General features: G+C 45.3%; 1 protein-coding gene across 1 annotated transcript; it reads right to left on the reverse strand.

Moving 5' to 3' along the window:
• Positions 1 to 30,333: 30,333 nt before the first annotated feature.
• Positions 30,334 to 113,117, reverse strand: AMACR (alpha-methylacyl-CoA racemase). Its single transcript, XM_040338130.1, has 6 exons — positions 113,014 to 113,117; positions 101,129 to 101,382; positions 82,192 to 82,335; positions 67,995 to 68,155; positions 54,782 to 54,968; positions 30,334 to 30,875 (listed from the first exon to the last, which is right to left on the reverse strand). The coding sequence occupies exons 2-6, from the start codon at positions 101,373 to 101,375 to the stop codon at positions 30,466 to 30,468; spliced, it is 1,149 nt and encodes a 382-aa protein (XP_040194064.1). The 5' UTR covers positions 101,376 to 101,382; positions 113,014 to 113,117; the 3' UTR covers positions 30,334 to 30,465.
• Positions 113,118 to 144,179: the final 31,062 nt, after the last annotated feature.

The following is a 144,179-nucleotide window of genomic DNA, read 5'->3' on the forward strand; positions in this document are numbered from 1 at the left end:
TAGATGTTCTCCGCCGCTTCCGGGTATGGTCTTCGGGACTGGGCGTTCCTATTTGATTGACAGCTTTCCGACGGTCGCATACAGCGCGTCACGAGTTTCCGAAAGTAGCGGAACGTCGGTGCGCAGGCGCTGTATAGCGCCGCACCGACGTTCCGCTACTTTCGGAAACTGGTGACGCGCTGTATGCGACGGTCGGAAGGCTGTCAATCAAATAGGAACGCCCAGTCCTGCAGCCCATACCCGGAAGCGGCGGAGAACATCTATCTCAAAAAAGGTAAGTACTGCATTAATTTTAATCAAAACACCCGATTCTGCTTCCCGTAATTACGCCCAATCTAATGTTAAAAATTGATTTTTTTGGGTGAACCTCCACTTTAACATTGCGAACGCCTCATAGAGCAGGGGTAACGTTACGCCGAAAAAAGCCTTACGTAAACGATGTAAAAAAATGCGCCGGGTGGGCGTACGTTTGTGGATCGCCGTATCTAGCTCATTTGCATACTCTACGCGGAAATCAACGGAAGCGCCACCTAGCGGCCAGCATAAATATGCACCTAAGATCCGACGGCGTACTAAGACGTACGCCAGTCGGATCGAGCCCACATTCAGTCGTATCTTGTTTTGTGGCTACAAAACAAAGATACGACGGGGCATCGTAGAAATTATGCGGCGTATCAATAGATACGCCGGCGTAATTTCTTTATGGATCTGGGCCTGTGTGTTTTCGAGGGGGCTGTGGGCTGGCCTCCTACCCAAAGACTATGGCCCAGCAGAGAATGAGAAACTTGGGGACAAAATGGCACTAGTATAATGTAATGTACATCCCTTATCCTACACCCCCCCCCCCTTGTTGCTGTGTTTAAAGCAGTTGTAAACCTGGATAAAAAATAAAAACACCTGCAAGACAAAGCCATAATGAGCTAGTATGACTAGCATACTAGCTCATTATGCATTACTTACCTTAGATCGACGCCCTCAAAGCTGTCCTCGTCTCCTCCTTCCGGCCGCAGACATCGCTCCACAGATACCCGGAAAGGTTACTTCCAGGTATCGCCGCTCTGGCGCTGTGATTGGCCGTAGCGGCGATGACGTCACTCTGCGAATGCGCGCGGGAACCGGCAAATACGGCATTGCCGTTTTTTATTAATGGGATGTGTACGTTTTGGAAAATATCTCCTAAACCGTGTAGGTGTAGGAGATATTGCAAACACCTACAGGTAAGCCTTAATCTAGGCTTATACCTGTAGGTGTAACTTCCTGGGGGGGGGGGGGTTACAACCACTTTAATTGTGTTGGGTCATGGCACGTAGACAAAGGTCTGTAGACACCTCCCAGCAGGGGATGTGTAAGGAGGGGCTGCCTGCTTATCATAATCCCTTGGTGTGTTTCAACTGTAGTTGTTTGAATATACAATGGTTGAGTTCCCATTGGTTCTTCCTTGTCCCCTACCCCTTCTATGACAAGGCTAAGGGGAGTGTCCCTAACTGTGTTTAACCACTTCCCGACCACTATACGACTATAGACGGCGGCACTTTAAAGATCGATATCTCGGTAACGGCAGCAGCTGCTGCCATAACCGAGACATCCATCTTTAGTGTGAGCGGTCCTGTAAAAGATAACGGTGGTCTCCGCGGCGGATTCGCCGCGAGATCACCGTTATCGGCGGTGGGAGAGGGCCCCCCCCGCCGCTCTCCCGCGCCCTCCACCGCTTACCGGAGCCGTCGGTAGCGGCGGAGGCGATCGGGTCCTTCAGCCTGCTGTGTGGGGATATGCGAGTGAGGGCAAGATGGTCCCCACCCATCCCCATAGCATAGCAGGGCGGAAGTGACGTCAAAACGTCAGTCCCGCCCATGCATCTTAAAGGCACATTTTTTTTTTGTTATTTTTTCAAATGACAAAATTTCCATTTTTTTTTTTGCATTTAAGTCTAAATATGAGATCTGAGGTTTCTTTTTGACCCCAGATCTCATATTTAAGAGGACATGTCATGCTTTTTTCTATTACAAGGGATGTTTACATTCCTTGTAATAGGAATAAAAGTGATCATTTTTTTTTTTTTTTTCCCAGTGTAAAAAATAATAAAATAAATAAAAAGAAATAAGAAAAAAAAAATTTAAAGTGCCCCGTCGCGACGAGCTCGTGCGCAGAAGCGAACACATACGTGAGTAGCGTCCGCATATGAAAACGGTGTTCAAACCACACAAGTGACATATCACAGCGATCGTTAGAGCGAGAGCAATAATTCTAGCCCTAGACCTCCTCTGTAGCTCAAAAAATGCAACCTATAGAATTTTTTTAAACGTCGCCTATCGAGATTTTTAAGAGTAAAAGTATGACGCCATGCCACGAGCGGGCGCAATTTTTAAGCGTGACATGTTGGGTATCATTTTACTCGACGTAACATTATCTTTCACAATATATAAACAAATTGGGCCAAATTTATTGCTGTCTTATTTTTTAATTCAAAAAAGTGAATTTTTTCCCAAAAAGGTGCGCTTGTAAGACCGCTGCGCAAATATGGTGTGACAAAAAGTATTGCAATGATCGCCATTTTATTCTCTCGGGTGTTAGAAAAAAATATATACAATGTTTGGGGGTTTTAAGTAATTTTCTAGCAAAAAAAAAAGTTTTAGGCCTGCCTCGTACACACGACAGAGTTTCTCGGCAGAATTCGGCGAGAAACTTGGTCAGAGCCGGATTCTGCCGAGAAACTCTGTCGTCTGTACACTTTCAGCCCGATGGAGCCGCCGAGGAACTCGTCGAGAAAATAGAGAACATGTTCTCTATTTTCTCCTTGTTCTATGGGAGCTCTCGGCCCGCCGAGCTCCTCGGCGGCTTCAGGGCTGAACTCGCCGAGGAACTCGACGTGTTTGGCACGTCGAGTTCCTCGGCCGTGTGTACGAGGCCTCAGTCTTGTAAACACCAAATCTGAAAAACACCCAAGGTACTGAAGTGGTTTAAGGGTGTATGTTTTGTACCTAATAAACAGTTTCATGCTCTGCATGTTTAACCCTCAACACCTGTGTGGCTTGCCTCATGATTAGGGGGTTAAGGGCTGGTTATATGGCGAGTCTGCTGGCTGCGGGTGCGTTTGGAGGACAGGAGACACAGGTCTGGCGGAGGTGCCCAGCCGAGATCCATCACAATATTTTTTTTAGCATAGACCGTAGAGAATAAAATGGAGATCATTGCAATACTTTGTCGCACCGTATTTGCACAGCGGTCTTACAAATGCAATTTTTGTGGAAAAAAATACACTTTTTTGAATAAAAAAAATAAGAAAACAGTAAAGTTAGCCCAATTGTGTATTGTATATTGTATATTGTGAAAGATGATGTTACGCAGAGTAAATTGATACCCAATATGTCACGCTTTAAAATTGCGCATGCTCGTGGAATGGCGACAAACTACGATACTTTAAAATCTACATAGGCGACGCTTTAAAAGTTTTTCCAGGTTACCTGTTTAGAGTTACAGAGGAGGTCTAGTAGTAGAATTATTGCTCTCGCTCTAACGATTGCGGTGATACCTCACATGTTTACATATGTGGGCATCTATATGGGCATATGTGGGCACAACTTGCATATGTGTTTGCTTCTGCGTTTACTGGAGCCGTCGATAGTATAGGAGGCGATAGGGTCCGCTCCCCTCACAGGCTGGATGCCGAGTGAGGGAAAGAAGGCCACACCATTGGATGACGTAAGCGACGTCAAATGTCGCTTCTGCCCAATGGTCTTAAAGGGGAATTTAATGTACATGCCGTTGCTTCAGTGAATGTGTGACGTCATTGCGGCTCTGGCCAATCACAGCGCCGAAGCCCACTATACCCACAAGTAACTCCAGGAGCGGATGTCGGCCAGGATGGCTGCAGGGGCTTCGATCTCAGGTAATTCATAATGAGCTAGTATAGTATAGCATAGTAGCTCATTATGCCATGGTCTTGCAGGTTTTTTTTTTCTTTTGTCCTAGGGTTTACAACCACTTTAAGAGGTCCTGTCATGCTTTTTTTTCTATTACAAGGGATGTTTACATGTATGCCGCATCAGAGAAATTCCATCGATGTGAGTTTGGTTCGGGCTAAAGCCTGATCGTGTGAAAGGGGCATAAGTGTAGCAATATGGTTACATTTAAGGAAGATACAACATTTAGCAACTTATTGATACACTTAGAGGCGCCTCTCTTCTCTTTTATACTCTGTAGCTCCTGCTGGATTTTCCTTCTAATCCCCTTGTGGAGGCTTCTATTTGTGGATGGACATTTTATGGTTACACAACCTCACATTGCTATAATCTTTTTATATGGACTATGGCCCAGATTCTGAAAGGGCTTACGACGGCGCAACACCATGTGCGCCGTCGTAAGTCCTAATCTGGGCCGTCGTATCTATTTGACTGATTCTTAGAATCAGTTACGCATAGATATCCATTAGATCCGACAGGCGTAAGGCTCTTACGCTGTCGGATCTTAAATGCTATTTTTTTTTTCGCCGCTAGGTGTCGCCTCCGTAGTTTTCCCGATCGAGTATGCAAATTAGCAAAATACGCGAATTCCCGAACGTACGCGCGGTCGACGCAGTGAAGTTACAACGTTTACGTTAGATTTGCGACGCGTAAAGTTGCCCCTGCTATATGAGGGGCAACCAATGTTAAGTATGGTCGTCGTTCCCACGTAAAAATTTTAAAATTGACGTCGTTTGTGTAAGTCGTCCGTAACGCCATTTACGTTAACGTCGAAACCAATGACGTCCTTGCGACGTCATTTCGCGCAATGCACGTCGGGAAATTTTAGGGACGGCGCATGCGCAGTACGATCGGCGCGGGAACGCGCCTAATTTAAATGATCCACGACCCCCTACCCAGATCATTTGAATTAGGCAGAGCTTGCGCCGGAGGATTTACGCTACGCCGCCGCAACTTTACAGGCAAGTTCTTTGTGAATAAAGCACTTGCCTGTAAAACTTGCGGCGGCGTAACGTAAATGAGATACGTTGCGCCGCCGCTTTTTTACGCAAATCTACCAGAATCTGGGCCTACAGTATATACTTAAAGGACTTATGAATAAATGGCTGTGGAACGAATCATTTAAGTTTTCATAATTACTTATGGGGAAATCCGATTTGATATACAAGTGCTTTGGATTACAAGCATGTTTCTGGAATTAATTATGCTCGCAATCCAAGGTTTTACTGTAAATAGGAAAAAAAAAAAACATTTAAAGTGCCCGTCCCACTGAGCTCACGTGCAGAAGCAAATGCATAGGTAAGTCACGCCCGCATATGAAAACGATGTTCAAACCACACATGTGAGGTATTGCCGCGGTCGTTAGAGCAAGAGCAATAATTCTAGCACTAGACTTCCTCTGTAACTAAAAACTGGTAACCTGTAGAAATGTTTAAACATCGCCAATGAAAGGTTTGTCGCCATTTCCACAAGTGGGCGCAATTTTGAAGCATGACATGTTGGGTATCAATTTAATCTGCGTAACATTATCTTCCACAATATAAAACAAATTGGGCTAACTTTACTATTGTCTTATTTTTTAATTCAAAAAAGTGTATTTTTTTCCCAAAAAAATGCACATGTAATACCGCTGCGCAAATACGATGTGACAGAAAGTATTGCAATGACTGCCATTTTATTCTCTAGGGTGTCTGAAAAAAATTATATATATATTGTTTGGGGGTTCTAAGTTATTTTCTAGCAAAAAAAAAAAAAGATTTTAATCACTTCCCATCCGGCCATCGACTATTTACGGCCACAAGGTGGCTCTAAAATGCCAGAAGGCCGTCAGGTGCCGATGCGCGTGCCTGGCGGCCGCATAGTCCGCCAGGCACCCGCGATCGGCAGTCACAGAGCCAGGGACGTGGATCTCTGTGTGTAAAGAGAGAGATCCTGTTAGGGAGAGGAGACCAATGGTGTGTCCCTTGTACATAGGGGCAACCATCTGTCACCTCCCCCAGTCAGTCCCCTCCCCCCACAGTAAGAATCACCTAGAAGGGAACATATTTAACCCCTTGATCGCCCCCCTAGTGTTAACCCCTTCCCTGCCAGTTACACTTATACAGTAATCAGTGCATTTTGTATAAATGTGAATGGTCTCAAAAATGTGTCAAAAGTGTCCGATGTCCGTAATATCGCAGTCCTGACAAAAATCGCAGATCGTGCCCATTACTAGTAAAAAAAATAATAATAAAAAAAATTCATAATTTTATCCCCTATTTTGTAGACGCTATAACGTTTGCGCAAACCAATCACTATATGTTTATTGCGATTTTTTTTTTTTACCAAAAATATGTAGAAGAATACGTATCGGCCTAAACTGAGAGAATATTGTGTTTTTTTTTTCTAAATTGTAACTCTATTTTTGTTTATAGCGCAAAAAAAAACGCAGAGATGATCAAATACCACCAAAATAAAGCTCTATTTGTGGGTAAAAAAGGACGACAGTTTTGTTTGGGAGCCACGTCGCACGACCGCGCAATTGTCATTCAAAGCGTGACAGTGCTTAAAGCTGAAATTTCGCCTGGGCAGGAAGGGGGTATATGTGCCCAGTAAGCAAGTGGTTAAATAGGTCCGGTCCTTAAAGTGGAGGTTCACCCTAAAAACATTTTTGTAACATTAGAGCCAGCATACTAAGTACATTTACAGGTAATTTTTTTTTCTCTGTACTTACCTTTATATCCTGATTTTGTCCAGGGCTTCCACGTTCTGATGACTCCAGGACTGGGCGTTCCTATCCCAGCCTCAGGGTTCCGATGACTGCGGGACTGGGCGTTCCTATCCTTCGGTTCGATGATTGACGGCTTGTGAAACAGGTCCCCTGTCGCACAACGCGCGTCACCAGATTCCCGGAGATAGCCGAGCTGCGCGTCGGCACTATACGGCACCTGCGCCCGCCCTGTAGAGCTGACTGCGCAGGCGCCGTATAGTACCGATTTGCAGCTTGGCTATTTCCGGAAATCTGTTGACGCGCATTGTGCGACAGGGGACCTGTTTCACAAGCCGTCAATCATCGAACCGAAGGATAGGAACGCCCAGTCCCGCAGTCATCAGAACTCGGAAGCCCTGGACAACATCAGGATATAAAAGGTATGTACGGAGAAAAAAAAAATGACCTCCCGAAAATAAATGTCCTTAGTATCATTAGTATGCTAGATCTAATTTAATTTTTTTTTTTTTGGGTGAACCCCCGCTTTAAGCAAATAAAAATTAATCACATTTCTGTTGTGTGAAACGCATCTTCCATTTTTGGTGTCATTTTAGATATTTTCATATTTCAATAAACTTTACTTGGAGCCCACGTGAGGTGCAGCCGTTTCTACTATTTCTGCGCTGGGAGAGAAAAATGTCCTTCTCTTATATAAATTGGAATATTGAGTTGGAAAAAGGAACAAATCTTATAGTATAGGACATCAAACATGAGTATGCAGAGTTTACTCGTGCTGCAGTTCCTTCTGCCCGGAGGGGGGTCAGAATTTCTGCACATCACATTGGGGTCACATGTTGTATGACCTGCTAGTGAAATGCCTCTGGAGCCAGCCAGATTCTTCCATCTGACAACACAGGAAGCTTGAATGAATCTAATTATACAATACCCACTAGTACCAGATCCTCAATGATTGACAGCTCTCATGTCATTTCATCTCACGTACCAATACCCAACCCTTGTTACTGCTGGGAATGAGCAAAGCTGAAAGATTGATTTCACAGAAATTTGGGCAAGATTAGCCTCTAATTAGTGATGTTTGCTTGTGGGGAAAAAAATGTTTATTTGTTTTTGCTTATTTGATTGTTAATTTGTGTTATTTTTTTATTGTTAATATTTTATTTTTATTTTTTTTAAAGAAAGAAAAAAAAATTGTGAAAACAGAGGCCCAGATTCTCAAAGGGCTTACGACGGCGCAACGCCATGTACGCCGTCGTAAGTCCTAATCTGGGCCGTCGTATCTATGCGACTGATTCTTAGAATCAGTTACGCATAGATATCCATTAGATCCGACAGGCGTAAGGCTCTTACGCCGTCGGATCTTAACCACTTAAGCCCCGGACCATTTTGTTGCTAAATGCCCAGGCAAGGTTTTTGCGATTTGGCACTGCATCGCTTTAACAGACAATTGCGCGGTCGTGCGACGTGGTTTTCCAAACAAAATTGGCGTCCTTTTTTCCCCACAAATAGAGCTTTCTTTTGGTGGTATTTGATCACATCTGCGGTTTTTATTTTTTGCGCTATAAACAAAAATAGAGCGACAATTTTGAAAAAAATGCAATATTTTTTACTTTTTGCTGTAATAAATATCCCCCAAAAACATATATAAAAACATTTTTTTTCCTCAGTTTAGGCCGATACGTATTCTTCTACCTATTTTTGGTAAAAAAACGCAATAAGTGTTTATCGATTGGTTTCCGCAAAATTTATAGCGTTTACAAAATAGGGGATAGTTTTATTGCATTTTTATTAATTATTATTTTTTTACTACTAATGGCGGCGATCAGCGATTTTTTTCGTGACTGCGACATTATGGCGGACACTTCGGACAATTTTGACACATTTTTGGGACCATTGTCATTTTCACAGCAAAAAATGCATTTAAATTGCATTGTTTATTGTGAAAATGACAGTTGCAGTTTGGGAGTTAACCACAGGGGGCGCTGTAGGAGTTAGTGTTCACCTAGTGTGTGTTTACAACTGTAGGGGGGTGTGGCTGTAGGACTTACGTCATAGATCGAGTCTCCCTATAAAAGGGATCACACTATCGATGCAGCCGCCACAGTGAAGCACGGGGGAAGCCGTGTTTACTTACGGCTCTCCCCGTTCTTCAGCTCCGGGGAGCGATCGCGACAGAGCGGCTATAAACGGATAGCCGCGCCGTCGTCCCGGATCGCTCCCCGAGGTAAGCCGCACGCAGCGGAGGGGGTCCCGATCGGACCCCTGACCCGCGGAAAGGTGGGGACGTATATATACGCCCATCTGCCTGTCCGTGCCATTTTGCGGACGTAAATAGTCGTGCAGCGGGCGTTAAGTGGTTAAATGCATTAGGTGCCGCCTCCGTCGTTTTCCCAGTCGAGTATGCAAATTAGCTAGATACGCGAATTCCCGAACGTACGCGCGGCCAACGCAGTAAAGTTACGACGTTTACGTTAGGCTTGTCCCGGCGTAAAGTTGCCCCTCGGTATATGAGGCGCAATCAATGTTAAGTATGGCTGTCGTTCCCGCGTCGAAATTTATAAATTTACGTCTCTTGCGTAAGTCGTCCGTGAATGGGGCTGGATGCCATTTACGTTCATGTCGAAACCAATGACGTCATTTGGAGCAATGCACCCTGGGATATTTTACGGACGGCGCATGCGCAGTACGTTCAGCGCAGGAACGCGCTTAATTTAAATGCTACACGCCCCCTACCTGCCTAATTTGAATTAGGCGGGCTTGCGCCCGGTGATTTACGCTACGCCGCCGCAACTTTACAGGCAAGTTCTTTGTGAATGAAGCACTTGCCTGCAAAACTTGCGGCGCTGTAACGTAAATCAGATACGTTACGCCCGCCCAGTTTTACGCAATTCTACGAGAATCTGGGCCAGAGTACCCGAAAAATGTAGTGACAGTTCACAAGAATAGATTGTTTGTTCTTTTTGTGTATTTTGGGCCAGATTCACGTAGAATCGTGGCGGCGTAACGTATCGTAGATACGTTACACCGCCGCAAGTTTTCATCGCAAGTGCCTGATTCACAAAGCACTTGCGATGAAAACTACGCCGGCGGCCTCCGGCGCAAGGCGGGCCAATTCAAATGGGCGTGCGCCATTTAAATTAGGCGCGCTCCCGCGCCGGACCTACTGCGCATGCTCCATTTTTTCGAACGGCGACGCGCGTAGCGTACTTCCGTATTCCCGGACGTGTTACGCAAACGACGTTAAATTTCGACACGGGAACGACGGCCATACTTTAGACAGCAATACGATTGCTGACTAAAGTTAGGGCACCCAAAACGACGACTAAATTTGCGACGGGAAACTAGACTAGCGGCGACGTAGCGAACATGAAAATCCGACGTGGATCGCCGTAACTGCTAATTTGCATACCCGACGCAGGTTTACGACGCAAACTCCCCCCAGCGGCGGCCGCGGTACTGCATCCTAAGATCCGACAGTGTAAAACAATTACACCTGTCGGATCTTATGGATATCTATGCGCAACTGATTCTATGAATCAGTCGCATAGATAGAAACAGAGATACGACGGCGTGTCAGGAGAAACGCCGTCGTATCTCATTTGTGAATCTGGCCCTTAATTATTATTTGAGAGAAAAAGTACATAAAAGACACAAGTTGATTTATTTATTTTTTTTGTTATTTGATGAAAAAAAGCATCAAATAATGAAATAGATAGGTTGACCTGTACCTCCATTGATGTGCAATACGAAATGCGTTGGAATGCACATTGCATGAGTGTGAATCCAGCTCACAGTGACCCTGCATCTAAAGCTTGCTGTCCATTTCCTGGGTCCCCCGAAGTTCTCACTGATTCCCCCTGGTCCACATCACTCCTGCAACAAGTGGAGGCCAACAGGAGGTACCAGTGACTTAGAAGGACAATTTTACAGTAGCAGAGCAGTGTTTGGCAGCATGAATAGCAGGAAAGGTAAGTATTCACAGTCTTCTTTTACAAGGTATGCATTTTAGGAAGATTTGTGGGCTATGGAATCCTGCCAATCTTGTATTTCACATAACAAATAGCTGAGAACAATATACAGTAAAACCTTGGATTGTGAGCATAATCTGTTCCAGAAACGCTTGTAATCCAAAGCACTTGTATATCAAAGCGAATTTCCCCATAAGAAATAATGGAAACTCAAATGATTCGTTCCACAACCATTTATTGATAAGTTGTTCAGTTTATAGTCAGTATAAAAAGATTATAGCAATGTGATAGGTTGTGTAACCATAAAATGTCCATCCACAAATGGAAGCCTCCACAAGGGGATTAGACACAAAATCCATCAAGCGCTACAGAGTAGAGAAGAGAAGAGAGGCGCCTCTAAGGCCCCATACACACGATAGAATCCATCCGCAGATAAATCCCAGCAAATGGGTTTCAGCGGATAGATCCTATGGTGTGTACACTCCAGCGGATCTTTATCCGCGGATATATCTCCCCTGGGATGGATTCCAGCAGATCGGATATTCGCTGACATGCAGAACAAATCCATCTGCTGGAATCCATCCCAACGGATGGATCCGCTGGTCTGTACAGACTCACCGAATCCATCCGTCCGAAGGGATCCCCCGCATGCGTCGCAATGATTCAACGCATGCGTGGAATTCCTTATATGACAGCGTCGCGCACGTCGCCGCGTCATAATCGCGGCGACGGCGCGACACGTCATCGCCAGAGGATTTCGGCGCGGATTTCAATGCGATGGTGAGTACACTCCATCGCATTAAAATCTGCTGAAATCCTCGAGAGGATTTATCCGCGGAAACGGTCCGCTGGACCGTATCCGCGGATAAATACTCCCGTGTGTATGGGGCCTAAGGCCTTGTACACACGACCGAACATGTCCGCTGAAACTGGTCTGCGGACCAGTTTCCGCGGACATGTTCGGTCGTCTGTAAGGCCGACCGAACCGTTTTCCAGCGGACATTTGTCCAGCCGACCGTTTTCCGGCGGACAAAAATTTCTCAGCATGCTAAGAAACTTGTCCGCTGGAACAATGTCCGCCGGACATGTCCGATGGTCAGTATGACCGATCGGACATGTCCGCTGGCCCGAGAACCCGCGCATGACATCGAAGTGATTCAACGCATGTGTGGAAGCATTTAACTTCCGGGTTCGCGCACGTCGCCGCGTCATCGTTGCCGCCACGTCGCCTTCACGTCGTCGTCACGTCACTGCGTATTCTGTCCGCGCGGATTTTGGTTTGATGGTGTGTACAACCATCAGACTAAAATCTCCGAGCGGTCATGTCCGATGAAAACGGTCCGTGGACCGTTTTCATCGGACATGTCCCCTCGTGTGTACGAGGCCTAAGTGTAGCCATGTGTTGCTAAATGTTTTACCTTCATTAAATGTAATTATATTGCTACACTTAGGCCTCGTACACACGATAGGTTAAACAGAGGACAACGGTCTGATGGACCGTTTTCATCGGTCAAAACCGATCGTGTGTGGGCCCCATAGGTTATTTAACCATCGGTTAAAAAAAAACCAACTTGCTTTAAATTTAACCGATGGGTTGCTAACCGATGGGAAAAAAACGATCGTTAGTAGGCACAACCTACTCAGAATCAAGTCGACGCATGCTTGGAAGCATTGAACTTCGTTTTTTTCAGCACGTTGTGTTTTACGTCACCGCGTTCTGACCCGATCGTTTTTTTAACCGATGGTGTGTAGGCGCGACGGACCATCAGTCAGCTTCATCGGTTAACCGATGAAAACGGTCCATCGGTCCATTCTCATCGGATGGACTGATCGTGTGGACGCGGCTTTAGAGGTGCCTCGCTTCTCTTTTATACTCAGTTGTGACATGACGCAACTCTTATATCAAGACATTGCTTGTATATCAAGGCAAAATGTATAAAAAAAAAATAGCTTCTCTTGCAAAACGCTCTCAAACCAAGTTACTCTCAAACCAAGGCTTTACTGATAACTGATATAAGTGCAACAAAGGCAGAGAGCACAGAAAATATCAGCTCACAAGATTTCTGGTGGGATCAACTTTTTTTTGTCAAACAGATATAAAAACACGTTAACCACTTGCCGACCGCCGCATGTATATGTACGTCCACAGAATGGCACGTACAGGCAAATGGGCGTACATGTACGTCCCTGCCTTTCCGCGGGTCGGGGGTCCGATCGGGCCCCCCCCCCCGCTACATGCGGCAGTCGGATACCCGCGGGGAGCGATCCGGGACGACGGCGCGGCTATTAGTTTTTAGCTGCTCCGTCGCGATCGCTCCACGGAGCTGAAGATCGGGGAGAGCCGTATGTAAACACGGCTTCCCCGTGCTTCACTGTGGCGGCTGCATCGATCGAGTGGTCCCTTTTATAGGGAGACTCGATCGATGACGTCAGTCCTACAGCCACACCCCCCTACAGTTGTAAACACACACTAGGTGAACCCTAACTCCTACAGCGCCCCCTGTGGTTAACTCCCAAACTGCAACTGTCATTTTCACAATAAAGAATGCAATTTAAAATGACAATGGTCCCAAAAATGTGTCAAAATTGTCCGAAGTGTCCGCCATAATGTCGCAGTCATGAAAAAAATCGCTGATCGCCGCCATTAGTAGTAAAAAAAAAAAAATTAATAAAAATGCAATAAAACTATCCCCTATTTTGTAAACGCTATAAATTTTGCGCAAACCAATCGATAAACGCTTATTGCGATTTTTTTACCAAAAATAGGTAGAAGAATACGTATCGCCCTAAACTGAGGAAAAAAAATTTTTTATATATGTTTTTGGGGGATATTTATTATAGCAAAAAGTAAAAAATATTGCATTTTTTTCTAAATTGTCGCTCTATTTTTGTTTATAGCGCAAAAAATAAAAACTGCAGAGGTGATCAAATACCACCAAAAGAAAGCTCTATTTGTGGGGAAAAAAGGACGCCAATTTTGTTTGGGAGCCACGTCGCACAACCGCGCAATTGTCTGTTAAAGCGATGCAGTGCCGAATTCGCAAAACCTGGCCTGGGCATTTAGCAACAAAATGGTCCGGGGCTTAAGTGGTTAAATTGTATATTTAGGAGACCAAAAGAGAGCTAATCTTTAGAAATGCCTCAAATTGAATTACCGGTAAGGTGAAAAGTTAAGTGAAAAATCCCTCATCCATCGTTACTGCGCTTCCAGATAGGACCATCCGCTCATTTGCTTGTAACATTGTTAAAAAAACATGAAGAAGGGGAAAAGTCCTAAGTTCCGCACATACAAAAAATAAACAGCAATAACTATGGTAAAAGCAGCCTCGGGCCAAGCTCCAGCAGATTAAGAATAATCTGTCTGAGAAATTGCAACATAGATGCAGAAAATTCTGCTTTTGTCAAATAGGCGACTTGCTGCATACTTTGACCACTTGCTTACTGGGCACTTAAACCCCCTTCCTGCCCAGACCAATTTTCAGCTTTCAGCCCTTTGAATGACAATTGCGCGGTCATACAACGCTGTACCCAAATGACATTTTTATATTTTTTTCCCCACAAATAGAGCTCTCTCTGGTGGTATTTGATCACCTCTGCGGTTTTTATTTTTTGTTAAAAAAAATTAAAAAGTACGATTTTTTTTTATAATTATTATATATTTTTTATATTTTGTTATACAATTTTACAAACAGGTAATTTTTCTCCTTCATTGATGTACGCTGATGAGGCTGCACTGATGGGCATCAATAGCCTGTACAACAAGTAAAAAATGCGCAAAGAAACCAGTGCAACGGGTATCAAGTCAGTATAACGAGTATACATAAGGTTATATACTGTCAGTGAGCAATGAAGTCTAAGCCAGGGGCGTTGCTAGGTGCCAAAAAGACCAGGGGCTTCAGCCCAAGGCCAAGCCGTCACCGGGGGGGGGGGGGGGGGCGCAGCCGGTGGAGTGGCGCAGGGTGACCTACCTGACACATACCCAGACCTACGTGAGTGTGTGTATGTGTCAGTACACACTGACATAACCTGCATACACTAACACTGACCTGTCCTGACTACACTGACCTGACCTGCATACACTAAATAGCTTCCATTTCTCTTACTAATGCAGAGCATTTCGCTTGTTCCCAGGGGATTACTCTTATACGTCCAGTCCTTGAGTAAGTACTAGGGCTGTCCCGATACCGATACCCCCCCCCCCCCCCCCTGCCGCCGCCTAGTTGATCAGCGCGGGGAACATTACAGCTTTCATTTGAATAGTTGTGTGTTCCCCGCCGCACCTCGTCATATATAGCCCCTCCCCCTTGTCCGGGCACTTTGATAGACAGATCACCTATCCCAGGATGGCTTTCTCTTTGGGGACAAGGCTGCAGTTGGGGACAAGGCTGCATTTGGAGACAAGGCTGCATTTGGGGATACATGGCTGCATTTGGGGATACACGGCTGCATTTGGGGACACATTTAAAAAAAAGTATCGGTAATCGGTATCGGCGAGTACATGAAAAAAAGTATCGGTACTTGTACTCGGTCCTAAAAAAGTGGTATCGGGACAACCCTAGTAAGTACTACCTTTCTGCCACCAACCTCATGCTGTTTTCTTTTATTTTCTTTTAACAGGCTCTTATTGATCTATATGTATTTACTTTCTTCTCTTCTTACAGTATAGACCCACTATGAATTACTAATTCGGCTTTATATACAGCATGTGTGCCCAACCAGTGGCCCGGGGGCCACATGTGGCCCGCGGAGCCCTCTGATGTGGCCCACGACCTCCTGCTCTGGGATGGAATAAAATAGAATAGAATACTGTTATTAAAGGTACGTTTATTATATATGGGCATACCTGTTCTGCAGTGGTTACTGGGCTGCTTTCAAACTGATCCGCAGGTGCAGAGAAGTGCACCTGTGGGTTACCTGCACTGAGCCATAGACTTCTATTATATATAAAAAACAGGGTGCAATCAGCGCAAATATATAGATCAAAAAATGATGATATTAAAAGTGTATTTATGTGATACAGACCCCCAGGGTTCAGATCACTGGTAATGCCAGCTGAACACTAAGGGAAATTCGCAAAAATCCTAAGCAAGTAAAAAGAAAAATAGAAAAAGTGCAGCGCAAAACTCAAATATATAAATGATACTGGTATACTCAAACACCAATACCATAAGTGTGAATATGAATATGCAGAAAAAATGGAAATAAAAAAAAAAAAAAAAAAATATTAAAAATTAAATACAATTCAAACAAACAGTCCAAAAGTCCATAAGTGTCAGAAGATGAGTGAATTAAACGAAAATAAATCTCCACCACGTGACAATCCACCAAAATTTTGAAGTGATCCCTCCACCGTTGTGGATGGCTACTCTCACCTTCATATATGGACCACTGAGTTAACAGATGGTCAATAAAGCAAATCAAATAGGCAGGTCATAAACAGGAACCAGGCTGATGTATTAGATCCTCATAAGACAACCAAACCGCAAAGGACAGGTGCATGTAAAGAGATAATCACAGACTAAGTGCTCACTGTTGCAATGTGTGGATTTATTCTTTAAAAGAAGCAAAAGTCAGGCTACTCACATTTGGCCAGACAAAAAACAGCATGAAGTAACAAACAGCAGATGAGCGACGTGATGTTTCAGGCTCCTAAACCACCGGACGCGTTACGTTATATCAACTTCCTCAGACTTCTATTACCTGTGAGTTTGGTGTGCTGAGAGTAGAGTGGGCTCTATAGAGCCGAGTGGGCTGCCATCCACCCACTCCACTCATTGTGGCCCGCGGCCAGTTACCAAGTCACTTATGTGGCCCTTGCTCTTCAAAAGGTTGGGCACCCCTGATATACAGCATACTCCTATGGTTGCATGGAGCTTAGCCAACTGACTCAGTGAACTACTCTGAAGTATACCTCTGTATCTTCTTAGTTCCTTCTTTGAGGGCTTGTTGGCCTTCCCCGTGGTTTTTTCGTATTTACTTTCCCCTGTGTGAAGCTTCATCCTGAAGATATTTGTATCCCTCACCTAGGAACCAGTACGTATTTTTATTGTTGGCTACAATCTATTTCTATGTATGGTACCGGCCAATAAGACATTTTGTGAGCTTGTTATTTGTTATTTTTCATCAATTTTAGCCTGTTCCCTTGACTTCGCTTTGCAAGCACTGCGCTCTCTCTGCATGAGCCAATTTCTTTCCTATATTGGATATCTTTGTTAGCTATTTGCTGATCAAGACTTGAGTTATTTGCAAGGTACTTTTATGTCGTTCTGCTCACCTTACTGATGCATGTCTCTGGGTGTCTGGATGGATAGAACAATGCTTTCAAAAGAATGGATGTGTTACGATCTTAATTATAAATTTGTGTTTTTTGCTTTTAGATAGTGGGGCCCTTTTTTTGCTCTTACAATCACTATATCCTGAACTGCGTCCTAAAGAAGCCTTACAGTGAAACACTTTGATGCACTCGGGCTCTTATCATATAATATGCATTTCATATGTATGATTTTTAATAATTGTATGTCCTTTTATATATCATGTATGTGTCTTTTTTTCTATTAAAATTATTTCCATATATCTCTATTGTTTACTGTGCTGTTAAAGTCCGAATTGGGTTCACCTTTCCCCCCTCTCTGTTACAAAATTACTATTTACGCATGTGGCAATGTGAGTGCTGTTTCTTTATTATTCTATGTCCTCTAGGGCAGTACCCAGGTCCCCATACACTTTTTATGGCAATAACTTCCCATAGACCAGCGCCGGCCCAAGACATTGTGCTGCCTGGTACCAAGAATGAAATGCTGCCCCCCCCCCCCAAAAAAAAATCACGCCCACCAAAATGCCCCCACATTCATTATTTTATATCAGGATAACTAAAGTGGACCTGTCATGGCTCTATACATGTATATAGAAGTATAAAGAGGACCTGTCATGGCCACACAGAGGCCCCCCTTACATCAGAGCCTGCACAGAGGCAGGCCCGTCGCTACAGGACAGGCAAAACAAACAATTGATTGGGGCCCCGAGCTGGCCTGGGGCCCCCAAGTTCCCCTTCGCAGGCTGTAGCGTGACCAAGCTCCTCTTCCTTCCTCCTGGAGTCCTGTCAGTCCGGCCGGGTACCACGCGTGGTACAGGAGATTTTGTTTCCTGTTTCCGGCCGGACTGACAGGAAGTGCACACTGAGTGCTCACTTCCTTTCAGTCCGGGCCGGGAACACAGGAAACGGAATCTCCTGTACCGCGCGGTACCTGGCCCAGCCCAGGCACTATCGGATAGGGGGTTGGGGACCCATAATGATAGAACACTGGACTGACAGCGGCAGCCTACAGGGAAGATGTGGAGGTGAGATTAGAAAAACATAGGGGCAAGGGAGGGGGGTAAGAACATGGGTTTAAAAAATTTGTGTATCGCTAACGTAGGTTTTGCGTGCGGGGGGAGGTGCTTGGAGGCCCCCATTTTGCTTGGAGCCCCCAAATTCCTTCAAACGGCCCTGCACAGAGGCCCCCCTTATATCAGAGCCTGCACAGAATCCCCCTTACATCAGAGTCTGCACAGAGGCCCCCTTACATCAGAGTATGCACAGAGGCCCCCCTTACATCAGAACCTGCACAGAGACCCCCCTTACATTAGAGCCTGCACAGAGGCCCCCCTTACATCAGAGTCTGCACAGAGGCCCCCCTTACATCAGAGCCCGCACAGAGGCCCCCCTTACATCAGAGCCCGCACAGAGGCCCCCCTTACATTAGAGTCCGCACAGAGGCCCCCTTTACATCAGAGTCCACACAGAGCCTCCCCTTACATCAGAGTCTGCACAGAGGCCCCCCTTACATCAGAGTCCACACAGAGGCCCCCCTTACATCAGAGTCCGCACAGAGGCCCCCCTTACATCAAAGTCCACACAGAGGCCCCCCATTACATCAGAGTCCGCACGGAGGCCCCCCATTACATCAGAGTCCGCACAGAGGCCCCCCCATTACATCAGAGTCTGCAGGGAGGCCCCCCCATTACATCAGAGGTTGCACGGAGGCCCCCCCATTACATCAGAGGTTGCACGGAGGCCCCCCATTACATCAGAGGTTGCATGGAGGCCCCCCATTACATCAGAGTCCGCACGGAGGCCCCCCATTACATCAGAGGTTGCACAGAGGCCCCCCCATTACATCAGAGGTTGCACGGAGGCCCCCCAATTACATCAGAGGTTGCACGGAGGGGGAAGCTTGGTGCTAGCTAAAGTCCAGCAGTTCCAGCTACATGGACAGACAGTGACACAGCTCTCCCTTCCCTCCTCTGCCCCGCGGAATGAGACGCGGGGGGGGGGGGGCGAGTGAAGCTTGGTGCTAGCGATGTCCAGCGGTCCCAGCTGCATGGCCAGACTCATCCCTCCTCTACACCGCAGATTGAGAAGGGGGGAGGGGGGTGCTAGCGAAATTACAGTTCCAGCTTCCAGCAGCATGAGCTGCTCCACGGATTGAGATGCGCGGGGGTGGGGCGGGGGGTGCTAGCAGCGAGACATCTCACCTCACCGCTCCCTCCACTCTCCTCTGCAGCGGGGAAGAAGGGGGGAGTGCCGCAGCGCTGCCACTGCATTCTCACTGGCAATTAGCCTCACAGCGGGATGGGCCGAACGGGATGGTGCCTGGTACAATGGTACCATTGTGTCCCATGATAGGGCCGGCCCTGCCATAGATTTTAATAGCGTTTGCATGTTCCCCAGAACCTTTTGCCTGTTTGGGGTGTTCTGGTGCGAACCATCCCTATGCTAGACATATACATACTTACACATGTGTAAAATATTGATAAGCTCCTGAAGAAGCGTTGTATTGCGAAACATGTAGAGCTTGCATCTCCAAAACGCTATTCTGCTTCCACTCTGCTAAGGGATATTCCCAGTGGTTGTTACATTTACCGACCCTGGCCCAGCGGTTAGAGTTGGTTGTGATGACTATTGTTTGCAAAAGTCTGTATTCACTTTGTATATGCTTTTAAGATATTTTGTAAATGTGTTATAATAAAAATTTAATCTTTTTGATATATTGGTGCCTAAAAAATTCATGATTTCTCTCTATGTATCCAATCCCAGTTTCAGAGGGAAGGTGAAGAGGTCCATCACCTAGAGACACTAGCAAGAAACTAAGGACTCACAAAGTGGGGTATTATTATAGATGGGTCACAAAGACATCCTGCTCATAACAACTAATACAGCGGCATGGCAACCATACTGCAACTCGCTGAGAGAGTCGGCGTAAGAGAACCCTTAAAGCTGTCGCCGCAAATTCGCGGGAGCACGCGTACATGCGCAGGAGCGTGCCCCTTGGCGCCAGACAGCTTATTTAAAGGATGCACTGACCCCAGCCTAGTGCTGACGGATCTCAGCGGTTCCGGTCCCTGTATCCTGTGCCTGTTCCTGTGATCCTGATCCCAGTTACTGAACCTCGGCTTCCTTGACCTTGCTATTGGACTCGCTTCACCTCTGACTCTTGGTTCCTGATCTCGGCTTCCCACGTGACCCTGTTTTCTGCCTGATGACTTTGTGCCTTGCTGCCCGCTTGTTGCTGAATCCGGCTTTCCATGTGACCACGCTCCTGTCTCCTGTTTGGCTCCGGTCAACTTCCCGGGTACCTGCGACTTTGTCCCTGCAACCTGCTGCGACTTCGTCCCTGCAACCTGCTGCGACTTCGTCCCTGCAACCTGCTGTGACTTCCTGCCTTTCAAGATTCGCATCACCTGCTGCGGGCTTCCAGAGTTTCATCTGCGGGCACTCGTGTCTCCCCTGGCCCTTGGTTTCTCCTGTCTCCACTCTCAGCGGGACCAGGGCCGGAGATTCAAGAGAGGCTGACCTTGTCACTTCAGACTTCACCCAGGTATGTGACAGTCGGCCAATCATGCACCGTTACTAATCCCAATAACATCATATAAGTAACGGTCCGTGATTGGCCGACTCTCTCAGCGAGTTGCAGTATGGTTGCCATGCCGCTGTATTAGTTGTTATGAGCAGGACGTTTTTGTGTCATCCAACTCGTGCTGATGAAGTCCCGCCTACGGACGTAACGTGTACGAGTGGAAGGAGTCATCACAGACGTCACCCACAGCCATCGCTGTTGCAATTGTTTCCTATGCTGTCTGTAAGCACTCGTGTCTGAGTGCCGTCTTTGTGAGTAGTTTCGCTTTTGTTTTATCTTACAATTAAACACTCCTTATACAGAGAGCACTAGATTGGCTTCATTTATGTTTCATATGCATGTTGGAGACAAAGCTCAGGACCTTGATCGACACCTATGGTATGCTCATTGATTGGATGTTCTAAGTAGTTATACTGGGAATGAGTTACATGCCATGTGACCTATTATAGGTCGAATCAGTGAGGTGAGAGGCCACTCTGTGTGCGGTGGAGGGATTTCTGGCCACGTTTGATCCACATTGCATGCCATCATTTTCATTGTGAAATCACTTGTGGACTGTTTCTTCTAATAGACATTATATATTAGTGTTTATATTTACATTTAGGTTGTGCTGCGCTGCTTTTGTTATTTTTCTTGAGGGATTTTATATGAATTTACCTTGAGTGCTGGCTTGCAACCATAATTTACTGTTACATATTTTTCAGCGCTGAATTATTTTCCTATTTATTGATATGTAATGTAAAACCTCGTACACACAATCGGATTTTCTGACGGGAAATGTGTGATGACAGGCTGTTGTAGAAAAAAACAACCGTGTGTATGCTCCATCGTACAATTGTTGGATAGCATGCTTTAAAATTTTCCGTCAACAATTGTGTATTGCCGGATTTTCCGAGCGCGGGTACACAAGTCCGTTGGACAAAATTCCAAAGTATAAACACGCATGCTCGGAAGCAATGCTCACCATAACACAACATTAGCAGAAGTTGCCAAAAGGGAGGCGCTAAAGACCTGAAAAAAACATGTCGTTTTGTGTTTGTTGGCCGACAATTCTTTTCCATTTGTATGCAATATAAGTTTCTGGCCAATGCCCTTTGGACAAAAGTTCTACGATTTGTCCGATGAAAATACGATCATGTGTACAAGGCTTTCATTTTCCGCCACACATAGTGCTTTGCTTTTAGGCCAAAAAGTTCCGTTTTGGTCTCATCTGACCAGAGCACCTTCTTCCACGTTTGCTGTGTCCCCCACATGGCTTCTCATAATCTGCAAATGGGACTTTTTATGGCTTTCTTTAACAATAACTTTCTTCTTGCCACTCTTCCATAAAGGCCAGATTTGTGGAGAGCACGACTAATAGTTGTCCTGTGGACAGATTCTCCCACCTGAGCTGTGGATCTCTGCAGCTCCTCCAGAGTTACCATGGTCCTCTTGTCTGCTTCTCTGATTAATGCTCTCCTTGCCCGGCCTGTCAGTTTAAGTGGACGGTCATGTCTTACCAGGGCCCTGTCACTGTTGGGGGCCCAAAGCAGAGCCGCCCGTTAAGCCCCATGTGCTGCCCTCAAATCAGCGCTGAAAATCATCAGCGGCACGCTACTGCTTCCCGTCCCAGTGTTTTAAAATGTACAGCACCCATTGCTTCCCTTTAGACGTGCACTTCTCCCTTCCTGCCACTGGGTGCTGCTTGTATATAAAAGTGAATTAGAATGTGATTTTACAACATCCCCAGTTTGCTCTTTTTTATGCTGTACATACCGTATAATCTATATTTGCAAATTTGCAATCTGGCTTCCGGGTACTTCTCCCCGCGGGAGTAGGCGTTTCTATGCTGATGAGGAATGTCCTCTGGGAGGTCGCCCAGATGATTGACGTCCTTTCAGAAAATGTTCCCCCCGGCAGATAAGGCCCCGCCCCCCGTATTGCGTAGGCGCGTCACGAGTCACGGCTTTTCCAAAATAAGCCGAACATGCAGAGCTGCGAGTCGGCTCTATACGGCGCCTGCGCACCGACTAGGAGCAGCGTAGAGCTGACTGTTCGGCTTCTTTCGGAAACGCCGTGACTCGTGACGCGCCTACGCAATACGGGGGGCGGGGCCTTATCCGCCGGGGGGGACTTTTTCTGAAAGGACGTCAATCATCTGGGCGACCTCCCAGAGGACATTCCTCATCAGCATAGAAACGCCTACTTCTGCGGGGAGAAGTACCCGGAAGCCAGATTGCAAATATAGATTATACGGTATGTACAGCGTAAAAAAAAAAATTGCGGACTGTACATGTTAGAAGTATAAAGAAGTTGGTCTGATATAGATGTTATTTGGGTGAACCTCCGCTTTAAGTAGAAACTTGTAAGGCTATGACTACAAACAGCTTGTCACCTTCACATGTCTAATATAATAAAAGTAAATATTCCATTAGAAAGTCATTATTCCCTATAGTTAGCCATGTCCTACATCCAGATGCCATCTTGAACTAGATAATCACATGTTACTCGTCTTATAAGTCTTTTCCTCGCTTGTTCTCACTCTTCAGTTGTCGAATATCTGTTTGGAAGCTAAAAACGTCCTTGTCTTTAATTTTCTGGATTGTTCTCATTAGACTACCATTGCATTACCAACTGTTAAGTAGGATCTGTGAACTGCATGAAATATTCACAAAGCTCTTGATAAAAGAAATGGCGTATAAAAAAAAAGGGATGATTTAAGATTTGCTCTTCTTTTTTCTTTCTCCTTTTAAGTATGGCAAAGTTACAGCAGCTGCTTGAATGCTCTGCAGATTAGGAAGTCTTCTGTTTGATTTAAAAGACAGACCAAAATTCATAATTGTTTGAAACTGATGAAAAATGCATATTGGTAAAGAGATGGGTTAGCACATTTTTTATTTGGTTATTAGCACTCCTATAGTACACTTGTAGAGTGCTACCATATTTTTTTAAATACGTTTAGGTGGTCAGGATATGGAAAAGTCTGTTTCATGTTGGAGTTGGTCGCTGTGATAGAAGATGTATCTAATGTAGTAATGTATTCTAATGCCGCATACACACGACCGTTTTTCATATCATGGAAAACAACGAAGCTTTTCTCTACGTGATTCTTGTCAAGCCTGCCTTGCATACACACGATCGTAAAAAAAATGCTTGAGCAAAGCGCGGTGACGTACAACACATACGACGGCACTATAAAGGGGAAGTTCTATTTGAATGGCGTCACCCTTTGGGCTGATTATGCAAATTTTCCTTCTCATAACTTGCCACTGAGCATGCGCAATTTTTCCCCCGTCGTTAAAGCCTACACACGACTATTTTTCACTACGAGAAAAACAACGACGTGAAAAACGATGAGAAAAAATAGAGCAGGTTCTACATTTTTTTGTCGAGAAAAATGCTCTGGAGCCTACACACGATCGTTTTTAATGACCAATTTAAAAAATTACATTTTTCTCATCATGAAAAACGGTCATGCGTACGCGGCATTAGATGTTGGTGCACTGGAGGTCAAAATAAAAGAGAGATGGATTTAGAATAGCCAGGTCAAAATAATGCTGAAGTCCTTGGTTGCCTCCAGAGACTGTTGCAGTTGATGTCATGCTTCTCTGACATGGCTCCACAGTCCCCTACTGAGTGTAAAATGTTCTTAGCAGTAATAAAACTATCCTTATGGAGTTGGGTCTCTGTTTTCTTTACATGCTAGAGAAGTACAATGAGTGCTGCCTATCTTAGGGCTTATAAGCATGGTGTCTAAAATGCTGAGTTTAGATGCATACAGGTTATAGTTTTGTAGGCACCTAAATGCAGCATTATAGGAATTAATGAGGCCATACACACCAGTGGCGTAGTGTGGAGGGGGCAGCTAGTGCAGTCACCCCCCGGGCGCAGCTGTAGAGGGGGGCCAGTGCCACCATAAGGCAGCCGTCATGGGGAGGAGGGAAAGGTGTTAAGAACCAAATCACCAAACACTTGCTGGGGATAGGGATTTTTTAGATACCTGTTCCCCCAGCAGGCAAACTAGAACCTCTGTGCTGCACCCAGTAGAAGAGATATTGGAGCCTGGAGGTTTTATTCTGCTGTTTAACTGCTGTCACCGAAAAAGCAGGTAGAAGGTTATAAGCATGCAGAGGAGAGCGGAGCGGTGGGTTGATCCCGTGGACGACATGCTGTGGGGGGGGGGGGGGATTTTGTCTTCCTACTGGTTGCTGCAGCTGCCTCCACCATCAGAGATCCTGGTGGAGATATTCTCCTGCTTGCACGGGACACAGCTAACCCTCCTGTTTGGTTGTCCTGCATTACCAGTGAGATGTGGGGGGATTGTGTGTGTGTGATGAGGTATCTGGAGGTTGTTGTAATATTAATATAGATGTGTAGGTATTTAAAATATCATGATATATATATATATATATATATATATATATATATATATATATATATATATATATATATATATATATGGCATGGTTTACATACAGGCATTCAAGGTTACACATCAAAGGGGTTAGTGGTCAAACGACACGTATCAAAAGGTACAGAGGACTCTTTGATGTGTTAATCTTATCTAAAACGACCTAGGTGTGTGCGATGGCCTACTATTTCCTTGCAAACATAAGGAAGTATTTATTGATGGTAATTAGACTTGTGGGGTATTCATTCAATGGGAACATTTGGTTGACCCCCCCTCCAGTGTGAGTCCAATATTTGAAGCAGTCAAGCTGGCATTCAAGTAGAGTAGTCTTGTCACTCTAAGGAGAATATGGCACAGGTCTAGGAAAAGATGGGATTCTGAAATACTCTGTTGGATCTTTGTATCGTCTGTGGACTTTGGACTTTGTACGTTATTGGAAGTTAATTAAATTTTGCGTTCTCTGGAGAGCCTGGTGTGTTGCTGCGAAACAACGTAATTTATGGTCATCATACTAACATCTAAGATATTTATTATCTGACCGGAGTACTGGACACTATACACTATACATGATCACTACATTTATTGGACAAATTAGATCACTACAGAGGTGTGATCAGAATGGATGGATCTGGGGGGGTTCTGGAAGTTTTGATCAGAGTGGAGGGATGGGGATATCTGGGGTGTGATCTGAGAGGAGGGATCTGGTGGGGTGTCTGCAGGTGTGATTAGAGTGGAGGGATGGGGTAGGACCTGGAGGTGTGATCAGAGTGGAGGGATCTGGAGGTGTGATCAGAGTGGAGGAATCTGGGAGCGTGTGATCAGAGTGTAGGGGTATCTGGGGGGTATAATAAGGATGGGGGTGTGATCAGGGTGGGGGTATCTAAAAGTCCACAATTTAGGGGGCACATATTACTTGCCTTGCCCCGGGCGCTAACAACCCACGCTATGTCACTGATACACACAGCTGCAAACAAAACTGTGCACCACAACTGTGTCTGTATCTGCATATTTCACACATGTATACATGTGTCACCAGTACATGTCTAAATGCATTTAAATGTGAATACTCTAGGTGCACATTTTAAAGAGGAACTCCACCCTTACTATGAAAAATACCAAATAAAGAAAAAAGAGGGCTGCGCTAATAAATTGAATCGATAACAGTGATTTGAAACAAACATAAATTAAATGAATATAGAATAAGAAAGTCCATAAATAAGTATACGACAGTGACGCAAATCAAAATGAAATGTAAGAGTCCATAAGTAAGTATAGAAGCCTGGCGTATCCAGCCTCTTAATGGGGCATTGGGTAGAAGGGTGAACCTCAAAAAATTTACACCACCAACACACGTGTGCCACCACCGTTAGGATATCCTGCTTACCAGAAAGAAAATGGTATGAAGCCTATAAGAAAATCTCACTCCGGGTCTATACGAACTGCAGCTCACAATGGTAAACCGCACAACGGACTGGATGGGCTCAACGTATCAGGCAAACCAGGAAGTCAGCGATCAAATCCCCAGAATAAAAAACACTGTGCTTGTGTAGAAGTGAGAGTTACAAGGTGCTGAAATTCTGGATGATCCAATGGTTTTGTAGCCTCTCACAGTCCAGTCTACAAAGTGCTTTGTAGAATGGATTGTGAGAGGCTACAAAACCATTGGATCATCCACAATTTCAGCACCTTGTAACTCTTTAATGCATACAAAGAACTGGAGAACTGCTCTCAGACCTCCCACTGCATACTGCCCACTGACTGCCCTCACTGCATATGGCCCACTGGCTGCCCTTCACAGCATATGGCCCACTTGCTGCCCTCAAAGCATACTGCTCACTGGCTGTCCTCACAGCATATTGCTCATTGGTTGTCCTCACAGCATACTGCCCACTGACTGCCCACTGGCTGTTCTCACAGCATACTGCCCACTGGATGTCCTTACTGCTTATTGCCACCCCAGACGATGTACTATGCTACGAAACGCATCGAGAGGACTCCACTGTTGCCATAAGTACTTTGATAAGCGCTGATTGACTTCCTTAATGTAAGTGTTCCTACTACATTAAAAGTTCCTTACCTTTACAGTATCACGCTATGTGCCTTCTTTTCTTCTCCTGTTCTTTTATTTTATGTCTGGTTTTACATTTTGGTACCGTGAGAACATAATACCAGGAAAAAGCCTCCTTTCATTGGTTCGGTTTGTCAGATATCTGTGCGGAATGCAGCTGAGGATCCAGCTTCTAACAGTGATTTTTACATCATGCCCAGTTGACCCCCTGAACGCATGTTTTTTAGGGTTCACCGTCTCCGGTAAGCCTCTTACCTGCTGGTGGCGGTTGATCCTATTCTATCCCAGTTTTTCACTTAATCTTCACAACTGAGGAAATCATCACTTTTGATTTTTTTCATTCATCCACTAATATCAGAGACTCATTAATATTAGAGACTTTTTTTAGTGCACCCATTTCTAGTCTATTTAAAGATATTTGTTAAAAAATTTTGTTTTCATTTATTGATTTATTTAAATATTGAACATTTGTTTGGCACTGTGTTCACTCACCAGGTGCACTTTTATTTATGTTTAGCGCTACACTTTTATGTAATATTTGTTTTTACCACTTGTTGATTGGTTGTGATAGCTGCTCACCACCAGGGCAGCGCAGAATTATCCACCTTTCCAGCATGCCAAGGGAGGCGGTGAGTGGAGCAGGGGTGTGGCCAAACTTTCTCATACACACTCAGATGGCTGAGCCGCTGAAACTGGGAAGGAGGTGAAGCAAAGATGGCAGCATGGAAGTCTTCCACTCCCAGTTGTGTGGTAAGTGGCCCATAGGGAAAGGTTTACCTTTTCCCCTGCAGAATTTCTATCCATGCTCCATCTGTGCTACTTCAAGTCCTTTAATGCATACAAAGAACCTGGAGAACTGCTCCCAGACCTCCCACTGCATACTGCCCACTGACTGCCCTCACTGCATATGGCCCACTGGCTGCCCTCACTGCATACGGCTCACTGGCTGTCCTCACAGCATATTGCTCACTGGCTGTCCTCACAGAATATTGCTCACTGGCTGTCCTCACAGCATATTGCTCACTGGCTGTCCTCACAGCATATTGCTCACTGGCTGTCCTCACAGCATATTGCTCACTGGCTGTCCTCACAGAATATTGCTCACTGGCTGTCCTCACAGAATATTGCTCACTGGCTGTCCTCACAGAATATTGCTCACTGGCTGTCCTCACAGCATATTGCTCACTGGCTGTCCTCACAGCATATTGCTCACTGGCTGTCCTCACAGCATATTGCTCACTGGCTGTCCTCACAGAATATTGCTCACTGGCTGTCCTCACAGAATATTGCTCACTGGCTGTCCTCACAGAATATTGCTCACTGATTGTCCTCACAGCATACTGCCCACTGACTGCATACTGCTCACTGACTGTCCTCACTGCATACTGCCCATTGGCTGTGCTCACAGCATACTGCTCACCGACTGTCCTCACAGCATACTGCTCACTGTCTGTTTTCATAGCCTCACTGTGTCCATCACTAGACTGACGCTTTAACATTGGATTCTATGGAAGGGGTGCCCGGATTTGAAAAATTGGTGCTTCCGAAGCGTAGGTCCTCCAGACAACAAACTTTGCACACTTGTAGAGAAGAAATGGGGCTACATGTGTGCTAAGTTCCGAGTCCAGGGGACCTACGATCGGCCAGTACCGGGTCCTCAAATTCACCAGAGAAATTACCATTTAACATGGGAGTCTATGGAAGAGGTGCCCGGCTTTGAAAAATCGGTGCTCCCTGGTTGTAGGTCCCCTGGACATCTTTGCACACCTGTAGAGCAAGAGTGGCGCTACATGTGTGCCACGTTTGGGGACCTTCGGCCGGCCAGGATTGGGTCCCCAAAGTCTGGGAAATCAGGCGCAAAAAGGTGATTCGAGTATAAGCCGAGGGGGGCATTTTCAGCACAAAAACGTGCTGAAAAACTTGGCTTATTCTCGAGTATATACTGTAACTTCAAAAGCTCTGTAATCAACAGACTTCAGTCACCAGAGCAGCTAAGAATAGACATGTAAACATTTGAAGAGGAGGTTTCAGTCCAAGTCGCTGGCTGTAAATGCAAGCATATGCATTTCATATGTTATACTGCATTTCCTTGAAATGTGTTCAGGGTCCCGAAAAAATATATATATAAAGCTATGCAAAACAAATTCCCTTAAATGATCAACAGGTAGACTCATATCAATCCTTACAGGAAGAGTTGAGATTTGTAGATATCTGCAGCAGTCTACATATCTAGATTTAATGATCGTGTTCATTTGTAGTAAGCTATGGTTATGGTCTTTTCATCATCTACTCAGTTTGAATTGCCAAGGTCTGTGATGTATTTGCTTTAAAGGGGCTGTGAACAATTATTTTTTTTAAAATAACAAACATGTTATACTTACCTCCACTGTGCAGCTTGTTTTTCACAGAGTGGCCCACGATCCTCGTCTTCTGGGGTTCCTCTGCGGCTGTCTCTGGTCCTCCCTGCAAGAACTCCACACATTCATGCAAGCTCCCTCGCATTGTATGGAGTCCTTGCGGGCATGCTCCCGTTATACAGCGAACGGCCATAGCCGCTCACTGTATCACTCTGCCCTGCCCCTCGGCACGCCACGTCATTGGATGTGATTGACAGCAGCGCCAGCCAATGGCTGCGCTGCTTTCAATCCATCCGCTCTAGCCAATCAACGGCCAGGCTGAGCGGCGAAGAGGATGTCGGGGCCGAGCGCGGGGTCAAGGGGGGCCAGTATAGTTGGACGTTTTTTCACCTTAATGCATAGAATGCATTAAAGCAGTGGTTCACCTGAAAAAAAAAAAATTAAAGCCAGCAGCTACAAATACAGCAGCTGTTGACTTTTAAAAAATGGACACTTACCTGTCCAGGTCACCCGCGACGTCGGCAGCCGAAGCCGAGCGGTAGCTCAGCTTTGGGCTTCCTTCGCCGCCATCCTCGGTGAGGGAATCAGGAAGTGAAGCGCTGCGGCTTCACTGCCCGGTTCCCTACTGCGCATGCGCGAGTCACGCTGCGCCGTTCCCACTGGTCCCCGTTGTGTTCTGGGAGCCGAGTGTTTCCCAGAACACCACGAGGGGGTGACGCGGAGGGACCGGACTCCCGCGGGAGTCTATATCAGGAAGTGGTGCAAATACCTGTTTTATACAGGTATCTGCACCCCCTCCCCCCTTAAAGGTGTCAAATGTGACACTGGAGGGGGGGGGGGAGGTTTCTGAAAAGTGGAGGTTGACTTTTGGGTGAACCTCCGCTTTAAGGTGAAAAAACATTTACCTTTACAACCCCTTTAATGTGAAGATCTACATATAAAATTTAAGTAAATAATAAGTAATAGTAAGTAATAACCAGTATAAACAGACATTTAAAAATTATTTATTTTATTGAAAAATATATCAATTGTAAAAAATATTAGTTATTAAGTATTTTTGAAGTAGTGGCAATTATATGTAATTTAAATTAATCCTCAATTTCCAGTTCTATGAGTAAAATTATAATTGTGATTTTGGCTTATTGAGGGCAATTGCTCCGGAAACTTGAAGATCAGAAATTTCTTTAGCGGAAAAGCCATTTTCGGAAAGAACTTCATATGTGTGCTCTCCAACTAAAGGATCCCTGCCCATTGCAGGAACAGCGGGTGTTCTAGAAAAGACAGGTGCCGGCCTCGGGCTCACTTCTCCTTCATCGCTGCAGACAAAAGAACCTCGTTCTTTATTGTGTGGGTGTGCCGCTACATTGTCAAAGGTCAGAACGGGCGTCACGCAGGCATCGGTGCCGTCAAACACCTCACACCACTGTGCTTGTGTCTTTTCCAGGAATCTTCCAATAATTACCTTCTTCAGTTTGGGCCACTCAGTGTAGCTCATCTGACCAGGGAGGTCAGAGGTGTCAAGGTCAAGGCCTGCAGGGAATCAGAGAACAGGATATACATCACCAAACGACATGATAAATACTGCAATTAAACAGGTTTACTTACATAATACTGTAGATCAGCTTTTCTCAACCAGAGGAACCCTTGAGATATCTTTCTGGTCTCAGGTAACCCCTGCTAAAAATGACCATATCTACAGCTCAAGATACAGAAGTGTGATGATCAGTGGGAAGAATGTTCCTTACACTTGTGGTCATTGGGAATAACTACCCCCTTGCAGATAATCAAATTGATAGTCACGTTGATGTCAGTGGGAACTTATCTAGGAACTGGGAGAGGCTGAAATTGCTCACTAATCAGGGAACCCCTAACAACCTTTGGAGGAACCCTAGGATTCCATGGAACTGTGGTTAAAGCGGGGGTTCACCCAAAAAACAAGTATATAACATTACATTCAGTATACCGCTATATCGCTATTTTCCTCCCGGTTTCCGGGTACTCATACCCGCAGGACTGGGCATTCCTGTGCAGTGCCGCAATGTCATCTGGGACTTTGCCCATATGATTGACGTGCCTGAGAAAAACTCCCACCGGCGGATAAGGCGCGTCATGACTTTCCGAAAATAGCCGAACTGCGAGTCGGCTCTAAACGGCACCTGCGCACCGACTAGAAAACGTGTAGAGCTAACATTATCTTTGACAAAAAAATAAAAATAAATGGGCTAACTTTACTGTTGTCTTATTTTTTAATTAAAAAAAGTGTATTTCTTTCAAAAAAAGTGCGCTTGTAAGACCGCTGCGCAAATACGGTGTGACATAAAGTATTGCAACAATCGTCATTTTATTTTCTAGGATGTAAGGAAAAAAAATGTATAATGTTTGGGCTCTAAGTAATTTTCTAGCAAAAAAAAACAGTTTTTAACTTGTAAACAACAAATCTCAGAAAGAGGCTCGGTCCTTAAGTGGTTAAAGATGAGATGAACACCCCCTGGTTCGGTTCGCACCAGAACTTGCAAACAGGCAAAACATTTTTTCAAACACGCGAACACTATAAGGCCCCATACACACGACCGGATCTATCCGCTGGGATTTATCCGCGGATCAGTTCCAGCGGATAGATCCGGTCGTGTGTAGGCCCGAGCGGACATTTCCCAGCGGATAAAAATCCAGCCGACGGATTTCCAGCGGAAAAAAAATTTGTAGCATGCTACAAAATCTATCCGCTGGAATCCTGTCCATTGGACTTATCCGGTCACCTGTACAGACTCACCGGATAAGTCCGTCCGCTCCCCATCCCTTGCATGCGTCGAAATGATTCAACGCATGCGTGGAAGTATTTACCTTCCAGCATCATCGCGGCGACGGCGCGGCCACGTCGCGACACGTCACCGCGGATGTTTTCCGCTCGGATTTTGATCCGATGGTGTGTACAAGCCAAGGTGAAATGTCCGATTGAAACGGTCCGGCGGACCGTTTCCATCGGACAACCCCTCGTCTGTACGAGGCCTTAAAGTCTATAGGGCACAAACATGAAAAATCAAAAGTGATAATTTTAAAGGCTTATATGCACGTTATTGCCATAAAAAGTGTTTGGGGACCTGGGTACTGCTTCAGGGGACATGTATCAATGCAATTTTTTTTTTAAACTGCCGTTTTATCGGGAACAGTGATTTTAATAATGCCTAAACAATAAAGTGAAATATTCCTTAAAATTTTGTGCCTGGGGGGTGTCTATAGTATGCCTGTACAGATGCACATTTTTCCCGTGTTTAGAACAGTCCCGCAGCAAAATTACATTTCTAAAGGAAGAAAAGTAATTTAAAACTGATCGCGGCTGTAATGTTGTGTCGGGTCTCGCCAATATAGATAAAACTCATTGAAAAAAACAACATAGCCCCCCCCCCCCAGTCCATTACCAGGCCCTTTGGATCTTATATAAATATTAAGGGGAACCCTGAACCAAAATTTAAAAAAAAATGCGTGGGGGCCCCCCCAAAATCCATATCAAGCCTTTCAGGTCTGGTATGGATTTTAAGGGGAAACCTGCGCCAAAATGAACAAAAATGGCATCAAAATCCATACCAGACCCTTATCTGAGCATGCAACCTGGCAGGACGCAGGAAAAGAGGAGGGGATGATAGAGCGCCCCCCTCCTGAACTGCACCAGGCCACATGCCCTCAACATGGGGGCCCCCAGATCCCGCCCCCCCCCCCATATGTGAATTGATAAGGTGTACATTCTACCCCTAACATTCCACAAAAAAGTGTCAAAAATAGTAAAAAAAGACACTTTGGGACAAGTCCTTTATAAAAAAAAAAAAAAATGTCCCAGGTTGTCATCTTCTATCACGCCACCCAACAGATCCGCCTCCATGGGAGGCTCCCGCCAAGTGACACTTCTTCTCAGTGACAGCTGTTATATAGCTGAGGGCGGGGCCACCCGTGGCGTAAATGGGTGACCCCACCCCCTCTGATGCCAAGGTGCTTTGGAGGTAACTCCGAAGCACCCCCCTGATTAATGCCCTCCTTGCCTGGTCCGTGAGTTTTGGTGTGCAGCCGCATCTTTGCTGTTGTGCCATGTTCTTTCCATTTGTTTATGATAGATTTGATGGTGCTCCTAGAGATCATCAAAGATTTGGATATTTTTTTTATAACCTAACCCTGACTTGTACTTCTCAACAACATTGTGCCTGACTTGTTTTTAGACATGTGCACACTGAAATATTTTGTTTCGGGAAATTCGTTTTCGTCCGAAAAATACATTTATTTAGTTACTCCCGAAATTTGTTTTTATTTTGTTTTGTTAAAAAATGCATTTGTCTGAAAATCTGAATTAAGGTCGAATCTGTCATTGAAGGCTTATGGTGTCTGTCGAATGTTCTAAGAAGATTCGACGGAGAAGCTAAACTGTACGACGCCGCAATCATACTTTTCCGGTCGAATGTTCCGCCTACAAGCTATAGAAGAATTTTAATGTTGTATGACACTAGTAATAATTATATTTATAAATTATTATTACTAGTCAACCAACATTCAAATTCTTCTATAGCCTATGGGCCGAGCATTTGACCAGAAATGTACGATTGCAGTGTCGTACAGTTTGGCTGCTTGTCGATTCTTCTTAATGACAGATTCAACGTTTGTATGTTTTTCGCTGCTTCGTCGAATCTTCGTCGTTCATGTCGAACGGTCTACCCCAACACTGTCTCTATAATATCAAATTTTTTCTCTCTATGTCGAATCTTTCCTCTCTATGAATAATCTTGGACTAATAGAGTGAAGGTTAGGCATATTTGACCACAGGTTCGATAGACACAGATTGCTATTGTGGCATCATATCGAATCTCCTATCAATATCGAACTGTTGTAGCAATGAAAACGAAAATAAAGATTCTGTGCGTTAGTTTTTGCTTATTAAAACGATAACGAAAATACCCGAAATTCGGACAAAAATGCATTCAGATGAAAACGAATGCACATGTCTACTTGTTTGGAGAGTTCCTTGGTCCTCATGGCAGTGTTTGGTTAGTGGTGCCTCTTGCTTAGGTGTTGTAGCCTCTAGGGCCTTTAAAAAAAGGTGTGTATATGTAATGACAGATCATGTGACACTTACAGTAGATTGCACACAGGTGGACATCATTTCACAAATTATGTGACTTCTGAAGGTAATTGGTTGCACCAGAGCTTTTTTTGGGCTTTATAAGAAAGGGAGTGAATACATACACACATGCCAATTATCATTTTTTTATTTCTGAAAAATTGTTTTATGTATATATTTTTCTAATTTTACTTCACCAACTTAGACGATTGTGTTCTGATTCATCACATAAAATTCAGATACCAAAAAAAAAACATTGAACTAAAGACTGTAATGTAACAAATAGGTAAAAAGCCAAGGGGGATGAATACTTTTAGAAGGCACTGTTTAAGTGACAGACTGAGCCAGTCTAAAATGTATTCGTATCATAAACTGGATGTGTTTTTTCCTCCTTTTCCAACAATTTTCCATCTCATAAAGTAGAGGAATTTGTGAACTTTAGGAGAAGAATCTTAAAGGAACACTAAAGGTTCGTTTTTTATTAGATCAATTGATTGCTGTAAGCAAGAGCATTTAAATATCACTTACCTCGTTTTTCCTTTTGACCTCCAAAATACAGTAATCCAGGTTTGAAAATGCCATTTCCTGTCTCTCCTCTTCTTGCTTTCCACCAGCATCTGAGCTGTTTTGCATGGTGGAAAGCAGAATGTGCTCACCCCCTCCCTATGACTACAGCCCTGCGTGAAGATGCTCTCTTATCCCTCACAGGCATGGAGGCTAAGCCTAATGGGAACTGTAGTTCCCATAATGCCGTGATGTAGCAAGAATGAATGCGCACCGCAAACCAGGAAGTCAGTGAGAATAATGATTCAGGAGTGACGGAGGTGAATAAAACAGCTCGATTTCAACAGGTATCAAACTAGTTATAATGCAAAACATTACTTTTTACTTTATCAGCTACTGTCAGACTTTAATTTAAGAGGAAAATATTTTTGTCTTTACAACTCCTTTCGACCCGGTTCCCACTGGGGTGACACGACAGGCGGCTGACGTGTCGCGTCCCATTCCATGCAATGGAACCGTTCTAATAGGAGCGACGCAAGTCGCTCCGACTTAGAAAAAGGCTCCTGTACGACTTCGGGGGCGGCTCGGGGCGACCTGCATTGACTTCTATACAGAAGTCGTTTTGCAAATCGCCTCTGAAATCGTCCTCAAGACGACTTGCAGAGTCGCCCCCGAAGTCGTGCCGCTGCTGTGTGAACCGACTCTTAAGCTTTTAGATCCACAAAAAAAACTTGAAAGCATGCTCAATTTAACTATTAAATAGAGCAAGAGGACAATGCTTTGTGTCACACGGTAAGCCTTTTGTCTCAGTGGGAAGGGTATTACAGAGTAGACTAATACATATGCTGTTCCAAATCGATAAAGACGAAGCATAAAATCTAAAGGTCAGTTCAAGCTGTCGGGTAATTTCCTTGACACGTATTTTCTGTATAATTGTCAGGTTGTTTCATAAAAAGATCACAACTGTATTTCACGGAAAAACACCAGAAACCATTGAAAATCAGCAGGAAGGTAGAATGTAATAATCAAGCTTTCTAGTGGCGGGTTGGCTGACGGCACTTGTAGGTTTAAATGAAAGTTCCACTTTTGATAGAAAATGTATATAATTATATAATTGCCATACACACCATTTTAAAATTGAATAGTATTTATAATAGCATTTTATGTCAATCTGCACCCAGAAATGATATTGAAATCAAGCAAAAAAATCCAACTGTTGCTTATTTGCAACCATGCCTAATTGTTTTGTTCAGAGCTCCCTTGGAAATTTAATGTCCTGCATAGAAAGTCAAACTTTAGACACACAACACCCATCTCTGTCCTTGAAGCTGAACTCCAGGAAAACCATGAAATACACGCAAGAAAAAAAGTCTCTTTTCTCCATGTTCAGCGTTGATAATACCTATAACATCTGTCTATGGATGATCATGTGACTGTATTGGTATCTGGCTCAGCACTGTCACATATGAGTGAGGAGACGGCAAGCCCTGTGTAATGGCTTTTAGCCATTAGAAATCCAAGTAGAGCTTACATAGGCACACTTTCAGAGCCCCATAAAACTGATCTCTAGAGCCGCTTAGATCACTTTTAACAGAAAGTCCTTTAGCTGTTAAAGTAGTAGGTAGTTACATAGGGCCAGATTCACACAGAAGAGCGGCGGCGTAACGTATCGTAGATACGTTACACCGCCGCAATTTTTCATCGCAAGTGCCTGATTCACCAAGCACTTGCGATGAAAACCTACGCCGGCGCAAGGCGGGCCAATTCAAATGGGCGTGTGCCATTTAAATTAGGCGCGCTCCCACGCCGGACCTACCGCGCATGCTCCGTTTCCGAACTCCCGCCGTGCTTTGCACGAAGTGATGTCATTTTTTTGAACGGCGACGCGCGTAGGGTAATTCCGTATTCCCGGACGGCTTACGCAAACGACATTATTTTTTAAATTTCGACGCGGGAACGACGGCCATACTTTATACAGCAATACGATTGCTGTGTAAAGTTAAGGCACCAAAAAAAAGACTAACTTTGCGACGGGAAACTAGACTAGCGGCGACGTAGCGAACTCGAAAAACCGTCGGGGATAGCCGTAACTCCTAATTTGCATACCCGACGCTGGTTTACGACGCAAACTCCCCCCAGCGGCGGCCGCGGTATTGCATCTTAACCACTTACCCCCCGGACCATATTGCTGCCCAAAGACCAGAGACCTTTTTGCGATTCGGGACTGCGTCGCTTTAACAGACAATTGCGCGGTCGTGCGACGTGGCTCCCAAACAAAATTGGCGTCCTTTTTTTCCCACAAATAGAGCTTTCTTTTGGTGGTATTTGATCACCTCTGCGGTTTTTATTTTTTGCGCTATAAACAAAAATATAGCGACAATTTTGAAAAAAATGAATATTTTTTACTTTTTGCCATAATAAATATCCCCCAAAAATATATAAAAAAACATTTTTTTTCCTCAGTTTAGGCCGATACGTATTCTTCTATATATTTTTCGTAAAAAAAACCGCAATAAGCGTTAATTGATTGGTTTGCGCAAAAGTTATAGCGTTTACAAAATAGGGGGTATTTTTATGGCATTTTTATTAATATTTTTTTTACTAGTAATGGCGGCGATCAGCGATTTTTTTTTCGGTACTGCGACATTATGGCGGACACTTCGGACACTTTTGACACATTTTTGGGACCATTGGCATTTTTATAGCGATCAGTGCTATAAAAATGCATTGGATTACTATAAAAATGCCACTGGCAGTGAAGGGGTTAACACTAGGGGGTGGGGAAGGGGTTAAGTATGCCTGGGTGTGTTCTTACTGTGGGGGGGGTGTGGCCTCACTAGGGGAAACACTGTTCTTCTGTTCATACATTGTATGAACAGAAAATCAGCATTTCCCCCGCTGACAGGACCGAGAGCTGTGTGTTTACACACACAAAATACTAAAGGAGATGATCATGCAGCACAGGCGGTTTTAACCCGACGGTAAAGCACTGCTAAAACTAGCATCGTTTTACCGCTACCACCCCAGTGTGAAAGTACCCTTAGGTATTAGATGTGCAAACAATAAGGTGAGAGCACATCTAATACCTACAGAGAGTAATGGAAATATGTAGGTAGATTCACAAAGAGTTAGGCCGGCTTATCTACAGATAAGCCGACCTAACTCTGAATCTAAGCCGACCTATGTTTAAGTGTATTCTCTAACAGAGATACACTTAAACATATCTAAGATAGGACGGATTGTGCCGTCCTTCCTATCTTAGATTGCAATGTTTTGGCTTACCGCTAGGTGGCGCTTCCATTGCGGCCGGCGTAGATTATGTAAATGAGCATTTACGACGATTCCCGAACGAACGCGAGCCCGCCGCAGTCGATTAACGTCGTTTCCGTACGCGATAGGCCGCCTAAAGTTATTCCACCTATGAGGTGGAATAACAATGTTAAGTATGGCCACCGTTCCCGCCATGAGGTTCGAATTTTTAACGTCGTTTGCGCAAGTCGTCCGCGAATCGGGATTTACGTCCACGTCGAAATCAATAGGCCCGTACGGCGTACTGGGAAATGTAGGCGCCCGGCGCATGCGCAGTAGCCGAAAAAACGTGAGGTCAAGCCTCATTACCGTTAAACACGCCCCCTCCAACCCATTTGAATTAGGCGCCCTTACGCCCGCCGCGTTTACACTACGCCGCCCTAAGTAAGAAGGTAAGTGCCTTCAGAATCATGTACTTGCCTCTCTTACTTAAGGCGGCGTAGTGTAAACACGCTAGGCTACGCCGCCGCAAATTAGCGCGCCCCTACCTGAATCTACCCAACAGTCTGTAGAGGATATATATGCATCCCAGGTGTTGTATATTTATACACTGTATTTAGTTTAGCTAGATCCTCTCTTCCTAATATACTGACAGGCAGGCAGGTGATTGTGCTAGCTGCAGTATTTTTACTTGGTGTACTGTGTCCTCTGCACAGTGTGCACCTAAAGCTACGTGAATACAATTGCTGTTGTTCTCATATTAATACCACAGGCAGTGGCTGATCAGCAAGTATTTTCACTTGGTGTACTGTGTCCTCTGCACAGTGTGCACCTAAAGCCACGTGAATACAATTGCTGTTGTTCAATTGTTGTTGTTTTTCATTGATACATGTTCCCTGGGGCAAGACCTGGGTTCTCAAACCCATTTTACGGCAATAACTTGCATCTTAGCCTTTAAAATGAGCACTTTTGATTTCGAACGTTCGAGTGCCATAGACTGCAATGGGGTTCTAAAGTTGCGCGAATGATCGGTCTGTTCGAAGGTTCTGGTGTGAACCGAACAGGGGGGGGGGGTGTTCGGCTCATCCCTAGTAGTGAGCCCTTTTGGGTCGCCAACTTGAGGTTCCCCAGGGTGCAGAGTCTGAGGCCTTGTACACATGACCGAACATGTCCGATGAAACTGGTCCGTCGGACCAGTTTCCGCGGACATGTCCGACCGTGTGTAGGGCCTACCGGACAGTTTTCCGGCCTAGCGGACAGGTTTCCAGCGGACAAAAGTTTCTTAGCATACTAAGAAACTTGTCCGCTGGAAGCCTGTCCGTCGGACATGTCCGATGGTTAGTACAACTCATCGGACATGCCTGCTGGCCCGAAATCCCGTGCATGCGTCGAATTGATTTGACGCATGCGTGGAAGCATTGACCTTCCGTGTCAGAGAACGTCGGTGTCGTCTAAGTCACCGCGTTCTCTGTCCGCGGGGATTTTGGTCTGATGGTGTGTACACACATCAGACCAAAAGTGTTGTCTATGGAGCTTTTAAAATACTGTCCTACGTGCAATTTTAAAGCATGGCATGTTTGGTATTTATTTACTCGATGTAACACCAAATTTTATACTTTACCAAAAAATAGGTATTATATTATGTTATGTTTGTGTGCATAAAAATTCATTACGGTGTATTTTTTTCCCAAACAATGGCATTCAAAAAAACACTGCGCAAATACCGCATGACATAAAAATTTGCAAAGCCCACCATTTTATTCTCGAGGGCCTCTGCTAAGAAAAAATAAAATGTTTGGGGATTCCAAGTAAAATCGAAGGATGAGGTAAGTGAAGGAGGAAGGTAGGAAGCTATTTAGGAAAAAAAATTGTACCTTTACAACCTCTTTAACCACTTCAGCCCCGGAAGAATTGGCTGCCATTTTTTGCGATTAGGCACTGTGATGCTTTAACTGACAATTGCGCGGCCGTGCGACGCTATACCCAAACAAAATTGATGTCCTTTTTTTTCCACGAATAGAGCTTTCTTTTGGTGGAATTTGATCATCTCTGCAATTTTTTTTTGCGCTATAAACAAAAAAAAAAGAGTGCCAATTTTGAAAAAAAAAAAATATTTTGTACTTTTTGCTATAATAAATATCCCCATAAAAAAAAAAAAAAAAGGGATTTTTTTTCTCAGTTTAGGCCGATATGTATTCTTCTACATATTGTTGGTAATAAATATCGCAATAAGCGTATATTGATTGGTTTTCACAAAAGTTATAGCGTCTACAAAATAGGGGATAGATTTATAGCATTTTTATTATAATTTTTTTTACTAGTCATGGCGACGATCTGCAATTTTCATCGGGACTGCGACATTATGGCAGACACTTTTGACACATTTTTGGGACCATTGGCATTTATACAGTGATCAGTGCTATAAAAATGCACTGATTAATGTAAAAATTTCTCTGACAGGGAAGGGGTTAACACTAGGGGGCGATCAAGGGGTTAATTGTGTTCCCTAGTGTGTATTCTAACTGTGGGGGGATGGGACTGACCTAGAAATGACAGATCGTGGTTCCTAGCCATTAGGAACTCACGATCTACCTTTCCTCACAGAACAGAACAGGGACGTGTGTGTTTACACACACACGTCCCTGTTCTGCCTCTCGTGACCGCAATCGCTCGTGGCCGGCGGTCATCGCGACTGCCGGTCACGAGCATCAGCAACCCCGCGATGCAGCGCACGCCTGCTATCCTACTTAAAGGGATCAACGTACACCCATGGCTGTTCGCGGGATCAGACCGAACTGCTGCCGTATAACGACGGCGGCTGGTCGGCAAGTGGTTAAAGCTGAACTACAGCTTTTGTTACACTTTACATAGTTTGTTAGAGCCAAGCTGGCTCAAACAAACATTGCCCCTCACTAACACCTGAGGCCACTGGATTTGCTGCATAAACTGTACATAGCTGAAGCTACATCCAGCACACTGCACTGGGTTCAACCCCAGACCGTCCCGTCATACCCAGAACACATTAGAGTCTATCTGAGCGGCGCTAAGCCATTCATAGAAAGTGATGTATTCTAGCAATGAATAGAAAGCTTCCTCTGATTCGCTGAGTCAGAGGTTATGACATCATCAATCTGCCTCTCCACCTCTCCAACTCAACCAATCAGAGGAAGCTTTGTATTCGTTGCTAGAATACATCACTTTGATGAATGGCTGAGCGCTGCTTACATAGACTCTAATGTATTCCGGGTATGAGACAGGAAGTCTTGGCTTAAACCCGGAACACAGTGCTGTATGAAAGTTTATACAGCCCATGCAGTGCCCTTACCTCTTAGTGAGACACATACACTATATTGTCAAGAGTATTGAGACGCCTACCTTTACACACACATAAACTTTAATGGCATCCCAGTCTTAGTCCGTAGGGTTCACAATTGAGTTGGCCTACCCTTTGCAGCTATAACAGCTTCAACTCTTCTGGGAAGGCTGTCCACAAGTTTCAGGAGTGTGTCTATGGGAATTTTTGACCATTCTTCCAGAAGTACATTTGTGAGGTCAGGCACTGATGTGGACGAAAAGACCTGGCTCACAGTCTCCGCTCTAATTCATCCCTAAGGTATTTTATCAGGTTGAGGTCAGGACTGTGCAGGCCAGTCAAGTTTCTCCACCCAAAACTTGCTCATCCATGTCTTTATGGCTGAATGTCGCCCATATGAACGAGTTGGTAGTAATTCATTCAAAATCTTTTAATATTTGGGCAGTCCAACCAAATATGTTTGTGGGTACCAGTCTATTTCCACCCCCTAAAGCATAATTCATTATTTCTGCTGATTGGAGAGCTCTGTCTCAGATTTGGTATGGGGGGCATGTTGGATCTCTGCAAAAAGCAAGTTCCATAAAAATCCTGCCATTGTCTTTTTGTAAGGGGAAGCTTGAAGGAAATAATACGTGTTTTACCAAGTATGTTTACTGTACGTCTATTTAGCTGGAAAATATTGTGCATATGGTAGTTGATGCTGCTGTCAAATATGACTAAAATAGGTTTTCAACGAAAACCTCCAGTGATCAACATGTGACGGCACACGTGAGGCCGATATTAAGCGCACTGCCTATGTAAATAGCAGTGTAATACTGCCACAAGTTTCTTATTATACCTAAATGACTAGATCCAGCCGCTATTCACCGCGCACAGCCTGGACCAATTCATATGGGATAATCAGTGTTTATTCATGGAAAGGGAGCTGACAGATATAGGAAAGAAAGGGCTCCAATCTTACATAACAGAAGACGTCTCTCCTTCAAAGAACACCTTGCGTGTATTCAAGAATTGCTTTGTCTGTGCACAAAGGAAGGAGACAATTTATGTAAAGAGAAAATATTATACAGAAAGTAGGCAGGAAGGAAAACATTTTACATCAAATTTAAAGAGTCACTAAATTAAATACCCTTTGGTGTGGATTTTTCTCTGAATTGACCACATGAAGGCGACCTTAAAGGTTAATTTTTTTTTAAACAAACATATCATCCCTGAAGAAGTCACGAGACCGTGACGTAACGACGTAGAAAGTGAGACCTATGCAATCAGCCGGAGGCCAACGACAGAAAGTCGGCTTGTCATCACGCCGCGTCCTATGCTGTAGCGCGAATTGCTGATTTTAAACCCTTTTTATGAAGATTTGAATAAATAATTTTACCACCGTACACAACGTCCTTCACTATTGTGGCATCTATCTTTTCACCTCATCCTTTGGCTCCATCCCTGAGATACACAGACACACGGATCCCAGGACCCCCAACGCCCCAGGACATCATTGGAATCCATTCAGGAGTGGCGGCGCTGACCCAACAGAAGGAGGAATCCTTTGCCCTATGCGCATATACCATCGGTTGAAGGTAAGGGCAATAGGAGATAAGTTATCGGATTCAAACACCATGTCTAGATGATCCATCCATTTGATTTGCTCCTCAAGATCATCCCTTTGCTATTCCATCTATAGACTCTATATACAGTGTTTATTGCCTCCAGTGGGGCAGTCACCTTCACGCTTTGGGCCCTCCTAGCCCACTTTTTCACTTATAGGTCACAGTGTGTTGGCTATTCAGCCATCATGTGTATTGCACCCATACTTTAGCGCTTATGATTATTTTTATGTATCATACTTACCTCCACTGTGCAGTTCGTTTTGCACAGAGTGGCCGCGATCGTCCTCATCTCGGGTCCCACGGCGGCTCTCGCGACTCCTCCACGCAAGAGCTAATCCCCTCTTGGGGTTAGCTTGCGGGCGCGCTCTTGCGTGATACAGTTGCGCCATTGATTTGATTGACAGCAGCGGGAGCCAATGACTGCTCTGCTATCAATCAAGAACAAACTTCTTTCACATTGTCATTATGGGGTATTGTTTGTGGAATTTTGAGGAAAATAACGTGAATTTAATCCATTTTGGAATAAGGCTGTAACATAACAAAATGTGGAAAAAGTGAAGCACTGTGAATAGTTTCCAGATGCACTGTATGGAAGTTTATAGTACTGTCATATACATGAGTACAGCGGCACGTATTTATTCACGTCAACGGCTGTACACTGCACTTAGGCTGCCCGGACAGGGGAAATAGCCTGAGAATTAAGCTGATCTGACTCAGCCGTCCCATGAGCTAGAAACCTTAAATGTACCACTTTACTGGAAGCTTTAGATATTGAAATGTTGTAAACTCATTTTTGGAATTACATTTCCATATTAAAGCTTGAAAAAGATCTCAGTAATCAGTTTTACATAATTGAATCTAGCAGCATGTCCTGTGACTCACTAAATGAGAGACTATTTGCAAATGAGTAAAGTGAGTTTGGGAAGGAAGAAAACAAAGAGTTCTGTAGAGAGATGATGCTGCTCACCCTGAAAATGATATCAAGGGTATTTTCCCCAGTGGGGTTTTTGGGCAGCTCAATTAATGTTAGGAAACAATGTAAAAAAGGAAAGGTTTTTATTAAATGACACATACAAAAAGGAGGATGAGAGGATGGTTAAGATATGAGTTGCGGTGATACAAAATCATTAAAATTCCATAACTGTAACAAGACACAACAAATTGGTATACAGCTTGGCATAGGTAGGTACAAGCATATAGCATCGGAGCGCAGAGGGGTCGGGACGTCATTCGGGGAGATCTCTGGGGCCGCCTTTATTTTTGACGAAGGAGTCCGGCTTAGACTGTTCCATACCTATACTTATCAATTTGGTAACTTTGTTAACCTTTTGTGTAACTTGTGTGTGTTTTTTCCCTTTCCCTTCTTTTCTCTGTCCCCGTTATACAAATGCGAGGCGAGAGAAGGGGATAGTTGACAAAACATATAATAGTTTTTTGTAAATCTCTTTTTAGCTACAACAAAACCTCTGGAGGGTCGAAACGCGTTAGTAATTGCTATATGCTTGTACCTACCTATGCCAAGCTGTATACCAATTTGTTGTGTCTTGTTACAGTTATGGAATTTTAATGATTTTGTATCACCGCAACTCATATCTTAACCATCCTCTCATCCTCCTTTTTGTATGTGTCATTTAATAAAAACCTTTCCTTTTTTACATTGTTTCCTAACTCATTAATTGAGCTGCCCAAAAACCCCACTGGGGAAAATACCCTTGAAGACAAGGGCCCGGATTCACAGACACTGGCGCATATTTATGCCGCCGTAGCGTATCTCCTTTACGTTACGCTGACGCAGCGCAGAGAGGCAAGCACTGAATTCACAAAGCACTTCCTCCCAAATCTGCGCTGGGTTTCTCAGGCCTAAGTCGGCGTAAGTGGAAGTGGGCGTGAGACATGCTAATTAGGCGTGACCCCATGCAAATGATGGGCCGAGCACCAGACAGATACGTATCGCCAACTGCGCATGCGCCGTCCCGTAGGCGCATCTCAGTGCGCATGCTCACATTCACGTCGGAACAACTGCCTAAGATACGTCGGATCACTGCCTACGGCGTAAACGTAACCTACGCCTAGTCATATTCACGTCCTACGTAATATAAGTCGGCTTGTGTTCCCTGGTGCAGCCCTTTGCATGGATGCTGCTGAGTTACACCTCCTTTATGGGGCATAACTTTATGCCGGACGTATATGACTTTACGCGCACTGCGTCGGACGTACGTACGTTCGTGAATCGGCGTATCTCCCTCATTTGCATATGTGAATATTAAATCAATGGGAGCGCCAAATACGTCCAGCGTAAATATGCGCCCACTCTACGCCGGCGTAGGCAAGTTACGTTGGTCGGATGAAGCCTATTTTCAGGCGTATCTTAGTTTCAGAGTCCGGCGCATAGATACGACGGCGCATATTTGCACTTACGCGGCGTATCTCGAGATACGTTGGCGCAAGTGCTTTGTGAATCCGGGCCATAGAGTTCTTTTATTGGTGAGTGTCCACAGATCACTCCTTAGGACTGCATTGATTTCACCTGTCACAGTCACTGCATGGGAAGACAGAGATCGCTGAAGTGTTTTCAGACCGAATGAATTACCGAGACCGCAAAGATTGCCATGCAATATCATTTCACACACCTGGGACTGACTGATATCGGTCTTGCTGTCAATAGACTGCAAATTGGATTTTACCTCCATGTTTATTCCCAAAGATTTCATGTTTATAATGAACAGAAGCATTATCATACATAAGAGTCATGCTAATGTCATTTTCTGTAACCCAGATGACATTTACCATATAATTCCATTCTGTGCTCTGTAGAGAATTCTGCAATAGATGTGTTTATTCTATCATCCGCAGCTTAGTTTTTGGTCTGATGGTAATAGGAATGAACTGCCTCTGTGCTGGTTCCCACCCTAGATATACATCAATGAAAGTGTATTACAAAATAAAATAAACAATTGCCTTTTGGATAGAGCAGGGATCAGTCAGAACCTTTAAGATTCTCAATGAACCCTCTACAGTCTACACAAAGCCATGTTTGGTTCACATATATTGCAATGAATGTTCAAGTTAGCCAACTGTGTCAATGTGTGGCACCTCTACTTTGCAGAATGTTAAATACTTACCCGTAAGCGCATGCGCGGCAGCTCCCAAGATGGCCACCGGCATCTAGAGCTCTGCTTCACCACGGCCCAATGGCTGACCACCGGAGCTAACCGAGCGCTCCTCTGGCCCTCTCACTGGGATATTCATACAGGGGGAACCCCTAGGAACGTGCGGATGTCTTCCCCGCTCGTCTGGAGGGACCTCTCGAGCCAGATGTCGACGGCTCTCGGCCCTCTCAGCTACGCTAAGATGGCGGCGGCTCCACGAGGCCCGCTCGCCTCAGACTCCACAGAAGACACCATAGCTGACCAGGACCTGATCCCTCCACAATCCCCAGGTACCGATTATCCCCCGCTGGTTCCGGCCATCTCTCCTCCTTATTGGGTAGAATGGGTACTGGCTATCCCACTACCCCCATGATGGATCCTCACACAGGCCTGCTGCTCTCAGTCAGTGAAGCACAGGAGGAGGCCCCAATCCCCACTGACTTTCCTTCTATGATGGCTGCCTTTTCTCAGATTCTATCTAAAGGCCTTGCTTTGAATGCTGCACAGATTACTTCCTCTATTCATGCGTATTTGCAGCAGATAGGGATGAGGATGGACACCATTGAACAGAAATCTGACCGAGCTGTGATTAGGATTAATCAGAACTCAGCCAGGCTCCAAGAGGTACAGGAGCAATTGAAGACTGCGTTTGCGAAGATCGACGACCTCGAAAATAGATCGAGACGTTATAATTTTAGGATACGGGGGCTCCCGGAATCAGAAAAAGAGGTGCAAGCTGCAGTGAAATCTCTTATTAAGAGCCTTATCCCTGAGATTGCTGAACACCGCCTTGAGCTGGACAGAGCCCATAGAGCTCTTCAAACTCCTCGCTCAGATGGTCTGCCCAGAGACATTATTGTAAAACCACACTACTATTCGGGCAAGGAGGAGGTGATGAGAAAATCTAGGTCCTCTGACAGTCTCACTTTGCATGGACACAAGATTCAGATATTCGCCGACCTTTCTTCATGTACGGTCCAGAAGAGGCGTTCGCTCAAACTGTTACTTCAGGTCCTGCTGGACAAAGAAATTACATACAGATGGTCCTTCCCTCTCCATCTAAACTTTTCCTACAATAACAAAAGCTTCGGCTTCTCCTCATTTACGGAAGGGGAGCGTCTCCTGATTCATCTTGGGCTGATCCACCTGGAGCCCCCTCCTGCACAGGCCAATAGAGGTACCCCCACTTCTGCAAAGAGACCCCCACCAGCAAGCCCGCTGCAGCAGACCTGGATGAAACAGGGATCCAAGTGTACCAAGGAAAACCTACCGCCATGAGAATTCAACCCCCCATTCTTTTTTTTTTTGTGTCTCCCCCACCTTCCTGGCATTGAAAGTCCACGTTGGACCTGACTCATTAGTGTTTTTTAATGAACCCAGCGGTCACACCCCCCCTAATATGGGTGGTCCGGCGTGTGACGTGGACTGGGAGTAGGGAGAAACTATCTTATTCCTGATCTCCTACGGGATTGTTTAAGGCTGCCCAGCAGCCCGGTTTTACGATTTCTCCTAGCCTAACATACAACTCTAGTTAGGGATTTTATACGGTTTCACTTTTAGATTGATAGATTGGAGCCGCCAAGATGACTCCATTTCCTGGTTGATTTGAGTTACATTTTGGTATAACCGGAATAGTGTTCTACCCGGATTATACTGTATCTCTCTTCTACATTGTTTGGGGTAGCCCTACCAGATTTTCTGTGTTGTCATCAAGCTACTCCATGGGTAGGGCCTGGGTGGGACACCCGGTGACGTTATATACATTTTGGTTTGTGTTTTAAATTTTTCTCTTATTACTAGGGGGCGCTCAGTAGTTAGGGGATCATAGGTTACTTTGTGACCTTCAGTTATAATTGCTACGAGGTGGTGGGGCTGTGGTGGACCCAGTGCACCTCCATTGGATCGGAATCACTTTCGGTGCATCTTGATCCATACCCGGTTTCCCTGTCGCCACTCGCCAGGGTATTCCGGTCCCACTAGGTTTTGGAGTAGGAGATGGCTAGTCCACTCCACCCCTGGGAGCCCCGAGTACTGTACCGTTTTGTTATTTTTGTCCGAATGCTACTTCAGGTATACAATGATGTTCCCTTTCTTTTCTGTTTTCCTTTCCTCTTTCATCTCTTTTCTTCTTCTTCTTGATTACGCACTTCAGGGCGCTCACAGGTTCCACGGCTGTCTCCGGTCTTCCATCCCAGGTTCCAGATCATGGCTTCTCCAGCCCCCAGGGACTCACCGAGAGTACTTCTCTCGTGGTCAGGGTAAGTTTCGGAGCTACTGTATAGATTCCTCCACTCTGATCCATGCCTGTCACACATCCCTCCCCGCCATCTCTCAAGATTATTTCACACAACACTCAGGGCCTCAACTCCCCGGTCAAACGCAGGAAGCTTCTCCAACTTTATCACTCCATGCATGCTGACATTCTCTTACTACAGGAGACCCACTTCCCTTCCACCTTCAAACCCACGTTCCTTCATCAGCGTTATCCTCAATTTTTTTTGCATCAGCAGATAACAAAACAAAAGGGGTAGCCGTCTGTTTTGCCAGGCATATCAACCTCTCACAGCCTCAGACTATAATAGATCTACAGGGCCGCTACACTCTGGTTTCCGGCCATATTGACAGAGAGCTATACACTTTTGTTTCCTACTACACCCCCAACAAGGGGAAAAAACTTTTTTTTTAATCTTTGTTATGCAAGCTACAGAATCATCTTAAAGGTACGGTTTTTATAGGCGGAGATTCAAACACTGCCTTCGATTTTGCCCCTGACAAATTGGCGAACGGTACATCAAAGCCCAAGCACCCGTCTAAACAGAGTGTTAAAATAGCTAAACTGCCTAATTTTGCAGGTTTAATAAACATTTGGAGAGAGACCAATCCACACACGAAAGACTATACACACTTCTCAGCGCCCCATAACTCCTTCGCTAGGATTGATAACATTTTCGATCTCGCAGCAACGATTCCTCTCATTAAAAGTTCCAAGATTGTGGAGTCTCCCCTTTCCGATCATTCCATGTTCACTTGTATAACGCAGAGACCCACGGGGTCTGGTGGTCCACCTCGCTGGCGTTTACGGGAGTCCCTTTTAAACGATCTGGAACAATGCTCCTTATTCCTGATCTCCTACAGGATTGTTTAAGGCTGCCCAGCAGCCCAGTGTTACGAGAGGCCATTAAAGAATATTTCCTTATTAATGCAATGAGCAAGGTGTCCCCATCTTCCGTCTGGGCGGCGCACAAATCGGTTATCAGAGAGAAACTTATTCAAATGTCGTCTGAACTTAAAGCTCAGCACAATGCGAACACGCTGAAACTGAGGCCCCGTACACACGACCGGATCTGTCCGTTGGGATTTATCCACGGATCAGTTCCAGCAGACAAATCCGGTCGTGTGTACGGCCTAGCGGACATTTTTCGGCGGACATTTGTCCAGCCGACCGGTTTTCAAGCGGATAAAAATTTCTTAGCATGCTAAGAAAACTATTCGCTGGAAACCTGTCTGTCGGACTGATCCGGTCGTCTGTACAGACTCACCGGATAAGTCCAAGCGATCCCCATCCCTCGCATGCGTGGAAGTATTTACCTTCCAGGGTCGCGCACTTCGCCGCGTCATCGTCGCGGCGCGGCCATGTCACCGCGTATGTTTTCCACTGGGATTTTGATCTGATGGTGTGTACAGCCCATCAGATCAAAATCCGGAGCAGAAATGTCCGCTGGAAACGGTCCGGCGGACCGTTTTCATCGGATATCCGCTCGTGTGTACAGAGCCTTAGAGGATTTTCGAAAATTGGCGAAGGCTTACAAGAGTCGCCCCACCCCCGAAAACCTTTTGCAAATCTCAGGTACATGACTCATGGCTGCAGATGGGTACAGTGAGGTAGGGAGACTGGAGTATAAGCCGGGGGGGGGGGGGGGCTTTCTCAGCACAAAAAAATGTGCTGAAAAACTTGGCTTATACTCGAGTATATATGGTACTTACAACTTGACCCATATAAAATAAACTTGGGAGCGCCGCTCAGAGCACAGAAAAACTCCCCCCTGCAGTCCAGATTGGGTGCCAGTGTTTGAAACAAGTTCATCCAGGCTAGCTGAAACAGATGAAAAGACAGAAGGTGGAAACACTGCACACTAGAACCCATCCCCTATACAGAGAAGTAAAGATACGGCTTTAGCCTGAGCTCCTCCTGGCTATGCTCTTCTGACATGCTTTGCCCCATTCTATGATTAAGCCCCGTAGGCGGGGCGAAACATGTTGGAGGAGCATAGTAAAGAGGAATTGAGGCTGAAGCCATATCTGTACATCTTTATATACTGTCTGGGTTCCAGTGTGCAGTGTTTCCACCTTCTGTCTTCTGACTGACTTGCACTTACTGAAATCTTGAAAGGCCTCTTTTACATGGGTGGCCAGGAGTACAGTGAGGGTAGCAAAAACAGACGGCTGAATCACTGTTTTACCACTCGGTGACCATCCACCTAAAGCTCACTAGCTGCAGCTGGAGTGTGAACTTAGCCCAAGAGTCAAAGAATATATGGACAGGGTTACCTGGGAATCTTAAGGGTTGATATGGGGACACACCCCTCAAGCACCTCATTTGATTTAGATATATTTATTTATTAACAAAAGGATCAATGGTACTTATACACACCACCAACACCAAATTGCAGTCAAGGGTACAAACACATTTTAGACAATTGTGGGTTTCCAACCTTGTGAGGACAGTTTGAGAAAATACCCTTTCTGTTCCAGTGTGACTGTGCCATAAAGACATGGTTCAATGAGTATGTTGTAGAAAAAGTCCAGTGGCCTGCACACAGTCCTTACCTCAAACCTACTGAATACCTTTGGGATGAAGTGGAATGAGTCAGGTCTTCTCATCCAACATTAGTATCTGGCCTCACAAATGCTCCTTTAGTTAAATGGGCACAAACTCCAGCAGACAAACTCCAAAATCTCATAGAAAGCCTTCAAAGAAGAGTTGAGGCTCTTATAGCCACAAACTGTGATCAACTTCATATTACTGCCTATCGTTTTGGATGTCAAACAGGCTAAAGCCTCGTACACATGATCAGCTTTTCGTCCGTTTTTTGTTGCTTGCTAGTCTTATGTTGAAAGTGAAGAGGTTACTCACAATACAAAAATTCTCGTATGACAAAATACAACTTCAGAAGTGATGTAATGTGTTGACTAGTTTTGTATGTATGTGTTCTTTGGTTTAATTTCTGAGCATGCGTAGTCTTGCGTTTTCGATTTTTTTCATACGCAAACCGAACAGATTAAACAAAAATTTGCGTATGACAAAAATGTTATAGTCTGCACATCCAGCTTTTGTCTGACAAAAAAACGGAATCAGCTGTTGAAAGCACCATATGAACGATCCGAAAATCGGCAGATCGTTCATCTGATGAAATTTTACTTCCGCTTTTCGTATTGTGTGTACGGGCCTTTACTCAGTAGGTGTGATGGTCAGGTGTCCACAAACCGTGTCCACAAACCGTTGGCCATGCATGGGAGCTAGGTTCCATTGTATAGTTTGGGTCAGCGACTAGATCAGGGTCTGTGGCTGTCATCTAACTGTCAATTTACCCCAAATTGCACTATATGTCCACTAAAGTATGTTTTGTGTAAGCAAATATTTGCAATTGTGCAAAGTAGAGCAGGGACTGGCCATGAGAGACCACTTTGATGGACTTAGCCAGATTGCACATGTATTGCTAAATATGTAAATCAAGAATGTTCTGTTTTTAACCACTTCCCGCCCAGCCTATAGCAGAGTAATGGTTGGGTGGTGGTTCAGTTATCCTGACTGGATGTCATATGACGTCCAGCAGGATAATGGCCATCGCGTGCCCGTGGGGGCATGCATTGCGGAGATTGGTGGTGTGGTGTGTAGGTCTCCGACGGAGGCTCTTTACCGTGTGATCAGCCCTGTCCAATTACGGCTGATCACGATGTAAACAGGAAGAGCCATTGATTGGCTTTTCCTCACAGACGCGAGTAGAGGAGAGCCGATCAGCTGCTCTCCTGACAGGGGGGGGGGTCTGTGCCGATTGTTTATCAGTGCAGCCCCCCTCTGAAGCCCGCCCAGGACCACCGAGATGTCGCTAGGACCACCAGGGATGGCCATCACACTGGAACACCAGGTATGCCACTCTAGACCACCAGGGAAATGCCAATCAGTGCCCAGGGAGCTGCCAATCAGTGCCTGAGCAGCTACCAATGAGAATCCATCCCCAATGCCTGTCAGTGCCAGTGCCATCATGATGCCTATCAGTTCCATCTATCAGTGTCACATATCAGTGCCCATCAATGCCACATATCAGTGCCCATCAGTTCCACGTATCCGTGCCACTCATAAGTACCCACCAGTGCAGCCTTTCAGTGCCCATTAGTGTCGCCCATCAGTGCCCCCATGAGTGCCGCCTATCAATGTACATCGTCAGTGCCCATCAGTGCCACCTCATCGGTGCCAACATTTCAGTACCGCCTTATCAGTGCCCATCAGTAAAGGAGAAAACGTACTTATTTACAAAATTTTATAACAGAAAAAAATATATATATATATTTTTTTTTTCTAAATTTTCAGTCTTTTTTGTTTAGCAAAAAATTTAAACGGCAGAGGTGATCAAATACCACAAAATGAAAGCTCTATTTGTGGGAACAAAATGATAAAAATGTTGTTTGGGTACAGTGTAGCATGACCTCGCAATTGTCATTTAAACAGCGAAAGCACTAAAAGCTGAAAATTGGCTTGGGCAGGGGTGCAAGTGGCTGGTATTGAAGTGGTTAAGCAAATGTTTGCTAGAAAAGAGTTAGGGTGAATAGCAGTGTGCAGATAGTTCATTGACAATCTTTTCTCTGATAGCCATTGTTCCAGTGACACCAGTCTAAAACTGTTTGTACACAGATAGACTTTCATATGAAAGTTTACGTTATGTTCGATGTACAAAAAAATATTTTCTAATGGTTAGTGAGGTCAAAACAATGTTAATTTTTGACCATAATGACAAAAAATTGGAAGGAGCAGGATAAAACATTTTGCTCAAACACAATACTAATGCCCCGTACACACGATCGGAAATTCCGACAGCACAAGTCCGATGTGAGCTTTTGAACGGAAATGCCGACCGAGTGTAGGCTCCAATGGACTTTTTTTTGTCGGAATTTCCGCCAACAAAAGATTGGAAGCTGGTTCTCAAATTTTCAGACGGAAAAAATTCCTATCGGAAAACCCGACTGTAGCAATTCCGACATGCAAAATTCCAAGGCATGCTCAGAATCATTGAACTTAATTTTCTCAGCTCGTCGTAGTGTTGTACGTCACCGCATTCTTGGCGGTTGAAAATTCAGAGAATGCAAGCCAAACTTGAGCGAAATTCAGTCAGAAAAACCATCCAAGGGTTTACGCGGCATAACTGTGAATGTAGTTTTTCATTCAAGGAAAAAAAATCATACATGTTGTAATGAAACCTGTTTAATACGTCTGCGATTCCATTTAAAAAGGCAGATCTGGACCAAATTTTAAGACTTTCAAACTAATTTAGTTGACTCTATGATGGCAAGAAAAACGTTGTAAGAATGCTCCGATAACAATTTTCATATGAATGTTCCTAAGAAATTCTAATGTTTGGCCAGCTTAGGAGAGGATTTCCCTTCACTTTTAGAGAGATAGCCCTTTTTATAGTGTCTGTGGGCCAGATCCACAGCCAGCGGGCGCAACTTAAATATTCCGATTTAAGTTACATCGCCGCAAAATTTCTACCTAAGTGCCTGATCCACAAAGCACTTACCTTGAAATTTGCAGCGGTGTAACTTAAATCCGTCCGGCGCAAGGCGGGCCCAATCTAATGGGGCGAGTCCCATTTAAATTAGGCGCGCTCCCGCGCCGGACGTACTGCGCATGCTCCCGACGAGATTTTCCCGACGTGCTTTGCGTTACGTTGCGCCGAGTTTTGTGAATCGCGACAGGTAAAAAAGAGATGCGGCGGGGAAATTTATTTATTTTTTTTAAATTTGACAGCGACGCGGGAAAGAAGGGTATACTTTTACATGGTGTACTAAGTTTACACTTTGTAAAAGCAGCCCTAATTTTGCGACGGCAAACTAACACTTACGGAGACTTAACAAAGGGAAAAACCTTTGTGGATCTCCGTAAGTGCTAATTTGCATACCCGACGCGGAATTTCAACGAGAAATGCCCCCAGCGGCGGCTGCGGTACTGCATCCTAAGATCCGATAGTGTAAAACTATTACACCTGCCGGATCTTAGGAATATCTATGCGTAACTGATTATATGAATCAGCAGCATAGATAGAAACAGGGATACGACGGCGTATCAGCAGATACGCCGTCGTATCCCTTTTGTGGATCTGGCCCTGTGTGACAGGAAGTGAGGAGAAATCTCAACAGGACACGGACAGCAAAAAAAGGGATACAAATACTAAACTGAGGTTAAGTATACACTTTAACTGGTTTCTGACCTGATTTGCATTTGTGTCTTGCAATAAATTTACCTTTTAGAAGTTCTTCATAAAACTGTGGTTCAATTGCACCTACAGCCATGTATTTCCCATCAGAGGTTATATAGGTGCTGTAGAAGGGAGCTCCACCATCCAGCAAGTTCTCGCCTCTTGGCAGGCTCCATAAACCCGCATTCTGTGTCTTATAGACAAAAGACCCCAGGTAGGCGGCACCCTCTACCTAAATGAGAGAAGGTTAAGGTAATTATCAAAGACAAACTATAATGGTATTAGGTAAATTTTATTTATCTTTAAATTAATATATTTAACCACTTCAATACAGGGCTTTTATACCACCTCAATACCGGGCCTATTCTGGCACTTCTCTCCTACATGTACAAATCATAGACCCGGATTCACAAAGCACTTGCGCCGACGTATCTCCAGATACGCCGCGTAAGTGCAAATATGTGCCGTCGTATCTGTTCGCCGTACCCACAAACTAAGATACGCCTAAAAACAGGCTTAATCCCGTCGACGTAACTTGCCTACGCCGGCGTAGGGTGGGCGCACATTTACGCTGGCCGCATGGTGGCGCTGCCATTGATTAGCCATTCAAATATGCAAATTAGGAAAATACGGCAATTCACGAACCTGCGCCCACCCAACGCAGGCTACGAGAGGTGTGCGTAAGTTGTACGTCCGGCGTAAAGTTAAGCCCCATAAAGGAGGTGTAACTCAGCAGCAGACATGTAAAGGTCTGCATCAGGGAACAGAAGCCGGCGTTTTTTACGTAGTTTACGTTGGACGTGTGTCTGGATGGGCGTAGATTACGTTCATGGCGTAGGCAGTGATCCACCGTATCTTAGGTAGTTGTTCCGACGTGGTTATGAGCATGCGCACGGGGATGCGTCTACGACGCATTCGCAGTTCGTTCAACGTACTTGTCTGGCTCTCAAACCATCATTTGCATGGGGTCACGCCTCATTTGCATGGGTTTGCATGGCTCACGCCCACTTCCACCTACGCCTTTGAAACCCAGCGCAGTTTAGGCAGCATTGGCTTTGTGAATTCCATGCTTGCCTCTCTGCCCTGCGTCGGCGTAGCGTACAGGAGATATGCTACGGCGGCATAAATGTGCGCCGCTGTCTGTGAATCCGGGCCATCATTCTTTTGCTAGAAAATTACTCAGAACCCTCAAACATTATATATGTTTTTTTAGCAGACACCCTAGGGAATAAAATGACGGTCATTGCAACTTTTTGTCTTTCACGGTATTTGCGCAATAATATTTCAAACGCCCTTTTTTGGGGAAAAAATGGTTTCATGAATTAAAAAAATAACAAAACAGTAAAGTTAGCCCAATTTTTTTTGTAAAATATGAAAGATAATGTTACACTGTATACAACACAGGCCTGGAAAACATCTGAAGAGCCATTTTAATCAAGCACTTGGCCTTTTATGTGTGTGCCTTTTAAATGCTCTAGCTTACAGCAATCAATTGATCTAATAAAAAACGAACCTTTAGTGTTCCTTTAAACTTAGTGCTGTTAATTGAGACAAGTAGACACTATAGAGGGATATGGCTTGTTCATATTTTATGTCTACAACCAACTTTAAAACTGATCTTTATATATTTTTTTTGTTACAATTTATACAAAATCTCTTAATTACACATAAACATTCAATACAGTATACCAATGAGGCAAGATTTAAAGGGGTTGTAAAGGTAAACGTTTTTTCACCTCAATGCATTCTATGCAGATTCTCTGCGGATTAACCTCCCTGGCGGTATGATTCTTTCAGAAAAAACATGCTGAAAGCGGTACCATTATTTGCAAGGAAATTTGGCGTTTTATATTGTAGGTCTGTCATTTTTAGAAATAACTCACTTAAATCTGACCAAACAAGCTTCTAATAGGCATCCCGGGTATGACATTTTTTTAAAAACAAAATTATAAATTATAACATAATAAATAATTATAACAAATAATAATATAATTATAATAAAAATTATTCAATAATGTAATCAAATCAAAATCACTGAAATTTGCTCAGTTGCAGAATTGTTGCTGTCATTATTTTATTTTTTATGACAAATTTCCCCACAAATCGCTATCGCACAATTCTGCAAGTGATTATAATTTATTATCGCTGTTTTCTAGCTGATCTAAAACCATTTTTGACATAAAGGGACACTTTTGGTTGCTATGGACAATCTACAGTTTGCAGGCAGAAAGAAAAGTTTTTATTATATAAAAGAACATGCAGGACACTGGGCAGACCACTAGGGACAAGGGGTGTGTGTTTTTTTTACATACAGTACTGTAATCTATAAGATTACAGTATACTGTATGTAATGTGTTTGTTTACTTTTTTGAATTTGGCGCCGTTCTCCGTCCCCGTGCGTCGTAACGTTGCAGGGAACGGAGATCGGCGTCACACGGAGGCACTGTGTGAATCGAGCGAGGTCCCGCTCGCTCACACAGATGGGTGGCATCGCTGGATCCAGGGACAAGGTAAGTAACTTTGCCTGTGGATCTAGCGAGGCAAGCCTGAGTCTGACTCGGGGTTACCGCTCGCAGCAGGAAAATCTAACCCCGAGTCAGACTCGGGAACACCGCCAGGCAGGTTAAAGGCCCCCCGAACCCCCCCCTTTACTTACCTGACCCCTCGAAAGTCCCACGCCGTGAACGTCCAGGCTTCTCGTCCGTCTTCCCGGTTCATTCATTGGTTGATTGAAAGCAGCGCAGCCATTGGCTCGCGCTGCTGTCAATCACATCCAATGATGCGGCGTGCCGGGGGCGGGGCAGAGTGATACAGTCGTCGGCTATGGCCACCGGCTTTATCATGGGAGCGCACCCGCAAGAACTCAACACTGTGCAAACTCGCTCGCATGAAGGTGTTGAGTCCTTGCAGGGGGGAGCCAAGACAGCCGCCAAGGGACACCAGAAGACCAGGTTCAGGGCCACTCTGTGCAAAACGAGCTGCACAGTGGAGGTAAGTATAACATGTTTGTTATTTAAAAAAAAAAAAATTAATTACTTTAGTGATCCTTTCAAGAGCATTCTTTATCTATTACCTCCTTAAATTTATTTTTTATTAAAGAGAAGTTTGTGATTTTCCCCCCAAAAATGTATAAACCTACATACTCCCATCTATGCTGTCCCTTGTCAGCTCTATGACTGAGAACGCCCCTGCTCCTTCACCATCACTGGAGCGCTGATCTGTGGAGGGGCGGGGAGCGGCCGTCTCAGCGGCTCGCTGAAAGGCTGAGACTGCCATCAGTCCAGGCACCTGGCGAATCCAGACTTCGAAAGTCGGGATGACGCGGTGCTTGGACTGATCCTGGTTACTTCAGCAGAGAGCGGTCTTCAGACTGCTCTCTGCTGAAAATGGGTCACAGGCAGTGCCGATCCTGACCTCCCTGGTGCCCTAAGCAAAATGACATGGCACATTAAAAATGAGAAGCGGGGGGCGCTGACGACAGTGACATGTCACATTAAAGAAAGTTGAGAAGTGGTGGGAGGGGGTGTTCTGCTGTCGGAAATGACATCTTACATTAAAGCGGTAGTTCACCCCCCCCCCCGACACATTTTACCATCGAGACAGGCATTGTAGCGCGAGCTACAGTATGCCTGTCCCGATTTTTTTAACCCCGGACTCACCTTGTAATCGGAGATCGTATTTTTCGGCTCCCGCGGGGAATGGGCGTGCCTATGGAGAGGGAGGATGATTGACGGCCGGCCCTGGCACGTCACTCTCCCCGAAGACAGCCGGAGTAGGTCTCGGCTCTTCACGGCGCCTGCGCACAGGCTATGCGCACGCGTCGTGAAGACCAAGCCTATTTCGGCTATTTCCGGAGAAGCGTGACGCGCCAGAGCCGGCCGTCAATCATCTTCCGTCTCCATAGGCACGCCCATTCCCCGGTATCTTCAATCTACGAGAACAAGGTGAGTACGGGGGTAAAAAATTCGGGACAGGCATACTGTAGCTCGCGCTACAATGCCTGATTTTATGGTAAAATAAAAAAAAACTTTTTTTTTTTCGTCGATTGGGTGAACCCCCGCTTTAAATTGAGGAGCGGGGGGTGCTGACTTCTTACCTCTTCTCCCATGCAACCAGCGAGTTGAGAAGCGGGGTGAGGGGGCGAAAATGACTTCTCACCAGGCGGGGCCTCTAGTAATTTGGGGGGCCCTTCGCAGCTTTGCAGGGCCCTTCGCAGCTTGCATAGTGAGCCTATAGGGCGGATCGGCACTGGTCATAGGAGTGCAAAACTAAATGCACTCCTGTGACACAGAGGAGAAGCCCAGCCAAATGAGCTCAGGCTGGACTTCTCCTTTAACCAGAAGAACATGACATGTAATTACCACACTCTAGATGCCCCAACACAGCCGCAAGCCTCACGTCTCATTTTTTTCAGATCAGTCACTCTTATGGTTTTATTGCCCAGAAGAAAGAGAAACTCGCTGTATAGCATTTAGAAGGTAAACCTCTGCCTCTGAACTAAGGCCCAAGTATAAACCTCGCTATATGATTTTCTTTTTCTCAAGAGCATCAACTAGTGAATTATTTATCAGGCACACACATAAAAGGCCAAGTGCTTGATTAAAATGGCTCTTCAGATGTTTTCCAGGCAGTTTTGGCCTGTCAGAGGCCCGGTTATATGGAGACAGCAACGCGCGGTAGGTCTCTACCACCTGAAAGGCTTGTGACAGGCGTGAGACGTTTGACTTAATTATAACAGGCCCTTTAGATATGACAGTCTTCGAAGTGAGACAGATCTGTCTGGCCTTCTGTCAGAGAAAACTTATGATTTCACATCACAATCTCTGTGGCTTTTAAAGATGGGCATCTACATCACAGAGATAAGTACAATAAAGGGAATTTACAGCATAGTACTTGTCTAACTATGACAGATAATACTCTTATATGTTTCCTAAATGATCCTTTCACTTCAGTCCCACACAAGAAAAAGCATAACACGTACAGAAATAACATCAAACAAAACTCTACACATTGCAGAAATAATATTTCCTGTTCAGTTTTCAGTAAGTTCTTAAAGCGGAGATCCACCCAAAAATGGAACTTACGTTTAAAGTTCTTCTTACCCCGTTACATGCCACATTTGGCATGTCTTGTTTTTTTTGGGGGGGAGTGGGGGCTTTGTTTTGAAGGGGACTTCCTGTCCCACTTCCTCTTAGAGGCGACTCCTCCTCTCCCCCTAGGTGGCCCCTCCCTCTAGGCCAGGGGTGCCCAACCTTTTGAAGAGCGAGGGCCGCTTAAGCGACTTGGTAACCAGTCGCGGGCCACAATGAGCGGAGCGGATTGGATTGGTGGTAGGCATTTGTAAATGGACACAAGTCCATTTACATCTGCCACTCCTTAGAGGTGAATGGAGGGTCTGATTGGGTCTGACTGACCATGTGAAATAGGCCTAAGGCTGCTTTCACACTGATGCACTGTTTACCGGCCTTGCGGGTGTAGCACAATTCACCTGTGGCTTTCCTGCAGGTCAGCTGCACTTTGCCATAGACTTCTATAATATCCTGTAGGTGTGGTGCACTTTCAGAAAGCACACAAAACTCGCAGGTAATAGAAGTCTATGGCTCAGTGCAGGTAGCCCACAGATGCACTTCTCTGCACCCGTGGATCAGTTTGAAAGAAGCCCAGTAACCCCTGCAGAACAGATATGCCCATATTTACACTGTGATTTTAGTAATAAACTTACTTTTAATAACAGTATTCTATTCTATTTTATTACATCCCAGAGCAGGAGGTCGCGGGCCACATCAGAGGGCTCCGCGGGCCACATGTGGCCCCCAGGCCACTGGTTGGAGACCTTTGCTCTAGGCGATCTCCTGGGACACATGACAGGTCCCAGAAGATCGCCTATCCACTCTAAAAGCGCAGCACGACTCACGCATGCGCAGTGCGCGCCCGGCCGTGAAGCCACAAGCTGTCATGGCCGGGTGCCCACAGTTCCAATGAAGGCGCCGAGGAGAGGAGGGGGAGAGGAGCGGGCCTCCGTGCGGCCGCATCGCTGGACAGTTGAGTGGCTACACTTTTTGTAGCTGCTGACTTTTAAATAACACTAAAAATAGCCTGGAACTCCACTTTAAATGAAAAACATCAGTTTACACTTTTAATACATTTGTTTTTTCCTTATTCCACTGGGGGGGTTAGTGGCCAAGAGCCTAATTTTGATTTCCCACAAGAAAACCTTCTACTTTATGGCCTCATGCACACTGGACAAGGGGGGGGGGGGGTGCACTGCACTAATAGATCTGTGGTGATTACTGTGCCTGAAAGTCTATTAAAAGTTTTTAAAATATATATAAAAGGAGAGTCCACATGGGCTGCCAGTCCAAAAGTTGATGCTCTTAGCCACTGTTAAGAAGAGAGAAGGGACAGACGCCTCTAAGTGTAATATCTCACAACCATTTATTAAAAGTATCAGCACATATCCACTTACATGAGGTAGAGAGTTATGGGCATATCATAGGGAACTCTAGGGCTTCCACCGTACTGATGAGGTATGTGCGGGGCTCCCGCTCACGATACATTCTCTGCAGGAACCGAGGCAGTGGTCGAATCCTAATGTATGTTGGTTATATATTCTGGTACATCTATGAAATTTTACCACTCAGAAAAGACACACACTAATATATATACACATTATATATATATATATATATATTATATATAAGTGTGTGTGTTCATTTCTTTTTCTTTTTTTTTTAACTATTATTGTCAATACCATTGTGACCTTACAGTGGGGGGAGATGACGTGGACATTACAGTGGGGGGAGATGTGGATATTATAGTGGGGAGAGATGTGGACATTACAGTGGGGGGAGATGACGTGGACATTACAGTGGGGGAGATGACGTGGACATTACAGTGGGGGAGATGACGTGGACATTACAGTGGGGGAGATGACGTGGACATTATAGTGGGGGAGATGACGTGGACATTACAGTGGGGGAGATGACGTGGACATTACAGTGGGGGAGATGACGTGGACATTACAGTGGGGGAGATGACGTGGACATTACAGTGGGGGAGATGACGTGGACATTATAGTGGGGGAGATGACGTGGACATTACAGTGGGGGAGATGATGTGGACATTACAGTGGGGGAGATGACGTGGATATTACAGTGCGGGAGATGTGCACATTGCAGTGCGGGAGATGTGGACATTACAGTGGGGACTATATATGGTGGTGAACCGAAAAATTATCCAATCCGTAACTCTGATCCGAGGAACGATCCGAACCATGAGTTTTGTGATCCGTTGCACCCCTATCCGGCAGCCAATTCTTCCGGGGCTGAAGTGGTTAAAATCTTTTTTTTTTGCTTGAGTTGCTTTAAAGTAATTCATTTTTCCTTTCTGTCCCAATAACATTTAGACAGGAAGTGAAGTGCAATTTACCAAATGATCACATAGCAATATGAATACATCAAGAAGCTCAAACGCTCACTTTAAAATAGAATGATTATTGTATTCACCATAAAACAAATTCTTAGAGCCCATTGAGGGACACAGGAAGTCTTACCTTCAGGTTATACTACCACTCAATTGATTGGACACTGGCAAACAAAAAAATGGTTGGTAATCCCTCCTCTTATCAGCACTATTTTGTAGCAAAGCAGTCCCAATAATATAATCATAAACTCAGAGGGGTGGGACCTGTGTTCCTCAGTGGATGCCAAAAAAAGGGTTTTATGGTAAGCACAAAATCCTATTTGCTTCCTTTTCCATTGAAGGATACAAGTTCTTTCGTCTTTGGGAGATTCAAAAGCCATCCAATTGAATAGTGGGAAACATAGCAGGCTCAAGAAAACAGAGACCTGGATACTGCCTGACAGTGGCGGCCCGCCCATAAAGGGCGCCCGGGCGCCGCCCCCCCCTCCCGGGCACAGTGCAGTATGGGTAGCGCCACGTCTGTGCAATCACGGGATTGCAGATGTGGCGCTACATTGGCAGCCCAAAAATGCCTTTGTGGCGCAGTCTTGTGCAGTATGTCCGCAGTCTCTGGTCATCTTGTGCAGTATGTCCGCAGTCTCTGGTCATCTTGTGCAGTATGTCCGCAGTCTCTGGTCATCTTGTGCAGTATGCCTGCAGTCTCTGGTCATCTTGTGCAGTATGTCCACAGTCTCTGGTCATCTTGTGCAGTATGTCCGCAGTCTCTGGTCATCTTGTGCAGTATGTCCGCAGTCTCTGGTCATCTTGTGCAGTATGTCCGCACACTCTGGTCATCTTGTGCAGTATGTCCGCAGTCTCTGGTCATCTTGTGCAGTATGTCCACAGTCTCTGGTCATCTTGTGCAGTATGTCCGCAGTCTCTGGTCATCTTGTGCAGTATGTCCGCAGTCTCTGGTAATCATGTGCCCATTAAGAGTCCTTCTTTACTAACAGTGTAATTTTTTAGTTTGTTTGCGCCAATCTGTAAGGCTGCGCTATATACCATGATTTGTGATGCTGGGGCTATATACTCTGTGCTGTGATGCTGAGCTGTATACTCCTGACACTATGAGTGGAAGCAAGTGGAATACAGGGGACAGAATGGGTGTATTCTATAAGGGGTGTGGCTTATGAGATGTGGGAGGGACCAAATGTGGAGGGGTGGGGTCTTACGCCCCCCCATCCTAAAACTTCACCAGCCGCCACTGCTGCCTGAAGGACCCTACACCCAAAGCTGGAAACAGAGAAGCTCGAATCGTCCACCTGGTATAAGTTATAGTGATTGTAAAGTTTTGTTTTAAAAAAAAAAAAATATATCAAACATGTCATACACTGCCTCTAAAGGAGGTTACCATCAAGCGCAGGACTTTCATACAAAAGTAAAGAATCAGACAACTACTAGACTGGACAGTTGGGATCTGATATTTCTGTGGGAGAAAAACTCTGGAAAGTATAGGAAAATATAGGAAACAATGCGCTGGAGAGATGAGAACATGCATGTTCACATCCTTGATGTCAAAAAAGCCAAAATATCTCCCCGGTGAAAGAAAGTGATGACAGACCTTGTGGATTCCATGTAGAATTTCGAAGCTCAAATCAAGACATTTAGGGGCAGATCCACATAGATCTGCACCCGCGCAGCGTATCAGATACGCTACGCCGCCGTACCTTACCTGGCGTTCTTTCAAATCCTCAAAGATTTCGTGCTGTAAGTTACGGCGGCGTAGTGTATTTCTGGCGGCGGAATTCAAATCGGCGATTAGGGGGCGTGTTTCATTTAAATGAAGCGCGTCCCCGCACCGAATGAACTGTGCATGCTCCGTTTCGAAATTTCCCGCCGTGCATTCCCACACATTCCCCGCCGGCGTACTCTCTCTCTGGATCTGGCCCTTAGAGATTTGAGATCCAAGATGGGCTTCCAGGCAGATGCGGGCAGGGTGGAGTAGAATGCTTGAAACAAATTTATAACAGGAACTTTCGCAGTGACCCCTTCGTCCAGAAGACCCGGGATTGCCTGACAGAGATTAGGTAATCTCTGCAGGGATATAGGAAGGTTTGGGCAGAGAAACCAAGGGGGCATGGGCTTGTAGCCCTGGCATACCAATCAACATTATTTGATTTTTCTTGAGTGTATGTTTTTTACAAAGTGGAGTTCCACTACATTTACTAAGAAAAATGAGTGCAACTTCACTTACACAGTGCGCAGTGCACAGTCTACTTGCCTTTCATAAATCAACCCTCGTGTGTAACCAAAAGATGCAAACTACAAAAATCTAACTTTGCGATTTATTTTCTAGGTTATGACCATGGGTTTGCTTCAAGTTAGCTCATCGGCGGTGACTGGTTGCACAATATACAGCTCTGAAACCTCAAGTTCGATTAAATGCTACGGGCTAGATTCAGCAAGAATTTACGCCGGCGTATCTATAGATACACCGCGTAAATTCAAAGCTGCGCCGGCGTATTTTCTTTCTGTATTCAGAAAGCAAGATACGCCGAAATTAGGCAAAGATCCGACTGGCGTAAGTCTCTTACGCCGTCGTATCTTAGAGTGCATATTTACGCTGGCCACTAGGTGGTGCTTCCGTCGTTTTCGGCGTAGAATATGCAAATGACCTAGTTACGCAGATTCACATAAGTACGTGCGCCCGGCGGAATTTTTTACGTCGTTTGCGTAAGGCTTTTTCCGGCGTAACGTTGCTCCTGCTTCTATGAGGCGTACGCAATGTTAAGTATGGACGTCGTTCCCGTGTCAAATTTTTAATTTTTTACGTCATTTGCGTGAGTCGTTCGCGAATAGGGCTGGACGTAATTTACGTTCACGTCGAAAGCAATGACGATTTGCGGCGGAATTTCGAGCATGCGCACTGGGATTCTTTCACGAACAGCGCATGCGCCGTTCGTAAAAAACATAAAATACGCGGGGTCAACTATAATTTAAATAAAACACGCCCACATCATCCCCATTTGAATTAGGCGGGCTTACTCCGGCCCACATACTTTACGCTGCCGCAACTTAGGGCGCAAGTTCTTTATGAATACGAAACTTGCGCCCTAATTTACGGCGGCGTAACGTATCGGAGATATGTTACGCCCGCACTAAATTACGCAGGGCTATCTGAATCTAGCCCTACTAGTCTTCAATTGTTACCAGACCCACAGATGACTTTCAAAGCGGTGGGTGTTTTGAAACTTTAGCGTGGGCATGACTATGACAGCACTCAGACTGTAATCTGCATCAGAAGCGTGCAACATAAACTGACAACATGGCTACTTATCATATAATGATGGATAAACCATGGTTAATTTAGGGATCATTATGTGAAATTTGCTTCACAATCATCCTGAGGCATGGACAGGAGAGAAAAAAAACGAAATATGTAAAGCTGTCAGGAGCCCTGAAGGTACTAATTTGGACAAGTGAGCTTTCCCAGAAGCAGAAAAAAAATACACTTCCGTAGCTAAATCATTATATCTGATACAGATAATCAATTACCCTGCTGTTCTTTTTAAGACAAGATTTTACTGGGTGGCTTGATTTTACCACATATCACCAGCTTTAATCTGCTTGGAGGTCTTTATTGCAAAACACTATTTTACAGGGAAAAAAAATGAGGAAATGATTCCTTGAAGTGAAAGATTGGAAGGCTGATTAAAATCACATCTAACTTTGTATATATACTAATTAGAACTAAATATATAGGAAGGATTATCCGGCCACAAACTTCCTGTATACTTCAGCCAGCTTAGGCAATTTACCAGCGTACAAATGATCTGAGCTGCACTGCAAGATGGATTTAAGAACCCAACTATCCTATGATACTCTTGCTTAGCTTATATACACTAAGATAATTAGGATTTCCTTTCATTTGTGCTTTTTTTTTTAAGCAAATATTTTTTGCAGTTCTTATAAAATAAATACTTTAAAAGTATTTTGTTAAATATAGATGTGATCAGATTAAAGTAAAAAGTCACTGAAACTTTAGTTCTGTTCAAGGGCAGAACATTTTCGGTGCTTGATAAGGTAGGCCTGCACTGGAATTAAAATGTAAGTTTACCCTTAGGCCCCGTACAGACGACCGAACATGTCTGCTGAAACAGGTCCGCGGACCAGTTTTAGCAGACATGTTCGGTCGTCTGTACAGCCGAGCGGACAGGATTCCAACGAACATTTGCCCACCGGGCCTTTTTCGAGCGGGCAAATATTTCTAAACATGTTTAGAAACATGCCCGCTGGAATCCTGTCCATCGGACATGTTCGGTCGTCTGTACAGACCTACCGTACATGTCCGAGCGGCCGCCATCCCTCGCATGCGTCGAATGACTTTGACGCATGCGTGGAAGCATTGAACTGGCAGGGCCGCGCACGTCGCCGCGTCATCGTCGCGCCCTCGTTGCCGCGTATAGAGTACGCAAGGATTTCTGTATGATGGTGTGTACAGCCATCATACAGAAATCTCCTGGCAGACATGTACGCTGAAAACGGTCCGGCGGACCGTTTTCATTGTACATGTTTGCCCGTGTGTACAAGGCCTAAAGGGGAAGTTCCACTTTATGTCCTCCTGTTCCCCTCCTCTAAGACATTTGGCACAAAAAAGATTTTTTTAGGGAGCGGGTACCTAGTTTTAATAATGAATATGGCTATGTTTGCCATCGAAAAATGTGCGCTCTTGCCTGGGTGTTTGCCCCGGCCCATAATGAAAAATATTATATTTCATGGGATATGTGCTTTAGTACTGTCAAGTTACCGGTAAGTTTAAAGTGAATTTAATATTTTTTTCCATGTTAAAGTAGAACTAAAGGCAAACCTTTTTTTTTTCATTTTGGATAGAGTAAGGGAAGGTTATAACCCCTGTCAGATTTTTTTTTTACGCCATCTATATCCCATTGGGGAGATTTCCCTTAACTTTATGTCCAATAGTCAAAAAGGAAGTGAGAAGAAATCCCTGCAAATTAAGAACATTTCTTGGGGACCCCTAGGTTACCAGAACTAATGTCCCCATTGGAAGATTTCCCCTCTATTACTTTTCTGGGGACAACCCAAAATGTGTGATTTTCTTTCACTTTCCCTTTCAATGATAATGGTAAACAAGACAAATAAAGAAGATGAATCTCTTTAATGGGGACACAGACAGTGCCTGTAGTTATACTTTAATTCTTTAGAATGATGTGCTTCAAGTTCTGTTCATGAATTGGCTTCTGCCAAGCTCGCAGGACTTCACCAACCCTGTAACACCTGCTACGTGGTCTGTAAATGTAATGTTGTGGTCAATGAGGGATAGGGGCTCGTTGGTGACTGCACTGTTCAAAAACAAACAAATTACTCACAGTGGTCACACCGAACCCTCTGCTGCCTTGTACAGAAGGGAAACTGGCAGTGATATCAACTACAAAGCCTTGGGATTTACCGACAATAAATGGATTTCCAAACATAACCAGGATGGCTTCAGATAAGTTGTAAATCTGCATGCACTAATAGACTACCTTTTAACGTCAAGCTGTAAAAATATATAAAAAATAATAATTATCTACTGAATATCAACTGCGGAAACATAAGAGCGATGATCTACTTCAACATGACCATTGTTTCAGGGAGACACAAGTGTTAATGACTTACATGAGAGACAGCATAGTGGAAGCACTGTCTTCCATGGATCAGTGGAAAGGCTTTGATGCAGCCTGTCCATTACAACTCTTTAGAATACATTTCTTACTATATATATATAGGCAAAAGATCTTAGACTACCAAACTATGAGTACCTATTTCGTAGCCTAGAGTAAGGAGAAAGAATACTTACCATACTTGAATCAATGACTTGTCCTTGTCCTGATTTAGTGCGTTCAAATAGAGACATGGCAATGCCCAGTGCGCATATGTAGCTACCGCCTGCAAAGTCTGCCAGGAGATTGAGGGGGAAAGTTGGTGCCTCGTTGTTCTTTCCCAGTTTCGACAACAAACCTACAAGGATGTAGAAAATAGCATTTTATACAAATTAACAGATATAAGAATATTAGGATAGATTAATCTATGGACAGTAACATGTCCATTTTTATAATATTGCAATATTATCAAACAGGATGATTTCTTTTCAAAACTGGCAACTCCATTTGGTTGGACATCCATCTCCTGAAAACTTCATAAAAGTCCTGGAAGCCCTGGTGAAAAGATTCCCCTTTAGAGACACCTCTGCTGTGGTGTGAACAAGGTCTCCTGGATCCCAGTGAAGAATATACATGAGATCAAGTCCTATTGTGTAGTTAAAAAAGAAACTGAAAGTCTAAGGCCTTGTACACATGACCGAACATGTCCGCTGAAACTGGTCCACGGACCAGTTTCCGCGGACATGTCCGACCGTGTTTAGGGCCTAGCGGACAGTTTTCCGGCCTAGCGGACAGGTTTCCAGCGGACAAAAGTTTCTTAGCATGCTAAGAAACTTGTCCGCTGGAAACATGTCCGTCGGACATGTCCGATGGTTAGTACGACTCATCGGACATGTCCGCTGGTTATGACGTATAACCAGCGGCCCGAAATCCTGCGCATGCGTCGAATTGATTCGACGCATGCGTGGAAGCGTTGAACTTCCGTGTTAGAGAACGTCGGTGTCTTCTACGTCACCGCATTCTCTGTCTGCGGGGATTTTGGTCTGGTGGTGTGTACACACATCAGACCAAAAGCTCCCAGCAGACATGTTCGATGAAAACGGTCCGCGGACCGTTTTCATCGGACATGTCTCCTCGTGTGTACAAGGCCTGAGAAGAGATAAATTCCTTCTTTCTACAACCCTGTACCAGCACAAGTGCAAGCACAACTCAGACATGCAAAATACTCTCATTTTAACTCCCATTTATTTTTTTACCAAGTGCTAAAATGCATTTAAGCTGTAAAATGAGCAATGTATAGCCAAATGCAAGTTTCAACCATTGATTAGAATTGTACAGTTGTTATTTATTTCCACAAAAAAATACATTTTAATTTTGAGATGAACTGTTTATTTCTCTAAAATAAATTGTCATTGCAACAATATTACTTCTACTTCATATTTTCTTGTTTTTAAGAATGCTAGTAATATGTAATGTTTTCATGTTTTTGTAAAATATATATTTTTCTCTGTCTCTCTCACTTGTTGCTGTCCATCTCACAAAACTTTTTACCGAAATTCCCACAGTTGTCTTCACAATCCACAAACAATACCATTGCTGATACAAATTTTAAATGAGTCACAATTTTGTGCGGTGTTTAGTATTTCCAAATGATCATAACTTGACTGCAAAAAATGTGACGTCTAGAGCACATCTCACATAAAAATGTTTTATTCACAATTATGTGATCATATCAACTTGTGAAATGCAAGGCCGATGATCTACTTCTACATGACCATTGCTTCAGGGAGACATAAACGTGTAAAGCCTCGTACACACGACCGAGGAACTCGACGGGCGAAACACATCGTTTTCCTCGTCGAGTTCCTTGTTAGGCTGTCGTGGAACTCGACAAGGCAAGTTTCTCTATTCCCGTCGAGGAAAAAGAAGACATGCTCTCTTTTTGGCTCGACGGGATCCTCGACAGTTTCCTCGGCAAAAAAAAAAATCTCAGCAAGTTTCTTGCTGTTTTTTGCCGAGAAACTCGGTCGTGTGTACGAGGCCTTACTGAATTAGACGAGAGACAGTATAGTGGAAGCACTGACTCCCATGGATCAGTGGAAAGGCTTTGATGCAGCCTGTCCATTCCAACTCTTTTTATTTCTTTCTATACATGAAAGGTGCAGTTCATTACATATTTTTTGTGGTGACTGACAACACACAGGCAAAAGATTTTAAACTACCATACTATGAGTACCTATTTCGTAGCCTAGAGTAACTTGAATCAATGACTTGTCCTTGTCTTGATTTAGTGCATTCAAATAGAGACATGACAATGCCCACAGTGCGCATAGGACACTTGCAAATCTGCGTAAATGCAGATTAGCGCCAATTCGGCATTTACAAAAGCATGTTTGGCTCTAATAATGCTCCTTTTCATTCGCCTAGTTGAAGTCTTAATGCGGAGTTCCACAGCAAAAAAAATAATAAAAATAAAAGTCAGCAGCTACAAATACTGCAGTTGCTGAATTTTAATATTAAGACACTTACCTGTCCAGGGAGCCCGCGATGTCCTCACCCGAAGCTGATCTGTCCCTCGGGTCCCGGGTGCAGGTGTCGGCATCTTCAGTAAGGGAATCAGGAAGTGAAGCCTTGCGGATTCACAGCCTGGTTCTCTACTGCGCATGCGCGAGTCGCACTGCGCATCCTCACTGGTCCCTGCAGTCTTCTGGGACCTGTGTGTCTCCCAGAAGACAGTGGGGGATGAAGGAGGGACAGGACATAGCGTAGATCGCCATGTATGTGCGGCGATCTTTCTCCGGAAGTGTGAGCAAATACCTGGATTTGACAGGTATCTGCTCCCCCCTCCCCCCTGAAAAGTGCCAAATGTGACACCGGAGGGGGGGAGGAACCGGAAAAAGCAAAAGTTCAATTTTGTGGGTGGAACTCCGCTTTAATTGGGCGCTAATAAGTGTAAAGCGAACATTACTTCCCAGTTTTCTTAGTAAATCAACCCCTGTGTCTCTGATTCGAGCTGCATAACCTGAGCCTAATAATATTGATAGAGCACCTGTAGTTCAATATACTCTGGAGGGGACTATATCCTCTGCTCCAAAGAGGGCCCTTCATTGCGGAATACATGAGGAGGGACATAAGAATGTACAACTCCTAGTAGTGCCAATTTCTTTCTTTTCCGTACATCACGGGACACAGAGCGGCATATTCATTACTATGTGGGTTATATGGAGTACCTTCAGGTGATGGACACTGGCAATCTCAAACAGGAAGTCCCCTCCCTATATAACCCCCTCCCATAGGAGGAGTACCTCAGTTTTTTCGCCAGTGTCTTAGGTGTTGGTCACAAAGAAGTTTGCCTCCAGGTCCTTGAGACTAGGCAGACTATACCGGATCTGTCCAAAGTGCCTCAGAGCCAAAGTGGACAGTACCCGGGCCCCAAGTCGTGGGGTTTCGCCTATAATGCCTCTTCGCTAGGGGCTGGATCCTGGGCCCAGAACTTTGAGCTTTCTAAAGCCCAAAAGGCACTGTTGCCAGGATGCTATATAGGTCCAGGGCAGTGGTGTTCCACCGGACCCGGGTCCCTGAAGGTCTAGTACAGACCCCACGGAGATGGGGGAAGATTGGGCCTCTTGCTTTTTGCAATACCCTGCAGCGTGGAGCAGGTAAGAGGGGGGCCTGCGGAACTTGGTTCGTCGGCAGGTCCCTCAGGGGGAAGACTAGTTGGGTTTAGCCTGGGATGCTCTGCATGGGCAACTACTACCACTATGTCTGCTAGACAGGATGGTCACCTCCCATTTACTAGTATGCCCCCCACCCCCACGGACTGTGTCTGCTTGTGGCTGTCCCGCATGGTTTTGGGGGGTAGAGGCTCTTTGCCTGGTTCTAGGACAAGCAGGGCAAGCCCACCCCCCGTTATCTCCCGGCTTAAAGACCAGGGACTTGCCTGTATTGGGTGCGTTTTCCCCTGCAGCTCTGGGCCCTCTTGCGCCGCCGGCGTGCTGCTCCTCTCCTCATGGACATGCTTCCCCTCTGGGACGCGCGCATGATATAGATGCGCGCTGAGGGGGCGGGGAGCGTCGCGACGTCGGCGGGGAGAGGGGGGCGTTCCCCCCTCGCTGTTATCATCAGCAGTTCTGTCCTCCGGTCAGTGTAGGATTCGTCTGCTGACCGGAGGGACACAGAGCAGGACAGAGCGGAGAAAAGGGTGACACCTAGTGGCGGTAAAAGAGACCTGTTTAGGTCTGGAGCTAAGCTCCTCACTGACCAAGGGGAGAAAATAGGAGGTTTTTTTCCTGATTTTCTCTATTAGCCAAAGGGTCTTTTGGCAGCAGTCTGGCAATTCACACAGTCCTTTAAAGTGCAAAAAAAAAAAAAAAACACACACAAAAAAAAAAAGGTTTTCTTCAGGGGAAAGGTGTGCACTACCTTCCCATTGGCTTATAAGGTTTCGTGCCTTAAGCTACTTATATATTAATTTTTTCTTGTCTGTTCTCCTTGCTACAACAGTTAGTTGTTAGTAGCGGAGTACCTCGGTATTGTATCATGGGCCCTAAGGGTTCGGGGACTAAAGGTGCTAAACATGCAAAGAAACAGAAGGGTTCCCCCTCTAGCTCTGAGGATCTTAATCAAACTATGCTGGTTCTGTCCTCTCCTAATAAGCTAGAAGATGCCGCCTTTGAGGAGCCATTAGGTGTGGTGGGTGCTGTGGCTGGCCCCATTCTGCCCGACCCAGTGTTTGTCACACAGGATATGTTATCTGTCTCCCTGCAGGGGTTAGAACAGAGGCTGACAACTTTGCTTGCTAATTCTCTGGCAGCCAAAAAGCGGACTAGATCTCCGTCCCCTAAGTTGGTGTCCTCTGATGCTGAGATTCTCTCCCCAGAGGAGTTAGAATCCCAGGAGGACCAAACGGAGCAAGTCCTAGAAGGTTCAGACATTGAGGAGTCCACTATTGAGGAACCTTTTTCGGTCTCTCAAGCAGAGAATCTGTGGGTACAGTCTTTAACGGACATGGTCCGCTCGGCTTTTAAGCTGCCCTCGCCAGGGCCTCAGATTCCTGCCGTGTCTTCTTTGGGCTCCTTAAAAGCACCATTAAGTAACGCAGTGTTTCCGGTTCACCCTTTATTGGAAGACCTGATCTTTCAAGATTGGGCCCGGCCCGATAAAATTTTTGTGCCTCCTAAAAGGTTTTCTGTTTTGTACCCCATGGAGGAAAATTTTTCAAAGAAATGGGTGCTTCCCGCTGTGGATGCAGCGGTCTCCTGCGTAAACAAATCTTTAACTTGCCCAGTAGAAAACATACAGATGTTCAAGGATCCGGTTGATAAACGGTTGGAAACCCTTTTGAAGGCATCCTTTTCTACAGCAGGGACAGTGGTGCAACCGGCCGTGGCTGCAATTGGCGTTTGTCAGGCGTTAAAAGACCAGACTAAGCAGATGCTAAAAGAGCTCCCGGCTCAGCAGGCACAGGATCTGGCCGACCTTCCCAGGGCTCTGTGTTTCGCGGTGGATGCCATAAAGGACTCCATCCAACAAGCTTCCCGTCTGTCGCTATTCTTGGTACATATGCGAAGGCTCCTGTGGCTAAAGAATTGGTCGGCAGAGACTCCGTGTAAAAAGCTGTTGGCGGGTTTTCCCTTCCACGGAGGAAGGCTTTTTGGGGAAGATCTGGATAAGTACATACAGACAATATCTAGTGGCAAGAGTACTCTTTTACCGGTCAAAAAGAGATTTCGAGGTCCGGCGTTTAAGCGGCAGCAATCCCCAGCCCCAGGGCCCTCGGCCCCCAGGCAGTATCGACGGCCTCCCGCACGGTCAAACTTTGGTAATAAGTCGCAGGGGCAGGCCGCGGGTGGCAAGCGACCATGGGCCCGCAAGCCAGTTAAACCTGCTCCAAAGTCAGCTTTATGAAGGGGCGCCCCCACTCAATCGGGTGGGGGGCAGGCTTCGATTCTTTACAAAAGTTTGGGAAGCCAAGACCCCCGACAAATGGGTTCTTTCCTTGGTGGCGGCTGGCTACAAAATAGAATTTCGGGAGTTTCCCCCTCCGCATTTTCAGGAATCAAGAATTCCAAGCGATCCGAAAAAGAGGGCTGCCTTGCTAACAGCCTTGGATCGTCTTCTAAACCAAGGGGTAATCGTAGAGGTACCAGTTCAGGAGCACAAGCTAGGCTTTTACTCCAATCTGTTCATCGTGCCAAAGCCCAACGGCGATGTAAGGCCCATCCTGGATCTAAAGATTCTAAACTCTTACCTGAGGATTCGGTCCTTTCGGATGGAATCCATACGGTCTGCCGCCGCAGCCTTACAGCGGAATGATTTTTTGGCCTCGATAGACATAAGAGACGCGTATCTTCATGTTCCAATTTTTCAGGGTCATCAAAAGTTCCTACGCTTTGCAATCGCAGGGCGCCACTATCAATTTGTGGCTCTCCCCTTCGGGTTGGCTACAGCCCCCTGTGTGTTTACGAAGGTCCTGGCCCCCATCTTAGCCAATCTAAGGACCCAGGGAATCTTGATCCTGGCCTATTTGGACGACCTCCTGATCATAGATCACTCTGCTTCGGGCCTGGGTCGAGCGGTGACCCTTTCAGTTCAGTACCTCGAGGTATTCGGTTGGGTTTTAAACCAAGAAAAGTCGGCTTTACAGCCCACAAAACGATTGGAATACCTCGGCATGCTGCTAGACACGGAGCAACAAAGAGTGTTTCTTCCTTTAGAGAAATTCAAAGGGATCAAAGAATTGATCCAGTTGGTGCTAAGCAAAAGGGAGCCAACTATCCGATTGTGCATGAGATTACTGGGAAAAATGGTGGCCACCTTCGAGGCGGTGCCATACGCCCAGGCACACACTCGAATCCTGCAGACAACCATCCTGTCAGCATGGAACAAAGATCCGCAACGCCTGGATCTTCCGTTGATCCTTCCATCAAGGGTCCGGCAAAGTCTCTACTGGTGGCTAAAGCCTCAGAACCTCCTAAAAGGGAAATCACTCAGTCCCATCATCTGGAAGCTGGTAACCACAGATGCCAGCCTGAAGGGCTGGGGAGCGGTCCTGGATGGGCAAGTCCAGCAGGGAGTTTGGACAGAGTCGGAAAGAGGGCTGCCAATCAATGTCCTGGAGATCAGGGCGGCACGCTTAGCCTTAAAGGCCTGGACGTCCAAACTTCTAGGGTTTCCAGTGAGAGTGCAGTCCGACAATGCCACGGCAGTGGCATACATAAATCACCAGGGGGGCACGAAAAGTCGAGCCGCCCAAAGGGAAGTGAGCTTAATTTTCCTGTGGGCAGAGTCGCATGTACCATGCATCTCGGAGATCTTTATCCCAGGGGTGGACAATTTACAGGCGGACTTCTTAAGTCGCCAGCAGCTGGTTTCAGGGGAGTGGTCCCTCCATCCCCAAGTCTTTCAGGAGATCTGCCAGAAATGGGGATCTCCGGATGTGGACATCATGGCGTCAAGGTTCAACAGGAAACTGAGCAAGTTCATGTCCCGATCAAGGGACCCTCTGGCCTGTGGAACCGATGCGTTGGTTTGCCCTTGGCACCCGTTCAATCTGCTGTACGCCTTCCCCCCGTTACAGATGCTGCCCCGCCTGCTGCGCAGGATCAGGGTGGAGAACAGACCAGTCATTCTGATAGCCCCCGCATGGCCCCGGGAGGTCATGGTACTCACTGATTGTGAGAATGTCAGTGGGCGAACCATGGACCCTTCCACTTCGGCCAGACCTACTCTCTCAAGGCCCGATACTCCACCCTGCCTTACGGCATCTAAATTTGACGGCTTGGCGGCTGAATCCCTGATCCTCAGGGGTAGGGGCCTATCTAGCCAAGTTATTTCTTCTCTGATTAAGGCTAGAAAACCGGTCTCCAGAGTAATTTATTACAGGGTCTGGAGGGCCTACGTAAGCTGGTGTGAGTCCCAGAGATGGCTTCCACGCAAATACACCATTGACAGGGTATTGCGTTTCCTCCAGATAGGGGTAGATAAGGGTTTGGCCTTAAGTACTATTAAAGGACAGATTTCTGCCTTATCAGTATGGTTTCAGAGGCCGTTAGCCACGCACTCTTTGGTTAAAACCTTTTTACAGGGGGTCTTACGCATTAATCCCCCCATCAAGTCTCTGGTTTGTCCGTGGGATTTGAATCTTGTGTTGTCAGCGCTGCAAAAACAGCCATTTGAGCCTCTGGTAGAGGTTCCGTTAGTATTACTGACTCGGAAGTTGGTATTTTTGGTCGCTATGGCTTCCGCTAGAAGAGTTTCAGAGCTGGCAGCCTTGTCTTGTAGAGAACCTTACCTCATTCTGCATAAGGATAGGGTGGTTCTCCGTCCACATCCGTCTTTTCTGCCCAAGGTGGTGTCCAGTTTTCACTTGAACCAGGATTTGGTCCTACCATCCTTTTTTCCAAAGCCCTCTTCTAGAAAGGAAGGGTTGCTGCACACCTTGGATGTTGTCAGGGCCATGAAGGCCTATCTCAAAGCTACAAAGGAGATTCGAGAGACGGATACATTGTTCATTCTGCCGGAAGGGCCTAAGAGAGGTCAGGCAGCAGCTAAAGCTACCATCTCTAGATGGATTAAGCAGGTAATCGGTCAGGCCTACGGCTTGAAGGGGTTGCCCCCTCTTTTATCAGTTAAGGCCCATTCTACTAGGGCCATGAGCGCCTCCTGGGCAGCACACCACCAGATCTCTATGGCTCAGGTTTGCAAGGCGGCAACCTGGTCATCGGTCCACACGTTCACAAAATTTTACCAATTGGACGTAAGACGAAGGGCCGATGCAGCCTTTGGACAGGCAGTGCTGCAGGCTGCGATTTGAGATCCTCTAGATTCGGGGCACCCTTGATTAATTAATGAATTAATTAAATTAATCAGAATAATTATTTTTTTGTTGGATTTAATTTGGATTTATTATGATTTAAAGAATACTTTCTGAATTAAATCTCCTGGCTGAGATGTCTCCCTCCCCTCATTGGAAGCATTGCTTTCGGACATCCCACATAGTAATGAATATGCCGCTCTGTGTCCCGTGATGTACGGAAAAGAAAAGGGGATTTTTAATACAGCTTACCTGTAAAATCCTTTTCTTGGAGTACATCACGGGACACAGAGCTCCCACCCCTCTTATGGGGAACATTTTGGGTGGCATACTGCTTGCTACAAAACTGAGGTACTCCTCCTATGGGAGGGGGTTATATAGGGAGGGGACTTCCTGTTTGAGATTGCCAGTGTCCATCACCTGAAGGTACTCCATATAACCCATATAGTAATGAATATGCCGCTCTGTGTCCCGTGATGTACTCCAAGAAAAGGATTTTACAGGTAAGCTGTATTAAAAATCCCCTTATTACAAGGCTAGATTGTAAAAAATCTCAAAACTACAACATTTGGATGAGGAAACGGATTAACAAATGTAATTTAGATTCAGTAATTTATTTATTTCCCAGATTCATACAGCACCGGTATAATACACATCACTTTACACAGTACATTGCCATCAATCCATGACTCTAAAAGAGCTCCCTAACTATTGTCCTTGTATACAGTTTGGGAGGGAACCAATGAACATACCATTATACTTTGATATTGTGGAAAATAACTCAAACACAGTGGCGGCTGTTGCTCCATTTTTTGGCAAACAAACCCCCTCCCCCCTCGCCAGGTCTGCACTTATCCCATCCAGGTCATGGCTTCCTTGGCTTCTCCTCCCAGCCAATCCGGTCTTAAGACCTGCTTCCTGTCCTGATTGGCCAGGGGGAAAACCTGGAACACGGTAGCGAATATTGATTTGCCAACGTCACAAGTGGAAGGGCTTGGGGTGCAGCACAAACTCTTGGAAGTGGGGACAGGTACCTGTAGCCCCCCCTCCCCCCGAAAGGTGCCAAATGTGGCACCGGAAGGGGGGGGGGGGCTGATAAGCGGAGCTTCCACTTTTGGCTAGAACTCCGCTTTAAAGGGGTGTTCCAGTCATTTTTAATGTTTATTAAAAGTCAGCAGCTACAAAAAGTGTAGCTGCTGGCTTTTAATAAACATGCACTCACCTGCTCCACGTTCCAGCGACGCGCTGGCTGGGGGCTCCGCCCCCCCCCTCCTTTCCGGCCGGCGTCTTCATTCTAAGTGTGGGCACCCGGCCGTGACAGCTTTTGGCTTTTAGGGCGGGCACCCACTGCGCGAGCGGCGCTGCGCCATCCGATTGGACAGCCGATCATTTGGGACCTGTCACGTGTCCCAGGCGATCGCCTACAGGGAGGGGCTGCCAAAAGACTATATGACGTATCGCCTTAGCAGCCCCTCGGCGGAAGGAGGAAGTGGGACAGGAAGTCCCACTCCTCCTGAAGCCCCCGCTCCCCCCCCCAAAAAAATGACATGCCAAATGTGGCATGTAAGGGGGCGAGGAGTGGATTAAGTGGAAGTTCCACTTTTGGGTGGAATTCCGCTTTAAGAAAATAGTTATTATATATAGCTCTTCCATAAATCAGGGTCAATCAATATACAAGTTAGATGAAAATGGGCAGTTACTTTAAAACTCCAATATTCTATTACTACGCTCCATATATTCTGTTACAGTAAGCAATAAAAACTCGTAATTTTTCCAAACTACGTGAAAAGTATAGATTGTTCCAAGTCAATCCATTAGAGTGCATAATGCATGAGTTCATAGAATAATAATAATACAGTACAAGTAATATTAAAGATTTCACGCTCTATTAAGTATGCACATACATTGTACACTTTCATTTGACCTTGTATCTACTTTTCCTTCTATACACATAAGCAAGTTCTCAAATCTTTTGACCTTTCTTTATTTATTGCGACACATGGAGTGTATTAAAAAGCTATGGGGTTGATTTACTAAAACTGGAGAATGCAAAATCCGGATCAGCTTTTCACTTCAGCTTGTTCAATTAAAGCGGAGGTTCACCCTCAAACTGAACTTTCTATCTATCATTTCTGCAGCCTTAAAAAATGCCTGTAGAGTTGTAATTTTTTTCAAGATCTGTACCCTTACCTGTATTCAGCCTCACTTCCGGGTCTTCTTACCTGCGGGGAGTGGGCGCGTCGCTCCTTTTCCCCGACGACTCGAGGCGTAATGGGCGCAAGGTCTCCTGGGAGTGACGTTTCAACACTCACAGGAGACCATCCGAAATAGCTAGGCGTGTATTCTGGCGCTAGCTCGAGTGTCATGTGACGCGGGAAGCAGGTCACATGACTCGCAAAGCACGTCATGTGACGAAAACGAAACCGACGAACGTAGGAGCGGCTAGCAAGTGAGTAGTACCTTACTTGCTATATTAAAAAGCATTGCAGATTTTCAAAAGAAGAGATAAGAGAAGTGTTCAGCAGATTAGCAACGTTTTAGATGCGAATTTGGAGACCTGGAAGAAATTCCGGGTGAGAGGAGAGTGGGGGAGAATTGTATTGAGCTGAATGAGAGAAATTCCTGAAGAGAACTGAACACATCGAAGAACCCATAGAAGATAATGGTACTGAATTCGCACCTGAGCCGCACCACAAGACCTAAAAACCGCACACGGTTTGGAGGCAATGCGCAGTGCGAATGCATCGCACATATGTGAACCAGCCTCATTGAAAACAATGTATTTTGAAATGTCCTGCGAATTGGATGCGGTTTAAGCCACACTCAATTCGCATAGGTGTGAACCTGGCCTCAAGCTTTGACAAAAAAAAAAAGCTGGAAGCTGATTGGTCTCTATGCAGAGCTGCACCAGATTTTGTACTCTGCAGTTTTAGTAAATCAACCCCATAGCTTTTTAATACACTCCATGTGTCGCAATAAATAAAGAAAGGTCAAAAGATTTGAGAACTTGCTCAACCAGCAACAAATTCCTTTGCTGGTTGTTTTACAGTGCCTTGAAAAAGTATTCATACCCCTCCACATTTTGTCATGTCACAATCAAAAACATAAATGTATTTTATTGGGATTTTATGTGATAGACCAACACAAAGTGGCACATAATTGTGAAGTGGAAGGAAAATGATAAATGGTTTTCAACATTTTTTACAAATAAATATGTGAAAAGTATGACGTGAATTCTTTTTGGGGATGTCTCTACCAGCTTTGCCCATCTAGAGAGTGACATTTTTGCCCATTCTTCTTTGTCAAATATCTCAAGTTCTGTCAGATTGAATGGAAAGTGTCTGTGAACAGCAATTTTCAAGTCTGCCAATAAAATACATTTATGTTTTTGGCTGTTCCCCTTTAACCACTTCCCGCCTGGTCAATATACAATTGACGTCCGGGAAGTGGTTGTGAAATCCTGACTGGACGTCTATTGACGTCCTGCAGGATTTCATGCCGACTCGCGCCCGTAGGGGCGCGCAGCGCGGTGATCGGTGATGCGGGGTGTCAGTCTGACACCCTGCATCTCCGATCTCAGTAAAGAGCCTCCGGCGTGATCATCGTTATAGGCCGTGTCCAACCACGGCTGATCACGATGTAAACAGGAAGAGCCGTTGATCGGCTCTTCCTCACTAGAGGAGAGCTGATCGGCGGCTCTCCTGACAGGGGGCGTTCGCGCTGATTGTTTATCAGCGCACCCCCCCCCCCCTCGGATGCCAACACTGGACCACCAGGGAGTGCCCCCCGAGCAAAAAAAAAACACCAATAAAAAATAAATAAATAACACCACAAATGAGCACTGACTGGCAACATGGGCACTGGCTCAAATGATGCCCAGCAATGCCATCAGTGCCACCCCTCAGTGTCCATCAGTGCCACCCAGTGTCCATCGGTGCCACCTCTTAGTGCCCATCTATGTCCAGTGCCCACCTATCAGTGCCCATCTGTGCCAACCATAAGTACCCATCAGTGCCACCCATGAGTGCCCATCAGTGCCGCCAAAGAGTGCCCAGTGCCGCCTATGAGTGCTCATCAGTGCCACCTATGAGTGCCCATCAGTGCAGCATACCAGCGCCGCCTATCAGTGCCCATCAGTGCCGCCTATCGGTGCCCATCAGTGCCACCTCATCGGTGCCCATCAGTGCCACCTCATCGGCGCCCATCAGTGCCACCTCATCGGTGCCCATCAATGCCGCCATATCAGTGCCCATAATTGAAGAAGAAAACGTACTTATTTACAAAAAAAATTAACAGAAAAATATAAAAACTTATTTTTTTTCAAAAATTACGGTCTTTTTTTAGTTGTTGCGCAAAAAAATAAAAATCGCAGAGGTGATCAAATACCACCAAAAGAAAGCTCTATTTGTGGGAACAAAATGATAAAAATTTAATTTGGGTACGGTGTAGCATGACCGCGCAATTGTCATTCAAATTGCGACAGTGCTGAAAGCTGAAAATTGGCTTGGGCAGGAAGGTGCGTACGTGCCTGGTATGGAAGCGGTTAATACAAACAATTTAGAAGTATATAATGTATTAAAAAATTGTTAATATGCAAATACAGTGCTACCTAATGTGAAAAAGGTACCAAATGTGATATTAAACAGCGCTCACAAATAATACGTGAAAAATGAAACAACATATATAATATTGGTACAGTGACACAGTGAAAAATATGTGAATAATCCACCCTCTAAGTGAGATAATATATACGTGTCCAAAATATGTGCCAAAATTGCACCAAAAATAACAGGTTGGCAAAAAAGTCCATTAACTGACTAGGTGAACATAAATAAAGTTCATAGGTGAAAAACAGAAGAAATTCCTTCACAATCTTCAGTGAGTGCTTTCACCACACCATAGTGACTATGTGCTTCCACCACCAGAAATGCAAACTCACCGCAACAAATGGCCTGACACTCTCGTGTTTAGGCACACAGGTTTTTTAACTGACCCACTCAGTTATTAATTGATGGAGCTCCTTCTTAATAGAGTGGAGCATTCAGTTAAAAGGGTGAAGATCCGATGCAAACAGAAAACTCCAAGATGACAGCCATATGCAATGAAGAGAGAGAGCACAATAGTGTGATATTGTAACACAACTTTTTAATAACACACTAAAAATCTCCCAAAAGTAGCACTCACAAACATAATTCTTGTCAAAAGCAGTGAATGAAATCCAAAAATAGCACGGTGTACACACAAACGAAAATAATTTTCCTCCAGGTGAACTAGTGGTCACAGCGGACCAACGAATAGCCCAAGTTATTACTCACAGCCCTTATGCAGGTAGTACTGGAGCTGCTGCTCAGGTGATTAAGCTGGTAGCAAAAAAATAGACCATTCCACGTCCAAACTAGCAGGTTAAGGTAGCGGTTGTGACTTTAGCAATCACACCCCGACATGTTTCATCAACTGATTTATTCATGGTATTAAACATCAGTTTATAAAAACTTTTAAACTTGCTAAAAATAAATAAAAAATAATAATCAAACTTGTTCCCTTTAAGTGTAAATGGGATTTGTGAGGTTGCTGCATACCTGAGAGAGAGACGTAGTTAAGATCATGACCTGCTGACCTGGCAAATTTTCCAGATTGCCCATATCCCGTCAACCGTGCATAAATGAGCTGCGGATTTTCTTTCAGTAGAACATCTGGACCGAGCCCCAAATTTTCCATCACACCTGTGTATACAATCACAGATAAGCTTGCATTACAAAAGAATACCTTCACCTGAAAGTTTCATACTATTTTTCTTACAAATACCCACATAATAATTAAAGTGGAACTAAACCCTTTCAGTCAACATTAACTATTTTAAATCCTTATGCTACTAGCATTAGTAAATAGATAGGAGAGTATATTATATTTACTTTTACAGTTGCTTCCCAGTTTCTGACCTAGGCCAATATGATGTCATACATCATAGGCGTCTTTATGGGCATTTTTTTCAAAATGACAAAATGTGCAACCTAAATCCAACCACTAGGCGCTAACATGTTAACCTCCCTGGCAGTATGATTATTTCAGAAAAAACATGCTGAAAGCGGTACAATTATTTTGCAAGGAAATTTGGTGTTTTATACCGTAGGCCTGTAATTTTTAGAAATAACTCACTTAAATCTGACCAAACCAGAGTCTAATAGGCATCCCGGGTATGAAATTTTTTTTAAAAACAAAATAATAAATTATAATATAATAAATAATTATAAATAATTATAACAAATAATAATATAATTCTAATAAAAATTATTCAATAATGTAATCAACTCAAAATCACTGAAATTTGCTCAGTTGCAGAATTGTTGCTGTCATTATTTATTTATTTTTATGACGAATTTCCCCACAAATCGCTATCGCACATTTCTGCAAGTGATTATAATTTATTATCGCTGTTTTCTAGCTGATCTAAAACCATTTTTGACATAAAGGGACACTTTTGGTTGCTATGGACAATCTACAGTTTGCAGGCAGAAAGAACATTTTTTATTATATAAAAGAACATGTAGGACACTGGGCAGACCACTAGGGACAAGGGGGGTGTGTATTTTTTACATACAGTACTGTAATCTATAGGATTACAGTATACTGTATGTAATGTGTTTGTTTACGTTTTGAATTTGGCACCGATCTCCGCTCCCGTGCGTCGTAACGTCGCAGGGAACGGAGATCGGCGGCACAGGAGGACGCTGTGTGAATCGAGCGAGGTCCCGCTCGCTCACACAGCGCGGTGACATCGCTGGATCCAGGAGAAGGTAAGCCAGCGCGCGCTGCAGGCTCTGCATAGCTTACCCCGAGCGTGCCCGGGGTTACCGATCTCAGCCTAAAAAATCAACCCAGAGTCACGCTCGGGGATACCGCCAGGAGGGTTAAAGAGGAAAATAAGAGGAGGAGGTTTGGGACTTTTTTTTTTGCGCAACAACTAAAAAAAGACCGACATTTTTGAAAAAAATTAAGTTTTTATTTTTTTCTGTTAATTTTTTTTGTAAATAAGTAAGTTTACTTCTTCAATTATGGGCACCGATGAGGTGGCACTGATGGGCACCGATGAGGTGGCACTGATAGGCGGCGCTGGTATGCTGCACTGATGGGCATTCATAGGCGGCACTGATGGGCACTCATAGGTGGCACTGATGGGCACTCATAGGCAGCACTGGGCACTCATAGGTGGCACTGATGGGCACTCATGGGTGGCACTGATGGGTACTTATGGGTGGCACAGATGGGCACTGATAGGTGGGCACTGGGCATAGATGGGCACTAAGAGGTGGCACTGATGGACACTGGGTGGCACTGATGGACTCTGAGGGGTGGCACTGATGGCATTGCTGGGCATAATTTCAGCCAGTGCCCATGTTGCCAGTCAGTGCCCATTTGTGGGCACTGATTGGCATCGATTGTGTGAATTATTAATTTTTTTATTGATGTGTGTTTTTTTTTTTGCTCTATTGAGCACCGGGGGGCACTCCCTGGTGGTCCAGTGTTGGCATCCGAGGGGGGGCTGCGCTGATAAACAATCAGCGCGAACCCCCCTGTCAGGAGAGCCACCCATCGGCTCTCCTCTACTCGCGTCTGTCAGACAGTGAGGAAGAGCCGATCAACGACTCTTCCTGTTTACATCGTGATCAGCTGTCGTTGGACACGGCTGATCACGTGGTAAAGAGCCTTCGCCGGAGGTTCTTTATCGAGATTGGAGATGCAGGGTGTCAGACTGACACCCCGCATCACCGATCACTGCGCTGCGCGCCCCCACGGGCGCGCGCCGGCATAAAATCCTGCAGGACGTCAATAGACGTCCAGTCAGGATTTCAAAACCACTTCTCGGACGTCAATTGACTATTGACCTGGCGGGAAGTGGTTAAATGAGACATACGAGTGGAATAACACATAGGATCAAAAACACAAGTTTATTGAGGACAAAGAAAAGTTATACAAACATCTTGGCCAGTTGGCTCCATATAAAGATAGAAGTTAACATTAAAATTTAATGAATCACATCATATATAATAACATAATTAATCTAGGATGGCCTGTTGTCTCAAATGTTAAAGAAGAACTTTACTTAGGGTGTAAAAATGTTAAAGTCAACAGTTATGCCGCGTCTGATGGACCGTTTTCATCAGACGAACCGATCGTGTGTGGGCCCCATCGGTTTTTATCAATCGGTGAAAAAAACTAGGAACTTGTTTTAAAATTATCTGATGGTTAAAAAAACGATATAAAAAAACGATCGTCTGTGTGGAAGTCCATCGGTTAAAAATCCACGCATGCTCAGAATCAAGTTGACGCATGCTCGGAAGCATTGAACTTCATTTTTCTCAGCACGTCGTCGTGTTTTACGTCACCACGTTCTGACACGTTTTTAACTGATGGTGTGTAGGCACGACTGATGAAAGTCAGCTTCATCGGATATCTGATAAAAAAATCCATCAGACCGTTTTTATCGGATGAACCGATCGTGTGTACAGGGCATTACAGTATTTGTACAGAAACACACCAGTCCTTGAAGTCCAATGCTGTCTTCCATACCTCCCAACTTTTTGAGATAGGAACGAGGGACACCTATTAGCAAAGGTATGTAGGCATTGGACACACACCCTGCCACACCCCCTCAAAGGTGAATTATACAAAAGAAAAATGTTTGTTTTACGACCACTATTCCTTTACATTTACAAATGCAGCAATTTAGAATTTGGATGATAGGTTTTAGCACTGGGAAACACTCCTTGAAAAATAAATAGTGCATTTAATATACAAATATACAGATGAGAACAAAATGAGGGACAAATGAGGAGGAAAGAGGGACAGAGGGGGACTTTGTTCCAAATCAGGGACAGTCCCTCAAAATCAGGGACAGTTGTTTTTTTTGTTTTTTTATTATTCTCTGTTTTTATTTTAAATAAGAAAGACATAGGCCCCGTACACACGAGAGGATCCATCCGCTGGAATTGATCCGCGGACCGGCTCCAGCGGATAGATCCCCTGGTGTGTACAATCCAGCGGATCTGTTTCCGCGGATTTGTATCCCCTGGGATGGATTTCCAGCGGATAAATATTTGATGACATGCTTTCAAATCTATCCGCTTGAATCCATCCCAACGGATTGATCCGCTGGTCTGTACAGACTCACCGAATCAATCCGTCCGAAGGGATCCCCCGCATGCGTCGTAATGATTCGACGCATGCGTGGAATTCCTTATATGACAGCGTCGCGCTCGTCGCCGCGTCATCATCGCGACGACGGCGCAACACGTCATCGCGAGGGGATTTCGGCGCGGATTTCGATCCGATGGTGAGTACACTCCATCGGATCCAAATCCTCGCAAATCCGAGAGGATTTATCCGCGGAAACGGTCCGGTGGACCGTATCCGCGGATAAATCCTCTTGTGTGTACTAGGCCATAAAGAGACAAAGATAAAGGGATCAAGACAAAATCCAATAATAATACAAACATCATGAATGAACTTTACATCTTCCTCTTCAACTATATTGCATTTCATACATTACATCAGAGGAAAATAATATATCCATTGCAACTTAAAATCCAATAGAACGGGGGAAAAAAGACAAAAACAAAATACTATTCCTTCTTTAACTGCTTGCCGACTGCCCACCATCATATTACGGCGGCAAGTCGGCTCCCCTGCGCGAGAGCCCAAAGCTCTACGTTGGCTCTCGCACAGGCCACTAGGGGAGCGCGCCGACTCCCCCGCTCGCCCCCGGGTCCCGTGCACGGCGGGTGCGATCGCCGCCGGGCACCCGCGATTGCTTGTTACAGAGCGGGGACTGGGAGCTGTGTGTGTAAACACACAGCTCCCAGTCCTGTCAGGGGGGGAAATGCTGATCCTCTGTTCATACAATGTATGAACAGAAGATCAGTCATTTCCCCTAGTGAGGCCACCCCCCCTACAGTTAGAACACACCCAGGGAACATACTTAACCCTTTCCCCGCCCCCTAGTGTTAACCCCTTCACTGCCAGTGGCATTTTTATAGTAATCCAATGCATTTTTATAGCACTGATTGCTAAAAAATTCCAATGGTTGCAAAAATGTGTCAAAAGTGTCCGAAGTGTCCGCCATAATGTTGCAGTACCGAAAAAAAAAAACGCTGATCGCGGCCATTACTAGTAAAAAAAAATATTAATAAAAATGCTATAAAAATACCCCCTATTTTGTTAAACACTATAACATTTGCGCAAACCAATCAAACGCTTATTGCGATTTTAAAAAAAAAAATATGTAGAAGAATACGTATCGGCCTAAACTGGAGGAAAAACATTTTTTTTTTATATATTTTTGGGGGATATTTATTATAGCAAAAAGTAAAAAATATTAATTTTTTTCAAAATTGGCGCTCTATTTTTCTTTATAGCGCAAAAACTAAAAACCGCAGAGGTGATCAAATACCACCAAAAGAAAGCTCTATTTGTGGGAAAAAAAGGACGCCAATTTTGTTTGGGAGCCATGTCGCACGACCGCGCAATTGTCAGTTAAAGCGACGCAGTGCCAAATCGCAAAAAGTGCTGTGGTCTTTGGGCAGCAATATGGTCCAGGGGGTTAAGTGGTTAACATAAAGCCATTTTTTCCCCCATTTCATTTCTTACCCTAATTATTCCATATATTGCATACTTTTTAAGCTGATTCCCTCTTTAACTCCGCATATCTTCCTTCCCCATTTATTTTCCCGAATTCCCTCACCTCTTCACCTCTTATCCCCTCCTCAAGAACCCCATCTCCTCATCTTCCCATCTCCGCCCACGTGCTAATCAACGACGCAGAGAGAGAAAAAAAAAAGGGGGCAACCCCCTCTCCCCCCGCCGTCTCCTCCACTGCACGATTTCAGGACACGTTTCCTCTTTTCTCTATCTCCCTATCAGCCTAATTTTTATTCTTACTCCCCTAATAAGTTTTTACCTTCCTCTGATTGTATAAACAACTCCCAAGATGCCCATATCATTTTTTTTTGTTCTTTTTTATCTATCGTCATTGGCAAAAGTTTCTCCATTATTCCTATTTTCCTTACTTTTTTAAGCCACATTGGAAAGATCCTAAAGCACCTTCAATTTCAGTTTATTGCAATACAACTTTTGCCCGCATTTATCAGATGGCATATTACTGACTTCATATATCTTTTCTGTGTAATTTGTATATGATGTAAGACAAAAAGCCGGGTCATCTGGGATCTAATATTCCGTAAGTAATCCAGTAATTCTCTGAACTGTTTGCCAGAATTGTCTTATTAATGGGCAGCCCCAGAATATTAGCTAGATTCAAGTAGAGCGCCTTAACTTTGCGGCGGCGTAGTGTATCGTGTTTACACTACGCCGCCGTAAGTTAGCGAGGCAAGTACATGATTCACAAAGTACTTGCCTGCTAAGTTACGGCGGCGTAGCGTAAATCGGGCGGGCATAAGGGCGCCTAATTCAAATTTGGCTGAGGGGGCGTGTTTTATGTTAATTGGGGGTGACCTGACGTGATTGGCGTATTTTACGAACGGCGCATGCGCCGTCCGTGTACATATCCCAGTGTGCATTGTGGCAAAGTACGCTGCACGGTCCTATTGGTTTAGACGTGGACGTAAATGACGTAAATCCCTATTCACGGACGACTTACGCAAACGACGTAAACGACGGCCATACTTAACATTACTATTCCAGCTATTTGATGGAATAACTTTAGGCCTGAAAGTGCGTTACGTAAACAGCGTATCTTTACTGCCTTCGGGCAAGCGTACGTTCGTGAATCGGCGTATCTACTCATTTACATATTCTAGGCCGACCGCAATGGAAGCGCCACCTAGCGGTCAGCCTAAAAATTACACTTTAGGATACGACGGTGTAAGACACTTATGCCGCTCGTATCTGAGCCTAATTTAAGCGTATCTGGTTTCCAGAATACGCTTAAATTTGCATCGGCGTAGATTCGAAGTTAGGTCGGCGTATCTACTGATACGCCGGCCTAACTCTCTGTGAATCACCCCCTATGTGTATCATTGTCAGTTGGGGGTTATGGTCTTCCCTGCAGCTAAATAGATAAAATGAAGGACTGGACAGCTCCTGTAGATATGAAATAACGTGCCCCGAGCTCGGTGACACCTACAGCAGCGGTCCAAGGCCGTTGGATATATAGGGCCAGATTCAGGTACAAATGCGGGGGTGTAACGTATCGTCTTTACGTTACACCGCCGCAAGTTTTCCTCGTAAGTGCTTGATTCACAAAGCACTTGAGTATAAACTTGCGGCGGAGTAACGTAAAGACGTCCGGCGCAAGCCCGCCCAATTCAAATGGGGCGTGTACCATTTAAATTAGGCGCGCTCCCACGCCGAACGTTCTGCGCATGCTCCGTTAGTAAATTTCCCGACGTGCTTTGCGCAAAATTATGGCGCCCCGACATGTTTGTGAATGGCGACGTGCGTAACGTACTTACGCCGAATTTTTTTTTTAAAATTCGACGCGGGAACGACGGCCATACTTTAACATGGCTGGTGTAAAGTTAAGCCATGAAAAAGCAGGCTTAACTTTGCGACGGGAAAAAATTATGTAACGCACGCGAGTAGCTTCGTGGATTGCCGTAAAAGCTAATTTGCATACCCGACGCTGGAAAACGACGCAAACTCCACCCAGCGGCGGCCGAAGTATTGCAGCCTAAGATCCGAAGGCGTACAAAGCCGTAAGCCTGTCGGATCTTAGCCAAATGCCGTCGTATCTTGTTTGTGAATCACAAATTAAGATACGACACGGCAAATTTGAAAATACACCGGAGTATCAGTAGATACTCCGGCGTATTTCTTCTGTGAATCTGGCCCATAGCATGTAGCATGTAGGCGAGAGGGCGTTAGATACCAGTAAAAGAGCACCTTGTATGTGCTCTCCTTATAGAGCGTACAAATGGAGCTCTTGGCCACCCAAGAACATATAGTGGACCATTGTTCCAAGGATATTTCCTCTCCATGATGTTCCTCCCACCTGCGCATGTATCTGTGTTTCCCCTGAGAAACCATGTCATAAGAGTTTAGAAGTTTATAAATGTCTGAGGTCAGTCCCTTTTGAGTAGGACCAGATTGGATTAAGTGTTTGAATGGGAATGGCTTGGAAAATTGAAGGGTCGGGGTGAAAGTGAGAGAAAAGTGCCAAATTTGGAGGTAGCCAAAGAAAGCACTACGGGGAAGTCATATTTAGTCCTGAGTGTGTCAAAGGACAGTAAGGTCCTCGACACTGGGTTCACCAGGTGTCCGAAATGAAATAGAATCCTCTGTATTAAATTTGCGCCCTCTAACCATTATACCACTAATGCTGGGATTCTGTCTGATCTGGGCTGCCAGGGGATCGATACACAGGGCAAACAGCAGCGGGGAGAGCGGGCAACCTTGCCTAGTCCTGTCCGAGATGGGAAAGGAGGTAGAAGCTGCAAAATGAGTTTTGACAGAGGCAGTTGGGGTCGCATGTAGGTGTCTAATTGCCCTGAGGAACGGTCCCCGGAAGCCCAGATATTCAAGGGTGGAAAAGAGGAAAGGCCAGCTAAGCCTATCAAAGGCTTTCTCAGCGTCTAAACTGAGTAGCAGTGCATGATCCTTTTGCCTATTAATTATGTCTATTAGATCGATGACTCTTCTAGTCTTGTCCCCTGCCTGGCGCCCTGGGACAAAGCCCACCTGATCCTTATGAATTAGGGAGGGAAGGACTTCATTCAGTCGGAGGGATAGTCATTTCGTAAAAAAATTTAAATCTGCCGCTGTGTCAGTCTTAAAGCGGAGGTTCACCCTAAAAAACAAGTTTCTACCTTGCCATTCAGCATACTAGCGTCAGCTAAAGTATGCCTTTATTTTATTTTTTTGCGCCGTACTCACAGTTTAATCCCTTAGTTAAATTTCAGACACCCGCGGGGAATGGGCATTCCTATGCAGAGGGGAACATTATGGACGGCCGGCCATGGCGCGTCACGCTTCCCGAAAATAGCCGGAGTAGGACTCGGCTCTTCACGGCGCTATACGGCGCCTGCGCACAGACTAGGAGCTGACTGCGCAGGCGCCGTGAAGAGCCAAGTCCTATTTCGGCTATTTTCGGGAAGCGTGACGCGCCATAGCCGGCCGTCAATCATGTTCCCCTCTGCCTAGGAACGCCTTTTTTTTTTAGGGTGAACCCCCGATTTAACTGCAGTCGGTGGCCGTCCACTGTAACAAAGCCCCGCCTCCTCCTCATCTGTGATAGACAGAACACTGGTAACAATGCTGGGAAACTGAATCAGTGTTCTGTCTATCATGGACGAGGAGGAGGCAGGGCTTTGTTACAGTGGACGGCCACCAACTGCAGTTGCATGACACAGCGGGAGATCAAAAGGTACATGAGGCTGCAAATGTTCACAGTGAGGCTACAAATGGGCACAGTGAGGCTGCAGATGGGCACAGTAAAGGCTGCAGATGGGCACAGTGAGGCTTCAGATGGGCACAGTGAGGCTGCAGATGGGCACAGTGAGGCTGCAGATGGGCACAGTGAGGCTGCAGATGGGCACAGTGAGCCTTTAGATGGGCACAGTGAGGCTGCAGATGGGCACAGTGAGGCTTCAGATGGGCACAGTGAGGCTGCAGATGGGCACAGTGAGGCTGCAGATGGGCACAGTGAGCCTTTAGATGGGCACAGTGAGGCTGAAGATGGGCTCAGTGAGGCTGAAGATGGGCACAGTGAGGTTGCAGATGGGCACAATGAGGTTGCAGATGGGCATTGTTGACCCTCTTTTCCACTTACAGTAGCTGCTGCATTTCCCACCCTAGGCTTATACTCGAGTCAATACGTTTTCCCATTTTTTTGTGGTAAAATTAGGTGCTTATATTCGGGTTGGCTTATACTCGAGTATATATGGTAGTTCTAAAAGGCAGAAGGTTTTTTTTTTTCCTTTTTACATTATTGAATTCTAAAAAAAAATCTCTTATACATACTGGAGCCCAAACTTGATCCAGCGATGTGCACGAGAGCCGTGTCTTTCTCGGCTCTCTCTCTCCTCATTGGAGAGACAGGCAGCAGGCGGAGACATTGGCTCCTGCTGCTTTTCAATTACAGCCAGTGAACAGGAAATGGGGGGGGGGGGGGGGGTTTGGCGAGTCGCTCTGTTTGTCAGTGGACACACAGTGCCGACACGGGAGTGCGTCCGATAGCAAGCAGGGGGGGGGGGAGCCAAGAGTGCGTGTGAATATGATATGTTTGTTATGTTTATTTTGTATTTTTTTTATCACCCTAATGTTTTGCCATACGACAATATCATAAAACCTGAATGTTCCTGAGCATACGTACAATAGAATCCTTCATACTTCGGTCTTTTTACTAGGAACTGTTAGTTGCATTCTTGGCTTCCTCTTTGTATGATTAATGCTTTTATCTGAACTCTTTCATTGATCTTTATGTTGTTCTTTGTATGTTGATTATGTGTGAACAAAAGCATTTAGTTAAACCGTGTTTTCACACAGAGAAGGTTGCAGTTTCTCTGAAGCTGCTGTGGGATTTTGTTAGGGGAGCTGTTTAGGTATAAATAGGGATTCCCGGGGGTTCATTAATGTAACAATTAAAAAGCATCCTTGCATGTATTACCTTCCTGCTGACATCAGGTATGTGACCTGCATTGTGCTATATCATGTGTGACTGACAGTTACAATGCAGCAAGGTTAATTCTAGTAGCTATATTACCCCATTTACCTGTTTATCACCTAATTTCTGTGGCACGGCAACGCTGATTCACCACTCATCACTTACAGAATTCACATCAGAGAGAAACACTGGCAGCCAAATTAGGTGTACAAAATTCAGCTTTAGACCTTTTATTTATTTATTTTTCTAACCAATTAACCCAGGGGTCTCAAACTGGCGGCCCTCCAGCTGTTGCGAATCTACAAGTCCCATCATGCCTCTGCCTGTGGGAGTCACGCTTGTAACTGTCAGCCTTGCAATGCCCCATGGGACTTGTAGTTTCACAAGAGCTGGAGGGCCGCCAGTTTGAGACCCCTGATTTAACCACTTCACCCCCGGAAGATTTGGCTGCCCAGTGACTGGGCCATTTTTTGCCATTCGGCACTGCGTCGATTTAACTGAAAAATTGTGTGGCCGTGCAACGTTGTACCCAAACAAAATTTATGTTCTTTTTTTTCCCCACAAATAGAGCTTTCTTTTGGTGGTATTTGATCACCTCTGCAGTTTTTATTTTTTGCGCTATAAACAAAAGAAGAGTGACAATTTTGAAAAAGAATACAATATCTTTTACTTTTTGCTATTATAAATATACATTTTACTAGTAATGGCAGTGATCAGCAATTTTTTATTGGGACTGCGATTTTGCGGCGGACAGATCGGACACGTTTGACACATTTTTGGACCAGTGACAAATATACAGTGATCAGTGCTATAAAAACGCACTGATTACTGTATAAATGTCACTGGCAGGGAAGGAGTTAACACTAGGGGGCAATCAAGGGGTTAACTGTGTTCCCTGGGAGGTGTTCTAACTGTGGGGGGGATGGGAATAACGAGAGAGAGAGAGAGGGATCGGTGTTCATACTTAGTATGAACACACAATCAGTCTCCTCTCCCTTGAGAGAACCCGAATCTCTCACGAGCAATCGTGGGTGCCCGGTGGGCATCGGCTTAGGCAGCGAGCACGTGCCTCCGGCGGTGCGCATGCCCCCTAGTGGCCAAAAGGCAAAGCGACTTAAGGTAAACTGTGGCGGCTTCTCCAGAAGCGGTTAAGGACCGGACCTTTTCTGCCACTTTTTGTTTATTTTTTTTATAAATAGTATTTTTTGCTAGAAAATTACTTAGAACCCCCAAACACATATATTTTTGAGAATAAAATGGCGATTGTTGCAATTTTTTTATGTCACTCAGTATTATTTGAATTTTTTTGCATTCAAATTTACTAAAAACACAATATATAACCCAATTTTTTGGTACGACATAAAAGATGATGTTATGCCAAGTAAATAGATACATAACATGTCACGCTTGTGTAATGGCGACAAACTGCGATACTTAAAAATCTCGACAGGCGACGCTTTAAAAATGTATCAGGCCTCATGCACACTGGACATTTTTGGACATTTTTACAGCAGCTGTTTTTGGCTGTAGACATTTTTCTGTGTGATTACAAACACGCCACATGATTTGAAGATTGCTGCATGATGTGGGCAGATGGGGGTTGAGAGTGGGCGGTTGGAGCATGTGTGGCATCAGGACCTGTCAGAGTAGACATGAATATTAACCCTGCTGGTTGCTGATCTGGGGACTGCATGTGGTAAAGAGGCGCCCTCCTTACTACTGTGCCCTGGGCGGCTTTCCCTCCTGCCCACCCCTTGCCCTGATCCTGCATCTCAGGAAGGTATGCCTGGGCCACTGCATCATGTTAGTTAGGGTTAGGGAGAGGACATTGTTCATTCTGTATTGTCATACTGCATTTAAACAGTAAAGCGATAATAACTAGAAAAGGCTTGGTGTAAAGTTATTCAAGGGGGTGCATGTTGGTTCTGGCATATTTCAAAGAACCAGGGCACAAAGGGCACAAAGTAACATTACTATAATAAATGCATGAGAGAGAAAATAACTGCTCAGTAGTCTTCAAAGAAGCTCCTCACTGGAACCAAACCATGGGTGCCGGCAATGCAATAGTGATGCAAAAATACGAAGGAAACTTGGACAGCCGCACTCCAAAAATGTTCTTTTAATTTAAAATCGATCATAAAATAAACATGCCACAGTAAAAAAATTAGAACAAAAGCTAACGTTTCGCACTGTAGCTTCAGTGCTTAGTCATAGCTAATACCAAAGTCACTAGCTATGACTAAGCACTGAAGCTACAGTGCGAAACTTTCGTTTTGTTCCAATTTTTTTGCTGTGGCATGTTTATTTTGTGATCGATTTTAAATTAAAAGAACATTTTTGGAGTGCGGCTGTCCAAGTTTCCTTCGTATTTTTGTATAATACATGCATGTTGATTGCCACCGGTACAGCGCCACTTGCACACTCACACCAATGTGTAAGTAGGGGGTTGGATTATTTCCTTCCTCCGCACCCCAATTCACTCTTCCCCCTTTGTATTGTTTTCAACCCTTATTTGGGGAGTCATGAATACACTTTACTGGCCCTGATACATACGTATAATGGGCCGGATTCAGAAAGATGAGCGCATCTTTCTGCGGGCGTAACGTATCTCCGATACGTTACGCCGCTGTAACTTTGGGCGCAAGTTCCGTATGCAGAAAGAACTTGCGCCCTTAGTTACGGCGGCGTAACGTATGTGTGGCGGCGTAAGCATGCCTAAATCAAATGGGGATGTTGTGGGCGTGTTTTATTTAAATTTGACTTGACCCCGCGTATTTGACGTTTTTTGTGAGCGGCGCATGCGCCATTCGTGAAAAAATCCCAGTGCACATGCTCGAAATTACGCCGCAAAGCCTCATTGGTATCGACGTGAACGTAACTTACGCAAAGCCCTATTCGCGAACGACTTACGCAAACGACGTAACATTTTCAAAACTCGGCGTGGGAACGACGTCCATACTTAACATTAGCTACGCCTCATATAGCAGGGGTAACTTTACGCCGAAAAAAGCCTAACACAAACGACGTACGTACGTTTCTGAATCGGCGTAAATACCTATTTAGCATATTCCTCGTGTAACTATACGGAAGCGCCACCTAGCGGCCAGCGTAAATATGCAGCCTAAGATACGACGGTGTAAGACACTTACACCAGTCGGATCTTAGAGAAATCTATGCGTATCTGATTCTCTGAATCAGGCGCATAGATACAACGGCCGTCACTCAGAGATACGACGGCGTATCAGGAGATACGGCGTCGTATCTCCTATCATAATCCGGCCCAATGTCTTTGCAGATTACATGCATTTTATCCTGATGAGGTGATATAGTCGCCGAAACGAGTCAAGCGGCTCAAGCCAACAGGCCATCCAAGCCAACAGGCCACCCTAGATACATTATGTTATCATATATGATGTGATTCAGCTATTTTTATTGTTAACTTATATCTTTATATGGAGCCAGCTGGCCAATATATTTGTATAACCTGTGTAGATTTTCATTAAACTTGTGTTCTTAAAGCGGGAGTTCACCCATTTCTGGTTTTTTTCCTCTTTTCCCCTTAGATTCCTGCTCGTTCGGTCTAGGGGAATCGGCTATTTGTATTAAAATATGAGCAGTACTTACCCGTTTTCGAGATGCATCTTCTTCCGTCGCTTCCGGGTATGGGTCTTCGGGAGCGGGCGTTCCTTCTTGATTGACAGTCTTCCGAGAGGCTTCCGACGGTCGCATCCATCGCATCACTCGTAGCCGAAAGAAGCCGAACGTCGGTGCGGCTCTATACTGCGCCTGCGCACCGACGTTCGGCTTCTTTCGGAAAATCGTGACACGATGGATGCGACCGTCGGAAGCCTCTCGGAAGACTGTCAATCAAGAAGGAACGCCCAGTCCCGCAGCCCATACCCGGAAGCGACGGAGAGGATGCATCTCGTAAACGGTAAGTACGGATCATATTTTAAAACAAATAGCCGATTCCCCTAGACAAAACGAGCATGAAGCTAAGGGGAAATAGTGTTATGTTCGGGTGAACCTCCGCTTTAAACTGACATACTGTTACACTTATGTGCCTCATTTAAAGTCCCAAACCTCTCCCTTCTTGTTTTCGATTACTATAAAAGGTTAACTCTACAAGACAGGTCTATGCTTTTTATGGAAAGGACAGAGTTAGGTGAGAGCACACAAGGTCCACCGTATGCTCAGCGGGACCCCACTCTGTTACGGGAAGTGAGATAAGAGGTACGCTGGGCTGGTGGAGTAGGCGCAGGCTCCGGACATCCCTCCTAATGGAAAACATAAAATTACAGTCGCTTTTTAGGCCCCGTACAGACGACCGAACATGTCTGCTGAAACTGGTCCGCGGACCAGTTTCAGCAGACATGTTCGGTCGTCTGTACAGCCGAGCGGACAGGTTTCCAGCGGACATTTGTCCACCCGACCGTTTTCGAGCGTACAAATGTTTCTTAGCATGCTAATAAACATGTCCGCTGGAATCCTGTCCGTCGGACATGTTCGGTCGTCTGTACAGACTTACCGTACATGTCCGAGCGGCCGCCATCCCTCACATGCGTCGAATCACTGAGACGCATGCGTGGAAGCATTGAACTTCCAGGGCCGCGCACGTCGCCACGTCATCGTCGCGGCGACGGCGCGGCCTTGTCACCGCGTATCGTGTACGCGCGGATTTCTGTATGATGGTGTGTACAGCCATCATACAGAAATCTCCAGGCGGACATGTCCGCTGAAAACGGTCCGGCGGACTGTTTTCATCGGACATGTTTGCCCGTGTGTACAAGGCCTTAGAGGAGCTCTGCACTTTATTGCAGCATACAGTAAGGCTCATCTCTAAGTCAGGGAACTGCCCTAATGTTTTGACTTTTCACATACTGTAACTGCAGCCTGGTCCCAGGTATTGGTGAGTGTGAGTGTTACCCCAAATGTATGGGCAAATTAGACCGCGTCCTAAACTGGGCCACTCACCAACTCATTATGGTTCCTCTGAAATAGTATCAGGCTTATACACACCATCACTTTATGTGATGAAAAAAAACGACATTTTCTGTGAAGTAAAAAACGAAGTTTTTGAAACTTCAATTTTCAAAGACGAAGTTGCCTACACACCATCGTTTTTCTCACAATGTTCTAGCAAAGCGAGGTTACATTCACCGCGTTTTTCCATTGAAGCTTGCTTCATAACTAGCTTCTGGGCATGTGCAGGTGTAAAAACGTTGTTTTAAACGTCGTTTTTGCTACACACGGTCAATTTTTGTGACACAAAAAAACGAAGTTTTGAAAAACGACACAAAAAATTGAAGCATGCTTCAATTTTTTTTGTCGTTTTTCACAAGACATAAAACGACGTTTTCCCCCACACACGGTCATTTTAATTGACATTTTTTAAAACGTTGTTTTTTTTCATCACAAACAGTGATGGTGTGTACGCGGCATTAGGCTTATACACAGGGCACATTGAGATGAATTAAGCCTGTAGAGAACCAATTTTCATAAAACAGTGGTTATAGAACGGCCAACTAGTACTGTAGCACCTGAAGTCATTGAACTCTTAACAGATTGTTATCTCATCTTCCCATCTCTTGCTCATGATAATATATTTGTAGCCTTAAAAGGGTTGTAAACCTTGAAAGGTTTTTCACCTTAATGCATTCTATCCAACCTCCCAGAGCCCCCCTTTTACTTGCCTGAACCCGATCTTTCCAGTGACGAGAATGAGCCCAGCAGTTCCAGCCGCTATCTCGGGTCCTCATTGGACAGATTGATAGAAGCAGGAGCTATTGACTCCCACTGCGGTCAACCAAATCCAGTGACATGGGAGCCGGGGGGTGGGGCCATGTCCTGCTGTCTGTGTAAATTGGCGCAGCAGGACCCGCACGAGTGCCCCCTTGGAAAGCGGGTCTCCGTGGAGGCATTCGATGCAGGGAGGAGCCAGGAGGACCCCAGAAAAGGAGATAAGTGTACCATGTTTGTTATAAAAAAACAAAAAACAAAAAGGAAAGCTCCACCTGGGGGGAAAGAGGAGGGCTCCACCCGGGGGAAACAGAGGAGGGCTTCACTTGGGGGAAACAGAGGAAGGCTCCACCCGGGGGAAACAGAGGAAGGCTCCACCAGGGGGAGACAGAGGAGGGCTCCAGCCGGGTGGAAACAGAGGAGGGCTCCAGCCGGGGGAAACAGAGGAGGGCTCCACCCGGGGGAAACAGAGAAGAGCTCCACCAGGGGAAACAGAGGAGAGCTCCACCCGGGGAAACAGAGGAGGGCTCCACCCGGAGGAAACAGAGGAAGGCTCCACCCGGGGGAAACAGAGGAAGGCTCCACCCGGGGGAAACAGAGGAGGGCTCCACCCAGGGGAAACAGAGGAGGGCTCCACCCGGGGGAAACAGAGAAGAGCTCCACCCGGGGAAACAGAGGAGAGCTCCACCCGGGGAAACAGAGGAGGGCTCCACCCAGGGGAAACAGAGGAGGGCTCCACCCGGGGGAAACAGAGGAGAGCTCCACCCGGGGAAACAGAGGAGGGCTCCACCCAGGGGAAACAGAGGAGGGCTCCACCCGGGGGAAACAGAGGAGGGCTCCACCTGGGGGAAACAGAGGAGAGCTCCACCAGGGGGAAACAGAGGAGGGCTCCACCCGGGGGAAACAGAGGAGGGCTCCACCCGGGGGAAAAAGAGGAGGGCTCCACCTGGGGAAACAGAGGAGGGCTCCACCCGGGGAAACAGAGGAGGGCTCCACCGGGGGAGACAGAGGAGGGCTCCACCCGGGGGAAACAGAGGAGGGCTCCACCCGGGGGAAACAGAGGAGGGCTCCACCCGGGGGAAACAGAGGAGGGCTTCACCCGGGGAAAAAGAGGAGGGCTCCACCCGGGGAGACAGAGGAGGGCTCCACACAGGGGGGACAGAGGAGGGCTCCACACAGGGGGGACAGAGGAGGGCTAAAAATATTATGACATGGCTCTATCCTGGCACACAAAACAATAGGAACTGTTGTGAATACAAAAGTGGAAGTTAAGGCTATTCCTAATTAAACTTAACCCTACTCCCACCCTTCTTCTAAATTCTATTCTAACTACCCTGTAAAAGGAAGATGCTTGCTGGATTTCTATGCCCCTTATAATTAAGTTATGAAATGTTTTTCTCATATGAATATATTTGGCAGAAATTCAGAATTTTCCCTTTCAGTCTGGGCTTTTTGGTGCAGTATAAGTAGGTTTACACACCGTCTTCCACTTCTCTCCTCTCTTACTTTGAATGCAGTTGTAAATTACCATAAATACTCAAATTCCCTGAATAAATCAGAGTCCTATGTCACATCAGTAGCCCCCATTACATCAGAGCCCCATTTTACATCAGAGGTCCCCCTCTACCTATCAGATCATGCCACACATTAAACACCCTCCTTTCACATGAGAGTCCTAAGTACCCCTATATTACGAACCTCCCCGCAGAGGCATGGCACACTGCAGGTCCTCCTTTCAAAGCTTTGGTGGCCTTGGATGTTGCTGCCCAAGATCTGTATTAGGGTTGTCCCGATACCGATACTAGTATCGGTATCGGGACCGATACCGAGTATTTGCGGGAGTACTTGTACTCCCGCAAATGCCCCCGATGCCTGGCCGAATACTCTGTCCAATACAGAGCAAGGGGTAGTGTCTATACACGGCGCGGCTGGAAACACTACAGCTATTCAAATGAAAGCTGTAATGTTCCCCGCCCGTATTAACTAAGCGGCGGCGCGTCAGCATCTAGGTATGGGGGACATGGCTGCTTATATGGGGGGGGAGATGGCTGCTTATATGGGGGACATGGCTGCATATATGGGGGGGACATGGCTGCATATATGGGGGGGGACATGGCTGCATATATGGGGGATATGGCTGCATATATGGGGGGACATGGCTGCATATATGGGGGATATGGGGGACATGGCTGCATATATGGGGGGGACATGGCTGCATATATGGGGGACATGGCTGCATATATGGGGGACATGGCTGCATATATGGGGGGGACATGGCTGCATATATGGGGGACATGGCTGCATATATGGGGGACATGGCTGCATATATGGGGGGGACATGGCTGCATATATGGGGGACATGGCTGCATATATGGGGGACATGGCTGCATATATGGGGGGACATGGCTGCTTATATGGGGGACATGGCTGCATATGTGTGGAGACATGGCTGCATATGTGTGGGGACATGGCTGCATATATGGGGGGGACATGGCTGCATATGGGGGGAACATGGCTGCATATGGGGGGGACATGGCTGCATACGGGGGGGGGGGGCATGGCTGCATCTGTGGGGGGACATGGCTGCATTTGGGGACACATTTAAAAAAAAGTATCGGTATTCGGTATCGGCGAGTACTTGAAAAAAAGTATCGGTACTTGTACTCGGTCCTAAAAAATGGTGGTATCGGTACAACCCTAATCTGTATAATGTGTTTCTAGGGTGTGGTCAGCTCGAAACATCAGCACACCAGCACCATAGCAGCATATAATGCTTTGTGTCCTGGCCAATCAGTATATTTGGTTGTTATGGTAATGGAAGCCAGCCCACCTGCACCATGGAAACACATGATGCATACAATAAACAAGTTAGCTGAGGGCCAAGTAAAATCTTGTAGCAGGCCAGATGTGGAGCAGGGTTGCCAACCCGTCAGTAAATTTACAAACAGTTTGTAAAATCCGTAATTTCTGTAATATCTGTCCATAAATGTCCATTACGGACATACAGACTACACATCCATAATGGACATTTATGGACAGATGCAAAAATTATGGATTTTACAAACTGTTTGTAAATTTACTGAAAGTTGGCAACCCTGATGTAGAGACCCTCGACCGAGATGCTGTTAGGCTCAGTTATATTGTATTTTATGATCACTTACCATGGCGGAATGGCTCAATAAGGACATCCGCCCGTTTGCACAACTTCTTCAGCACACTGACGCCTCCTGGGCTTTTGAGATCCAATGCTATAGACCTTTTACCACGTGCCAGAGTGTCGCTTGCAACAGAGCTTTTGGCCTTATCCACCCGGATCACTTTGGCCCCAAAGTCAGCGAGGATCATTCCACAGAAGGGCGCAGGGGCCAGTCCTGCCAACTCCAACACCTGAACACCAGCTAGAGCCATCACATCACTATTAAAGAGGGAGAAAAATGATTTCAGAAGGCTTTTTCATTTAGAGGTGTTCCATATCTTTTCATTTTGCATCTCTTGAGGTGCATCAGAAGTCTTAAAGTAATGTTCCAAATTAAATATATAGACCGTAAGCAGCTCTGCATATAAATTAAAGGGGTTGTAAAGGTAATTTTTTTTCCTAAATAGCTTCCTTTACCTTAGTGAAGTCCTCCTTCACTTACCTCATCCTTCCATTTTGCTTTTAAATGTCCTTATTTCTTCTGAGAAATCCTCACTTCCTGTTCTTCTGTCTGTAACTCCACACAGTAATGCAAGGCTTTCCCCCTGGTGTGGAGTGTCGTGCTCGCCCCTCCCTTATACTACAGGAGAGTCAGGACGCCCACTAACACACAGCTCCTTTCTCTATCTGCAACCTAGAGAGCGTCCTGACTCTCCTGTAGTCCAAGGGAGAGGGCAAGCATGACACTCCATACCAGGGAGAAACCCTCACATGGGCGAATGTCGGGTGGCATCAGCTGGTTCAATAGAAATGGGCCGACATTCATCCTGTCGAAGGGACAGTTCATTCCCACCTGTCAGAACACAATAGCTCAGCAGGGGAGATTGCTGTACCAACATCGCCAAGTTAATACTGTTGTGGAAATGTTATTAAAGCGGAGGTTCACCCTAAAACAATTATATACCATTACATCCAGCATACTTCCGACATCTACAGTATGCTGTTTCTTTTTTGCCGTACATACCGTTTTATTGTTATTTTCCCCCCGGCTTCCGGGTTCTGATTCCCGCGGGACTGGGCGTCCCCTGACGCATAAGGCGCGTCACCAGTTTTCCGTAACTAGCCGACCTGCGAGTCGGCTCTATATGGCGCCTGCGCAGTCAGCTCTACACGGCGGGTGCAGGCGCCATATAGCGCCGTATAAAGCCGACTCGTAGGTCGGCTAGTTACGGAAAACTGGTGACGCGCCTTATGCGCCAGGGGAAGTTTTTCACCTGACGTCAATCATCTAACCTCTGAATAGGAACGCCCAGTCCCGCGGGAATCAGAACCCGGAAGCCGGGGGTAAAATAACAATAAAACAACATCTACTCCTCTCCATTCAGCGGCTCCTCTCCATTCATAAACTGAAACATTGTAAACACAGTTTACAATGTTTCAGTTATGTGAATGGACAGAGTCAGTGATCACTAACTCTACATTCGGAAAAGGTAGGAGCCGGATTTACCGTCTCCTACCTCCGCTCTCCATCCTAACAGATCGAGGGGGTGGAGGAGGAGAACGGAGGGGTACACGGCAGCACGGAGGGGGACACGAAGAAGCACGGAGGGGGATACGAAGCAGCATGGAAGAAGACACGAAGCAGCCAGCATGGAAGAAGACACGAAGCAGCCAGCATGGATGAAGACACGAAGCAGCACGGAGGGGGGACACGAAGCAGCACGGAGGGGGACATGAAGCAGCACTGAAGAAGACACGACAGCACTGAAGAAGACACGACAGCACGGAAAAAGACACGGCAGCACGGAAGAAGACACGGCAGCACGGAAGAAGACACGGCAGCACGGAAGAAGACACGACAGCACGGAAGAAGACACGACAGCACGGAAGAAGACACGGCAACACGGAAGAAGACACGGCAGCACGGAAGAAGACACGGCAGCACGGAAGAAGACGGCAGCACGGAAGGAGACGGCAGCACGGAAGGAGTCGGCAGCACTGAAGGAGACTGCAGCACGGAAAGAGACGGCAGCACGGAGGGAGACGGCAGCACGGAGGGAGACGGCAGCACAGAGGGAGACACGGAGGGGGACACGGAGGGAGATGGCAGTATGGAGAGGGACACGGAGGGAGATGGCAGCACGGAGGGGGACATAGAGGGAGACGGCAGTATGGAGGGGGACATGGAGGGGGACACAGAGGGGGACAGCAGCAGAATGGATGGGGGCTGGAGGAGGATACAAGGACAGTCAGCGGTGATCGGTGCTTGTAACTCCCCCACCGCACTGATAACCCTGCCTGTACAAGTATCGGGTGAAGCATCGGAGCGTTTGCCCGAGTACAAGTACTCGGGCAAATGCTCGGTATCGGTACCGATACCGATACTAGTATCGGTATTGGGACAACCCTACAGTGAAGCCAAAGACATGGCGAGTAACACTACCTGTGATTATAGTTGCCATTAAAAGTCCCCACTACAGTTCTCAGATCAGCAGATGACCTTGATCAAGGGCACCTAAGTTGGCTACTCAGAACTCACCCCAGCACTGCTACTCATCCCAACTCTCCGCCAGCACTGCCACTGATCCCAACTGCCCACCAGCTAACTGAGTTTGATTGACAGCAGTGGGAGCCAATGGCACCCCGCTGCTGTGTCTCAGCCAATTTAGAAGGGAAAGTCTCGGATGGCCGAGGCACTCGTGGACATCACTGGATAGAGAGAGGGCTCAGGTAAGTATGAAAGGGGGGGGGGGCTGCTGCACACAGAAGGCTGTTTATCTTAATACATAAAATGCATTAAGATAAAAAAAAAACTTCTGCCTTTACAATCACTTTAAGGTAAGTCTTGCATAATGTGCTAGTTTGCAATGCATACTAGCACATTATGCCTTTACCTTGCAGTGTTTAAAAAAATAATTTGGTGTGGTTTACTACTGCTTTAAGACAGGAAGTGAAGGACAATCTCTCAAAAAGGGACACAGCAGAAAACAAATTATACAGATGGTGTTTTTAGCCCATCTCAAAACAAGCAATTTTTTTTTTTTTTTCGGGGCCCCTGGGGTGCTTGTCAAAACCATATGAGCAAAAAATAAATAAACCGCAGCGCACGAGGTTACACTCGTCCGACCTCCAATAAGCAAGGGCATGAACCCCCGGGCCACAAGGCACTCTATTAGGCACCTGCTGAAGCCAATCCGACAAGTACTTGGTGGGAGACTCTCCTAAAAAGAGACCTCTCTGATTGGGGAGAAGAAAAAGACTAGGAGGCCAGAGATCCTCTACCTGACATCAGGGCAGTCCCCGAATTCCTGCACTCTCCATCTTTGTGAAAGAAAAAAGAAAAACAAACTAAACATGCAGTATAAGTGCTGGTGATAAATAGTGCAAAAATAAATAAAACATGCCTTGTGCTACATACACGATCTGGCTCGCTGATTTCAATGGGCTGCTCATGTAGTTCATCCACCTTTTTGAGGGTTGAGCTTTGCGCTTTTTTCCTTTCATTGTTTCCCAGGCAGTTTTTTTTTTTTGTTGCAGACTTGTGTCTGCTGTGTTTGAAGTCGAAGGCGTGACATTTCATTTTGCGTATGTTAACGTGCAGCTTAGCAGGGAAGATAATAAACCCTGATTAGTGCGTTTCACAGTCAAATCAGCAGGTTGAGGAGTATCCAGGAACAAATGAAGGTCTTGGGCTGCTGGGGAGGTCTGGGACCTAACTGTTTTGTCTGGCAGAGGTGTCAGGATCACAAGCCCAGCTAATCAGAATCACAAAACTTTTGGCATGCAAGACAGTTCACATGAACCTTTTTTTTTGTTTTTTAATGGCTCAAAGTCCCACGTAACCATGCATAATGTACTTAAAGCGTTTGTTACCCCAACTATTCATACTCCTGATATATGCCTGCTTGTACCATGTACCTGTATGAGAAAGTATCCTGTTCTCTTTGTATTGCTTACTTTATGTGAAATCCCTGGTGTTCCTGCCAGTCCTTCCGCTTTTCTATTAAAAACTGACCACGCCAAGCAGGAGAACACAGCGTGGTCATTTCTCTAGCTATGATGGGAAATCAGTGTACTTTCCTCCAATGATCAGACTTCTCCTGACACGCCCCCACTGCACAGCCATTCACTGGGAAGCTCAGTGTGCTGCTGCTGCTCTTTCCCCAGCTCTTAGGCCCCTTTCACATTGAGGAGTTTTTCAGGCGGTACAGCGCTAAAAATAGCGCTGCTATCGCGCCTGAAAAACTCCTTCACTGCAGACTCAATGTGAAAGCCCGAGGGCTTTCACACTGAGGCGATGCGCTGGCGGGAGACAAAAAAAATCTCCTGTCAGCAGCATCTTTGGAGCGGTGAGAGGAGTGGCATGTATACCGCTCCTTCACCGCTCCTTCCCATTGAAAACAATGGGAAACCGCGGCAATACCGCCCGCAATGCGCCTCTATAGAGGCGCATTGCGGGCGGTATTAACTCTTTATCGGCCGCTAGCGGGGGTTAATACCGCACCGCTATCGGCTGATACCCGCGGCAATTCCGGCGGTATAGCGCCGCTATTTTTAGCGGCGTTATACCGCCACCGCAGCTCCCGCCCCAGTCTGAAAGGGGCCTTATGCAGCTGAGAACAGAGGGTGATCACTTATAAAAAAAAAAAGAAAAAGAAATAAGGTATTTATAATGTATTTTTTATATATATTTAAAAATGTTTTGCCTTTCATTTCCATTTTAAACTGAATGGGTCGTTTTACAAGGTGATCATTTACAATCACTTAAAGTGCACATAATTGTTTTCTTTTTTTGTAATTCTTTTGTTTTCTTCGCTTTTCTCTCTCTTAGCAGACCATTTACTTTATAATGTCCTACTTTTTCAGGTTTGTAATGCAGAGTACTTTAGCATTTAAAAAAGGTATCTAAAAATAATGTATATATTTTTTCTTTATTTTTTATTTTTTTTTGCTTGAAAATAACAGCATGCCAAATTGTAAAAAGACGCAAGAAATGAAAATCACTTTCACTTAACAGGATGGTATTTAAATGCTTTACAGCAATAAGAGCACACTTCATAATGATACATTCTAACTACTTTAAAGCAACTCTTTATACTAAACACTGCAGTCTATCTTAGCCAGAATTTTTCACCTGAGAGCCCCGGGGACCACATGCAGCCCTCAGGACAGCACAGGATTAAAAAGGCCATCTACAATAATAAAAGAAAAAGTACCGTATTTATCGGCGTATAACACGCACTTTTTTCCCCCTAAAATCAGGGGGAAATCGTGGGTGCGCATTATATGCCGATCCTGTCTTTGTCGGCTGTCTCAGAGCACCGCCGACAAAGACAGACAAAGACCGAGCCGAGTCGAGTGTACTGGGCACTCGGCTAGGCTCGGCCACGCTCGGCTCTGCCCGCAGCCACACGAGAGGAGCCGAAAACACCGGAAATCCGGCTCTGCACAGCTCGACTGAGGCGCCAAACTCAAACAGACGGACGCCGGACAAGGCCGCCGATGGACACCGGGCAAGACAGCAGACGGACACCGACAAGGCTGGACGGACCCCGCGCAAGGCCGCAGACGGACGCCGGACAAGGCCGCTATGCCGGACAAGGCCGCTGATGGATGCTGGGCAAGACAGCAGACGGACACCGAGAAGGCTGGACGGACCCCACGCAAGGCCGCAGACGGACAAGGCCGCTGATGGATGCTGGGCAAGACAGCAGACGGACACCGACAAGGCTGGACGGACCCCGCGCAAGGCGGCAGACGGACGCCGGACAAGGCCGCTGATGGATGCTGGGCAAGACAGCAGACGGACACCGAGAAGGCTGGACGGACCCCACGCAAGGCCGCAGACGGACAAGGCCGCTGATGGATGCTGGGCAAGACAGCAGACGGACACCGACAAGGCTGGACGGACCCCGCGCAAGGCCGCAGACGGACGCCGGACAAGGCCGCTATGCCGGACAAGGCCGCTGATGGATGCTGGGCAAGACAGCAGACAGACACCGAGAAGGCTGGACGGACCCCACGCAAGGCCGCAGACAGACAAGGCCGCTATGCCGGACAAGGCCGCTGATAGATGCTGGGCAAGACAGCAGACGGACACCGACAAGGCTGGACGGACCCCGCGCAAGGCTGCAGATGGACAAGGCCGCTATGCCGGACAAGGCCGCTGATGGATGCTGGGCAAGACAGCAGACGGACACCGACAATGCTGGACGGACCCCGCACAAGGCCGCAGACGGACCCCGCGCAAGGCCGCAGACGGACCCCGCGCAAGGCCGCAGACAGACAAGGCCGCTGATGGACGCCGGGCAAGACATCCAAAATGTAAGTTTTTTCCTTAAACTTCCCTTCTAAACTTGGGGTGCGCTATACCCCGATAAATACAGTATTTAAAGCGTACATTATCCCAACATTTAATATTTCGGATACGTACCTGCTATATCATGTACCTGTATAATAAAGTATCCTGTCCTTTTTGTATTGCTTCCTTTGTGTGAAATCCCTGCTGTTCCTGCCAGTCCCTCTACTTTCGTATTAAAAACTGACCACTCTAAGCAGGAGAGCACAGCGTGGTCAGTTCTCTAGCTACGCTGTGCTCTCCTTCAATGTTCAGACTTGTCCTGACACCCCCCCGATGCACAGCCTTTCACTGGGAAGATCGGTGTGCTACTGCTACACCCCCCCCCCCCCCCCCAGCGTTTATGCAGCTGAGAACAGAGGGAATGTGATCACATAGAAAAAAGGGGGAAAAAACAGTAGTTTGGGGCGGCGTAGTGTAATTGGCCCGGCGTATCCCCGCGTAAATCCAAGGGGGCGGCTTCTATTTAAATTAAGCGCGCCCCCGTTTTGAACGAACTGCGCATGCGCCGGGCTTAAAATAGCCCAGTGCGCATGCTCCAGTTCTCGGGGGAAAAAAGTCAATGACGCCGACGTGTGCGTCATTGACGTAAAGTCGTATTCAAGAACGACTTAGGGAAACGACGTACCCGACGGGAAAAGACGACGCGGACCCGACGCCATACTTAACATGGCGTACGTGGGACTGGCGTAAGGTTACCCCTCATATAGCAGGGGTAACCTTAGCTTACGCAAACGACGTTAGCGACGGTTACGCGACGCAAATTCGTTCGGGAATCGGCGTATCAGGCTCATTTGCATAAACAAATGAGACCTGAACGTAAACGCCACCTAGCGGCCGGCTGGGTAATTACATTTAAGATCCGACAGTGTAAGTGACTTACACATGTCGGATCTTAAGCGTATCTATGCGAAAATGATTCTAAGAATCACTCGCATAGATACGCGGGCCAAAAAATAGAGATACGATGGAGTATCCTGAGATACTCCATCGTAACTTCTCTCAGAATATGGCCCAAGGTATTTATAATGTTTTTTTAATATCTATACAAAAATGTTTTGCCTTCCATTTCTGTTTTAAACTGCATGAGTTGTTTCACAAGATGATCATTTACAATCACTTTAAGCTCATTGAAGTGTTTGTAAACTCTGTTACACCACGTGTACCTACATTTAAGTCTATAATAAGACCTACCTGTAGGTACTGTAAACATTTCCTAAACTTGCACCGTTTAGGAGATTTTCACTATATGCGCTGCTGATGACAACATCAGCGCATGCGCACTGAAGAAACGGGCAGCTGGTGCTGTGAAGGCGCGAGGGTGACATCATCGCGGCTCCGGCCAATTATAGCGTCGGAGCCTGCGGACCAGGAAGTAACTCCGGTGAAAGATGTCAGCTGTGGGAACGGAGTGCGGGCGGCACTGCAGGGCATCGTTCTAAGGTAAGTATTTCATAAAGAGCTAGCATGCAATGCACACTAGCTCATTGTGCCTTTGTCTTGCAGGTTTTTTTCCCCTGCAGGTTTACAACCTCTATAACACTAGCTTTGTTCTCTCATGCCGCGTACACACGATCATTTTTCAGCATGTCCAAAAAACAAAGTTTTCCCAACTTCATCATTAAAACGATGTTGCCCACACACCATCGTTTTAAAAAAATGATCTAGCAAAGCGCGGTGAAGTACAACGGCACTATAAAGAGGAAGTTCCATTCGCCTTGGGGCCGCTTTAGCTGATTCCGTGTTAGTAAAAGACGATTTGCGCTTTTTTGTCTGTTAGGCTGGGCTCACACTACGATTTTCCCGTCCGTCAGCCGCATACGATTTCAGTATTGAAAACGTACGGGCCGTACGGGAAAACGCATACATAGACAATGCATTGCAAATCGTATGCATCCGGGTGCGTACGATTTGCTGGCAAAACGTTTTTTAACAGTACGCAAAACCGTGTTCAACCACGGTTTTGCGGCCGTTTTTGAAACCGTATGGCAAACGCATACGTTTTTTTTTAACATTAAAGTCAATGGAAAACGCACATATGTGCGGTTCTATACGTTTACGTCCGTTTCAGCCGCATACGTTTTTTCATATAAATCGTATGCGGCTGACGGACGGGAAAATCGTAGTGTGAACCCAGCCTTACAGCGTGATGAATGTGCTTATTCCATTATGAACAGTAGTTTTACCAGAACGAGCACTCCCGTCTCACAACTTGCTTCTGAGCATGCACAGGTTTTTTACGTTGTTTTTAACCTCTTCCATACAGGGCAGTTATACACCCATCCATACCAGGCCTATTCTGGCACTTCTTTCCTACATGTACAAATCATATTTTTTTTGCTAGAAAATTACGCAGAACCCCCAAACATTATATATGTTTTTTTAGCAGACACCCTAGGGAATAAAACGACGGTCATTGAAACGTTTTATCTTGCACGCTATTTGCGCAATAATTTTTTAAACGCCTTTTTTTTGGAAAAAAATTGTTTCATGAATTAAAAAAATAACAAAACAGTAAAGTTAGCCCAATTTTTTTGTAAAATATGAAATATGATGTTACACCGAGTAAATAGATACCCAACATGTCACGCTTTAAAATTGCGCACACTCATGGAATGGCGCCAAACTTCGGTACTTAAAAATCTCCATAGGCAACGCTTTGAAATTGTTTACAGGTTACCAGTTTAGATTTACAGAGGAGATCTAGTGCTAGAATTGTTGCTGGCACTCTAACGCACGCGGCGATACCTCACATATGTGGTTTAAACGGCGTTTACATATGTCGGCGGGACTTGCGTGTGCGTTCGCTTCTGCGCGCGAGCTACCGGGGACAGGGGCGTTAAAAAATTTTTTTTTTTTTTTTTAAATATTTATTTCTTTTTTTACACTTTATTTTTTATTTAAATTTTTTTATTATCACTTTTATTCCTATTACAAGGAATGTAAACATCCCTTGTAATAGGAATGTGTGTGACAGGTCCTCTTTATGGTGAGATGCGGGGTCAATAAGACCCCACATCTCTCCTCCAGGCTGGAAAGCATGAGATCGGTGAAAAAAAATTCACCGATCTCATGATCAGTGTTGCTTAGCAGCCGCAATTGCGGCTTTGTTTACTTACGGGGACCCGGGCGTGACGTCATCACATCGCGCCCGGGTCCTCCGACGGTCATAGAGATGACTGGTGACCATCTGGTCACCAGTCACCTCTATGCTTCCTGCGTACGCCGGACGATTCGTTCTCCGGGCCCCCGATGGCACGGGAGAGCCCGGAGAAGCACCGGATGGCGGCGGGAGGGGGGGGATGTCCCCTCCCGCCGCCTGTAAGAACGATCTAGCGGCGGAATCGCCGCTATGATCGTTCTTACGTTGTGCAGAATCGCCGGCAAAAGAGATAGATATCTGGATGATGCCTCTAGCTGCAGGCATCATTCAGATATCCCCCTTCAAAGTCCAGGACGTCACATGACGTCCACCCGGATCGAGGAGGGGTTCCTGCCGCCGTCATTTCACAATGACGCGGTATGGAAGTGGTTAAATGACGTTTTTGAAAAACAACGTTTTTTTCATGCTGAAAAATAATCGTGTGTACGCGGCATAATTCTCTAAAAGAGCAATTTACATTTGGGTCACTCTTCCTTAGGTGGTAAGGAGGCGTGGTAGTACCTCCTCATTGCCTGCTTTAACCACTTAAACCCCGCACTAACGCATAGGAGGGCTGGGATCTGTGGACCCCCTTGTTAAAGGAGGTTTCCAGATTCTGATAAACTCCCTGCCTGCAAATCCCACAACCACCACCCAAGGTTGTTAGGAAGAGGACCTTGGTCCCCAAGGTGCTTTAGGGTGGCCCCAAAGCACTCCCCCCCCCTCACATGTTGAGGGCGTGTGGCCTGGTATGCTCCAGAGGGGAAGGAGGCTCGCTCGCCCCCCCCCCCCCCCACCCCTTTCCTGATCTGTTGTGCCGCTTGCTCGGATAAGGGTCTGGTATGGATTTTGGGGGAGCTGTTTTTTTTTCTTTGGCGTAGGGTCTAGTATGGTCTTGGGGGGGGGGGGGGGAACAAGTCGGACCAATTAAGATACCTCTCATAGGGAACCATTGATTTTCACACGACCTGTGCTCTCCAAGTCGGAGAGAATGCTGGACCAGTGTGAACCGGGCCTTAGGCTGCTTTCAACACTTTTTGATAAAATACATAATTTATTTTCACTAGTGGCAGGCAGCCCAGGAGTATATTGTTGTATCGTAATATACCAGATACAATGAGTATGTGTACACTGACACATCCCCCTCTATAGAGCTCATACATGACACCCCCCCCCCTCTATAGAGCTCAGTGATCTCTATACATGACACCCCCCCCTCTATAGAGCTCAGTGATCTCTATACATGACACCCCCCCTCTATAGAGCTCAGTGATCTCTATACATGACACATCCCCCTCTATAGAGCTCAGTGATCTCTATACATGACACATCCCCTCTATAGAGCTCAGTGATCTCTATACATGACACCCCCCCCCCCTCTATAGAGCTCAGTGATCTCTATACATGACACCCCCCCTCTATAGAGCTCAGTGATCTCTATACATGACACATCTCCCTCTATAGAGCTCAGTGATCTCTATACATGACACATCCCACTCTATAGAGCTCAGTGATCTCTATACATGACACATCTCCCTCTATAGAGCTCAGTGATCTCTATACATGACACCCCCCCCCCTCTATAGAGCTCAGTGATCTCTATACATGACACCCCCCCTCTATAGAGCTCAGTGATCTCTATACATGACACATCTCCCTCTATAGAGCTCAGTGATCTCTATACATGACACATCCCCTCTATAGAGCTCAGTGATCTCTATACATGACACCCCCCCCCCCTCTATAGAGCTCAGTGATCTCTATACATGACACCCCCCCTCTATAGAGCTCAGTGATCTCTATACATGACACATCTCCCTCTATAGAGCTCGGTGATCTCTATACATGACACATCTCTCTCTATAGAGCTCAGTGATCTCTATACATGACACATCTCCCTCTATAGAGCTCAGTGATCTCTATACATGACACATCTCTCTATAGAGCTCAGTGATCTCTATACATGACACGTCTCCCTCTATAGAGCTCAGTGATCTCTATACATGACACGTCTCCCTCTATAGAGCTCAGTGATCTCTATACATGACACATCTCCCTCTATAGAGCTCAGTGATCTCTATACATGACACGTCTCCCTCTATAGAGCTCAGTGATCTCTATACATGACACATCCCCCTCTATAGAGCTCAGTGATCTCTATACATGACACGTCTCCCTCTATAGAGCTCAGGGATCTCTATACATGACACATCTCCCTCTATAGAGATCAGGGATCTCTATACATGAAACATCTCCCTCTATAGAGCTCAGTGATCTCTATACATGACACATCTCCCTCTATAGAGCTCAGTGATCTCTATACATGACACATCCCCCCCTCTATAGAGCTCAGTGATCTCTATACATGACACATCTCCCTCTATAGAGCTCAGTGATCTCTCAGTATTACCTGCAGTGTGATGATTAGTTATTCTTCTCGCTCAGCTGTGTGTACAGCACTTCCTCCTTCCTCTCTGCTGTCAGAGGAAGCTGAATGCTCATTGGATGCAGCGCACGGTGATTCCCCTCCTGCTCCCTGTGATTGGCTGTGACATCTCCTGCCTGTAATCTATGAATAGCCGTCCTGTCCTTGGACTGTGTGAAGGTTTATCATCTGGATCTGAACTTTGTATTTCTATATGATTGCTACTTTGTAACTTGTTACTACAAAGACACAATTTTCTTTTTTTTCTCTCGCGCTATTAGGATTGAATCATATGTTATCAGCTCCCAATGTCCTGCTCTGGTGTATTCAAGTAATTGGTCTAATGGCAACATAGAAAAATAAATAGCGCCTATTAACTCTCCTGACATCTTAGGTTCCTTTCACACAGGCTTGTCCGCAGTGGCAGCAACTCTGCCCATAATATGCAGCCACATGTGCATAACATATGCAGACTATGTGCCCAGCAAAAGCAGCCACTGTGCCCATCGTATGCAGAGTCTGTGCCCAGCAAATGCAGCCACTGTGCCCATCGTATGCAGACTCTGTGCCCAGCAAATGCAGCCACTGTGCCCATCGTATGCAGACTCTGTGCCCAGCAAATGCAGCCACTGTGCCCATCATAGGCAGACTCTGTGCCCAGCAAAAGCAGCAACTGTGCCCATCATAGGCAGACTCTGTGCCCAGCAAAATCAGCCACCTGTGCCCATCATATGCAGCCAACTGTGCCCATCATATGCAGCCAACTGTGCCCATCATATGCAGCCAACTGTGCATAACATATGCAGACTCTGTGCCCAGCAAATCCAGCCACTGTGCCCATCGTATGCAGACTCTGTGCCCAGCAAATGCAGCCACTGTGCCCATCGTATGCAGACTCTGTGCCCAGCAAATGCAGCCACTGTGCCCATCATAGGCAGACTCTGTGCCCAGCAAAAGCAGCAACTGTGCCCATCATAGGCAGACTCTGTGCCCAGCAAAATCAGCCACCTGTGCCCATCATATGCAGCCAACTGTGCCCATCATATGCAGCCAACTGTGCCCATCATATGCAGCCAACTGTGCATAACATATGCAGACTCTGTGCCCAGCAAATCCAGCCACTGTGCCCATCGTATGCAGACTCTGTGTCCAGCAAAAGCAGCCACATGTGCCCATCATATGAAGACTCTGTGCCCAGCAAAATCAGCCACCTGTGCCCATCATATGCAGCCAACTGTGCCCATCATATGCAGCCAACTGTGCTTATCATATGCAGCCACTCTGCCCATCATATGCAGCCACTTGTGCCCATCATATGCAGCCAACTGTGCCCATCATATGTAGCCACCACTGTGCCCATCATATGCAGCCATCTGTGCCCATCATATGCAGCTACTGTGCCCATCATATGCAGCTACTGTGCCCATCATATGTAGCTACTGTGCCCATCATATGCAGCTACTGTGCCCATCATATGCAGCCACTGTGCCCATCATATGCAGCCTCTGTGCCCATCATATGCAGCCAATTGTACCCCATTAATTGCTGCCTCTGTGCCCATCATATGCAGCCACTGTGCCCATCATATGCAGCCTCTGTGCCCATCATATGCAGCCTCTGTGCCCATCATATGCAGCCTCTGTGCCCATCATATGCAGCCTCTGTGCCGATCATATGCAGCCAACTGTGCTTATCATATGCAGCCAACTGTGCTTATCATATGCAGCCATCTAAAAAAATTACCGTATTTATCGGCGTATACCGCGCACTATTTTGCCCTGAAAATCAGGGCAAAATCGTGGGTGCGCGGTATACGCCGATACCCGCTTTCCCGCCCTGAATTTGAATACTGCGCCGGCATATACCGAGCGCAGTACACTCGTGTATCTTCGGGCAGTTTCGGTGCCTCTCGCGCTGACGTCCTGGACGTACAGGACGTCAGCGCGAGAGTAGCCGAGCCTGCCCGACAATACACGAGTGTACTGCGCTCGGTATATGTCGGCGCAGTATTCAAACTCGGCGCGGGAAACGAGCGGGGAGGACGCGAGGACGCCGCAGAAGGACGCCGGACCCGACGAAGAGGACACCCGAAGCCGCAGACGGGCGACGTACCCGACGAGGCCGCCGATGGACACTGCGCAAGACACCAAAACTGTAAGTACAAAAAATCTTTTTTCCACAGGAATTCAGGGCAAGTTTAGGGGTGCGCGCTATACGCGGGAGCGCGCTATACCCCGATAAATACGGTAAGTTTTTTTTTTTTTTCTGTAATTTTTTTTGTAAATAAGTAAGTTTTCTTCTTCAATTATGGGCACTGATATGGCGGCACTGATGGGCAGCGATGAGATGGCACTGATGGGCACCGATAGGCGGCGCTGATATTCTGCACTGATGGGCATTAATAGGCGGCACTGATGGGCACGCATAGGCGGCACTGATGGGCAAGGCGGCACTGATGGGCACTCATAGGCGGCACTGGGCACTCTTTGGCAGCACTGATGGGCACTCATGGGTGGCACTTATGGGTGACACTGATGGGTACTTATGGGTGGCACAGATGGACACTGATAGGTGGGCACTGGGCATAGATGGGCACTAAGAGGTGGCACTGATGGACACTGGGTGGCACTGATGGACACTGAGGGGTGGCACTGATGGCATCATTTCATCCAGTGCCCATGTTGCCAGTCAGTGCCCATTTGTGGGCACTGATTGGCATCGATTGTGTTATATTTTTTTATTTGTGTGTTTTTTTTTGCTCTATTAAGCACTGGGGGGCACTCCCTGGTGGTCCAGTGTTGACATCCGAGGGGGGGCTGCACTGATAAACAATCAACGCGAACCCCCCCCCCTGTCAGGAGAGCCGCCGATCGGCTCTCCTATACTCGCGTCTCTCAGGCCCCGTACACACGACCGAGTTTCTCGGCAGAATTCAGCCAGAAACTCGGTCAGAGCTGGATTCTGCCGAGAAACTCGGTCGCGTGTACACTTTTCAGCGAGGAACCCGTCGAGGAACTCGTCGGGCTGAAAAGAGAACATGTTCTCTATTTCCTCGTTGTTCAATGAGGAAAGTCGGCCCGCCGAGCTCCTCTGCGGCTTCCACACTGAACTCGCCGAGGAACTCGATGTGTTTGGCACATCGAGTTCCTCGGTCGTGTGTACGGGGCCTCAGACGTGAGTGAGGAAGAGCCGATCAACGGCTCTTCCTGTTTACATCGTGATCAGCCGTGGTTGGACACGGCTGATCACGTGGTAAAGAGCCTCTGCTGTTCGGCTTTTTCTGGCGTATAGTTACCCCTGTTATATGCGGCGTATCCTATGTTAAGTATGGGCGTCGTTCCCGCGCCGAGTTTTAAATTTTTTACGTCGTTTGCGTAAGTCGTTCGCGAATACGGATGGACGTAATTTACGTTCACGTCTAAACCAATGACGTCCTAGCGACGTCATTTAAAGCAATGCACGCTGGGAAATTTTACGGACGGCTCATGCGCAGTTCGTTCGGCGCGGGGGCGCGCCTGATTTAAATTTTACACGCCCCGTAGCCGCGGAATTTGAATTCCGCCAGGGGATTTACGATACGCCGCCGCAAGTTTACAGGCAAGTGCTTTCTGAATAAAGCATTTGCCTCAAAAACTTGCGGTGGCGTAACGTAAATCAGATAGGTTGCGCGGATCTAAAGATCCGCTCACCTATCTGAATCTAGCCCAGTGTGACTGGTAGGCCCACTGAACCTGTACGTAAATGTGTGAACTGCTCATTAGAGGCAATAGAAAACTCTTAGTCCCCATTCACACCTAGGCGTTTTGTCGCCTGTAGTGTGACGCCGCTGCCGCCAGAGGGCTGGAAACATATTGCCCTCTATGGAGATGGTTCACATCTCCACGCCGAACGCCAGACGCCTGCCGCCTGAAAAAAGGTCCCGGACCTTTTTTTCAGGCAGCTTTCGGCGTTCGGGGACCATCTCCATAGAGGGGCACATCCTAGGGGCACATCTAGGCGGACAATCGTGGCGTTTTGTCGCCGCAAATCGCGGTACAAAACGCCTCTATTTGCCGCCGCAATTCGCGGGACAAAACGCTGCGATTTCGTCCGCCTAGATGTGAATGGAGCCTAAGGCTTCATTTCCACTAGCGTTTTTACAGCCACTGTTGTTAGCCTTTTTTACAGCTTAAAAACGCCTGTCCATGTTTATTTTGTGAGCTGCAGCTTTAAAAATGCTGCGGTATCGTTTTTGAGCGTTTTCGCGAGTTTTTGAGCGTTTTTTAACGTCTGGCGTTTTTACAGCTCTACTCTGGAGCTTCAGAACGCCCTGGTCCTGCGTTTTTTTTTACAGCTCAAAAACGCCTATGTGGGCATGATGCCATAGAATAACATGGACAGGCGTTTTTAAGCTGTAAAAAACGCTCAGAAAAGTGGCTGTAAAAACGCCAGTGGAAATTAAGCCTAATACAACACAGTGGGGGGAGATTCAGCTGCTAACTTCAGCTTGTTCAATTAAACTTTGACAATATAACCTGGGAGCTGATTGGTTTCTATGCAGAGCTGCATCAGATGTTGTACTCTACAGTTTTAGTAAATCAACCCCAATGTGTAATACTTCGGCAAACATCAAATCAAAGTGAACAAAAAGGAAAAGTATATATATAATACAAGTGATATCACTCAAAGTGATAAGAAAGATGACACATTATATGTGATAGAACGGACTTATAAAATGTACAAAAAAGTCTCTAGAAGGTGATCCCAAAACCAGACGTAAGTGTTGAGAGGAGAGATAGGCCGCGTACACACGATCGGTTAAACCGATGAGAACGGTCTGATGGACCGTTTTCATCGGTCCAAACCGATCGTGTGTGGGCCCCATCGGTTATTTATCCATCGGTTAAAAAAAGCAATCTTTTTTTAAATTTAACCGATGGATACCTAACCGATAGAACAAAACCGATTGTTTGTAGGCACGTCCATTGGTTAAAAATCCACGCATGCTCAGAATCAAGTCGACGCATGCTTGGAAGCATTGAACTTCGTTTTTTTCAGCACGTCGTTGTGTTTTACGTCACCGCGTTCTGACACGATCAGTTTTTTTTAACCAATGGTGTGTAGGCACGACTGACCATCAGTCAGCTTCATCGGTTAACCGATGAAAACGGTCCATCAGACCGTTTTCATCGGATGGACCGATCGTGTGTACAGGGCTTTAGTGCAAACACCTCTTGTGGCCCCTAGCTGCTCACCTCACGGCTGTAGCACGGAAAGCCAAACAACCTCAGATATGTATTAGGTGGTACAAGAGACTTGTTTGTAGCTGGAGGGCTCAGCACCAGGTATACATATAAAAGAAACAGCAAAGGGATATATGGCGTAATACTGTGAGGACTCTCCTGAGTGTAATAAATCACATAGCCATGCACTCACTCAGAGGACATGAATAGTGGGCCTGTCTCCAACGAACGCCGAGTTCGTAAGTAATCATGTGTGTCTTTTCCTCTTCCTCCTGGCTTCCCAATGTTATGAGATGTATCGCTCAGAGGATAATGAAAGAGAAGAAAAGGAGGCACATCGCATAATCCCGCGATAGGAACGTATTTAATGGTAAAAAACAATAAAAACACTCACATTTGTTGCAGTTCTGCGGTACAAAACATCTACGAGCAGCGAGCTCGTCTTCCTGCTGTCAGAATATGCTCAGTCTAATGCTCCAATCCCGACGCGTGTCGAAAGGGCCTAAAATACGCACCTGCCACACTTCACTCTGCCACTCCGGCCATCCGATCATCTATATCAGATGGCCCTTCCTGACAGCTCACTCTTTGCTCTAAATAAGTGGATGAAACCAGGGGAAATGCTGGGATACTACCTTCCGGGCATCCTCATTGGGGTTGGGGTTGCTTCTATTGGATGGGGTATTTTGGCCCTTGATGTTGTTGGGTTTGTGGGGGTTGTGTAACTTGTGTGCTATTTTGTTAAGGTATGCCATATGGACATTGGTTTCTCCAATGACCCAAGTCCCCACAGTTAAAACAACCAGGACACAGCCCTTGTGAGGGCTGTGTCCTGGGGAAACCACGGCCTTGACCTCTTCCTCTCCCTCTGCCCCTACCTCTATTCTGCTGTGTGCCATTCCCCAGGTGGGACTGCTGCTGTTGTGGCAATCCTCCCTGGAAATATGTACCTGAACTTTTCGGTATCCCAAAACATCCTGCTGAATCCTTCTCTGTGAATTCCGGTATGGTCTTTGTAGGCCAATCAGAAATTATTTGTTTAACCATTAAACCATGTTGTGGTTTTAGGTTACTAATGAAAATCTGAATCATCAGACTATTCATATCCGGTAGTATTGATAATCCAGCTTCCTGTGTCCACACAGCCATAAATCTCTTCCAAAATTCTAAAACACTTTCTCCTGACTTTTGTTTACAGGCTATGGCAGTAGGGAGAGAAGTTTTATTTTTAAAAGTACTGTTTAATTCTGCTTCGAGTTGGCCCCACATGGTAGTTCTCCCTCCTTCAGTATTTAATTTGTATGTATCAGCCTTTACTGTTTTTGGATCTTCAATATCATTTATGGATTCTACTTTAGTCCAATCAAATGCGGATGTGTGTCCAATTACACCATCCACAATCAATCGCATATCTTCCTGTGTATAATTTCTCCCTTTACAAGCCTTTTTTGGACAATTTCTAACATTGCGGTTGATATTTTTAATAGCAATCACCTTGTTTAACCGTTTCCATACCGGGCACTTACGCACCTTCCTGCCCAAGCCAATTTTCAGCTTTCAGCACTGTTGTACTTTGAATGACAATTGCGCGGTCGTGCTACACTGTACCCAAACAATTTTTTTATCATTTTGTTCCCACAAATAGAGCTTTCTTTTGGTGGTATTTGATCACCTCTGCGGTTTTTATTTTGTGCGCTATAAACTAAAGAAGAGCGACAATTTAAAAAAAAACACAATATATTTAACTTTTTTATTTAATAAATATCACAATTTTTTTTTAAAAAAACGTTTCTTTCCCTCAGTTTAGGCCGATACATATTCTTCTACATATTTTTGGTAAAAAAAAATTGCAATAATCATATATTGTTTGGTTTGCGCAAAAGTTATAGCGTCTACAAAATAGGTGATAGATTTATGTCATTTTTATTTTATAAATTTTTTTACTAGTATTGGCGGCGATTTGCGATTTTTTTACTGTCACGGTGACATTGCGGCAAACACATCGGACACTTTTGACACGTTTTTGGGACCATTCACATTTATACAGCGATTAATGCTAGAAATATGCATTGATTACTGTGTAAATGTGACTGGCAGGGAAGCGGTTAACCACTAGGGGGCGTTGAAGGGGTTAATATGTGTCCCTAATGTGTGTTATAACTGTAGGGGGGAGGGGACTCTCAAGGGGAGGAGACCGATGTGTGTTCCTCTGTACTGGGAACACACATTGGTCTCCTCACCGCTGACAGGAGTGTGGATCTGTGTGTTTACACACACAGATCCACACTCCTGCCGTGATTACCGACAATCGCGGGCACCCGGCGGCAATCGCCGGGCACCTACGCCGGTTCACGAGCGTCGCCGCGGGCGCGCCCTAGATCGCCGGGAACGCAGGACGTCATATGACGTCCACCCGGATCGAGGAGGGGTTCCTGCCGCCGTCATTTCACAATGAGGCGGTAGGGAAGTGGTTAACATGTCGTTTCCTGTAGTCAGAAAAGGATGGTTTTGAGTTCTCTCTATCTCATCATCATCTAGTCTCCTCTGTCTATTTGGTAGATTTCTTAATTCCATTTGGCTACCCTGTGGGCGTGCAAGTGGGGTATTCATGATATTAGATCCTACAATTGTTAATCCTCGGATAAACATATCTCTTACTGAACCATCTTCATGCTCCTCCTGACCAGAACCTTGTTCGTATCCAGGTGGAGAAGTTTTTGATGAAGAAACGGGGGAATCAGAACCTCCCAAAACCCCACCTTGAGGTGAGCCTCCAGGAGTTCCCAAAACAGGACTTTGTGATACAAGATCTAGTTGGGTGAACTCATGAGCTCTATGAGGCGTTGCGCCTGATGTCGGTGCTCTGCCTACAAATACTCCTCCTCCCTGTGCAGGTGGTTGTGGTGGGTTTGGGGTTCTTTGTTGTACAGTATAATGTCCAGCCAGTAAGTCTATTTCCTTTTTAGGTAAACTGGTGTATACTTTACAAACCCAAGGATTTATAAATTCATAATCCGTACTACAAACACTGGCTACATAATCTTTACAATTTTCTCCGGGATTAGGATATGAGGGAGGTTTTTTACTATGATTTAGACCCATATTAAAATAGTGACAGTGAGAGTCGAAAAGCGAATCTGCTGGAATCCAATCCAACGGATGGATCCGCTCGTCTGTACAGACTTACCGGATCCATCCGCCCAAAGGGATTCCCCGCACGCGTCGTAATGATTTGACGCATGCGTGGAATTCCTTATATGACAGCGTCGCGCCCGTCGCCGCGTCATAATAGCGGCGACGGCGCGACACGTCATCGGCAGAGGATTTCAGCGCGGATTTCAATGCGATGGTGTGTACACGCCATCGCATTGAAATCTTCTGAAATCCTCGAGAGGATTTATCCGCGGATACGGTCCGCTGGACCGTATCTGCGGATAAATCCTCTCGTGTGTATGGGGCCTGAGGCAAGAGAAAACAGTCTGTCTAAAAGACAAATGAGTTCTACTTACCAAAGGTGATTAGATCATCCCCACAGCTGCCACCATTCTGAAGAGGTAAAAGGTAATACGGCCACCCAGGTGTACTTCAGATAATGAAAGAAGAGCTTCAATGACCCACGGATCCGGAGAGACAAATGACACAGAGATAGATGTGCTGTTCATTAGATCTCTAAAGTGTATTCTCTCAGAGTGGCTTATATGCAAAAGAAAGATAAGAGGGGCTGCATGTTAATGCATATGTCTGTAAATATTATACAAAGTCAGTATATTCTTATCATGATTTAAACCAGCTAAATTTAGTTTTAACAAGGACTAAAAGATGACTTTGCTTATAAAATCAGGCTGTTCAATGAATACGTTTAACCACAATGACTTAGCAGTAGCAGGGTGTGACTCTATGCAAACTGTTAACTAAGCTAATTATGTCAAAACACAAATAGAAACGTTAATTTCTACTTAAAATGGAGTTGAAAATTAATACATTCTATTAAACCGTCCAGGTGGCACAGAACATAGATCGACAGACCTCACCCAAATGTATAGGTTCTCCCAGCAGGCCAAGGGATTCAAGAAAAGCCCTGTCCATTGGCTGAGATACCCCATATACCCATAACCTAACCTTGGGTTGCCCTTCTCATATCTTGTACCACCAAGCACACCCAGCCATCTAGTGGTAGAAGAGAAAAGTGCAACAAGGCCAAAAGGGAGAAATCAACAGATCTCTATCAATCGACCAAAATAATGACTCCTGGCAAGTAGATTTGTGAGGAGCTCCCTGACTAAACCCCAGGGTGCTACACATGTGTAGGCTGCAATGACCACATCACAACACCTCAGTGTACTGCAGTCCTAACGCCATAATTTTGCGAGTTCCCCAAATTGGAGCAACCAATGGCAATGGCAACCACCCCAACCTATAACTGGCCAAGCTGGACCAATGTAACTATGAAAAAAAATAAAAACATACTTAGAGTTCTGCTTTAAAGTGTTTCCAAAGCCTTAAGCCCCGTACACACGATCCAATTTTATGGTCATAATTGTCTGATGGACGTGTTGTGTCGGATAATCCGACCGCGTGTACAGTATGCTCCATCAGACAATTGTTGGCTGAATTAAGGACAACAAATGTTGGCTGTTCATGCTCACCAACTGTCTGGCAATAAATCTATTACGTCGGTTTATCCGATCGTGTGGTACACAAATCCGTCCAAATAAAATCCAAAGTACAAACAAGCATGCTCGGAACCAATGCTAAATATTCGTAAAGAGCTGAATAACCATGTGGTTTGGTGAATGTTGGCTTAAAATGTTGGGCCGTGTGTATGCAGAACAAGTTCACGTCCATAGCCCTTCGGACCAAAATCCACGGAAAAGTCCTCTGGAAGTCTGATCGTGTGTACGCGGCTTTACAGATTTTTAGCCTAATATATTTCCTGCCCTAAAAAACAAACAAAAAAACTCCCCAGTAACTATTAACCCATACGCCCCCTCAAAGTGCTCTCCTGGCTGAAGCTCTTCTTCTGGGTTTCTGTGCCCGGAGTTCAGCTCTAAAACTACCCGTTTTCCTTATCTGTAGCCTAATGTGTCATAAATGATATCTTGATGTATTTGTTCAACATTAGTAAATGGGTGAGAACAGGGAGTCAGTCTGCTGGACCGCAGCCAGCCTTGGCTCTCATTTCTGTTACTAGTTCACAACTTTGCATCAGTGCCCGCAGGGACATCACATCATGAGCCATCAATATCTTCTCCGACAGAAATCAAGAAGAGCCATTACTGCCAAGTAAGTGAGAGTGATGAGGCTGCAATATGCTGAAAGTGACAGAGACTGAGAAAATGACAGAATGCTCGTAATAATTCGCTAATGTGGAGAAATCACTCCAAGCTTCCACAATGATTTATTTTAGTACCTTTTAGAAGACATATTTTGCTGTAGCTGAATCGAAGGTTATCAACATTTGGTAAAAACAGATAACAGTCTGCAAGAGGAAACTCCCAGCTGTGCCAGTTATTTGGTGCTAGAAGGCTCAGGACTTATCAGAAGACAACCTGTGACTATAGGAATGTAAGAGCTGTTCTTGCTGAATTTGCTGGTTTTAACCACTTCAGCCCCGGAAGGATTTGTCCCCTTGCGATGCTGTACCCAAAATGTATGCCTTTTTTCCCCCACAAATAGAGCTTTCTTTTGGTAGTATTTGATCACATCTGCAGTTTTTATTTTTTTGCGCTATAAACAAAAAAAAAGCGGAAAAAAAACCCCACAATATTTTGTCATTTTTCTTATAATAAATATCCCATTAAAAAAAAAAAAAGGACAGAGAGACATGGTGGCCATAAGGAACAGTTCGTCCAAATGATGGTCAGTGAAAGCTATGGTGATAAACTTCCTCCTAGATGAATGTGCAGTTTCTGATATTAAAGGGTCACTAAAGGAAAAACATGTTTTTTGCTGAAATGACTGTTTATTGGGTATAGAGACATAAAAGTTAACTGATTCCTTTTAAAAATGATTAAAAATTGAATTTAATCAATCATATAATGTGCCTCTAGTTTCACTTTCGGTTTTAAAGGTACATACATGAAGTTCTGGGTGAGAGGTGAGTCGGGAAAACTGAGAACAAAAACGAACAAATCCAGGGCAGTGTTTTGTTTTTAAAATGAATCTGATTGGTTCTGAGAAGTTTTAGACACACAGTAATGACAGCTTAGACCACCGTGAAAAGCTCCCAGTACTAAGGAAACAGGCAACCAGGAAGTGTGGAGATCACAGCAGAATTACAGCTACTTCAAAGCAAAAATGAACAATGAGGACATGAAACCAGTAATGCAGTAAGGTAAAGGAAGCTATTTAGCTAAAAAAAAAAATCCTTTAGTGACCCTTTAAGCACTCCAAATTTCAAGCAGGAATCTGTCCATATGTTCAAGCAACTGGACATCCACATTTAAATTAACATAACCAGTTTAGTTACTTCAAGGTAAAGACGGATGCACTTTAACACCACTTTATATCATAGACGTTAGACTTTGAGACACACAGCTCTGTTGTCGTCATTTATAGATGATAATCATAGCAGGGGATTATTATTCCCATCCTATCTGTGAATATGGCACTACAGGACACAGTCTTTGAAATCCCTTTTCTATTGTCATTGAAAAATACAAGCTTTTCTATAGAGATCTAGGGCCAGTCTCAGAGGTAATGCCTCTACAGATAAGACCAGTCATACAGAAGGTGCTATAAATTCTCCAATCACTGCTGTGACCGAGAAGGTGGAATCTGGAAATCGGCAGTTGACCCAGAAAGATAGTTTTATAGTGGCAGAGTTATTGGAAAAGACAGGTGAAGTCTAGAGGAGTGAAGCTCGGTGATCCAAAAAGGCTTTCATTTAAAGCCGAATAAATGTCTACGTTGGAGACTGTGATTAATCAAACTTTCTGTGCTGTTTTACCAGCAGCCTTATTAGTTTGGACCTCCACAAAAATGCCAGTCTGATCAACTTTGATAACGTAAATGTCATGTGGAATTTCTCCATCATGGTTTTTTGTTTAAAATAATTGCATCCCCAATGCGAAACTAAACAAGGTTTGGTAGAATTATACTTTTATATGTCTGCCTAATCTGCCAGAAGTGTCAATAAGCATCGATGGGCGTATTTATCACGGTATAACGCGCTCCCGCGTATACCGCGCACCCCTAAAGTGGCCCCCAATCCTGTGGAAAAAAACTTTTTTTGTTTTTTTTGTACTTACAGTTTTGGTGTCTTGCGCGGCGTCCATCGGCGGCCTCGTCGGGTCCGGCGTCCTTCTGCGGCTTCGGGTGTCCTCTTCGGGGGGTCCAGCCTCCGTCTTCGGCGGGTCGGGTGTCATCTTCGGCGGGTCGGGTGTCCTCTTCGGCGGGTCGGGTGTCCTCTTCGGCGGGTCCGGCGTCCTTCTGCGGCATCCTCGCGTCCTCCCCGCTCGTTTCCCGCGCCAAGTTTGAATACTTCGCGACATATACAGAGCGCAGTACACTTGTGTATTGTTGGCAATGCTCGGCTACCCGCGCTGACGTCCTGTACGTCCAGGACGTGAGTGCGGAAGGAGCCGAGACTGCCCGACTATACCCGAGTGTACTGCGCTCGGTATATGTCGGCGCAGTATTCAAAACTCGGCTCGGGAAAGCAGGTATCGGCGTATACCGTGCACCCACGATTTTGCCCTGATTTTCAGGGCAAAAAAGTGCGCGGTATACGCCGATAAATACGGTAAATGCATTGGTATTTGACAGCAGTTTGAGACTCTTCTGAGATCCTTCAGAATTTATTGTACAGTGTGTGCAGTTGACCTCCTCCTGCCCAGCATTTGACCAGTTTCAGACGATTTTGCATTCCCATAGACTTGTTTGGGCATAGAAGCAATTCTGGCCAAAACCCACTAACCCCACTATGTCTGTCAGGAAAAAAAACATGGGAGAGGTGCCTCTGGGTGTAGATGTTCAAAAGTAATTTAATACAAGAATTAAGTACAGGCAACTCACATTTAGCAAGGTTAAAACAGGCATTGAACAAATTCCAATGGTGGAAGTGATCCTCAGGTCAGTCAGTCCTTTCTTGTTCCTGCTGGGGCGCTATGCTGCTGGGAATCGTCACACACTGCTGTCAGATGGAGAGAAGCCGGCCGCAGTGGAGGAACATCAGAGCGGGGCCTGGAGCGCAGTTGGTCTTGCAGGCGAGGAAAGGTGACGTCACTGGCAAGCGATGCGTTTCTGAGCGTACGGACTGCGAGTAGTGTGGCAGTCGCGCTCCTTTGTCAAGCTGATGGATCGGGATGTGGAACTAGATTTATATTGTGAAAGGAGGAGGGGCCAGGGCGGGAGGAACAGTGATGGGTGGAACGGATGTATGACAGGGCCGTATGCTATGTGCCGCACGATGTGGGTGTGTACAACGGGGACGCGAGGGGACAGGAGCCATAACAATAGATGTATTGGCCAAAAATAAATATACTGTATATATGGGCAAAAAATATATATGATGCAAAAACGGGATTTACGCTGGGCAGAAATAATAGGCCAATTACTTCTGCCCAGCGCATATCCCGTTCTTGCATCATATACTGTATATATTTTTTGCCCATATATATATTTATATATATATATATTTTTGGCCAATGCATCTATTGTTATGGCTCCTGTCCCCTCACGTCTCCGTCGGTCTGTGTCGGCTCTGTAACTCCTATTCCCGACGCGTATACGTCACATTGCATGACTTCTTCAGGGGATCCCCTGAAGAAGTCAATTTTAAATGTGAGTTTTTACTTTGCTGCTACTTGTACCCTAATAAATTTCATAAGATACTGCACCATGGGCCTTCCTCTCTTTTCTTCCATCTTGTACCCCCTGAGCACTGGCTGATACTACGGACAGGAGGGGGAAGATACAGAGAAGGTGGAAGTGAGAGTTGTTTTGTCTGTCAGTGATCCTCCAGCATACCAGTTCCGGATACGAACGCGGTGTTTTCGTGGAGATAGGTCCACTATCCACAGCCTCAAGGTGAGTGCGTGTATATGTGATATATCATTTCCAAGGTTTCCCACATGATTATGCTATTATCCTTTCATTTTTGCTTCCATGTTTGTATGAATATTTGATGAGGAGCCCCCTTCATCTCAACCTCAATCCGTGTGACTGCACCCCTAGGGAGACATTGTTTGGTACTTTGAGCCATCCGTGCTATGGCTCTGAGGTGAGCATCTAGTACCACAAGAGGTGTGCGCACCGAAGTTTGTCTACTTTTACACTGGACTGTCTTCTGGGATGTCACTATTTCAAATAGACTTTTTTCACGGATTTTTGTTATACATTGTTTCTGTACACAGTTATTTTAGTTTGTGTAAGCTACTGTTTGGTTCACACCCGTGCACCTTTACTACTGTGTTTCTGGTTTATCCAGCCTGGTACATTCGTGTCACTTTATGTTCACATTATATGTTGTTTATTCACCTCTTTTTCCCTGTAATAGTCACCTAGTATTTATGTATTTATTTATGTATTTCACTTTAGGGTTACCTACTTGTTAGGTATTGAGATCCCCCTTCTATTATTAGTTCACAGCGCTTCACCATCACTTTCCATACATACATTCCACAATAATAATTATGCTACTGACATCAGAGTGTGCTTTAAATTGCCTCCAGTATTGCTTCTGTCTCTTCTTGCTGGAGAACAAGGTGGATAGGGGCGCTAATAGTCATAAAGTGAAAATCCAAATAACAATATACAATTACTATAAAGTGCAAATAAATTATAATGCAATCTTTTCGGTGAAAAAAATTATACACAGAATGCCTATGTATCAATCACAAGAAACTGTCCATATATACATACTGAACAGCTAGTAAAATGAAGTGCATGTGCAATGAATGCAAATGAAAAAAATATATAAAGATATAAAATGAATTGTGTGAGTGAATCACAAAATTAAACCATTAAAATGAAAAACACACAGAGAAAAAGTCCATAGGCTGCATAGACTGAATAACATATGTCCATATATTCCTTGTTCAACAATGCATATGTGATAAATTTAAGATAAGCAGGATTCCACCTTCACCGATCTTATCACCCAATAGTGCATAAAGGATGGCCCCTTACCGCATGTAGTTGACCTTTTTCGCTAAAAAGAGGTCAAATAAAGCTTGGTTGTCACCATGGACAAAGAGTGTATAACATGAAGTTCCTGTAGGTCAGCTGGTTAAGGCATCATATGGATATAAAAGCAGAGAGATACCGCCATAGCATAATAACGTTTATTTAAAATAGTAAAAACAAACACAGTGACACAGGCACTTTATAGTAATTGTATATTGTTATTTGGAATTTCACTTTATGACTATTAGCGCCCCCCTATCCACCTTTTTCACATTTCCATTCATATTTTGAATTTCTGGGGGAGCAGCTTTTTGATATAGTTTCTTTCACAAAATATAAATTTGTTGGCGCGAGATCCTTACCCCATTGTCCAGCTATTTTTTTAGTTTATCTTCTTGCTGGAGGCTGCCATTTTGCTGAAGACCAGAGCCCCTGAATAACAGTTACATTCCTGAAATGCCGGGATTGCTAGCTGTAAGGAAAGGTTCCATCCGCTGGTAATATTTATCATTTGGTGTGCAGTACTGGGGACCACCAGCAGGTGTCTCCTGGCAGTTTGGAATTGTCAGGGGAGCTTCTACCTGCTGGTGTAATGTCATATTTTGGCTGCAGTACTGGCGTCCACCAGCAGATGGATCCTGGCAGTGTGGTGCAGATGTTACCTTCTGCAGTCAGGCGTCACCTGAGCTTGTTAGCAGGTAATAAATAGCCGGCAAGTGCACTGCACACACACACACTGCCCTGGTATTGTCCTTGTGCCCTGACCTGTGTCCTGATTCCTGTATGCTGTATCATGAACCCTGAACCCGTTGTATCTGTTCTTGCATCCCTGGATCCTCACCCTGCAACCTGATTCCTTCCTTCTGGTCCCTGTCCATCTCCTGGCCCCCCATCTGCTGATCTCTGGTTAATGATTCCTGGCCTGGCTTGACTATGATTCTGGTTCTCCCCTTGCTACATATGCTGGTTGGTTGCTGTCACTGTTTTAGTTGTTTGGTTTGTTCACTTGTTGTATTGGTGGTGTATTCACATTTAAATGTATTTACCTTAAATAAACTTACTTACTTTCACCTATTTCTCTTTGCGGTTCCTCTGTTGCAGTCCACATAGTTCTGGTCACTCCTGATACATGACACTAGCTGTCAACATTGCTTGTGTCCCTCAACCAAACTGTCAAACCATCAAATGGCTGGTGTCATAATTGATCGTATGTGTAGTGCTGACCTGCTCCCGCTGTTCTCTTCTTGCTCGTAAAAGTGTAGTGTACTGCTCAAGGAAAAATCACCTCCCTTGCTGCCTCTGAGTATGGATTGGGTGCCAGCCCTGCTTGCAAACGGAGTTCACAAAAGAAATGAGGCTGGATGGCTGCACTCCGATGCAATCACATTTACCCCAAGATATAAAACAATAAACCATACAGCAAATGGAGGTGAAACAACAGGTAACAGCTAACGTGTTTCACACCCAAACTGGTGCTTAGTCATAGTTCCTCATTGATCCCATGCCTCCATGAAGGGCTTCCTCTGTGTGCTATGGCAGGATCCTTCCAGAACCCAAACCCTGGCCCAAGGTCACCCCTCCCAGACTAGAAGGCACCCTTGAGGGTCACGACAGCCTCCTCAGTACTCTATGTCCATCTTCCACCCAACTGCCCCCATGGCATGACTCATGCCTAGTTATGAGGTGGCCTGCCCCCTGCCAGCCCTTTCCTGGGGTTTGGCTGAGGTCTTCATAAATATACCAAGTATCTCCTCCTAACCTCCACCCACTATGTCTAGAACATTCTCCAATGTCACAGAAAACAGGGATGGTGTTCTGTCAAGTTCTCCAACCCGTCAGAAACTCCTGCCGCTTAACTTACGGTTTATTTAAAACCAGCAGTAATTGGAGTTTTTGACGAATTGGTGGTTGGACACAACACTGGCAACCGAATAGAGTCCGGTGCAGGATATTATGAGAGAAGATTTTCTCCGCTCCGATACTAGTCAACAAAATTTCCGCCGCTGAGGCGGCGACAACTTTGTTCTCGTTAGCCACTGTGCTGTCAAAACAGCTCAGTCTTCCTGTACCGCATTTTATTTGGTTGTCGGTGTTGTGTCCAACCACCGATTCATCAAAATCTCAGATAACTAAGGTTTAAAATAAACCAGAAGTGACGTGGTTGGAGTTTCTGATGGGTTGGCAATATTGTATATAAAGGCACCAGAGAAGCTGCCAGGATGAGTCACCCAGCCCTGACTCACTAAACCCTGACCCAGAAATTTGCCTACACTAACACCCAGCACTGCTAGTGGGGACTTGTCCAAATTTTGATTTGTAATGAAACAAATCACACATGTCTAGCCAATAACCATTAGAAAATCAAACCTTACCAAAAAAAAAAATGAAGTTTCCAAACAAATATCTACTGGTGTATGGTCCTCTTAATAAAGACTGTTTTTTTCTTGGCGTCTATGCTTATGTCAAAAGTTTTTTATTTTCCATCAGAACTTTTCTAAACTGCGTGTGTCATCCTGTGTCCTAAACAATATTCTGTTCTTTCTGAAATAGCTCCTTGCTGGGGATTTGTCATCCGTATAACCCATTTCTGTATCTCTAACAGGAATAATGCGTTAGATTCTTTGATAGAAACTTTCCATCTGGGCCACTTGGGACCCGGGATAGACTGACATTGAAATCCTTTCATCTTCTTCACATGGAGTTTATGGAAAAACTAAGCATGCAGCTCACATGATTTTGAGGTTTTAAAAATGATTGTGTCTGTTTATTTTATCCCATGGCAATTCTTCGCAGTGAGAAGATAATGGATTTGTATAAAATAATCAGAATATGAAGTAAACAGCATTAAGAATAAAAGAAAACGTCAATATTATAAAGCATTTTTATGATCATTAGAAAGAATGAAAGTTTATTTCTCTCGCCACACTTCATATTGAGCTCTTAGTGTACAGGATATTTATGAGGTTGTGTTTCGTTAATTGATGGCTTACTTCACTGCACAAGTCGGTATCAATAGTTTATGGGCCAGATTCACAAAGGTTAGCGGATCTTTAGATCCGTGTAACCTATGTGTTTTAAGATCCGCCCTCGCAAGTTTGTGAGGAAAGTGTCAAATTCACAAACCACTTACCTCCAAACTTGCGACGGCGGATCCTAACTCCCCCAGCGGAATTCAAATTCCGCGGCTAGGGGAGTGTCATATTTAAATCAGGCGCGCTCCCGCGCCGATTTAAATACGCATGCGTCGTCCGGGGAATTTCCCGGCGTGCATTGCTCCCACTGACGTCAATAGGACGTCAGTGGTTGCGACGTGAGCGGGACTTGCGACGCGCGTGTTCGTGAATCGGCGTACGCAAACGACGTAGGAAATTTCAAAATCGACGCGGGAACGACGGCCATACTTAACAATACTTACCCCTGCTTTTAGAAGGGGTAAGTATACGACGGGTACCGCGCTACGGAAACGACGTAAGAACACTGCGTCGGGTCCGCGTACGTTTGTGAATTTCGCGTATCTCGCTGATTTACATATTATTCAGTGTAAATCAGCGGGAACGCCCCCGGCGCCATTTTTAAATAAAAAAAAAGATCCGACAGTGTAACACAGTGTGACACTGTCGGATCTCAGCCCTATCTATGCGTATCTGATTCTATGAATCAGGTGCATAGATAGGACCAGTGTAAGTCAGAGATACGATGGTGTATCTGAGATACACCGTCGTATCTCTTTTGTGAATCTGGCCCTATAGCTATAGTATCTCACAAAAGTTAGTACACCCCTCATATTTTTGTAAATATTTTATTATAACTTTTCATGTGACAACACTGAAGAAATTACACTTTGCTACAATGTAAAGTAGTGAGTGTACAGCTTGTATAACAGTGTAAATTTGCTGTCCCCTCAAAATAACTCAACACACAGCCATTAATGTCTAAACCGCTGGCAACAAAAGTGAGTACACCCCTAAGTGAAAATGTCCAAATTGGGCCCAATTAGCCCGCCCCCCCCCCAGTGTCATGTGAATCGTTAGTGTTACAAGGTCTCAGGTGTGAATGGGGAGCAGGTGTGTTAAATTTGGTGTTATCGCTCTCACTCTCTCATACTGGTCACTGGAAGTACAACATGGCAACTCATGACAAAGAACTCTGAGGATCTGAAAAAAACAATTGTTGCCCTACATAAAGATGGCCTAGGCTAAGAAGATTGTCAAGACCCTGAAATTGAGCTGCAGCACGTTGGCCAAGACCATACAGCGGTTTAACAGGACAGGTTCCACTCAGAACAGGCCCCGCCATGGTCGACAAAAGAAGTCGAGTGCACGTGCTCAGCGTCATATCCAGAGGTTGTCTTTGGGAAATAGATGTATGAGTGCTGCCAGCATTGCTGCAGAGGTTGAAGGGGTGGTGGGTCAGTCTGTAAGTGCTCAGACCATACACCGCACACTGCATCAATTTGGGGAAAATGATCTTCATAGATCAAGATCTTATCTGGATCTGCAGTTGAAGATTAATATCCTCATAGAGGGGCGTATCATAAAATCAGTGGGTCCGTGTGCAAGATAAAAAATGAAAACATTTCAGTGATCACCTCTGCATTGTTTTTTTTTTTTTTTTTTTGCTCTATAAACAAAGAAAGAGGGACAATTTTGAAAAAAAAAAACAATATTTTTCTACTTTCTGCTATAATAGACATTGAATTAAAAAAAATAATCAAATTTCTTCTTCAGTTTAAGCCAATATGTATTCTGCTACATATTTTTGGTAAAAAAAAATCTCAATAAAGCGTATATTGCTTGGTTTGCGCAAAAGTATTAGCGTTTACAAAATAGGGGATAGATTTAGGGACTTTCATTTTTTTTTTTATTGTTTTTACTGGTAATGGTGGCGATCTGCGATTTTTAGTGGGACTGCGATATTGCAGCAAACATCAGCACTGCCCATCAGCATGATATTTAAGAAAGGTCACAAATAATTTACTGATAAATTACATGACTGGTAGTGTCAGTGTGCTGTCACTCAGTAAAGTTTATAAATCAATATTCATCAACTTAATTTGCCATGCTAGTGTTTTTCTCTTTTTAATCCATAACAGATTATTGCAATATATCACATATAAAACAATGTAATGTCATTCTATACACATTGTGAAACTCATAAAACAGATGCTTAGCAGCGTATTGAATGTATTGAAGATTTTCCCTATGAAAAAAATTGAGGAGCTTGGTGCAGCGGACACCGTATGGGTCAGACAGTACCCAAGATGTTACATAGTTAGGTTGAAAAAAGACACAAGTCCACCCAGTTCAACCATAAAAAAATAAAAAAAATAAACTATTAATAATAACATACAATCCCATATGTCCAACTCCATACCCACAGTTGATCCAGAGGAAGGTAAAAAAAAACAGCAAAGCATGATCCAATTTGCTACAGCAGGGGAAAAAAATTCCTTCCTGATCCCCCGAGAGGAAATCGGATTTTCCCCGGATCAACTTTACCTATGTAGCGCTCACCCCCGAAGGAGCCGCTGTTTAGTTTGGGATCGGCCTATTAAGTTACCTTTTTGACTTGGTCTAGGGGTGATAGCTGTGAGTGTGAATAAAGAGCAAGTGTCCAGACGTCAATTGAGTTTTCAATGCTTTATTCCAAGGCCCAACATGGCCAACATCAACATGACACACAATAGAGAAAAGTTGATGAGCGTAGAGAAACTTTAGTATCAGGCCTTGGATATGAAAGAGAGCAAGCCTGCTCTCAGCAATAATGTAACCCAATTCGTCGCCACCATAATCAGGGTGGGTAAAGTGCCCCCGGACAGGCGTCTATCACAGGCCTGGCAGCCGGAGCGCCACTTAAGGATCACTGGGAGGAAACAGTCCTCTACCACAGGCTCGACAATTTGAGATTTGTGAAATTAGATTGAGCGAATCCTCCCAGTCAGTTCAGATAGTGTCACCCACTGACAGCTTGAACATACCTGTCATGCAGTGTGGTGACTGGATCCCCGATGGTCCGTCTAGGCCTCCTGGACAACCTCTGATTCTAGGTTCTCCCGAGCCAATCCCCCATCGCACAGCTCCCGGCTTAGGATCCTCTTAGCATAAGGTTGGGACCCAGCCAGTCACTGGGGCCCCTCTCTAAGTTGGGATGACGCTCGGCATGGTGCATGACCTCAGTAAAGCAGGCCACGGTGGAGGGGCCCATGGATGCGCGCACCCTGAAGGTGGATGCCGCACCTGGAACTCGGGCCCCACACAGAACAGAATGGCGCAAAGGCGGCTGCCCAGATATATCCCCTCCCAGCATGCCCAACAAGGGAAGAACTCCTCTGATTGGCTGCTGGGAGAAGGTGGGTCTGTCAGAACCCCTCTAGCGCCAGCTGCCGCCCGGGGGTGATAGCGCACCCCCGGAGCGCAGACTGACCTACAGGACAAATTCTGAAATTGGCAACAGCTGTGAATGGGAGTAAACTAATCCTCCCATTCCCCACTAACTTTAGCGTAGCGCCCGTACTGAAAGTAAGGGGGCGCTACACCTATAAATGTCAGTACCCAGTTAAATTATATAGATTTAGGAAAGTATCCAGGCCTTTCTTAAAGCAATCTACTGAGCTGGCCAGAACCACCTCTGCAGGGAGTCTGTTCCACATTTTCACAGCTCTTACTGTGAAGAAACCTTTCCAGATTTGGAGGTGAAATCTCTTTTCCTGAGTAATGAGTAAATAATACATGAAATTGATACCAAATATAAATTGAAATTAATACCAAATAAATATAAATTGATGTCAAACACAATCATGCAATAAAATTTATAAAAATCCATAGAGTGCATGCGATAAATTGCATAAGCTAGCACACCCACGGGTGTGAAACACATCGAAAATTCTAAACACCAAAGTCACATTGTCACTCGGTTGATGCAATTCAGCACTTCAATTCCTGCCCAGGCAGCCTTTTTCACTCATTGTGGATTTATATTTATTTCTAAATAGCATTTGCACATTTGCTTTGCACTTTATATGGACTTTTTTTGCAATTTATTGCATGCACTTTATGGATTTTTATTAATTTTGTTTGACATCAATTTATATTTATTTAGTATTCATTTCAATTTATATTTGGTATCAATTTCATGTATGAGCTCCAAATTTTCTTCACTTTATATCACACGCATACATTTTTACACTGTATAAATTAATTAGAGCGCAACACCACTATATGGATTTTTTTTTAGATGCTTGACAGTGTCTAGAACAGGTGTCAATAGACATAGAAGTGAACTACATATACAGCGTATGTTTAATCACATTGAGCCCATCTGTTTATTAACATATCCCAGCACGATGCCCCATGTTCAGGACATATTAATGAATGTCCCCTCTTTGAGAGCCAGCACCAAACACTATGCATGGATGCTGGCTCTTAATCCTGTCTGCCACTGACAACTTGGATCCTCTTTGATGATTAGTTACTAGATAGTGGTTCCTATCATGTGATTACTAGGTTGGTTGTAAACCTGTGACACAGTAATCACATTACAGTAGGCTGGAGGCTTCACCGATAAATAAACCCTTCTGTCTGCAAAAATACTGCAACTCTGCACTGCAGTGCTATCTATTTAATAATGTAATTTTAAGACACAATTACACTATTAAAATAGCAATACAGTTTTTTTTTTTACTTTTGTTGGCCAAAAAGAGGTTGTAAACCCGATAAAAAAAAAATGTAAAAAATACATAATAGTATGCATCACACAAAGCCCCCTTCCCCAGTGTTTCTTCTGGGTTTGCGGGTTCCAGCACTGTGATTGGCCGGAGCCGCAATGACGTTACTCACGTGCATGCGAACGGGAGCCGCCGGTCACGACACAGGTCTCTGATGAAACTGGTGTTGCTTCAGAGCGCATGTGTCGAAGACGTCGTCAGCAGTGTATATAGTAAATATCTCCTAAACGGTGCAAGTTTATGAGATATTAACCACTTGCCAACCAGCCGCCACAATTTTACTGCGACAACATGGCTCGGCTGGGGAAAACAACGTTATGTTACGTTGATTCGCCCTGTGGCCACAAGGGGCGCGTGTGCCACCAGAGGCACACGCCCGCTGCTCGCCCCCGGAGCCGATGGCAGTGCCCGCCCAGCGCGATGACCACCGGGCACCCGCGATCACTTGTGACATACCGAGGACCGGGATCTGTGTGTGTAAACACACAGATCTCGGTTCTCTTAGGGGAGAAATGACTGATCGTCTGTTCATACAATGTATGAATAGCAATCTGTCATTTTCCCTAGTAAGTCCCACCCCCTTCAGTTAGAACACAGAGAGGGAACACAGTTAACCCCTTGATTGTCCCCTAGTGTTAACCCATTCGCTTCCAGTGACATTTTTACAGTATTTAGTGCATTTTTATAGCACTAATCGCTGTAAAATTGTCAATGGTCCCAAAAATGTGTCAAAAGTGTCTGATCTGTCCGCCATAATATCGCAGTCCCGATAACATTTGCAGATCGCCACCATTACTAGTAAAAAATAAAATAAAAATGCCATAGTTCTATCCCCTATTTTGTAGACGCTATAACTTTTGCGCAAACCAATCAATATACACTTATTGTGTGTTTTTTTTTTTTACCAAAAATATGTAGAAGAATACGTATCGGCCTAAACTGAGGAAAACTTTTTTTTTTTTTTACATTTGGGATATTTATTATAGTAAAAAATATGTTTTTTTCAAAATTGTCGCTGTTCAGATTATAGCGCAAAAAAAAAAAACACAGAGGTGATCAAATACCACCAAAAGAAAGCTCTGTTTGTGGGAAAAAAAGGACGCAAATTTTGTTTGGGTACAGCGTCGCACGACCGCGCAATTTTCAGTTAAAACTACGCAGTGCCAAATTGTTAAAAGTGCTCTGGTCAGGAAGGGGGTAAAATCTTCCGGGGCTGAAGCGGTTAACAGTACCTACAGGTAAGCCTTATTAAATGCTTACCTGCAGGTACAATTAAACAAGAACACTTTACTTCCTCTTTAAAAAGTAGGGTTAAAAGTGTACCAAATAAAAGCCTTAATTAACATTTAAAAGATATTAAACTTATTTTGGTGTACAGATTAGTCATACAATTAATGTTCAGCTTTGCTGACACTACTAAGTTTGACCTTGTTTCACAAAAAAATTAAAGGAATTTTTTTACCTGGTGGTCAAGATAATGTTTAAAATGAACCAGGTCCCCTTATATTGGTCTAATATGGGAAAACAAATGATTTTTTGTTTAGTAATGTTATTGCATGAGGACCTAATGAGGGTGGGGGATCAAAAAGGTCTAGCTATCATTGCCAAATATACCCACCAGAATAATGGTTATAGCTTCTCACAGACTCTGGAAGCACCTATTCTTCACGAGAACTTGAAACATGTTGGAAAGTCACTCCCATGATGGCCTTGCTGGTTGCAACTAGCAACTAACTTAGCTTGGGCAGAGTACTAGATGTTAGAAATGCGGTAGAAGCAGTACCAGGTATGGAACAATAGTATTTAGGATATATGACACAGCAAGGGCTAGTGAAATCCAAACAAGGTCAACAACTAAGGTCAAATACTACTGCTTTAATCCTATCTCACCCCCAATCAGTATAAATATTACAGTAATAATCGTCCCCCTTTGGTAGTCACCACCAGCTGACACTTTGCATGGGCAGTGGACCTTAGCCGTAGAACCAATCAGTGTGGTTCAGATCATGTCATAACTACTGCATATGAGCAGTGATATACGGTAGTAATAATATGCAGGCAGAAAACGTAATTGACAAAATAAGTCTTCAACCTTCAGATGGCACTGAAGCATGAAGATGACAGTGGCCATCTGTTTAATACCATGACTGTCGAATACAATCCGGTTATTAACTACTTAAGCTCTTTGGACATACTATATACAGTATGTCCAGAGAGTGAAGGGTGTAACTCGCAGCCATGAGCTTGTGCCTCTTTTGTTCAGCTAGCTCCTGACCATCATGATAAAGTGATCCAGGAGACTTTATAGTCCCCTGATCACTTTTACAGTGGGGGTAGTCTGGTTGGCCTCCACCATCTTCCATGGTTTCTGGAATGTCCTACGTCTGTATAGCATGAACAATCCGCGCTACCCCCACTACTACAAAGTGCACAAGTGCAAATGTGAACGAAATAAATATCAATAAATGAAGGTGCTGCAACTAACTATAAAAAAGTCTAAATATTGGGCTTACAATATGTGAAAAAGAAAATAGAAATACGTTCACAACCAAATGGGGCAATAACAATTGCATGTAAGTGTCCTTGTTCCAATAACGGAATACACATAAAAGGAAAAAGAAAGAAAAAACAATCCTTGTTGTATCACACAAATGCAGGAACTCATATACGATCTTAGTCCTCTATCTGATGAAATATAGATACAGGTAACTTCCTCAGCAGATTCCCACGAGCAAATGTAAGAAAGGGCTGCTTACCAGATCCGTAGGATCACTATCACAGGGATCAAACAGGCTCAGCAAAAAGAACGATCCTTGGCTGGTTAGGAACAACTCCTCACAGTCCACTCGTTCGCTGGTAATCCGGAGATGATACCTCTGTCTCCTATGGATTCCTTCGGGGGGGGTAGGATCAGCCTCAGGAAGTTTTGTAAGAACGTGTTGGTAGAAGGGATAGAAAGTGCTTCATATTGCAGAAGTTTGTTTAAAAACACTTTCTTTAATTCCACTCATTGAAAAAAGACTGACATCTTAAAAGCTTCAATCGTTTCAAAGTTTCAATATAGAAGCATTAAAAAAAACAGCCACGGCTCTGGCCAATCAGCTGGGGACGTGGGGACGTCAGCAACTATCGCTCCACCCGACGCTGCATTTCTCCCTATTGGGCATCGACTGGGAAAGGAGGCATAGGAGCGGACATCACACACCCGCTCTTAAATATTCATATGCAGGAGAGTGACACCGGAAATTCAATGATCAATGAATCCCCAGGTGCATAGCTAAAACGGCAATGCCTTTTCCGTCCCTCTGACAAGGTCACATCTGCGGGAGAGGCATATGCATTATACACTATCTTAAAAACCAAAAACATTTTGGTTGATTTGACTTTTTCACATCTCATTGATAATACACTCAAAAACCTTGCAGGATATTGATATGCATATGTGAAAGCCATGTCAAATCCCACTATATGGGTACATACTCCAAGCCCCCTAGTGGTGAAAGATAGCATTCTTTAATTCCACCGCTGTCTCTTAGGCCCCATACACACGGGAGAATTTATCCGCGAATACGGTCCAGCGGACCGTTTCCACGGATAAATCCTCTCAAAGATATCCGCTGATTTCGATGGGATGGAGTGTACACACCATCCCATTGAAATCCGCGCGGAAATCCTCTGGCGATGACGTGTCGCGCCGTCGCCGCGATTATGACGCGGCGACGGGCGCGACGCTGTCATATAAGGAATTCCACGCATGCGTCAAATCATTACGACGCGTGCGGGGAATCCCTTTGGACGGATGGATCCGGTAAGTCTGTACAGACGAGCGGATCCATCCGTTGGAATGGATTCCAGCAGATGGATTCGTTGTGCAGCACAACAAATATTCGATCTGCTGGAATCCATCCCAGAGGAGATTTCTCCGCGGAAAGAGATCCGCTGGCGTGTACACACCATAGAATCTATCCGCAGAAACCCATTTGCTGGGATTTATCTGCGGATGGATTCTATCGTGTGTATGGGGCCTAACAACCGAAAACCGGGGAAAAAGAATATATATAAAATTAACAATTAGTAATTAAAAAATAAATTATTAATGAATAAAAAATAATAAATAAAAAAATATAATATTAACAAGGGGCGAGAACTAAGCAAGAAAAAAGGGGAAGAAAGAAGAAACCCAGGACCTGCACATATGCATACCTCCTACAAAGTTACCAAAAAATACCAACTAGGACCATAACCATAACTATAAATGCAATCCCACTCTTTCCTTCAGAACTCGCAACCATAAGATTGCTACTATTGATTTTATCATGAAGGGTTTCAGAACCAATATGAGCATTACTTACAAAACCCATAGGCCCAGATTCACATACATTGGCGCATATTTATGCCGGCGTAGCGTATCTTTTTTACGCTACGCCGAACCAGCGCAGAGAGGCAAGCACAGTATTCACAAAGCACTCGCCTCCCAAACTGCGCTGGGTTTCCTCGGCGTAAGCCGGGGTAGGTGGAAGTGGGCGTGAGACATGCTAATGAGGCGTGACCCCATGCTAATGATGGGCCGAGTGCCAGACAAGTACTTAAAATGAACGGCGAATGCGCCGTCCCATGGACGCATCCCAGTACGCATGCTCAGAATCACGTCGGAACTACTCCCTAAGATACGACGGATCACTGCCTACAAAGTGAACGTAACCTACGCCTAGCCCTATTCACGTACTATGTAAACAACGTAAACTACGACGGCTGTGTTCCCTGGTGCAGCCATTTGCATGGATGCTGCTGACTAACACCTGCTTTATGGGGCTTAACTTTACGCCGGACGTACGACTTACGTAAACCGCGTATATTATGCGCCGGGCGCAAGTACGTTCGTGAATCGGCATATCTCCCTCATTTGCATATGTGAATAGAAAATCAATGGGAGCGCCAAATACGTCCAGCGTAAATATGCGCCCACGATATGCCGTCGTAGGAAAGTTACGTCGTTCGGATGAAGACTATTTTCAGGCATATCTAGTTCTGTGGGCACAGCGCACAGATACAACGGCGCATATTTACACTTACGCGGCATATCTTGAGATACGTCGGTGTAAGTGCTTTGTGAATCCGGGCCATAGGCTCATAAAAATAAATGTATATGAAATTACATATAAAAAAATTTCCTTGCCTTAATACAATCCCATATGGGCGTGGCCAAATAAAAAGGGTGAAAAATAAACTTTTATTCCCCCTCGGAGGAAGGGAGAATACGGCTAGAAGACAAAAAGGAAGGGAGAGAAAGAAAGGACTAACCAATGCAAAAAAAGGGGGAAACCAGTCAGTTAATAGCCCTTAATGCAGAGGACAAAAGGTGGGAAAGGACAATGGGATGCAGATGGTGTATCTAACTGTTGTTGATATAGCAGTTAATATCCAACTCTATATTGAGGCCTAGAGGGGTATAACACTGCATGTCAAAAATCAAACGCGTTTCTCTACGTGATATGACGTTTCGGATTGTTCCCTCTCCAATGTGGAGTGTATCTCTCAATTCCCACCACTTCCAACACCGAAGGGTCTCGGTTGTGGTGTTGCCGAAAATGTGACAAAAGAGACACTATGCCTATGAATCCCCTACGTATACATGAAAGGTGTTCTCCTATTCTGACCTTGTCCTACGTCTCCCTGAAGGCCAGAAACCACATCTAAAAGTGGCAGGATGATAAGTGGGAGGAGAACCAGGAGTATCATGTCATTAATTTCCTCTGCTATAAATGAAGCTGGAAGCACTCAGCTCAGAGGATTTCCAGTTTCAGAGCTGTCATTGCTGCTACAGTCAGGAAAGCAGCTAATTAGCCCCTATGTTTACCTATCATTCCGTGAGTGTCTCTCAGTCCTGTATGGCAGGCAACCTGGTGTGTCAGAGGTGCTGAGGCCCTTGGGAAGGTTGAAGCAAACAACAGAGGACCCATCTTATCCAGCAGCTCCTGCAAGGGTAGTGCTATATATTATACTATGCTATTCTTCCGAACACTGTCTACATCTACTGTGTTTAATCAAAATACTGGTGTACTCCATTTCCTGATTTGGTACAGGGTGTCAGTGATCTCGCAAGTGAATACAAATTTCTAAAACCTCTCAAATAGAAATCTTTTATTTAGATCAGAATCTTCTATATGTAGCAAAGTCCCAGACCTCCTTTAATCTAATGAGAACCTCCAGAGCCAGGAACAGCTGACATCCTTCTTTATAGAGTGGGTTTCAAAGCATAGTGGGTGTAATGCAAGACAGATTCATGGGCGCCAGACACTTCTTGAATGCAAAGAGATTTTTTTTTTCCTTGAACAGAACTGTGGGAGAGAGGGTTTAGGGCCAGGGCACCCTTAGGTAGTTGCAAAGTAAATTGGCAGACACCAAGATTTCTACATTTAGACAGCCATGCAGGGAAAGGCATCCAGTGAGACACCACATCTGCATGTGTAGGAGTGCTGTCTCCTATGGCAACAGTCTTAGAACAGTTCCTAACACAAGTTGTAATAAACTACTTTACTTTCTCTACAATCACTTCTTGTAGATTCTCAGCCCACTGAGCTCCCAGTCTCTCTCACTAGACTTGCTGATTCTCTGCCACTGAATCCCGTGAGCTCTTCCAATCTTCTTACTTTAGTATCTTCCCCAAGTGTCACCCCTGCTTCCCTGCTGGGTCCCTGGCTTAGCACTCCAGATACTCCTTGTAAAGGTATGGCCCGTGGGACCCAAAGGCTCTTGAAGGATGTGGGGTACTCCTATGTCAGCTTCACCAATGACTCTTGTGTCTAGGGTCATCCTATGTCTACTAGGGGCATAGGATGACTGAGAACTGATTTCATGGATTACATGAGATGGGGCAGTAATGATAATTCATGTATTGCAGGATATCTTGAAATATTACAAGTTGTTCATTCTGAACACAACAGGTCAATAGAGTGTCTCCTTCAGTGTGGAACATAGACTGTTGAGATGTTAATTGATGTTAATCACCTCCAGCTACCTGGCTGTAGTGATGAAAGCTTGCTGTGATTGCATTCTATTGTCTATTGTGTTAATTAAGCCTGGCTCCTAAGATATTTCATGATGCTATGCCAACTAACCCTGTATTGTGTGAAAGTTCTATTGATGCTAATATGTGTTGTTAGTTAACACACTCTAAAGGTCAGACGTCTGACTTATGTTCACTAAAGGAATGTGTATTGTGTAGCAGGTGAGAATAGCTTATCGCGGAGTCAGAAAGTCTGTCTAAGATGTGGATTGAGGGGGACTTGTTAGCACCCATTGTGTGATGTTGTGGGTGGAGTGTGTCATTGTCCCGTTGATTACTGCAGCATGCTTTCTAACTGTATATAAGAAACTTGAGTTTACCATTAAAGTCATTCTGTTTGGAACCAGAGAACAGAGCTGTGTCTCGTTATTCTGGGGAAAATCCAATGGGTCCTGTCTGCTGGATTGTGGAGTGTCGGAAGCTGTCTTGGGTTGGTGGAATGGAATATCGTAACAGCGTTAACCCCTGACCGTTACACTCCTCAAGCGTCACCCCACTGGCTGGGTCCCTGGCTTGGCACCTGCTGAAGTTTCCAGATTCTTCACCGTCCCCGGTTGGTGAGAATACTGCTCTGGTACTTGCTTCAGCTACTCACTGTGGTCCCTGGTAATAAGGTGGTTGGTCCTGTAGTGGCGACAGCTTCCCCTCTACCTCAGACCACAACTCTCCAGCCGGCAGAACCGTCACTTCTGGTTGGACTGCAAGCTGCAATCCCAAACCTACCCTGCTCTCTTGCTTCTGGATAGGCCCTCAGACAGCATAGTAGCCAGATGTGCCTGGGATAGGCCCAAACTCCAGCCTAGCAGCCCAGCCAGCACAACACATGTCCAGCCAGACAGCCGTCCAGGTGGCACAGAACAAGGATCAGCTGACGCCACCCAATTATATAGGCTCTCCCAGCAGGCCAAGGGATTTAAGAAAACCCTTGCCCATTGGCTGAGATACCCCATATACTTCTAATCTGTCCTTGCTTTGCCCTTGTCTTATCTAATGCCACCAGATACCCGGCCAC

This window comes from Rana temporaria, chromosome 1, assembly GCF_905171775.1.
Source record: "Rana temporaria chromosome 1, aRanTem1.1, whole genome shotgun sequence".
Lineage (NCBI taxonomy): Eukaryota > Metazoa > Chordata > Amphibia > Anura > Ranidae > Rana > Rana temporaria.

What these genes read in the sequence shown, in the direction of transcription:
- AMACR (XM_040338130.1), bottom strand. Translation starts at nt 101,375, where the DNA reads ATGGCTCTAGCTGGTGTTCAGGTGTTGGAGTTGGCAGGACTGGCCCCT. An exon ending in TATTGAGCCATTCCGCCATG is followed by an intron (nt 82,336 to 101,128) that starts GTAAGTGATCAT and finishes TTGTATACACAG; the next exon opens with GTGTGATGGAAAATTTGGGG. An exon ending in TTATGAAGAACTTCTAAAAG is followed by an intron (nt 30,876 to 54,781) that starts GTAAATTTATTG and finishes GATTCCCTGCAG; the next exon opens with GCCTTGACCTTGACACCTCT.